The sequence below is a fragment of the Lutra lutra genome, chromosome 15 (genome assembly GCF_902655055.1).
Source record: "Lutra lutra chromosome 15, mLutLut1.2, whole genome shotgun sequence".
In the NCBI taxonomy this organism is placed as follows: Eukaryota; Metazoa; Chordata; class Mammalia; order Carnivora; family Mustelidae; genus Lutra; species Lutra lutra.
In genome coordinates, this window is record NC_062292.1 from 40,854,886 (window position 1) to 40,957,026 (window position 102,141).

A 102,141-nucleotide genomic window follows, 5' to 3' on the forward strand; every position below is an offset into this window, starting at 1 on the left:
CCAGCTCAGAAGGGCGGTTCCTGGCACAGGCTCTCTAGAGAGCCATGACCCTGACTTTCTGGGCCATCTCTTGGCTCCGTAATGGTCAGGGCAACCTGGGAGGAGAGGCTGCACCTCAGCCCAGTGGGAGGAAGGTGGCCTGTCCGTGGCCTAGATTGTTAATACACTCAGTCTGTGGCCCCGGAAAATGCCTTGAGACCTGAAAACATGTATTGGCTCTGAAGTGTGAGCTCCAATACAAATTCAAAATCAAGAAATGTCAGATGGTTAAGCTTTCCTTCCAATAGTGCACACACACAAACCCACAACTTACACGTGTGCTGCTCTCTGAATCTTTGCAAACTGAACACCCCATGCAACCAACACCCAGATCAAGAACGAAACGTTACCAGCACCCGAAGTCCCCCTCAAGGCCCCGCTTGCCGAGGGTCACCACTATCCAGACTTGTAACACCGTAGAGTCATTTTGCCTGTTTGGCGCTCTGTATGAATGTCGCTTGCTGTGTCCGGCTTCCCTAGCTCATGGGCATCAGGTCCATCCATTACTATCGTATGTCACCTTCACGGCTGTGAACTTAGAAGTCCAACGCAGGACAATGCTGCAACGCAACATACGGTCTGACAGCACCATCATGGTTCTATCTAGGATTTCTAAGCATCTGGAAATAATGTATGGATTAGCCATCTCCCTTCCCCCAAAGTTCCCACATGTGGTGTGATCACTGGGAAATTAAAACTAACAGCAAAGAAGTTTCACTTCATGTGGGTGTGGGTGCATCTAATGTGTTGGCATGGCAAAGGGCTCCAAAGGTCCTGCATTGGCCATCACTGGCCAAGAGAGTGACAGGCCCCTTTCTGGCCCTTCAGGCTACTAGCCTATGAACAAGGGAGGGCCCTGGGGTCTAGGAGCAGAGGGCAGGACAAAACTGGGGGGCCACCAGGAGCAACTGGAAACTTAGATGGTGCCAAGGGAAGGGTCCCAGGGTCCTCGAGAAAGACTCTCCCAGATTCCCATGGGCAAGCTGCGGACGGCTCTCTGTCCCTGAGCCTTGAAGTCATTTCCTCCTGTCCCTTTGCAGATGGCCTGGCCTACGGCCCAGATCCCCCCGGTAGTCCCAGCTACTCTAGAGACAAAGCAGTCTTTGTGCTTCACTTCTCAAAACGCAGGTCATTCTGTTGCCCAACAGGCTCAGAGAAAGAATGAACAGAAGTTGTTAATAACAATAGTCTTTTTACTTAAGGGGCCAAAAAATCACCCCATTAACCTTTCAAAGATTAAAAGTATTCATTTTCTGTTTTGAGCTTTGCCTCATTCTAGTGAGGCAAGCAGAGCTCTGAGTATTACATTCCAGTGTGTAGATTAAGAGAGAAATTGTCTTACCCAGACTCACATTGTTAAGTGTGTGGCAGAACCACAAGCATCCTCTGTCCCAGCCCAGGTGTGTACTTTGATCGACTCCCTCGAGCCTTGCCAACTGTTGAGGGCTTAGGATGGGAATAAGACCCCGATACAAAGGTAGGACTGTGCACATTTCAGCCCAGTGGTCCAGAAGCTCACGCCACCTTGAGGCACGCTAAGACTGCTCGTCGTATGAGCGTGGGTTGCTATGCAGACGTGCTGATGAGTAGAAAGTTCTGGTTTGTGGCATATCAGGTACCTGAAACCACAGTGACGATCATCTAGTCTGGGGCCACCTGGTTTGGTGGGTCAGCATATGGGGCCAATGAACCCCAGCAGGCCTGCCCTAACCTAACTGGTCATCCTTCAGACACCTGTGTCTGCATCAGCAGAGTACAAATGTCACCAAGTAGTATGTCTGCCCTCACCTCAAAGGCGATGAACCCCACAGACGGCAGATCAGCAGACACATTCCATGTAAGAAAGGGCTGCCTGCTCCCAATATTCCAGGCCCATGAGTCAACCATTAAGAAGTTTCATGACTGGTGAATTAAAGAAATTTTCCATATTAATCAAGGCTCAAATCTCTGGGCTGTAATCCTACCCCCTCTACACAAAGCCATTAAAATCCTGCTCTCTACACCTCACTCAGAAAGGAAGCTTCCACCAGCTCTCCAAGGCTGAATGCAGCCCTGGTGGGTCATTCTGGATCCTCCCAAGCTCACATTCCTGCATTCTAGGGCCCAAAGTTTTCTTGGAGGACAGCTGGGCTGTGAGGCACAGGTGTAGACCTAGAGAGGAGTAACCTCGTATTAATTATGTCATTACGTTTCATCTTCATAGCGATGCCACAAAGCAGGTTTGACCATCCCCATTTCACAGATAATGAAACTTGGGTTCAGGGAGGCCTAATTATTTGTTCAGGGTCACACAGCTAGTAAGTGATGGACTCAGAATTTGAACCAAGTCTGAGGCCATGACCACTCTTCTCCCCCCGTTCTCTGTAACTGCATTTAGACAGCAGCGGCCAGCGGTTAGGCTGACTTCTTGGTTGCCCTCTCAGGACCGTCCTTTGACTGTAGTGCCTGCTCTGAGCCTCCGGAACCTGGGTCAGAGGCTAGAGCAAGCACCTGTGCCCTGGACACACTTTTTCTTTTTTTAATTCAAGAAACACCTGGGTAAAAAAATTCTTGTCCTCCAAAAAGGCTCTTGAGACAAAACTACGAGTCAAACCCCACCCCCACCCCCTGCGACCTCACTGGCTCCTCCAAACTGATAAAAAGCCATTTCGCAGACAAGCTGCCAGTTCTGACTCTAAGAGAAGCCCTTCTTGTCCAAAGTTGCCATCTGTTTTTCCTTTGCCAGCCAGGACCCCGGGCCTGCCTGAGTTTGGGGCCCTCTTGGGGCAGAGCCTTTACTCTTGATCTCAACAAACCAGAGCTCCTGGATGGCTGGAAAATCCAGCAAAGGGGGAGCTATAGCCCCCCGAGCCAGGGGCTGGAAGGCGGGATGGCAGGGAGCGGGACTCAAGGGACACCCCGGCGTCACCATCCAGCAGCCGGAACCCACCCTTTGGACCTAGCCCTTATCAGAGTCTCAGACTGTCAGAGTTGGGAGGGACCTCAGGATTCTCCTTATCGGGTGATTTTCACAGTTTTCAGCCACAGAACCCTTTCGGTGAATTACATCCAACATGGAAGCCTGAAGCCCCCACAGGTAAGACCTAAGCAGCCTTTTTGAAGGCGCTCCAACTGCCCACCCCTGTCTTCCCAGGAAGGGGATCCTTAGAATCCCAGGCTCCAAGGAGTTGTTGGAAAATCTCTGGTCTAGTCCAGCCCCCTGGTTTTGCAGGTGAGGAAATGGAGACCCAGGCGGGGTCACACAGAAGCTCTGGTAGCAGAACCAGGTCTAGAGCTCGGGCCTCAAATAGCAGGCCAGATCCTTTCTCCTACACTGCCCTCGCCTCCCCCACTGGACCACACGTACCTTCTGGTGCTCCCCCCGACCCCCCAGTGCTCTGCTGGAACATAGCATGACACCCACCCTTGGTAACTGTAGCAGCCCATTGTCTCCTCCTGCACTAGACTGTGAGCTCCTCAAGGGCAGTGATCCCCGGCACAGAGAAGAGACTGACAGCGTGCACGTGCACGTGCACACGCGCACACACACACACACACAGCCGCGTGCTGATTGGGGCATCTGTGACAGCACCTGGCACCACATGGGCACAGAGCAGAGTCTTCGGTGTTTTTGCCACTATATGATTAAGGAGGACCTTTCTTCTAGTCGCAGCATTGGTGACCAGGACACAGCAGGGGACAAATTGATGCCAAGTGTCCCACATCTTAAAGAGAATGTAGAATAACTGGAGCCAGACACCAGACATTTTGAGGAAAGATGTGAGAGCTTTTAAATCATAAGACAAGGGGCACTTTGGTGGCTCTGCTGATTAGACAATTGCCTTCGGCTTGGGTCATGGTCCCAGAGTCCTGGTGTCTTTTTTCTCTCATCACTTTAAAGATGCTGTTCCAGGGCACCTGGGTGGCTCAGACCATTAAGCGGCTCCCTTCGGCTCAGGGCATGATCCCAGGGTCCTGGGATCGAGCCCCGTATCAGGCTCCCTGCTCAACAGAGAGCCTGCTTCTCCCTCTCCCTCTGCCTGCCGCTCTGCCTACTGTGCTCTCTCTCTCTGTATCAAATAAATAAATAAAATCTTTTAAGAATAAAAATAAATAAAGATGCTGTTCCACTATCTTCTGGCCTCCGTTATGTCTGCTGAGAATCCAGCAGTCACACATATTACTGTTCCTTGTATATATCATATCGTTTTCCTCGGTCTTGCTTTCCAGATTTGTGGCTTTTGGTGATTTGACTATAATGTGCCTAAGGATAATTTTCTTTGCATGTATCTTGCTTGGGATGTGCTAAGCCTAATCTTTCACCTTGTTTAGGGAAATTGGGGCCATTATTTCTTCAGTTATTTTTATGTTTCCATTTTCTCTGTCCTCTCAGACAGAGAGGACAATTACCTGTATATTAGTAGAACTTTATATATTTTCCCACAGATCATTGTCTGTTTATTTCTATTCTCTATTCTTCAGATTAGTTCATTTTTAGTGACCTATCTTCAAGTCCACTGACAATGTTTTCCATCATTGTAAATGTGCTGTTGAGTTCATCCAGTGAGTTTTATTTCACATACTATATTTTCCAGTCTTAGAATTTCTATTTGGTGCTATTTAATACTCTATATTTCTTTGATAATATTTTCTACTAATTTTCTATTTATTTATTATTTACAAGCATTTTTTCCTTTATATCTTTGAGCAAAGTTATAATCTTTACTTTAAAATCTTTGATTTTAAAGATTTTTTATTTTAAAGATATTTTAAAAGATTAAATAAATTAATTCCACAATAAAAAGATAATGCAGTATCAGAGCGGGGTAACAAATAAAAAACAAAATAAAATAAAATCTCTGTCTGCTGGGGTACCTGGGTGTCTCAGTCAGTTGAGCATCCAACTTTGATTTTGGCTCAGGTTGTGATCTTAGGATCATGGGACTGGGCCCCATATCAGGCTCCACATTCAGTGAGGAGTCTGCTTGACATTCTTTCTCTCTCTCTCCCTCCACCCCTCCCCCCAAAATAAAAAAACAAATAAATCTTTTTTAAAAATTAAAAAATTAGGGGCACCTTGGTGGCTCAATGGGTTAAGCCTCTGCCTTCAGCTCGGGTCATGATCTCAGGGTCCTGGGATTGAGCCCCGCATCGGGCTCTCAGGGAGCCTGCTTCCCCACCCCCTCTCTGCCTGCCTCTCTGCCTACTTGTGATCTTTCTCTCTGTCAAATAAATAAATAAAGTCTTTAAAAAAATTAAAAAATTAAATCTTTATCCATTTTCATGATCAGTCTCCATTTGTTGCCTTTTCTTTCAAGTACAGGTTACAGTTTCTTATTTCTTATTCTGTTAATAAATTTGGGTTGCATCCTGGACTTTATGAATGATAAATTGTATACCTTCTGGATTGTGTTATATTCCCTTGAACAGTATTAATTTTTTTTAACAGAAATTAACTGGCTGGACTCAAATTCCCTTTGTGGTGAGCAGCAGCTAAAATCTCTGTTCAATTCATTTAGTTTTGTTGGGCTGTTTGGATTCTTTTCCACACATACATAATTCAAAGGTCACCTAGAGGTTTGGGCAGAGTTTATTGGGCAGAGAATATTCCACATTCAGAATTTGTGGAACTCTCTCTGTGACTCTCCTTTCAATTTTTCCCCCCTCTGCTTTCCAACTGCTTCAAATTCTTGCCTCTAATTCTTCAATCCAGTAAGATTATGAGCTTCTACTCAAGCTTCTGACAGCCTGAATGGAGCCAACTGCAGCTGGCCATTGGGAGGAAAACTATAAAAATAGAAAACTTACTCAATGCATTGTTATTCTTCTCAGTGTCAACTCCCCTGCATTTTCTAACTGCTTTTTGGCCATGCTTTAATACCCTCATGTAGTTGTTACTTTTCATATTTTGTGCAGTTTTAAGCCATTACCTGCAAGAAAGATGATTTGATAGGCTCTACTCCACCATCACTGCAAATGGAACCTTCTGGTCATCAAATTTAGTGACATGAAAGCCATTGCTGCCTCGATAAGAGCAATTTTGGTTACATGGTAAGAGCAGAAACTTGACTAGAGTGAATTCATGAGAAAATGGGGAAAATTAAATTACGGATAGTAAATATTTACAGTTTCATGAATAGATTTATTGTAAAGGGAGAGAGAAACGAAGTCATTTCCGGAGGTGGATGTGGTGTCAAGAGAGGCCATTTTGTGAGATAAAAGCATGTCTTCTGTGTTGATGAGAATAATCGAACAGAGAAGGAAAAGTTGATGATATAGAAAAAGAGGGAAGAATTGCTGGCACGATGTTCTTGAACAGATGAGAGAAGATAGGACCTGTATAATGGCCTTAGATAGATTATGGACAGTTTGTCTACACGTGCAGGGGCAGGTGGATGGGTAGATGTGGTGGAGCAGGCCAGTTGGAGTTCCCTTTGTTTCATTTCCATGTTCTCAGTGAGATAGGAAGCCCAATTATTATCTGAGAGTGAGGATAGAGGGGGATGTATTAGATACTTGGGAGATGGGGAGGAGGCATGAAAGAATTTTCTAGGAAAGTAGAAGAACTAAGGAACTAACAAAATATAGTAGGAATGCCGGGTAGTGCTAAGAACCCTCTTGAGGTCAATGTCATGAATTTTAAAAGAGTCAGCATAGGCCTGGATTTTCTACACCCACATTTTGCTACCACACAGCTGCTAGTGTAGAATAGGTGAAGAGTATTTAACCAGAGATTTTTCCAAGAAAGTACAATGAGGCAAAAGAGGAGTAAGGGAGTTAAGGCTGCATATAAAGGAGTGACTAGAGAGGGCCCAAGAACTTTAACCTGGGCAAGTAAGGAGAAAACATGAGGGCTTTGAGAGCTGATTAAAATTAAGGCAGTAGAATGAATGGATTATAGGGTCTGAAGAATTATGGGAGTCAGAGGACTCGAGGAGTGAGCTGAAAGGTAGGAAGTCACAGAGCGTATTGCTTGAAGTGGAAAAGATGCAAAGTGTCATCATTGGTAACAATAAGACGAGCTGACCATGGGAGTGCATAGCTAAGACCAGACAGAGGAAGAATCACCGGTGGACAGGAGATCAAGGAACCAAGAGGCCAGGATATTGGAAAGATCATACTCCTGGAAATTGAAATCACCAAGAATTTAAACAGAACTCATATTGAGAAAGTGATGGTGGACTGGAACTAAAGTCTTCGGGGGAATGAGGGGAATGGCCTGGGGGTCTCTAGGTGACTGCGCCAGTGGGTAGTAGCTGCACAGGTTGGTAGTGTTTAACGAAACTGAAGTCAAGGTCCAAGGCAGCCCCAGACTTTCTTCTCCCCTGGATTCTACCTATAGTAGTGTCTAGTCAATGCACAAGTATCTTCTGGTGATAAAGATGAGCTCTTCCCCAAATTCTCTAAGAGAATAACTTAGAGCCACTAAGAACAAACCACTGTTTGAGATTACAGTGAGAAGGGATCCACACTTCACTGCTGGTGGTTCAGAGCCCTGTGGGTCCAAGTGCCTGGCTGGTGGGCACGCTAACTCCCAGCAAGGCCGCGGGCAGGGGCCAGTGCAGGGAGCCCAGCAAACACACTTCATTGTCAGTCTACCTGTTTATCTTGAGAAGAGAGCTGCGGAGTTTGGCAGAGGGGTGTGGGGTGCACCAGGCAAGAGAGAGGGGGGCAGAGGAGAGGGTCTGGGGCTTTGCTAGAAAGCCAGGACATTGCATCTGCTCTGCTGCACATTCAGAGGAAATGAGGCACCAAGAGGGGAGAGCCCAGATAGCAAACCTCAGACCTCTCATGGCTACCCTGAGAGCTTCTTCCCAGCATCTCCCTAGGCCTTCCTTTCTCTACTCAGAGCTCCACCAAGCTTAAAACCAGCCTGAGCCACACATATTTTGGGGTGTTTGCTTTTGAGAAACAAAAGACAAAGGCTAATGAAATCACCACCTACCCACTCATCCGAGCAAGAAACGCTAGCCTCATCTTTAATACTTCCTTTCCCATCTGGGCACCAAGCCCTTGACGGGACTGAGACGTCACCTCCTCTCCATACCCACCACTGCTGTCCTAAACTGGGCCCCCTACAAGCCTGGTCTTGACCATTTCAAGACACCCGCACCTCCAATCGGCCCCTCCAATTCTTGCTCCCCTCGCCGACCTCCCAGCCACCAGAGTGTGCGCCATGAGCCCAATCACTAAAAGCAATGCTGACGAAATCCTTCCTCTGCATAAAAACATCTGCCCGCTCCCAATTTTCTGCAACTAGAATTCTTAGCCTGTCACCCCAGGCTTTCCCTGGCTGGCCCCCATCTACCCTGTCTGTCTCCGGCTCCTTCCCATCCACTTACTCTCTCCACTCCACCCATACAAGGCATCTCCCCGAACACTACATGCCTGTTTAATCCCACTGTCCTTGTGTGTGTCTTCTGCCCAGTGCACCCTCCACCTAGCTCTGCCCGTCAAAACCCTGTTTATCCTTTGAGGCCCAACTCACACGTCCTTCCCTCTGCGGGGCCTGCGTGTTTGCACCTGCGCAGAGGCCCCGATCAGGTCTTGACTTGCACACGGTTCTTTTTTTGCCCTCTGTGGAACACGGAGTTCCTTTGTGGGCAGCAACAGTGACTTACTCATTTTTATGTCCTTACTCAACACCTAGCCCAGTGTCCAGCAGGGAGCATGGGCTCTGGCCTGCATAGACGCGGAATCGAAGAGGATTCTGGGTTCATCTCGTGTTGCATGGATCTTAAAAGCCTCCCAGGCCTTCCTCCCCTCTATCTGATTTCAAAGGTCCACACTGACAGCCTCCAAGTTGGCCGAGCGCCCTCTGAGCCTCTCCAGGGAATGTCCCCTCAAAGCTGTCCTAGCTGTTAGAGGTGTCCCTCCCATGGCTTGCCCTCGCTGGCCCCTGGCTTCCCTCCCTGGGGCCTCCAGGCAGTTCTCTCAATATCTGAGCACTGCTATCCTGTGCCTCTGCGTGGTCTCATACCCAGCCTACACCTTCTCTTCAGACTTTGCTTATCAGGCACGGGTTAGCTTCCCTTCACTGTCTGGGTCGCCCTCCTGGATACATCTCACGTTATCATCATCCCTGTTAAGAACTGGGGCTATGAATGGGGTCTAGGACACTGGATGTGGCCTGAGTGGTACCAGGACCAGTGGAATGGGGACCTCTCTAATTTGAGGCTCCCATGTCTAGTCTACCCAGTCATCCAGCCCTGAAATCCCTGGGTTCCTGGCCTCTCTGAGCTCCCGTCCCTTGGAAACTCCCGCAGAGGTCTTTCTTGACTGCAACGGGCCCAGGCCTGTGGTGGATCCTATTCTGAGTTTTCTCAGGGAGTTGGGACTCGTAAGGAGCCAGGAGACTGGGCATGTGTTTGCTGGTATTTGGAAATGGGATTCTCCAGTGTGGACAGATCCAGCTTTGGAATAAATTTATTCTCAGGTAATTTAGTTCCAGCTGGGGAAGCGATCAGAAGCCACAAAACGTGGTGTCTCAGTATAATCGTCAGGAAATCCCAGCTCTGCCACAGAGTCACTGGATGGCCTTGGGAAAGCCTCCTCACCCATTTCCTCTCCACTAAAATGGGGTGTCTAGGGTCCCGTGCACTTCTGCCTCTCTGGGCTGATACCTGATGATTCTCAAAGCATCAGGGTTCTCCAAGACTCCTTTCCCCAGGCCCCCCCATTCCCCCAAGGTCTCCATGAACTCCAGACTGTGGCCCCAGCCTGCACCAGCTGCACGGCAGGGGCCACGGAACCCACACTCTGGCATTGCTGTACAGATTCCCCACACGGCCCCACCTCGGCCTCCTCAGCCGCACTGTGCCGGTTGCAAGAGGCCTGAGGCCGAAGAAGCTGGTGAGTCAGGCTGTCAGAACTGGCCCTGCCAGTTCCACGTTCCATCTAACCACTGTGTCAGCAGAAGCCCAGGCCAGGTTTGGGCTAGAAACCTCTTCCAGCCGCTGCCACACATTCTCCAGGTGGGCAAGACATAGAGCTTTCCTGCAGAAGCCCAGGTCAGCTGCTGGATTTGCGAAAGCTCTTCCCTCCCTCCCTCTCCCTCAGGAGGGAGTCACGCCTTCTTTTATAATGGCCATCAGGCCCATGGGAACAGCATTTTCCCTGCTGATGGGGACAGCACACCAGCTCCAGACGAGGCTGGTAGACTGGGGGGACACCAGCATTTGCGACTCGGAACAAAAGCTGGTGAGAACAACGGGCCCCATAGACTCTGGGCTAAGTGACACTGCCTACACCCACAGGGGCCAGCTGGAACCCCCTCCAAGATCCTCCCCTCAGCCACCAGACTCAGCTTCTCACCTCAGAAAATGGAGGCAAGGGACCCCTTAGCACCAGAGAGCCTCACATCAAGATTTCAGTATTTGTTTATCTGTGTGCGTGTGCGTGTGCGTGTGTGTGTGTGCAAGTGTGCGTGTATAAGGGAATTAGGCTAGCATTTCCCAAAGGTATTACCACGGGACATTCATAGATGTCAAGTGACAGAAGAAGTCTACGTTTTAGAGACTCTGGGATAAATGAAGTTAAACAGTTTTGTTTTACTCCTATTTCCCAGAAGATTCAAGGTGCTGATGTGTGTCCCGGCAGAGAGAGGACAGGAGAAAGAGAGAGGAAGTGGGGGTGACCGGAAGTCCTTCCTGAACTTGTTTCATGGAGGAACACTTCTTGGCAGAATAGCTGTGTTCCGGAGAGCCGGTATGGGGCACACTCAGACTGGCTAAGTTTACTTTCCAAGGGAGATTCTGGAATCACGGGCAGAGGTCCTTCTGGAACAGTAAATGGCCAACCAGATGAGACCTTTCTTGTAGCTGACCAAGGGTCGGGGTAATTCCGCCCAGCCAGCTGGGCAGGGGGAGGGGTGCTGGTGGGAAGGCCATTCAAAAATCAGATGCAGGGATGGTAGAGCAGAGCAGGGACCATATCGTCATTTACAGGATGAAATTCTCTCTTCTGTCTCCAGTCGGCCTGAAACCAGCTGACCCAGAGTCCCAGAGTCTCCATCTTCTCAGGGGCTGGAAGAGCAAGGGTAACCTAGCTCCATAACTCTGAAACTGTATTGCACCTGCGGATCCCTGGGGGCCGTGTTACAATGCAGATTCTGAGATGAGGCGTTTCTGGGAGCCCCTAGGTGGACGCTGTTGCTACCAGGCGTCCATCCACGGACCACCTGTTGAGTAGATAGGTCCCAGCCAGAGTAGGAAGGCTTTCTGGAAGGGAAGACCTACAGAAGAGGGGAGACTTGAGGGAAAAGTTACCAGAGAGCTGGGCTGGGGCTGCAGAATACTGAGAAAATGGGGAGAGATGGCAGTTGAGACAGGATGGTGGGAAAAAGGAAGCCAAGGTCCGGGGCTCAGATTTTAAAGTTAGGTATGGGCCAAGAGGCACAGACGAGGGCTGGAGAATGGACAGCAAGGTTGAGCAGCTAGCAAATTCCACCCAAACCCACCCCTGCGGCCACACAAGTGAGGCTGACAATAATTCTGGGGCAGGGCCTAGGGACCTGAGTGATAATCCCTCAGACAGAGACTGTGGCCATATGAGCTCCATGTCTCCCCACTCTACGGAAGAGATCTCTGATGTCCTGGCAGGAGATGGGAATGTCATCAGCATCTTCCCCAGGCTTCCCGTCACTGGTGGCTGCGGGCGAGGCGAGATGGGCTGACTCACCAGCCAGGCCCATCTTCCCATGACCAGCGGGACCCAGGTTTGGCTCAGGGAAGAAGAGGGCGGGAAGGAGGGGCTGGGCAAGGCCTGCCCAAAGGCTCCTAGCATGAAAGGGACAGGGGACCTAAACTGGGGGAATCTGAGAGGAGGGAGAAGGGGGAGTAGACACCGCAGGGAGGGAAAAGGACAAAGGAGACACACTGGGGGGAGGGAAGTCTTTCGATCTCCACGACATCCCAGTAATAACAGCAAACACCCATAGGCTTGTGCCAGTGCTAGGCACCGTTCTGAGCAACTTATATTTATAGAAGCTCGTTTCATCTTCCAAAACCCAACGAGGCAGTTGCTCATATCATCCCCACCTTACAGATTAAACGAAACGGAGACCGTAGCTTGGCCAAGGTCATGCAGTGAATACATGGTAGAATGGGGATTGACTCCAGGGAGTTTGGTGCCCTTAAGCACTCTCTAGAAGACAACAGATTCTGGGGCACATAAGACTTCTCTTCCACTCTGCACCACCCTCCGCCCCACCGTCTGCCCAACTGGGAGGCAGAATGGCTTGTTGGTGGCCAGACACCAGTACCAATCCATCAGGTGTGGCAAGGCAGCCTGATTTCTTGGGAAAAAAACTCCTTTCCAACTGGTGTTTCCCCAGCATCCACCCCCCACCCCGGTCATTCATTCAGGGCATTGCAGCCCTGGCCTCTTCCATCTCCATGAGCTTAAAATTCTGCAAATGTTCAGAATGTCCATTTTTTCAGTGTCAAATATCCGTGTCAAAGAGACCCTGCCCCAGAGCCCCCAAATCTCTCTGTTCACCTTTCCAAGCAGAAAGATCATCTCTGGCCTTTTTAGAACACCGTGTATATGCGACCTGTCCAGTGTCAAGTCTTGACTCCTTGGGGATACACAACAATTCCTTCCTTCATTCAGTAGCTACAGAGCGCCCCGGGTTCCAGGCACCTTCCCGGTGCTGGGGATTCAGCAGTGAACAAAAAACTCTGGGTCTTCCGGAGCTCATAGTAGACCAAAAACAGGATGTGGGGGGGGGGGGGAGGAGCGGAGGAGGGACCAGAGGTAGGGAATGGAAGGGAGAGTGCAACAATGTTTTCCTTATGGCCAGGGGTGGACAGCACCTACAGCGGAGGCTGAATAAAGACCTAGACGGGGGAGGCTTGATTATGAACTCTCATTGTTCTCTCCATAACTGCTACCACCTGGGCTCTGGTGGGTTCCAGTAAAGGTTCCAAAACTCAACAACCACTTTTGATTCTTTCAACAGCCTCACTGTAGTTACTAAGGCTTCAACCTTATCGGCTTCAAATCCCAACTTCCCATTTGATTCACAGCTTCCCATCCCCCACTGGCCAGCAGGGACTAGACTTGGGGGAGCAGGGTTGGGCTGAGCTCTCTCACATGCCCCTTTGCCACACGGATCCCTCTCAGGCTGGGAAGGCACTAGAGAAAGTGAAGGCACCTGCTCTTCCTTGGTTCCCATGGGCGTCCCACTGTCACCCGTGGAGGCTCCCGCTCTTCTGTCTTGCAGTCTGTTAACTCAGAGGGGCCCAGACGGGGCTCAAAAGGCTCAAAAGTTCTCTCCTGGGCCACACCCATCAGGTTTGCCACTTCCCACGTTCCAGAGTATGTGCTCCATATATGTGTTACTTTTACGGAAGGACTGAACCGGTGAATGAACGAACCCTCAACAACGGACATGTTAGTCATTCAGCAGACTCCGTGCTAACACTGATTCACGTGAGTGAGGTAGACATCTGAAACTTTTAAGATCAGTTTTTCTTTTTCTGGGTTCCATTGTCTTGTTTTGACTTGCAGCATTTTGACAACTATTAAAAACAATACAACCATAAGGCAACTGCTTCACCATATTTTTCCTCTCCATCAATATTTGACTATCTAATGACCAAATCCCATACAAGATCTGCTGAATGAGAATGATTTTCTCCTACATTCGTTCAACTGGTATGGAGGGGCTCTGGGACCTCAGGATGAACAAGCCAGGAGCCCTGCCCCATGCCCAGCGGTCTAGACCTGGAGAGCAATGAGGAAATCAACAATGCAGCAGGCATTGGTGGGGGTGGGGTGGGGATGGGAACCACCCCCCACCCTTTGTTCATTAGCAAGTCATTTTATCTGAGCAAGAAACAGCCCTAAGATCAGTAAGATTGCACTCTCATCCCGGGCTGCCCCTGGGAGTGATCAAAAGTCTGCCATAGGCCAATCGGAGCATTCTTCCACACGAGTTTCCTTATAAGGATCAATGCACACATACTTCGCATTACATTGTCACAAACTACTCAAATATTTGTTAGCTAAAATACAGAAGTAACTTAAACTACACTTTTCTTTGTTTCTATCAGATACCCAGTTTTATTTGGTGGAAAGTATACCGTGCAAATAAAAAAATCATAAGCAGAACAATCAGGATCCTTGAATGAGTCACTTAACTGCTTTGAGCCCCAGCATCCTCACCTGTAACGTGGAGCTCTCAAGGTCCTTCCTGTAACTGGAGAGTGCACGTAAACTGTGCTGCACCTTGCCTGGCACACAGTAGGTGCTGATAGGTAGAGGCTGATATCATTTATTAACATGATCATGAAGCCAGCTTATAAATTATGTCCAGTCTCTCCCAGTGAGGTCCACTGCTCACCACCACCCCTGGACCCCAGAATGCTGAGAGATGTGGGGCCAGAGGGGTCTCTGTGTCAAGTTCAGAGGGAAGACTCTGTGTGTCCATGACCCCCAAGCAGCGATGAAGCGACCTCCCCTTCCTTCATCCTCAGGGACCTGCACCCCAGGAGGTTGGCTTCTTTGGGGAATTGGCAAAGTAGGGGTGGGTGGGGATGAGGGAGGGGTAAGGCAGCTCCATGCTAAACAAGTGTCCCTGACCCACCTTCCGCAAGCCCAGCACAATCTGAGCCCCGGAGCCAGCCCGGGAATCTCACCACCTCTCCCGGCCCGCCCTCCTCTTTCCTGAAGAGCAACCCCACCCCCACCACCTCCCGCAGATGTGCGTTGCCCAGGCCTGACTTTACCGGGGAAACTGCTTCGGGTGTGCTGAAGGTGTGGCTGGTGTGGCCCAGGCAGGGCCAGGGGGCAGGGCGACTCCCCCGGTGGGGGGCGGGGGAGAGGGGGGCTTTGCACAAGGTGGAAACGTTCTTCTCCTGAGTCTTCAGCTGAGAGCAGCTGAAATTCCTGTAGCTGTCCGGGTGGGGGCTGAGAACCAGGATGAGCAGATGGGTGGGGCTGAAGCGGCCTCCAGGCAGGGAGGGCGGGGCGGGGCGGGACGGGGCAGCCCGACCTGGTTTCTGTGAATCACAAGCCCCTAGTGAATGGGCCTCAGTGTGGGGTTCTCAAGGCAGCAATGGGGGCATTGTCCTCAGGAGGAAGCCCCCTGACTTCTTGCAGAAACTGCCCCTGGAGCCCTGTCCTGAGAGGTGGGGAAAGGTTGGGTAGGTGGAGAGGGAGCGAGGGCGTTCTAGTGTTAAGAAAGAGCATTGCGGAGGAAAGCATGGACTATCTGGGTGGAGGGGGTCACAAAACTACTAGCTCCATCTGGCTGAGCAGTAGGACTGCAGGTAGACTAAGGGGGGGAGAGGATGTCCCTGGATCAGGCCCTCCATGCCAATAGCAGCTGGACCAACCCACTGCTTTTGTTTATAGGCCAAACCTCTATCCACCCTGGGTTCCCTCTCTTTGCAGGATTGGGAGGTGACCCATTGCCAAAGTAATGACAGGTGCTTCCATGATCCACTCGTCCCCCTAAGCGCCCATGGACAGAGGCATGGGCTGTCATCAACCCCCAGAAGGAGGAGGCTCGCTGACTGTGCTCTTCCAACTCTGGACAAAGTCCCCTCTGATGCTGGACATGCCCCTCTCCTCCCATCAGGCCCCAGGGCTTCCTGTGGGGCAGAACAGCTAGCCTTGCCAGCTGACGGGCACAGGGCAGACAGGCTGCTGGGAGGGGCTGCTGTCCCCCTGGGCTGGGCGCTGATGGCAGGGGTGGGGGCTGATGGCAGGGGCAGAGAATGCTGAGCCTGGGCCCACCTCCAGCGGCCCACAGGTGCTCTGGGAGATCTGAGGTCTTCCTCAATCCACAAGGTTCACGTCCTGGTTCTGAAGCCATAAGCCTGGGTTCAAATCCCAGCTTCACCACTTACTAACTGAATGGCCCTTGACATGTTGCTCAAACCGTCAAACTTCAGTGTCCTCCTAAGACCATGGGGACAAGACCTGAGGGCCATGGCAGTGGTGGGGGTGGGGAGGGGAGGGAGAGTTGGCCAAAGTGAATATGTGTCCGGTAGTCAACACAGGGCCTGGCGCAGGGGCCAGGGTGAGGAACACAGGAGAGGATGTTCCGTAGGAGAAAGGGTGGATACTACCCCAGCCAGCAGCATCGTCCCCCAATTCCCACTCAGTCTTTCTCCTGGTAGGGCCGACGGGGCAGGCAGAACTTTCCGAGGAGAAGCCAAGCCCAGAATGGCGATGACCCACAGCCGTCATGTGGGGACACGGACGCCAGCATGGTCTACCCTGCATTTCTGGCCAACCCCTGCCCTCCAGCCTGCGCTGACCCGAGATCCTGGCCCTGGGGCTTGAGCCCAGCACAGAGGAGAGCCAGGCGCCCCCGCCAGGGTGGGTGCTGCCCCACTCTTTCTGGAAACCAGGCCGCAGTGTCAGGGGCGGAGCGCCACCTGGGAGTGAGTTCTGCACACCTCTGTCCCACCAGTGGCACAGACCTGGGAGAGCCACGTGTCACGGCCACTGGGAGGGACCAACAGCAGCAGCAGGCTCCCGCCACCCGCCACCCCAGGCTCCCAGTGGCCTGACCCTGAAACAGAAGGAAGAGAGGCTTTCAGGGGCTCCAGGAAACCCCACAGACAAGGAGTAGCCAGCTCCGACCCAGCCTGCGTGACTCAGCTTCCCCAACCCTTCAGCCCTTGAAAGGGGCTGGTGACAAGATACACTAAAATGGGCGTATCAATGGCTAAGGTGCGCTCCCCACTTACTGTGCACCAAGCGCCCCTCCAATTACCAGACACACTGTCTCATCAGCCTTCCTGACAATCCCTGTTTTTCATGTAAGGGAACTTGGGCGGGCACAGAGAACTGAGGTAACTCACCCCGGGTTGCAGAGCTGGGAAGGGGTGGGGCGGGAATTTGACAAAGGAAAGTGAGACTCTAGCTTCGAAGCCTGGAGACTCCCGCTGGAAGAGCTGGATGCCAAGGCTGGCAGCCCCTGGAGAATCCATCACCCTCTCCCCGCTTTTCCTCCTCAAAAGTGGGCTTATCGGGGTGCCTGGGTGGCTCAGTGGGTTAAGCTTCTGCCTTCGACTCAGGTCATGATCTCAGGGTCCTGGGATCGAGCCCTGCATAGGGCTCTCTGCTCAGCAGGGAGCCTGCTTCCTCCTCTCTCTCTGCCTGCCTCTCTGCCTGCTTGTGATCTCTGTCTGTCAAATAAATAAATAAAATCTTAAAAAAAAAAAAAAAGTGGGCTTATCATGGGAATGCATTCATGACCTGAGCTTGTTTGGAGAGAAAATCTGATGATGGGAGGACGGCGGGGGCCACGGGGACCTTCATCTCTCTGACCCAGGGCCGAGCAGAACTTGGAGGTCATTTCCCTAAGCGTATACCTGGGGTTCCCAGAGATCTGCCCGGTGAGAGGTACACCCAGAGCCGAGGGAGGCTGGAACCTTGTGGAGACGGTGGTGCCCAGGGGATCACAGGGGACAATGCAGGGGGGAATCAGGCTGTCTGGTGGCACAGTCGCCCCGCTGCAGCCTCAGCCAGCTCCTGAGTGGTCAGGAGGCCCAGGACTACTCACTCCCTGAGTGTCTGGTTTGGCTCCCGCTGCATGGTGAGCACCAGAGTGACAGAGTCGTGACTGAACCAGCAGGGACATGTGCATGCCTCTCAGCACCTTGCCACTCGCTCCTGAACCCATCACAGTGTGCTTCTGTGCACGTATCCGTGGTGCCTCCGTTCCCTAGGAACATCATGGGGAAAGCACAGGCCAATGAGGCCCAGAGCCCATGCCCTTGCCTGTTGGATTTGGAAGGGCCCCTGCCTTGGGCTGATGACCCAGGTGTGCCCCTGTACCCTGACCCTCATCTGCTCTCTCCTCGGCGAGTAGGACAGGACAGGGCCACCTGCCCGTTCTCTTCACTTAGGGACAAATGCCCCAGGCCCCATGCAGACCAGGGATCTGCAGGGCTCCCATCTGGAGACAACACCCAGGTCACCCTGCTGTGCTCTTGTTCAGGGGATGGGGACCTCACCTGGGTGCCGCTGAGTCAGAGCAGGAAAAGCCCTGTGTGGGGACACGGTCCAGGGCACTCACAGGGTCTTCCCTAAACACCAGGTGACTCCAGGAGAAAAGATACATGGGACCTGGCCTCAAGGAGTCTCAGAGTAAGACAGCAAGGCTGCCTTCGTGTCCGCCTCAGAACACAGCAATGGAAGAAGAGACCTCACCTACCAGGGCAGAGGGGTGACCACAAGGAGACCCTGGTGGGAAAGGAGACACAGGAAGCAGGACCCAGGACTGCACCCTCAGTCCCTCCTGATGCTCTGAGGAGAGGCTGAGACAGGAGGTGGAGCCACCAACCCCCTCGCCCCCCGCCGGGGATTTGGCGGTTGGAAATTCTGGAGTTTCAATTCTGGATTCCATGCCCCTGTGTCTGGTAGCGGGGAGGATGGGGCTGCAGAGACAAGGAGCTCCCACCTCCCACCTCCCACCTCCTGCCTTGTGGTCACTTCCAGAGGCCCTTCTGGTTCCCCAGCCGAAGCCCTTGGATTCTGTGGTAACCGGGGCTCCGCAAACACACCAGGCCACCCACCCCTTACTTCTAGGGCTTTCTATGTGCTATTCCCTCTTCCCATCCCTGACCCCTGTCTTTGGCTTTCTTCTTCTCATAGAGAAACCCAGAAAGCCCTCCTGCTTTGTCTGCCTCTTGTCTGTGCCTCCCCAGCACCTTCTGCCCTGCCAACTGTGACACGGGGCTGGAATTTTCTGTTGGCTGCCTCTCTCCCTGAGCTGTGATCTCCACAAGGGCGGGGATGTGCTTATTAAATCACAGCACCCCCTCCACCTGACACAGTGCCTAGCACTACTTGGTGCTCAGGAGACATTTACTGGACGGATGGTTGGATGAATGGATGGATGGACAGACGGATTGATGGACAGATGGATGGAGGGATGGATGGAGGGATGGGTGGATGGATGGATGGATGGATAAGAAATGAGGCCAAGACCCCAGGCTAAGCCTGTCCTCATCGCCCAGGGACCATACCCCTTCCATCTCTGTATCCTGGCCATTTGTCACAGAGTCTGGCACGTGGCACAGGATAAGTGGATCTATATTGTCTCTTGAGAGTCAGAGGGGTGATGCCTGCTGGTCCGGACAGAGGGAACACAGTGTCATATTAGATGCCGAACTGTGGTCACAGTTAAAGTGGGTGCAGGGTGCCCAGAGCAAGGAGAAATGAATCACTCTGCGTGGAAGAGTATAGGAAGCTTCCCAGGGACAGTGGGGCTCCCGCTGGTGAATGACGAGTGGAGAATTGAGGGAAGGCCTTCCAGGCAGGGGGGCAGCTGGAGCAGAAGCATGGGGGCGCCCATCCAGGGGGTTCCTCCAGGGGGCTGTTGAGTTAGGAGCTCTCCCCTCCCACCTCATTTCCCTTCTGCCAACTGGGCTCAATGGCACCATGCTGTCTTCTTCAGCTCAGGACCCTGAGGTCCCTCGCCTGCACTCAAGCCCTAGAGGACATGCAAATGGTGGGACCAGCCCAGGCCTCTCAGCAGCTCATCTCTGCCAGAAAAGCTACCTGATGAAACTGGCCCTCTCTCCTTCCTCAAGGGCTCCCTGGCCCTCAGACGCCTGTTTCCTAGGCCCTGGCCAGGAAGAGAAAGAAAACAAGCCCATCCAAAAAGGCCTCCATTGTTCCCAAGGAGTGACTCACACAGAAACAGGAACGCTTGTCCCCGCACTCAGCGCTTCCCCCCAGTGGGCCTCGCAGTGACTCACAGCAGCTCCCGTCACAAGCCCTTCTCCTGTTGTGAGGCCCGAGCCCTGACGAAGCCTGTGCTTCCCCCAGGGCCCGCCGGCCCTCTCCCCTCCGGAAGCAGGTGGGAGGGGGCTTCTTAGGGTCCAGCAGTTAACAGGGACCTGTGACCCTGAGGGTCTGCTCTTGACCCTGACTCCCTGTGAGACGGGCTCTCAGCTCAATTTCCCTCCCTCTGAGGGGAGCTGACAGACAAGGCCTGCGATGTGTGTTGGCTTTTATTATTGGCGTGCGTGGGCATGTGGGGGTACAGGCACCAGGAGTGGCAGCTCCCAGCCAGGCCAGCTCCTGGCTTCCCGACCCGAGTCTGCCTCCAGTGCCCAGGAGGGCCCCAGAAGCTGGGGACGATCAGGGCAGGGACACAGCGAGGATCTCTGGTGAAGGGGACTGCTGCCCCTACTTCCAGCGCCCAGTGACTTTGGCCTTCCCCCGGGTCTTGGAGCTGCAAAAGAGCAGGGCCCAGTCAGAAGCAGGACCAGGGCAGTGGGTCTCCACAGGGAGGAGGCGGTGGGGGGAGGGCTGAGGGTTCACAGGGGCAGCCTGGAGCTGCCGCTGACTGGGAGACTCCTCCCAGGGCTGGACCCCCAGAAATAAGTCTTTGCCAGTGAACCAACCATTAGTCCTCTCCACATGCAGAGTAGGGCAGCAGCCTCAGGCTGGAGAGAGTCCCTGGGGCCCTGCACTCCATTCCCCACCGAGCAGTGGCCACAGGGGAGCCCAAGGAGGAAGCAGCCTGTTCCCTGAAGGGGAGGGGAAGGAGTGGGAACCAGAGCCCTCAGAAAAGGAGTGGGATGGCTGGGAAGACAGGGAAAGAGGAGGCAGGGCTGGGGATGGAAGGACCCAGAAACTTACACTTTCTGGTTATCATTGATCCTGTTCCGGAGAACATTGATCTGTAAGTGGGAAAGACAGAGTAACTTCGAGCTCATTGACTCAGGTCTCAGGTGGCTGGGGCTGAGGGAAGCCGGTTTAGCACAGTTGTGGAGGAAGAAGGAGGAGGGGGAGAAGGAGGGAGGAGAAGGGGGAAGAGGGAAAGAGGAGATAAGGAGAGGGGAAGGGAGAGGGGAGGGCATAGAGGAGGCCCAGCAGCAATGCAGAGGGTCAGAATGGTTAGAGACCTGGAGGGTCTCTGCTCCCACACGCAGGAGCCAAGGAGAGGTTTCCTGACCACCCCACTGGCTTGTCACTGTGGGGTTCCAGAGCCTCGGAGGGCTCCGGACAAGGGTGGCGTGAAGAAGCCTTCTGAGAATCTGGTGCAAGGCTGGGCCTCGGGAAGTCCTCCGAACAGCCCCGCCTAGCCTGAGACTATGCCCCCTCCCCAGGCACTCCTGCCCTGGGGCTCAAAGGGGCAGCAATGCCCATGTGTCCACCCACAGTTCACAGCCCTGTACTTCCACCAAATCGAAGCCCAGCAGGCCAGCTGCAGTTAAATGGGGAACCAGAGGGAGAGAGGAGGGCCCAGGCCTGGAGAGGCTTCAATAGCAGCTAATACCTACTGAGTACTTAGTGGGGCGGCCGGCCGACCCTTTCTGTTCCGTTATGAGCGCTCTCCCAAACAGTGTAACTTCATACATGGAAAAGTCCTCGAACAGTGCTTGGAACATGTTATTACTGTTATTATTACTATTATTACCTCTGTAACTCTCACAACAGCCCTCTGAAACAGGGCCTGCTGGCATCCTTGTCATTTAGAGGAGAAACGGAAACAAGGAAAAGTAAGTGACTTGCCCAAGGTCACATAGCCAGTAAGGGGCAGAGCTAGCTACAGAACCCAGGTAGCGTGGCTCCAAAGTCCACGCTCGCTGTCAGTGCACAAAATGGCCTCTCTGCAGCCATGGGAGCCTGAGCGGTGCTCCGAGGAGGGGCCCGTTGCACAGGGGATGCAGGAAAGCAGGCCCCAAAAGGGAAGCTCGAGGCAGAAGGCCCCTGCAGGGAAGTGTGCGGGACCTGGGCTGGCCGAGCCGATCCGTGCCTGCTGTCTGGGCACCTGAGACCCTTTGAGGCTGGGAGTCTGAGGCTCAGCCAGCTGTGCTCAGCCAGCTGGCCTCGGGGTACATAGGGACAGAAATGGCCACATCTCTGGTGAGGCCTCCTCTCCCCCGCCGAGGCCTCGCTCTGCCCATCCTGTCCCTCTCATCTGGCTCTGTGAGCCTGAGCTGCTGCCTCAAGGCCTTCAGGGATGGAAGGGAGGGAGACCCCTCCCAGGGCTGGAACCCCAGAAATGAATCTTTGCTCAGCCCCAGCCAGTGAACCAACCATTAGACCTCTCCAGCAAGCTGTGGGCTCAGAGCACTGTCAGGGACAAGACACCCTGGCAGGAGTATGAGTTGGTCTGGGTGACAGGGACAGAGGAAAGGGACCTGACTGGCGGGAGCAGCAGCGTAGGACCCCAATCAAACCAGGAGGAGCATGGGATGGGGGAGGGGAGCAGTAAGTAGGCTCACTTCATATTTCTGCTGCTTGAACTTCTCCTGCAGGTCGAACTTCTCTGCCTCCAGGTTGTAGATGCTCTGCCATAGCTCCTTGGCCTTCTCCCTGCACGGGGCAGAGCGGGAATGGGGGAGAGAAAGGACAGGGACAATAAAGAATGGCTGCATCTACCTTTACCCCAAATCTGACCCAGCCCCCAGAGGTCCCAGCCCTCCTTCCCACCTCCAGGCCTGCTAAGGGGACCCCCAGTCCACCTGGCTCAGCATGGGACCCAGATAGCAGTACCCACTGCTTAGGAACAGATACGGGGGCTGCTAGGGCAGAGTTGGGGGGGTGGAGGGAGAGGGAAAAGCCCTTCTAGCACTGTAGAGCACAGTCCAATCCCCCTTCCCACCAATTGGGTGCGGGTGGGTAAGGAGAAGCTCATAGGGGTGAGGTGCGTAGTCAGTTCTCTTTCCCTAGTCCTTGGAGGCAAAGCACAGAAATGTCCCGACCAGCTCCCGCCCAATTCTACTGGCACCGGTAAGTCTTTGGGGGGGGAAAAAAAAAAAATGTGGTGTGGCAGCGCCCTCTGGTGGTGGATGGTGAGAACGTGCCCTCTGCCCATCCGGCTCCCCGCGCAGGTGTATGCAATGCCCAGAGCTCCCCAGCCCCCACCTCAGCTGATCTTCATTCAGGTGGTCGATGGCCAGCACCTTCCTCCTCTCGGCCAGAATCTTCTTCTTCTTCTCCCGCTCTGTCTGTCTCTTCCCACTTTTCCGCTCCGTCTGGAGAGGGTGACAAGCCGGGGAGGGTTGGCTAGAGAACACCCACCCCCTCTTTTCCCTAACCCTCCGGAAACCCAACAGGGAATAAGACAAGGACTGCAGAAGGACCAGGTCCTTATCCTCTTCTTCCTGAGACACCCACGCCATCAACGGCCTGGATTTCCAGGCAGGACCCAGGAGGGCCATTCCAGTCCTTTATTCCTTTGCTCTCCAAATTCTTCCATCTCTCTGCCCACTCCCTCCTCCCACTAACCCATTCTCCACACTCCTCCCCTCCAGCCAGGCACCCTGCCCTCCCCCGGAGGACCCAAAACCATGAGGAGGAGGAGGGTTAGAGGTTTTTGTACCCACCTGGGCCTGCAGAGCCAGGACACCATGAGAGAAAGACCCAGAGAGAAAGAACGAGACCCGGGACAGAGACACAGAGAGAGAGCAGAGCACAGGGCCGAAGGCAAAGGCAGAGAGACAGGAGAAGGAGAAGGTGATTGAGACGCTCATTGTAGGCAACCTTGCTTATTAGGACAGGAGTCTGGGGGTGAGGCACGGACCGTTTTGAGAGCAGGCCCATGCCAAAAGTCTGGCTGGTGTGGTCACTGTGGGGCAGAGGCAGGCAGCCTGGTCTGGTTCTGAGTGGGGGACTTTGGAAATCTAAGAAAATGTTTTGATCTCTCCACTGCACAGAGAAAATCAATTTTGTATTTCCTCTCCTCCCCTGAGAATGGAGAACCTTACAGGAGCAGGGCCCAAAAATTAGGAGCGGAGGGAGTCCACAGGAATAAACCATCTCCCAGCTGCCTGCCATGTGAGCCCGTCTGAGCTCCGAGCAGGCAGAGCAGACAACAGAAAACCCACTTTACAGATGCGCTGAGGCTCTGAGGTTGCCCGAGGCCACACAGCTCTAAGTGGCAGATCGGGGTCTCCCACCAGAGCTCTGAGGCACAAGGCTCTTCCAGACGCACCATCCACCCTGGGGACCCCTGGGCACTGCTGACACGGGGCAGGGCGGGGGGTGGCTCTGTCTGCAGGCCCCTCCTGGAGAAAGCCACAGTGGGGCAGAGAGCTGGCTCGGGGGGGCGGGCAGGAGGAGACCTCGGTCTTTCACACACAGTTGGGAATTTCTCCTCCCTATACCCCAGGACCCCCTGAAGACGGCTGCTGCTCCCTGACCTACCTTCTGGATGTAGCCCCCAAAGTGCATCATGTTGGACAAAGCCTTCTTCTTCCGAGCCTCATCCTCGGCCTTCCTCCTGTTCTCCTCCTCCTCTCGTCGGGCCCTCTCTTCCTGTTTCCAGGGGGCAGGAAGAGAGCACATCAGGGGTGGGGGCACAAACTCCTGACATTAGGCTGAAGTCTGGGGTCTTTCTGGGTCTGTGGAGCAGAGCTTTCTCTCCACCAGGCAAGAAGCCCCCTGAGGGGACCACTGTGAAGACTTCTGTTGATCAATGAAGGAAGAATGATTCCCAGGTGTGGATCCTGTCACCCCTCAGGCAGGGAGCCCCTTGAGGAGGCCTGCTGCTCTGGAAGGACCTCCAGCAGAGGGCCATGGGACCCTCTGTTCCCCGGGACCAGCCTACGGGCAGATTGGAGGCCTGGAGAGGACCTACTTTTTTTTTTTTTTTTAATTTGACAGACAGAGATCACAAGCAGGCAGAGAGGCAGACAGAGAGAGGGGGGAAGCAGGCTCCCCGCTGAGCAGAGAGCCTGATTCGGGGCTCGATCCCAGGACCCTGGGATCGTGACCCGAGCCGAAGGCAGAGGCTTTAACCCACTGAGCCACCCAGGTGCCCCACCTACTTGTCTTATAATGAAAGCTGTACCTTTCGACCCCTTCCACTCATTTTGCCCACCCCTAACCCCTGCCTCTGGCAACCACCAGTCTGTTCTCTGCATCTACGAGCTTGTTTTGTTTTTGGTTGTGTTTCATTTTGGATTCCACATATAAGTGAAATCATACAGTATTTGTCCTTCACTGTCTGACTTATATCACTTAGCATAATACCCTCCAGGTCCAACCATGTTCTCACAAATGGCAAGATTTCCTTCTTTTTTTAATGGCTGAGTAATAATATTTCACTGTGTGTGCATGTGTGTGCGTGTGTGTGTGTGTGTGTGTGTGTGCATTTTCCTTATCCATTCCTCCATCAATGGACACCCGGCTTGCAGCCACGTCTTTGCTATTGTAAATAAGGCTACACTGAATGGGGCCCAGATACCTTTCTGAATTTGCGGTTTCATCTTCTGGTAAATACCCAGACATGGGACTGCTGGACGGAGGGTCTTACTATATAAAATAGGAAGTTCAGGAGGACCCAGACATCTGTCTTGTTTGCTGTGTGTCATCAGAATCCCCACAATGTGCAGCACTCACCAGGGGCTCGAGGACTGAATCAGTGTGTATGGAGAGAGGGGGTCTGGGGGCCTGGAAGGAGCTGGAAGCACGGGGGTTCGGTGGGTCTGGGACTAGGGGTCACTCACAGCCAGGCGAGTCTGACGCTCCTTCTCCCGCTCATTCCGGATGCGCTGCTGCTCAGCCCTCTCGGCCCGCCGCTTCTCCTATGGGGAGAGAGGCCAAGCCTGCCCAGTGCGTGCGCAGGGAGGGGGGTGCTCCGAGATGCCCAGACCAACCAGGGAGAACGGTGGCAAGGGAACCCACAGAGATTGTTCCCCTCCGAGTCTCAGCTGCCCCCAAAAGCTGCTGCTCTCAACCAGCTCCGTGCGTGAGGACGGAGATGGCCCCTGGACAGGTGGCCCCGCTCAGAAGGTGGCCCCAGCCAAATAAAGACAGGCCACAGCGGGCCTGTGAAGAGGACCGACACTGAACGTCACTCATCACGGGGTTGTCCTCAAAGATTTGACAAATGTCAGGCAGGCTTCTCCCATCTCCCCTGAGTGCTGGGTCCCTGGCCCCCGCAGCTGCTCGGTGCTCACCGACAGATGGCCAAATCCCTGGCATCCAGCCAGAGCCACGCAGCCGTGTGCCAACTCGGCGGCAAGTGTGGTGGAGGGAAAAGCAAAGGAATCACAACAACCTCCCCTCTACCCAGCAGAGGCCCCGTCATCGTTCCCGCGTCAGTGGGGAGCGCTGAGTCCCCTGGGAGGGACGCAGACGCAGAAGTAGGACAACAGCCCTCTGACTGTCATCCTACCACCAGAGCCCGGGGCGTCCAGAGACAATCAGCAGCTCCAGCTGCCAAAAACCATCCAGTCTGGTGGGGAGGGAGGGCGGGGACCCGAGACACCCCGGTGCAGGGCCTCCGGAGCGGCAACTGGCCACAGGGGTCCTGAGAGAGAGCCAGGGTCAGGCGCCCCCAGGAAGGCTGCCTGGAGGAGGCGGGGCCTCACACAGAGAGCGCGGAGGACAGTGCGTGGCCTCCGGGGGCCTTCCCACAGGAGACTGGACACCCACGATCCTGTCTTTGAGTGAGATGAGCTCCTCCTCCTCCTTCTTCCTGTTCTCAAAGTGAGCCTCGATCAGCGTCTGAAGCTCGTTCAGGTCCTTCTCCATGCGCTTCCGGTGGATGTCCTGCGAACGCACGATTTCATGGGCTCAGGGGCTGCGGCGCCCACGGGTCCAGGGGGATGTGGCCGGGCAGGTGGTGCCCTCCGCAAAGCAGAAGGGACGGGCAAGCTAGGGGCCTGAACCCAGGATAGTGCCCAGCCCGGCCTGTGCCGATCACCGCCCCACCTGCCATGTCACCCCCCCCCGTCCCCCCCAGGCTCCTCGGGGCCCCTGCAACCCCTGCCAGCCCGGGGCCCCTCTCTCTGCAGGCACACTCACATCAAAGTCTACTCTCTCCCCATCGGGGATCTTGGGCGGCACCAAGTTGGGCATAAAAGGCCTGTTGGAGAGAAGAGGAGGGACTCCGTGACTGTCATCCAGGGGGACTATGGGTGCCCCGGGCAGGCAGGGCCCCCTCCGTCCTGCAGAAGCACGGCCGCAACAGTGAAAGCTCACCGCCCACCCACCCCCTCCCCGCCACCAGAGGACAGCATCCTCTTTCACGCGTGCCCTCTCGCTTCGTCCTCCCTACACCAGCAACATAGGGACCACCCATCTCATTTAAGACACCTGCAGCTCCGAGAGGTAATGATGTGCTCCAAATCACACAGCACGTGCGGCTGACCCCACAGAACCTCCCACAAGCCCTTGAGTCCTGTGGTTTCGTTCCCACCCCCATGCATGCTTGCGGTGTGACACCAGAGCCAGTGGACTCTGTCCTCAGTTTCCCCATTTGCCCTTAGGTCTGGGTGGGTCTGAAATGAGATACAGCCGGGTCCATTCAGGTGCCTGGAAAGGGAAGGGTGCTGGACAAATGAGCATCGCTGGGATTGTCTCCAGGGCTGGTTTCCAGAGGCCCCAAGGAAATGGGGAGAAGCCCGCAAGTGTGGGCAGAGACATCATCTGCTAATAGGCTGAGCATCACAGAAAGGGAAACCCTCGCTGGCCCCCCACCCGAACCCCCGCAATCTTCCCCCCGCCCTGCCCCACCCAACACCCACAGCTTACAGGTGCTTTCACTTGTGTGGCACCAAGCTGCCCTGCCCCACCCCTCTGGGACACCGTGAAACCACCTAGGCTGACACAGTGTCATTGCTTGGCTCCCCCAGATTTTTTTCCCTCTTCCCTCCAGTCCCAATTAAGTTACAGAGGAAGGTATTCCAGCTGGGCTGTGGGATAGGAGAGGACATCTGTCCAGGACCACAACTGGTCCATCCTTTTCCCCTAGATGAACACAGTGGTGTCCATGACGGTGTATGCAATTGGTAATGGATGGAGTCTGAGGCCCCCGCTCTCCCTCAGGCCGACACTCACGCAGTACACAACCTATACAACCATACGTGGTGGCCTGTGCCTGCCGCAAGCCCCAGCCCATGCCCACTGTGCCGTACTGTATTCCTTTCCTGCCCTAATCATCCACCAGGGCTTCACCACAGGTGTGTCCCCCTCACCTGGGCTTTGGTTTGGACTCCTCCACTGGGCCATCTGGAGAGGAGAGAAGCACATAGCCACAGGTCAGGAGGCCCCAGATGTGGTCCCAGCTCTGCCCCTGATGAGCTGGGCATCCATGGGCCTCCATTTCTCCATCTGCACAGTACATTCCTTCCACCCCAGGGATCCCCGGTTCCAGGAGCAGCACGAAGAATTAAAGCGGCAGGGCCACAGACCCTACACTTCCTCTCCCACAGCAGCTCCTAGGGGCAACGTCTCAGGGCACAGCTGGGCCCTAATAGGAAGCACACACTCCCAAAGTGAAACTTCCAAGCCTTTTCTCATTCACCAGTTCTGGGCAAGGCAGATTTTCTTCCTAGTGAGGCAGGGTCCCATGGCACTGTCCCAGGGAATCCTGGCTACACAGTCACCTCCCAGGTCTCTGCCTAATTGGTTGCTCCCTGGACTCCCTGGCCTCCAGGGGGATGCTGATGGGCATGATGCCAAGACCCAGCTGGTTGCCCCTCCCCCCGAGATGTGGCTAGGACCACTGCACCCTTGCCAAAGCCTGCCACGTGACAATGACCCCTGCAGCGACCCAGCACGTGGACCATCTATGTCTTGGGATTTCATCCTATAGACACCAAACCTTACAAGTGATTTTGTCTGAGTTCCAGGCACCTTGTATGTGTCAGTGACTTCTGGGGGCCCTGCTCAGATTGAGGACTGGACATTGGTCCCCTCTCCCACAGGGCACCACCCCGGCAACTTCTCTGGAATGAGGCGGCCAGAGGTTTGGAGCCGTACACCAAAACCCACATGGCCACCAACTTCTGTCCTCTCCTTCCCTGAACCCCTCTTCACCCACCTCCCTGGAAGGAGCCCTGTGGGCAGTCTCCAGCAGTCTGCTTGTAGGGGTTCCCTTGACACCCCAATACCTGTCTCCTGATGTCCAACAGTCCTTACCCTCACCTTCCTTAGCCTCCTCTTCTCGCCCATCTCCTAAACAGAACATGAGACATCAGTAAGGTCCCTGTTCCAGGCTCAGGGCCCCCTGCCAAGAGTCTTCCCCTCACATAGGTCCTAACCGGAGCACACCCTGCCAGCTCCTATGGTCACACATGTGCCCCTGGGCCCAAGGCTCTGCCTGACACGAAAGGAGCACACAGTCAAGGTCATTGACTGGACCATTGGCAGCTGAATCCCAGCCCAGGCAGGACATTCTGCTGCACAGGCTGGAACGTGGGTTCCAGGTGGATTTCCTAGAGCCATAGGACTGCCTCTGGGGTCTCCTGCCACGCCCCAAAGCACCAGGACAACGCCCCTTGCACCCTCAGCCCAGACAGGCTCTTACCTTCCGCATTGGTCTCCTCCGTCTCAGCCTCACCTTCAGCCCCTTCCGCTTCCGCCTCTTCCGCGCCCGCCTCTTCCTGCTCTGCAGAAGCGAGTCAGACACACTGAACACCCAGCCCCTACTTCTGCTAGCAGGCAGACCAGATCAGAGAAGTCTGGGGATGGACGTCAGCAACATCCAGGATCCAGATGAATGGCGGGGGGGCGGTCACCGATATGAATAACAAGGGGCTGCTGAGTTCTGGGTTTAAAACGGAAGTTGGCAAACTATGGCCCAAGGGCCAAATCCGGCCCCCAGACTATTTCTGTAAATAAAGTTTTATTGGAACACAGCCACATCCATTCATGTGTGTACTGTCTATGCCTGCCTTTGCCTTACTACAGCAGAGTTCAATAGTGGCAACAGATAGATACTGTGTGGCCCACAAAGCCTAGAGTATTTACTATCTGCTCCTTTGTAGAAAATGTTTGCTGACCCTGGTCAACCATAAGAGAAGGGCATGATCGGGCTTATGAAGAGTCCTTTTGTTCTACTCTTGCCTCTCCTGGAGTCTGGGAATTGGAAGTGGGTCTTTCTGATCATGGAGACCTGTTCTCTACCTGAAATCTGGCAGGAGGGCTAGAAGTCTGGGGTAGTTTCGTGTTAGGGTGTGGAGGAGCTGCGGGTAGCAGAGAAGGGCTTGCAGGCCTGGCAAAGCTCATTGCTGGGGTGGGAAGGTCTGGCGGCTAGCTGTTTCTGCATGACTTAGGCCTTTCCCCAGCAGCACCCCCTGGCAATGTGACTCCACCCCACTCCCCAACCTCCCGCCTCCTCAGAATGTTCCACCCAGGGATCTGACACCCCAGGATGTACCCTGCTTAAGGTGTGGTGCTGGGAAAGCTCCTGTCCTGGACTCAGGAATTCTAGGGACCCTTCATCTGTTTCTAAAAGAAACCAAAACAGCAAGACTATGGGTGGGAGGACTATGGGTGTAGGTACCCCCTGTGTAGACAGCTGAGCTATTCAGAGAGTCAGTAGGATTTTTCTATTTTCATCCCTTTGCTTGGCAGGATATGGACCCCACCCAAGTCAGGCACTTGGAGTGGACAGATAAGACAGGATGACGCCCGGCAGGCGGCTCTGCCTATAGGAGGTGCTTGGGAACGCTCACTGACCAACCGATGGCGGACATGGGGTGACTTCCTGGCAGAGGGGGGAGAAAAAGCCTCAGGGCGGGCGAGAGAGAGGCGGTCAGAAAAGAAACACCAGCCACCACTCACTCCGCCTGATGCTCTCTCTGTCCTCTTTTTCCTAGGTCTGGTCCTGGGGATGTCTCTTCTTTGATCCCCACAGGCTCCTTACCTCAGAGAAGATCCTTCCAGAAGGGGTAAGAGTAGAAGGCTGACCAGCAAGTGTATGGACAGTTTTGGGGTCCTCTTCAGGACATCTTGTTAGCCCCCGCCCCAATCTAATGTTTCAGTTCTCTGGAGAATGCCCCTTGCCCTCAGCCAGTGATCCGGCAACATGCTCGACGAGGCACTCCCAGCCTCCCCGGACCACCCAGTGCATCTTGACACATCACTGTGAGAAAGCGCTTACCAAACTTCAGCCCAAGTCTGTCTCCCTTGCCCTAGCCCTCTCCCCGGGGGCCGGGAACAAGTCCAGCCCCACCCCCCCAACACCCCACGGCAGTGCACATTTGAAGGCTGATGTCATGTCCTTTCTGCTCTAGCTATTTCCAGTTCCCCCAGCTGCTCTCGGATAACTTTGTCCCCAGGCCCCTCACGCAGGGGGCCACCCCGCCTGGGGGCTGCCCAGCTCAGAGGGAGGGCCCAGTATGTGCAGGGGGAGCAGAGAAAGGCCACTCAGTCTGGACATTAGTCCCCCTCTGCAGCCACATTCAGGGCAGGCTGAGGGACAAGCCAGCCTAGGTCCTTCCCACCACCTAGCCCAGGAGAAAGATCAGGAACAAGGGAAAGGAGCCTCGGTCTGGCCCCTCTGAGGCTGGGAGGAAGTGACTCACCCACTCCACACCTGTCCCTCCCCACCCCACCCCCACCCTGCCTACTCTGCGGCAGAACAGGGCCCGGCTCAGGACAGCAGGGAGCAGAAAGCACAGGAAAGTAAAAGCTGTACTACCGTCTTCGTCCTCTCTCCAGTCCTCCTCTTCTGGGGGTCAGGGAGTGGCCGCAGCAAAGGGGAGAAGCGAGACAGGTTAGTCTGGGAGCAGAAGGACAGGGCGGGAGCTGCGGGACAGTGCACGGTTTTGAGCGTGGGCTTGGGAATTGAGCTCCCGTTCTGATTCCTGATTCACCACTTCTAGCAACCTGGGCAATTCATTCCTCAGCAGCTTCCCAGGCGCCTTGTCAGTGAAATGGAAATAACCATCCTCACCTCTCCATCCATGTTAGGACACAAAGATCCGCCATGCACACCGCCTCTGGCAGTTACCTGGCCCTCGGGGGTCATTCAGTCAGTGGTAACTGGCCGTTTCCTACTCTTCCTCTCATCACCAAGACAGAGAACCCGAACAGCAGAGTGGGATAACTCAATCAAGCTTCTCCCACATTCCTACCCTGAGTGAGCCTCTCAGGTATCTCCCAGAACTCTCCAGTGTCCAGGGGTCACAGTTCTGAGAGCCCCACCGGAGAGCCTGGCACAGCGCAGAATCGCCTGGTCTGGGTGAAGGAAGGAGCCCCCGTCTGACGAAGGCACAGCATCTACCACCGAGGGAACAAACCGGCACACGGTCTGCAAATCCCTGCCCTAAGGAAGCGCTCAGAGCCGTTGGTACTCTGCGTCTCAGCTTAGTGGCCATGCATTTTGACCTCACTCTTTCTTGGTCATTTCCAACCAGGGACTACTTAGCTATGTGGGAGGCAGGAAGCATCCATTCAGTGCAAGCAAGGCAGGTGCTACACGGAGCTCAGGCCACCATCGCTGCAGAGAACTATTTTGTTAATTCACAGCCAAAGCCCACTGTGTGTAGCAGGCTGATTAGTCCCAGATCCAGAGGTCTGTATCTCAAATACCACACCCGACAATTCACGAGCTGGCAAGTCCTCAAAAACAGAGGAAAAGCCTCCGTACCGAGAGTGTATGCAGAGAACACAGCAAAAAGTGGATTTTGGGTTCAAAAAGCATTGCGGATAGGTTCTGACATATCTGGTGTCCTTTGAAAACCAAGTGACTCCCGTGTCCCCTCTCAGTTTCCCCCACGAGTTTCTCTGGGGTCTACTCTTTGGCCAGGCACCCCGGAACAGCCTTAAATGTGCAAGAGGGTCCTCGTTGTAAAAGGCACAGGGAAGGAGGGGGACAGCTGCTGAGGCTCCTGGCTCTCTCCCAGACCTTCGGGATGCCCTGTATCCTGATGTCCACATATCACGTGCTGAGGGATACTGCTGAGAATCTGCTGAGCCTCTTAGGGGACAAAATGCAACCCGCCTGGGGCGCTGAAGCCTGAGGGGACTGAGGGCTATTCTGGGCCACTTGGGGGGCTGGGTGGCGACTGGAGTGAGACCTCTTAGTCACTTCCATGTGTCACGCGCTCAGGAAGACAGAACAGTTAGGGTGTTCCTCCACAGGGATATGAGGCAGAAAGCTGAGGCGAGAACTGTGAGAATAGATCAGAGTAGGGTCTATGGGTCAAAACAGACTTTCGAAAGATAATGATGTCGTCGTGTTTATCTAAAATGTTACAGAGGGGCTCCTGGGTGGCACGGTTAAGCATCCAACTCTAGGTTTTGGCTCAGGTCATGGTCTCAGGGTTGTGATCTCAGGGTCATGGTCTCAGGGTCGTGATCTCAGGGATCAAACCCAGCATCGGGCTCCACGCTCAGTGGGGAATCTACTTGTCCTTCCTCTTCTACCTCTCCCCCTCCCCACTTGTGCTCTCTCTCTCTCTCAGATAAATAAAGAAAATCTTTTTAAAAATGTTTCAGATAACTGAATGCTTCCATAATCTCATTTGGAAAATTATTAAGTTGAATGTTTTTAGGGATGGTAATGGTGTCACAGTGATGTTTTTCTTTAAATAGTGCTTATCCTTTAGAGATACCTAATGAACTACTTAAGCATGAAATGATATGACATCTGGGACGATTTGGGATGTCAGCTGTAAAATAACTGAGGGGAGAGGAAACCTAGATGAAAAGAGATTGGCCGTAGTTGATTGTTGAAGCCAGATGCTGGGGGCTTGGGGAAGGGGGGGGATGTGTGTGCATAATTCTGTTTTTGCTACTTGTACATGCATTTAAAACTTTCCATGGGAAAAAAATTAGAGAAAAAAAATCAAAAATAATTAATTGGAAAAAAGGTGATTCTGTGTGAAGAAAAGAATGGACAGTAGAGACAGGTGTAAACCTTTTGCTTAAGACCTGAGCAACCAAGGCTAGGACTGATTCCCAGTTAGGAGCCATAGACCTTGGCTCAGCTGGCAGTGAGGGGCAGTGACAGGATACTGGATTTCCCAGGACCTCTCTTTTCTGGCCCTCCCTCTGCCCGAGCTCCGTACCTTCCACAGCTTCTTCTGCTCAGGAGAGAAGACCATGGCCGCAAGAGAGGAGACAAGAGGGGCGTCAGTTTCCAGCCAGGCTGCCCTTCATCCAAATGAGTTCACAGGCATGTGCTTACCTTCCTGCTCCCTGCCGTGCAGAAGGAGACTGTCAGTAGCACAGTACACACACACACACACACACACACACACACAGCACGCACACACTGGTCTTTCCCTAAAGATAAGTCCATTCTTTTTTTTTTTTTTTTTTTAAGATAAGTCCATTCTTTATTTCCCTCATTGCCTCATGGAGCTCCGCCCACCTACAAAGACACCCCCCAACGGGCTCTGTCTTCTCATCCAGGGCTCCTGCTCGTTCTCTACAAAGTCTGCCCACTTAACCACTCTCTCCCGGCGCTGAGTTCTGCCAGGCTGTGCACTAGAACACTCTTCCTTCCCCCTTCTCTCCCTATCTAAATCCAACACAGATAAGCCTGATGACCACAGCCCCCACCGCTTTCCCCCTCCTTAGAGCTCCTGCACACCCACAGCCCACCCTCCAAGCCCAGCCCCTCTTGGCTGATTACTTCCAGCATTTGACATCTTAAATCCCAAAGGAGAGCAAATCCCATGAGGGTAGGAGCTCTGAATCCTGATACCTCTGCCTCCTCCCCGGTGAGTGTCACCCTCCAGACATCACTGTTAGCTTGGCTGCCAGTGTCCCACCCCCAAGGTGTCCCCAGGCAGGGCGGTGGACAGGGCACTTCGGGAGGAGAATGGTTCCAAGACGAAGTGCTAACTGTGAGCTCAGATACGGGTTTTATGGGGCACAATCAACTCTGTGGCTTCGGGACAGTCACTGAACATCTCCGGCTCCGTTTTCAGGAGACACAGCTTCTAAGCTCCTCTGCCTCCAAGTCTCCTAGCCAGCTAGGACCCTGAGCTGACCCTGGAAGCTGAGCCTCTTTACTTCCAAAAGTCTCCCAGCCTGTGGCCAACCCAGGATCCGCAGCCCAGAGGCACAGAGGCACAGATCAGAGCCCCAGAGCCGGCAAAGCAGCTCCCCTCCCCATCCCAGCAGGTTCCTGGGCCGGGTGTGAGGGGCGCGGTTGGGAGGGGCCAGGGCCCCAGACCGGAAGCTCCAGATACTCACTCCTCGTACTCTTCTGCCGCCTCTTCCGTGTCAGACATGGTCTCTGCTCTCCCTCCAGAAAGAGAAAAATGTCAATATGGGCAGAAGGGGAAGCCTGTCCTCCTCAGCCCCAGGCTGCCACCCCAAGAGGTATTGCGGGGGGCGGGGGGGGGGGCGGTGAAGCTAGCCCGCCCCTCATCAGCCCTGTGACCTGCAGTGAGGAAGTGAGGGGCCTACTTCCTCCTCTCTCCGCCAGGCGGCGGGCGGGTATAACCTCAAGGGCAACCAGCCCTGTCCATTTCACTCCTTGCCCTTCAACAGGCATACCGTTTGGAATTGTCCCTGTTCTGGTGCAAATTCTAACTCTCAAAACAATGTTTCTAAAGTGTCTCAACCTTTCCAGCCCACAATCTTTCCATGCATTCAGGACAGCAAAGTTGGGTAACCCCACTCATGGGGGGTCTGCTCATCAGGGCACAAAGTTCCCCCCGGAGGCTGGTTAAACAGACTGTGGCACATTCCTAGTGTGGACCACGTCTCGGCCATGAAAAGGAATAATCCAGTGATATGCAGGACGCCTTGGGAGAATCTCCAGGGAATTACTCTCCTGGAGGAGGAAAAGGCCAAGTCACATGATTTCATTTATGTAACATTCTTGCAAGGGCAAAAATTATAGAAATGGAGAATAGACTGGTGCTTGTCCGAGGGTTGCGTGTGGGGTGGAAGGGGAGGGGAGATGGGCATGGTGATAAAAGGCATGGAGGAGGGATGCCTGGCTGGCTTAGTCAATGGAGTAGAAAACTCTTGATCTTGGGATGGTGAGTTCAAGCCCCACCTTGGGTGTAGAGAATACTTTAAAACTTTTAAAAAGGCACACGGGATTTTTGCGGTTTTAGAACAGTCTGGGGTCTTGAGTGTGCTGATAAACACATGAACCTACACAAGTTATGCCATATAGAATTTCACACATGGGGGCGCCTGGGTGGCTCAGTGTGTTAAAGCCTCTGCCTTCGGCTCAGGTCATGATCCCAGGGTCTTGGGATAGAGCCCCGAATTGGGCTTTCTGCTCAGCGGGGAGCCTATTTCCTCCTCTCTCTGCCTGCCTCTCTGCCTGCTTATGATCTCTGTATGTCAAATAAATAAATAAAATCTTTAAAAAAAAAAAAAAGAATTTCACACATGCCTGGTGCAAGTAGAGCTGGGGAAGTCTGTGTAAGGTTATGGTGTGGCCATGTCCATATCCTGGTTGTGATCCGTACCACAGATGTGTATGTGTACCACTGTGCGGGACTAGGCAAAGTGTACCACGGACCTGTAGCATTTCTTAGGATTGCCCATTAAACTATCGCTGATCAGTACAAATTCCAATTAAAGAATGTTTGCCCAGGAAATTCATTTTGAGATTCTCCCTTAGCTGGGATAGGAAAGGACAATTCAAACCCTCTTCCATCAGCTTGCTGAGTGTGTTTAACCAAGTCTTTAACCCCTCTGAACCATGGAGACAGGGCACACACACCCTGGCTATGGATCCTTATGAGGGGTGAGTGGGCACTGGGAAAAGTGGAAGGCATTAGGCGATGTCAGGTTTTACTGTATTTCCATGTGATTACAGGGAGAGGACGCAGGGAGAGGTGAGAAAACCTGCTTGTGAATCCTGGCTCCATCTCACAGTTGTCGGTGACCTTGGAAAGGTCACTTAACCTCCCTCCCCCTTGGTTCCCTCTTCTGTGAAATGTCTCCTTCCGGGGCGGCCGTGAGGCTCGGAGCTAACGCAGTACCTGGCCCAGAGCACACCTCCGAGTAACACCTGTTCTAACCCCACCCTCCTGGGCCCATAGCAGCGCACAACCCCGTTGAAAGGTGGCTGGCGCCACCCCCCTCCAGCGGGGCAGTATGAAAGCCATTAATCTGCCTGAGTGAGGAAAGGGAGAAGGTGGTGTGAGGGCAGGATCACAGCGAGGCCGAAGGAGCATCAGAATGACAGATGGTGGCCACTTCCGTGAGGCTTCTCGTGTGCCGCTGCCTGCTGTCCCACCAGCATCCAGCACGGCAGCCACCAACTTCTGACTCAAGCCACAGGGGACAGGGGCACAGAGAGAGCAAGACTCGACACCCTCTCCACCTCTCCCTGCCCCTCCTCCTGGAGAGGTGCCCCAGGCACCCACCTGAGGACATCCTGTGACAGTCCCTGCTCTGGTGGGTGGGGCAGCCGCTTTCAGGCTGAGGACTCTGAAGGAGCCTCCGCTCACGGCTGCCCCCTGGGGTGGAGAACTCCCCCAACCCGGGGCCCACAGCAGCCTTGTGCCGGGTGCTCATCTGAACCCGCTCCAGAGATGTCGGGTCCTGCTGGGTTCAGCGTAAGCCCGGCTGTGGCCAGGCAGGACCCTCCCCTGCTCCCTCTGCTGGAGTAGGGTAGGGGCCATAAAGGAGGGTCTACATAGAACTTTGGACAGAAACTCTGAGCCAGGGTTTGGCTCCCCTGGGATGAGGGGTGGGCAAGAAGAGATGGGCAGGCGCTTATGGGGTCATGCTGGGGGATAGAGCTTCCCTGTGCTGAAGAAAGCCCCAAACCCCAGAGCATTTCCAAATGGGTCTTCGGATGAGAGTGGCCAAGGAGAAGAGCCCCCCGAAACCCCAGATAGGCACTGCCCCAAGCCCCAGGGCGGTAGCCAGGACTAGCCCCCTGGGAGGACTCTGTCACCTCAGGGAGCACAGAGAAGTCTCTCAGGGGAGCTGTGCATGCCAGCGTGGGGCACGTGGCTTCTAGCTTTCTCTCCTCTCCTGCCCTGCCCTCCCACCAGCTCAGAGCCACTGGCTCAGGGGCTCAAAGGAAGAAAGAGCAGCTTAGAGCCCTCTCCCCGCTCCCGGGAGCACCATCCAACTCCTAAAAATAGTGAGGATAGAGAGGGAAGGGCTTGAATTCACCCAAGAGGACGCAGCCAAGTCAACTGCCCAAAGGCAAGACAGATGAAGGGCAGGGGACAGGCTGAGAGGCTGCGGCTCTGGAATGAGACCTAGTCAGGACCTGGCAGGGTGAGGAATGAGAATGTCCAAGGCCACTGTGTGCTCACGCCCAGCCCCTCACCTGCTGCCACAGATGGCTTTCTAGCCAAATTCCCTCACAGCTCAGAGATCAGGGTCACCTTCCTTGGGGAGTAAGTCAAAAACAGTACAAGGCAGAAGGAACCCTGGCCATAGGGTCAAAAGATCTGGATGTGGGGGTACCTGCTGGGCTCAGTCCGTAGACCAGGAAACACTTGATCTCAGGGTCATGAGTTCGAGTCCCTCATTAGGCATAGAGATTACTTTAAAAAAAAAAATCTGGGTTTTTTTGCTGTGTGACCTTAGCTAAGTCATTTAATCTCTTCAGGCTTCGATAAGCTTATCTATAAAATAGATGAGGCTCAAGTTCTCATCTTGCAGAAACAATTCTCTGAGTCTCTGAGGAATGTAGGCCCTGTCCCTCAGCCCTTGTCCCAACATCCAGCTGGACTCCTCCCAATCCTGCAGCTGTCAGCCCACCAGGAGAGCTAGGGGACAGGGTTGGGGGGGCCAGTGGGTAACCCGAGCCTCTCAGATTCCTCTTTAGCACAGAGAGGAGGACCTGCCCTGTGAGACTCGGGTCAGAGGAAGAATTCTGGAGGTCAGGTGCCTTCCCAAATGCACTGGGGCCTGGAATGTGCTTTGAAATTCCTTACACTCCAGGCAATCGCTCCCCCCAGATACTTGCTAGGCCTGCCCACGAGAAGCCGAAAACCAAGGGAATAAGACCTTCTCTTGCCACTCCCAGACACCGAGCAAGGTCTGTCCCTCCAGGGCATGTCAGGATGGGGTGGGGCAAGGGGGTCACACTCCAGAGACCTTGGGGACAGGGGGCAGCTGGACTCTAGCACCTGGAGCTGGGCTCACAGCCTGTGAAAGGACCCTGTGGTGGGGTCTCTCCACCATCAGCCCCCCAGATGCTGCTTGGCCGTGCTTTCTCTCTGGGGAGGCTGTGGTGCCCACTCAGGAAGCCAGACGAACGTCTCCCGTCTGCTTGCAGAGCTGCTCCAGTGGTCCCTGCCTGCCTCTCTGCACCTGTGCTCTTTCTCAGTGCCTCCAGGACAGTCGCTGACTTGCTGGAGATGATAATTTGGCCACAAGGACCCTTGTGATTGATAGGACCACAGTCTTGCTCTGCTCTGAGTCCAGAAGGACCTGCCTAGAAAGGTTCAGGGGGCCCTGGGCCTGGAGGTGAGGGGTTGGGCCGAGCAATCTGGGGGAGACCCTGTTGGTTAGAGCTTCATTGTCTTTAGAGCAGGCAGCGGCCTGGCGATTATCTTGTCCATTCTACAGATGAGGAAACTGAGGCCCAGGGAGGGAAAGTTACTCCCCAAGACTCCCCAGCTACAATATCTTTGGTGGCAGAGCTGGGATTCAGCTCTCCAAGGCTCTAACTTCTAACCAAGGGTTGCTGCTGTCCTACTGTGCTAGTCTTGGAGTCCGATCCCTGCAACACCTCCTCTAAAGTGTGGCCTCTTCTCGAAGGGACCGTGAATCAGTAGCAACTCTGACATCCACGCAGTGCGGACACGGGCAAACTCTGCACAAAGGTGCCAAGGAAGACATTGCCCCTCTCCTCTCTGCACCCCCATCTCCAGCCGTGCCCGAGTCTTACCTCACACCAGCAGCTGCCCACCACCGATCCTGAGGTGTCTGCTCAGCCTCAGCAGGGACTGGGTGAGGACAGGGGATGGAGAGGGCTTTAAGCAGGCCTGTGGGCTGGAGCCTCAGAAGCCAAGCCCCATGGTGGGAGGGATGTGCGGCAGGAGATGAGGCGGGGGCGCGGGGGGTGTTGGCTGCTATTTTAGCAGGTGCCAGGGACAGGGCTAAGGGAACAGGCACCCCACGCCATATAAGCCCATGTGGTTTTCCAGCTGCTCAGATAAGCTATTTAAAACCAGCACAGATACGCAGGGAACAGAGGAGGGAGCAGCCATATAACATAAACCAGCTGTCCCTCTTCGGAATCCTGATAAAGCAGATGCCAGAGGCCCAGGCCTGGGACGACAGGCTGGGAGGGGGGTTGGGGGGCAGATGGCAATGTCCAAGGCGCTGCATGAGTCTCTGGGCCAGGGGTATCGGGGGCAGAGGGAAGGGCTTATCTGCAGCTACACTGAAAAGGATGCTGTGGAGGAAGCCAGTTCCCAGGCTACTGGCTGCTTCTACGGGGCTGAGTGACCTTGCAGGCAGGCTCGGCAGGCCTCAGGGGGGCCATCTGCAAAGTGGGTCTTCTCCCCTGCCCCCTAAAGCTGTGCGACAAGCCCTCCTCCCTGGGAAGGGACTAAAACTGCTCTGGGGGGTCAGATACAAGGTAGAACTTCTAGTCTGGTATGATGGTTCTCCTCGGGCAGGAAGCTGGGTTGTTTGAGGGGACCACGAGGACCGCCAAAGTTCATCCCCCTAGAGCTTGAAGATGCAGGAATACGGGACCACGATCTGCTAAACCTACTAGAATGCAAGATCCATAGGCCAGGACCCAGGGGGGTTGTGGTTGGCTTGCATGTCTGTGTCCACAGCCCCTAGCACAGTGCCCAGGACATCCTGGGGGTCGATACAGGATGGAAATGGTAGGGGAAAGCAAGTCCGAGCTGACTCTCCCCGTCAATGCCTCTGAGTCTTCAAGGTCCCTCCCCTACCTCTGGAGAAGCAACACTCCTCCTCTGGGCCAGGCCCCCTCTTCCCATGTGCCCCTGAGCTCCAAACCCCACCGGCCCTTTCAGATCTTGCCCATCAGGGATGCACACGCTTGTCTGTTTCTCTGTGGGTGAAGGAAGCCAGTCTCCCCCTCTCCTAGCCTCCTCCCCTCCGCCTGACCATAGGCCTCCCAGTTCTGGACTCTCTTCTCGGTCCTGCTGCCTCGGGAGCTATTCCGTTACCCCCGCCGCCACCGTTCTCTAGAGAATGTGGGATTTCCGCTTGCGGCTCCCCGGCTCCGCTATCATGCTCTTGCCCCATCGACTCCGCTGACACTGTCCCCTCCGTGGTCCCCAAGGGCCTCGGAGCCCAATGGCCTGATTCCCCACCTCCAGGCTTATTCCCACCACGTGGCCCTCCAGGCCGCCAGCAGCTCTACGACAGGGTGAGCAGAGGCCGTGTGCCTGCTGGTCAGCATCCTGGGGGAGTGGGACTGCAGGCCAGCAGAGAGGAGCCAGAGGAGGGCAGGTGGAGGGTGCAGATTGACAAAGGAACAGGGAACCACCAGGCTGCCCCGGAAAAAAAGGAAGAAAAGCATGATGGTCCCGCTCTCCTCTCTAGCCCACCAGGACCCCAGCCTCGCTTTGTGTCCTGCCTGGAATCTCCTGGAATTCAGGACTTGCTTATCTTGGACCTTCCTGTCACTTGAGCCACTATCAGTGGGTTACTGTTCCTCGTAAACCCAACCATCTTTCCAAGAGGACGTGATTTGTTTGCACAGATGCCTAGGAGAGGTACCTGGGCACCTGAATCACCAAAGGTCCCTCGGAAAAAAATCCAGTAGGTTCTTGGCACTCGTGGACCATGTGAGGCTTTTACTAAGTGTTCTAAAGCAGGGATTTAATTCAGGGAAGCTGGGGGCAGGCAGACAGGGAGAAAGTCAGGTCACTTTCCAGCAGCCACACCTTGACACGGCAGAGCTGCTCCCAGGCTGTCGTGGGTGCCCGGTCCTTGCAAACAGATACAGAGCTCCCTCCTCAAGCTAACGGTAGAAGGGAAGAGGAAACAAAGAGATGGTGCTTACCTGGAGTTATACTGGAAGCAGCATAAGCTGAACACTGCTTGCAGCTTCAAGGACCCACAGGAGAGCATGTCCTGTGTGGGGCCCCAAGGACACTAGGGCAGGAGAGCAGACCAGGCAGAGCCGTGGGTATATGGGCAGGGGGACCTGCTGTGTCTCCAGAAGACGCTCAGTGTCACCCCCCCCCCAAGAGTCCTCCACTGCTCACTTAGCCACCCTGAAATCAGCGTGCTGCACTCTTGTCCTCACACCTGTCACCCACTGAAATCATCTTGGGCACATAGTTGTCTCCTTGTTGGGTGTCTGTCCCCCTGCCAGGAATGAGGTCAAGTACTCTTTGATGTTGGGCGGTGGGGGAAGGCATGAATGCAAAGGACAGGGAGTCATGGGGTTCTGTCTCCCAACACTCTGCCCTGGCGCCTGTCCTTGATGGTCACCCCGGGGACACTGTGTGGGCATGAAGTGTTTCAACACCCGGAGGAAGCAGCCGCCAGGACCTCTCAGACACGAGGCCCAAGCCAGCCCCCCTCAGTCCCCCACCAGGCCTCCATTCTGGAGGAGAGTTTCTGGGAGCCTCTCCCAAGAAAGGTCTATGTGAGGACAGTTCTACCAGCAGAACAAATTCACCTGCCAGGTAACTTGCCAAAGTTTAGAACATGCACATCCCAAAATCCCAGGTCCTTGTTTGAACCCTGAGCTCCCAGCAGGTCCTTTGAGTTTCTGGGTAATGCTCATCACACCCCTTCCCTCTGCCCCTGGTTTTGTCCTCAAATTCTGGAGGTAGAGCTCTTGCAAGAGCTCCAGCCTTTGGGGGAATTAGTGGGGTACAGGGCAGGGCCTCCAAGTCTCAGTGCAGGCACAGGACCAGCCACAAGAGACCCACCAGCTGTAGACGGGCCAGCCTGGGGTTCCCGGGAGGTCTGTAGGGATGGGGCCCTGAGGGTCTTCTGTCCCCTGGACCAAAGGACCCAAGACTGGAGCCCTCACTCACACATAGGCTGGAACAAGGCTGGTAATCCCTGGCTGGCTATGTCGGCACCCACAAGCTTGGGGAACTAAGGCCTGCTGACACCCTGAAGGGTGATGTTCTGAGAAACCCTGGGGTTTTCTAGGTATGGCCTGGGGATAGGGGACAAAGAGGAAGAGGGCAGGGTTCTGCACTTCTTCCCTGCTCCCCGGCTGGTTCCCCGAGCAATTAGGTAGAATTCTAATCAAGTTCAAGTGGGGAAAAAATGTAGATATATAGAGAAGTATGTGTGTAGTATGGAGTACATATGTGTAGATATCTGTATAGTAGAGACTACATAAATATCTGTAATATATATACATAGTGTATATATACATATGTGTACACACACATACATACATACATTTTTTTAAATTACAGCATTAAGGGGGTTGACAGGGCACCACACTGACTGAGCTTGGTCTGTCCTAAATTCTCAGAAAGTTCAGCATTTCCCAAGCTCACAGGGGCCACGACATAGGGGGAGGGGAGGACGGGCTGTTGGGAGACCCTGCTGGGGAAGCGTGGCGGCAAGCGTGGCACTGTACGTGGCAGTTCTGCCCCCCACCAGCCCCCCACCAAGTCACTATGCTGGATAGGGTGTCAGCCCACCTCAGTGTGAGGACAAGAGGGGGCTGCAGGGAGAATGATAAGTGACCCCCCACACACACACAATCCAGTCACAACAGTCTCCCTCACATCCTGTAGACGAACCCACTGGAAAGTAAATCCTCCAGGTAGGAATCCATTTTTAAGGTCTTATTGGTCACACCTGAGAGTGAAGGAGTTTATCAGCTCTTTCCTGAGAACAGCTTTTCCAGAGAGGGGGTGAAGGGGTGCACAAAATGGCACCGAGTTCCTGGCCGGAGGAGCAGGCCAAGGAAGTGAGAGGCAGACAAAGCGGGGAGACGGGGCACACGGAAGACACAGGGCAGCTCCTGGACAGTCTCAGCAAGCTGGAGGCAGGCCCCAGGGACTGAGGTGCTCAGCTCCAGGCCTCAGTGAGGGAGAGACATCATAGGCATGTGGAGGCACCTGCTAGAAGCAGATCGCAGAGTTCCCGGGAGACAGCACCGCCCTGCCCCTGCAAGGGAGCAGGGCCTGGAGGCCACCTCCGGACAGGACATGGAGGCCACAGGGTGCTGACACTGGGTCCCAGGACCCGCTGTGCCTGCCATGGGACGAGAAGGGGGCAGGGCACACCCACCCCCAGAAGCTAGACTGGGAAGGAGTTGGCTTGAGTCTCCCCAACACTTCTGGCTCCAGGTCCAGAGGCAGAGAGGGAGCAGAGGTGCTGCTGGCAGCAGGGCCTGGCCCGAGGGAGGGCCCCCGAGATGCAGACTTGCGAGTGTGTCCTGGCCCGGCTCATCACACCTGTGGGGCAGAAGTCTGTCAGAAAAGGCGAGGAGGCTCCTAGGGCTGGGGGGAAAGGGGGCCTCTGGACAGGAAGGCATCCCCTGGCCCAAGGCCCACACCCACACTGGTCAGAAGTCCCAAACCTGCTTGTTGAAGGGGGCTAGGGCTTTGCGGAGCTGCGGGAAAGAGAAGCCAGCTCAGGGGTTCAACCAGTAATCTTGAGGTTGGGTCAAACCAGCCTGACAGCAGAACTTCGGACATTCTGGGTACCAGGACTATGCAGTTGGAGGGGTGGCAGTGGGGGCAGGGTCTCCCCAGGGCCAGGCCCTCTCTGCCCCTCACCTCGACATCCAGGGAGGAGTCTCCTTTCTTTCCCCACTGGGTCCTCTTGGTGGCCACCGACTCTTTCCGAGGATCCTGGTTGGGGACATCATGGGGGGAGAGGGTGGAATAAGGCTGACTACAGAGGGGGTTAGGATCCGTGGGCCCCTCCCCTTCCTGAGTGGGAAGACCCCAGACCCACCCCTCCTCTCTCCTGCCTCCTGGTGACAGGCTTAGCCCTCCCCACTCCACATGGTCTCCCTTCTTGGAACGTCTCCATTTCCCTCAGGGCTGCCCCTTCTCTGACCCAGGTAATTCTAACACAAAAGGCCCACAGCCCAAGATCTCAAGGAGGGACAATGTACCTGCGGGTCCTGATCTCCAGACTCCTGGGTCCTGCTGATCCACAGGTTGAGCCTGGATGTCACAACCCCTGAGAGCCTCAAGTTTTCCTGAAAAGAAAGGCCTGCACCTCAGGGCCTGCGGCCACCAGCAACAGCAGGGCGTTTTCCGACGCCCTGGCCCAAGGACACCGTTCTGCCTCGCTCCCATATCCACTCAGCGGGGCCACATATACCCGGGAAGGCCCCCACCCGCCGCCACCGCAGGGACTGCTTGTGCGCCGCTAAGGAGACGGGTTCCTGAATGACAACTCGAGTCAAGAGCGGGTTCTGCCAAAACACCCATGAAAACATGGAGCTTTCTAGTATGGCCAGGGTCTGGTTCTGCATCCGGAGGCCTCAAGCCTAATCAGCCTAAAGACACCTGGCTGGGCCCCAGCCCCTCACCTTCCGGCTGGAGGCTGGTTCTGCTCGGCTCTGGCCTACCAGCTCCTTCTCAAAGAGGTGGCGCTTGCTGGCTACGCCCACGGGAGCCACAAAGAACTCAGTGCGGGACGAGCCGGGACACTTGACTGATTCCGATCTCTGGAAACAGAGAATACAGACGGCTGACCCTTGAAGGTGAGGCACCCAGACCCCCACCCAACAGGCCGGTCAGGTCCCGAGGTCCCTCCGCAAGAGCCCTGCCCACCTGGATCGCTGTGTGGTATCGATCCAGCTTCTCCCCTAACTTGACTGTGCCAGCCGGGAGCCTCATGCTGGCGCTGCGGGACGGGAGGGCAGGACAGATCAGACCAGTGACACTTCTTTCTTCAGCCCGCCCGGAGCCTGAGCAGCGCCCACCCACCCTCTGGACAAAGGGAAGACGGCCTCCCTCGCTGAATGACACTCCAGTGACTTGGCTGAGGCGGAAATCTACTAGAAAAGTCCAAGGACTTTCCTCACCTCCCTAGAAACAGCCCACTCATCGGGACGCCCCCAGGATCAGGAGTATCGGCCATTCCTCCCCCGTCCTGTCACATCCACCTCACACACGTCTCCTGGATCTCCCTCCCCACCTCCCCCACCACTGCGACTACCTTCCCCCACTCCCTCCGCCTGCCACCCCAAGTTCTCCCCCTCCTGCCACCAGACCATCCCACCCACCTCAAACAAAGCCCACCCTGTCCTTCCAGCTCCAACCTCTTGGGCCACAGGGCAGGGACCAAACTCCCTGGCACAGCATACATGGCTCTCGTGGTCTGGTCCCTGCCTCCCCTTCTGACACCAGCTTTTCCCCACCCCCACCCCGCTCTAACCCCTTTCTCCATGGGCATCTCTGCCAAGCGACCAGATACCTCAGGCTTTTCCCCTCTGGGCCTTTATTTGTGCCAGGCCCTCTGTTTTGAGTCCCACTCGGAAGTCAACTGCTCTGGGACGTGTCCTCTGCCTCCCGCAGGCTGGGCTGCTGCAGCCACTCTGGAAACACATTCCTGTCCCTACACCACCCTGGGGGGCTCCTGCATGTTTACTGGTCCGAAGTGAGCTGCCGTGTCTCATTTGTCTGTGGACCCCCTTGCTGCCACCGCCACCCCAGGCCTCGCCCGGGACAGCCGGCCTCCGCAAATGTGTACGGGCAGAAGGACATAGCACAAGTGCGGGTAATTCCTAATACATAAGGACAACTGCCTCTCAGACCCTGTTTCCGTTTCTTTTCTTCCAAACACAGTCCTTAAGCGACTTGCATCAAAATTATGGGGCACAGGGATGCTCAGGGAACATGTGGATTCCCAGCTACCCCCTCCCCCAACATCAGGCCCGCTAAAGCAGGGGCTTCCCCTTCCCTGCACTCTTCATAGTCCCCCTCCTCCGAGGCTCTCCTCCCACTCGCCACCCCAACTTCCTCTACCTTCAGAGCCCCACCCAAGCCTACCTCCTCCAAGAAGCTCTCCCTGATCCCTTCCCTCCCCGTCCCATCCCCTTGGGCCTCCGCCCCTTGTGTCAGTCTAAGCTCCCTGCAGGATCTGGAGCCCTGGCCGCGGACGGCACCTTCCCCTCAGATACCCCGTGGCCCCTGCCTGGGAAGAAAAGCGGCAGACGCTCAGCACACACAGGCTGAATGTGACCAGATCAGACAAAGCAAGAGCCACCAGGCCCCTGACCTGCGGGTTAAGGTTGTTTCTGAGTTGTCTTTCCTGGGGCTCATCTGAAAGAAAAAGGAAAGGCTCTGATGAGTGAGAATCCCAAGGAGGCCAGGGCCCTCCAGAAGGGATGGGCTCAGCTCTCTAAATACTTCCTCCTCCTCCTCCAACTGTCAACTAAACCTCCATTAAAGGCCTTCCTCTTGTCTGGGAGACACCTGCCCCCACCCACCAGACTGGGTCAGAAGTCCTTCCTGTGCCCCACCCCACCACCACCTCAACCATCTGTTTTCCCACCTGCCTCCCCACTGCCCATGAGCCCTGCCAGGCGGGGACCAGCCCTGATCAACACCAGGCCTCCAGCTTCCTCCCCAGGGCCTGGCACACATTGGGGCACCTGGTGAACCAAAGAACCGAGAGTAAATACCAGGAGGTGAGATCAGAGTCTCCAGTTTGTACAACTTGTAGTACGGGAGCACAGGCAGAGCAGGGAGCTCTAGGAGAGCCGGACTGTTCTCAGCCCCTACCCTACGCCAGCCTCCTGGGTGAGATCAGGAGCTGATGAAGGTGGGCTTGGGGGCCCCTGCCACTGAACCCACCTGGTGCCTCTTACTGCAGCTCTGGCCTTGCCCACTAGGTGGGGCTGCTCAGTCTCATCCACACCTGTCCTCTGGGTCATGAACCTGCTCTCCTTCAGTTAATCCAAGTCATCGGCTCTTGGCCATCCATGAGAATCCAAAACCCCCTCTATCCAAAGGATCCACTCGGTATCTAACCTAAGGCCTGGATAATAAATACTGATTTCCCTGGCTTGCCCTCCAGTGGACTGGAAACAAAGGCGCCCTGGGCTCTCACCCGAAAGGAGATGGTCCTGGGGCTGGAGCGTTTGAGGCAGCTGCTGTAGGTGGCCTGGGTGGGTGAGAGTGTGTCCAGCTCTTCCTCATTGCTGGGGATTTTCACCTGGATGGAGCGGGGGGGAGTGTCACACAGGAGGTCTGGGTAGCCCAAAGCCCAAGCCGCCATGGGAACCCTGTGCGGCCTGGCCCAGCCCAGGAGCTACAGGAGGAAGCTGCCTCCCGCCCCTCCGCCTCTGCTGTGGGGCTGGTGAATACAGTTCCGTGGAGCCAGGCCACCAGACAGAGCTTTCCAGCAGAACTTCTGGAAGGACCTGAGGCTTCCCGAAAGGCTGCGGGGGTCCTAAAATCCAGGCCCTTGATGAGGACGGGGTGCAGGGTGGCAGGTGGTCCCTGTCACACAGCTGATGCCCTTTTCAGCTGCCAGCCACCTGCCCTGTGTTAGTGTCTACTCTGACAGGGTCCAGAAGCAGGCAGGGAGAAAGGAAATGGCCCAAGCCGGCCTCATGGTGAGAGGACAGGAAACAGCAAGGGAGCCAGAGACCACCTGGGGCAGGACGAGAGGGGCACGTGCAGGGCTGGGAGGGGCAGGGGCACTGCCAACCTGCAACGTGATGGGCGGGAAGCGGGAAGTCACAGCCGGAGGGTCCGGTGCCCCCTGATCCCTCAGCTTGGCCGAGGATGGGGGGGTCTTCTCGGGGAGGGCCTTTCCACTCTGCCCGGTGGTGGAGGTGTGCTGGCTTCCCCCAGAGGCCGGCTGCTCCCCTGCCTGAGGCTGCCGTGGGGCGGCCGCCCTCTCTGGGGCCAGCTTTGTCTCGGTGGCCAGGGTCTTCTCTGACACCAGAGACTTCTCGAAGAGCGATGCTTTCTCAGAAACTGTTCTCCTTTCTGAGTCTGACGTCTTCCCGGGGGCTGGCGGCTTCTCCAACACACTTGTTTTTTCTAGAATTGACTTATTCTCTGAGACGGCTCTTTTCTCTGACACAGATGTTTTCTCAGGGCCCACGGCCTTCCCTGAGATGGAGGTTTCCTCTGAGACCAGTGTCTTTCCAAGTACTAATGTCTTCCCTGGAGCGGGGTGCTTCTCTGAGACCGCAGGCTTCTCTGAGGCCTCCTTCTTCCCACCTTCGGACTCTTGGGCTGCCGAGCTCTCTTCCTCCCTGGCCCAGGGGCCACGCCGCTCCCGGCTCAGTCTCCGCGGAGGCGGCGGCTCCACCTCCTTCTTGGGCATGAGAGGCTGCTGCTTGGCCTGCCCTGGGCCAGAGCCATCCCTTCCCTCCTCTGTCTCCGGCGGGCTGGGGGCCCGCGCAGCCTCCACCGCCTGCCGCCTCTGCCTCCGCTCCTGCCGGGTCCTGAGGAGGGCCTGGATGTCCTCATCCTCATCTTTGGAGGCCGAGGTTCGTGGCTTGGGTGCCTCTGCTTCCTCCACACTCGGCAGTCTAGGCCAGAAGATGGGAGATGCGGTGGGAGGTTAAGAATCAGAGGATATCACAGGTGGGAGAGACCCTGGGATGACCTGACCCAATGGAGAAGCTTCCAGGGCTGCCAGAGAGCGGGCAAGCAAAGAGAGCCCTGGCCTCCCCTACCCCCCAACTATTCCTTAAGCAAGGATGACTTTCACCTGCTTTACATATGGGGTTTCCGGGAAGTCATCTGAACAAAGCACACCATGCTTTCAAAAACAGTTGATAGGGGCACCTGGGTGGCTCAGTGGGTTTTTAAAGCCTCTGCCTTCGGCTCAAGTCATGATCCCAGGGTCCTGGGATCGAGCCCCGCATCGGGCTCTCTGCTTAGCAGGGAGCCTGCTTCCTCCTCTCTCTCTCTGCCTGCTTCTCTGCCTAATTGTGATCTCTGTCTGTCAAATAAATAAATAAAATCTTAAAAAAAAAAAGTTGATAAACCTCTATAAGGTCCAACTATTCTGTATTCAGACTCAATCAACAAACACGGAACAACTTCTTTATAGGTGTAAGGCCCCATGCTGGGTCTTGGAGCTCAAAGGGAATACAAACAGTCTTCGCCCCTTAGGGCTCAGATCAAGACCAGAGACTGGTCAAAGGTCACCCAGATAATGAGCTGTGGAACTGGGGAGTAGAACCCGGAGCTTCCGGCAAGCCATCCTGCACTCCTGGTAGTCATGTGACGGCCATGGCTCAGGCACAGCCCGGGGCGCGACCCAGATGTCCCTTCCCTCGGGGACCCAAGGAAACAAAAGCAACATGAGGAGACCGTCCAATAGGTATCCAGCCCTTGGCCTCCAGCCAATGGAGATCCTTTTCCTCCCTCACCTTCTTGCCCTTCCTGTGGTCTGGGGCAAAGTCAATTCACTGGGCCTCAGCTTCCCAATGTGCAAGCCAGGCTCGTTGGGCGGAATGAGACTCCTTCCCTGCTCACCACCACCCTGGCACACGGGGAACCTGCTCTCCCCCACAGTCCTACAATTCAGACGGCGAGAGTGGCCCCCATGTCCCTCCCCTCAGGAGCCAATCATGGAGGGTCAGAGGGACAGGGAGGAAGTGTGGGTGGTGGAAAGGGTTAAGCCATAGAGCCTGAGAGAGCCAGAGGAAAAGTTGACCCCGCCACTCCCTGGGTAAGCCATCTCAGCAAGTGGCCTGTGTATCTAACATGTCTTTGTGGTGTTTCTGCAGCTGTAAAGTCGGTTAATGAGGCCTCTGGCTCAGAGACACTGGAAGAATTGATTCTGTCCAGCAAAGCATCAGGGATAGTATGAACCCACAGAAGGGGTTCTGCTTCCAAGGAGGCTGGAGCCTGGTGCACGGAGCACAGTCTGGGGAGTGAGAGGACCTGAGAGCTTATCTTCAGACCCTAGGTCACATTCACCAGGCAGGCCAAACCTGCCATACGTGGTCTGTTGGGGGCAGCTACATCCATTCTGGTCCCCTGGGACAGGGAACCGGCGCCTCGCACCACGCCCCTCCCCAACCCGAGCACCTCCGGGCAGGTGGTGTGTCTCCATTCTGGGCGGGCTTGGGAGCCTCGTCATCCGTGGTAGAGCTCAGGTTCCGGTGTCGCCGCCGGCGCTCGCGCTCCTGCTCCTCCTCATCCTCCAGGGTCCACTGCCTGGCCAGGCTGCAGGGCAGGGAGGGGGGGACAATCAGTGTGGCCCAGGCCAGACTCCTGGACCCCTAGACCCACAGATCCCCATTTCTGAGCCAGACCCCTGTGGCGCTGGGGGAAGACAGCAAACACCCACTCGGCCTGGGCTGTGTGTGGGGGCTATGGGGCACTGGAACCGGCATGTGCTATAAGAGACACAAGCATCCCCAAGACCTGATACAAAGAACAGACTCTAAAATATCTCGTTTATAATCCTGCATATTGATCACACGTTAAAATGATAATGTTTGGGATATACTGGGGAAATGAGATATGTTATTAAAACTGATCACCTGTTTCTTTTTACTTTCTTAGTATGTCGTCTATAGACAAATTGACAATTTTAGATGCACCTGGGTGGCTCGGTCGGTTAAGTGTCTGCCTTCGGCTCAGGTCACGATCCCACGGTCCTGGGACAGGTGCCCCACATCAGGCTCCCTGCTTAGTGGGGACCCTGCTTCTCTTTCTGCCTCTGACGCTCCCCCCATTTGTGCTTTCCTTCTTTCCTTCTTGCAAATAAATAAAATCTTTTTTTTTTTTAATGAACATGAGTCAAATAAATAAATAAATAAAATCTTTTTTTAAAAAATGGACTATTTTAAATGTGGTTCGCATCTGTGATTCACATTACATGTGTATTAAATTTCAGCTAAAGGTACCAAAAGGATTTGGATCGGACCAGGGGTTTTTTTTTTTTTTTTTTAAATATTTTATTTATTTATTTGACAGACAGAGATCACAAGTAGGCAGAGAGGCAGGCAGAGAGAGAGGGGAGGAAGCAGGCTCCCTGTGGAGCAGAGAGCCCGATGCGGGGCTCGATCCCGGAACCCTGGGATAATGACCTGAGCTGAAGGCAGAGGCTTTAACCCACTGAGCCACCCAGGCACCCCATGGACCAGGGTTTCTCATCCCGCGCATCACTAACATCTCAACCAGGTAACTCCGTGTGCGGGGGCTGTGCTGGATTATAGGGGTTGAACAGCACCCTGACCTCTACCCACTCAATGTCTCAGCACGAGCCCCCTCAAGCTGTGACAACCAAAAAATGTCTCCTCATTTTGTCATGTCCCTCGGAGGAGGGAGGTGGGGTGGTAGGCATCAAAACCACTGCTGATGACAACCACTGGGTTAGACCTGACTCTAGAATCCAGAGTGGGAATGCGGGGCCTCCCCCTCTGGGGGTGGCTACGAACATGAGAGGATGGGCATGGTTCTGTCTGAAGGAGATGGATACGCTTGACAAGTTCCTTTTTCTTTTTGGATTCTTAGATAACATCCACCAATGGACAAGCACAGAAAAACCTGAGTTTCCCAGCAGCCCATGGTTTCTCAGCTGTGCAGAGGGGAAGCCCCACAAACAAGACCAGTTACACCTAGAAAAGATTCCAGTATCGGCCTCCCTTCTCAGGAGCTCTCTGAGTCTCTCTCACGTCCTAGAACCAGCTTTCACTTGTCAGGGAGCAGGGGGACTCTGTACACTCTACTTTGGGTTCCTATCCCCCCTCCCCACTGTCACTCTGCATTCACAGGACCAGTCAGGCACTCTCACAACCAGTCACCCACCTGCCCATCTCCTTCCTCACTCGCTACCTATCCACCCAGCCACCTGTCTATCCAAACACCTGTCAACTCAGTCACCCCTCATTTCCCTGTCTAATCATCTTTTTTTTTTTAATTTTTTTAAAGATTTACTTATTTGAGAGAGACTGCAAGCAAGCAAGGAGGGGGAAGGACAAAGGGGGAGTGAAAGGGCCAAGCAGACTCTATACTGAGCAGGAGCCCAACTCAGGGCTCAATCCCAGGACCCTGAGATCGTGACCTGAGCTGAAACCAAGAGTCAGACGTTCAACCGACTGAGCCACCCAGGCGCTCCCCACCAATCACCTTAAGCTACCTGCCCTGCCATCCTCCCACCCACCTCACTGCCAGCCCACCCCACCTTCCATCCACCCATCCTTCCATCCCAACCAAAGACCAAATACATCATTGCTGAGCAATGGCAATGAACCAGCAAGTCAGGAACGGGGGCGGGGCGGGGGGGCTGGTTCACAGAACAAGGCAGAGTCCCTGCCCTAAAGATACCTCTATCTACCAAGAAACAAAAGCATGTCCCCCGGGGCGCCTGCGTGGCTCAGTGGGTTAAGCCGCTGCCTTTGGCTCAGGTCATGATCCCAGGTCCTGGGTTCAAGCCCCGCATCGGGCTTTCTGCTCAGCGGGGAGCCTGCTTCCTCCTCTCTCTCTCTGTCTGCCTCTCTGCCTACTTGTGATTTCTGTCAAATAAATAAAAAAAAATCTTTAAAAAAAAAATAAATAAAAAATAAAAAAAAGCATGTCCCCCAATAAGTCCCTCAACCAAAGCCCAGACATTCCTCTGCAGGAGAGGGAATGGTTACTGTGAACCAAAATCATCCAGAAAGTCTCACAGACGAGACTGACCCTGGGTTGGATCCTGGTGGGTGAACAGGATTTTAATGGAGGTGACAGGGGGCTGGGGAGGACCTGGCAGGCCCAGCGGGAGGGAGGGCCCAGCCAAGCCTGAGGACAGAGGTGAGAGGTTTGTTGGGCAGGAGGACGTGCTTCACACAGCACCCCAGGACAAGGTCTGGGCTGGGAATAGCACAACGGGAGAGACAGCAGAGCAAGCCCTCCCCGGAGCTTTCCTGGGACTCTCCCAGGACTACCTGGAGCCCTACAGAAAGGCAGTGTCTGGAAAAGGCCTCTTCCTCCCAGAGTTGCTGTTTAAGGCCTTCCCTCTGCCACCGTCAGGTGTCAAACCTGCTCTCCCAGCCTGTCCTGTGGCCCAGCCCCAGTCCTCCTGTGCCTCTCCCCCTCCTGCGGGGTATCGCCTGCAACCAAGCCTCAAGTTAAGGAACAGACGTGTTTCTGAAAAAAAAATAATCATGCAAACCCATGGATTCCACAAACAGAAGTGCATATGAAATGCATCTCTGGGGGCGCCTGGGTGGCTCAGTGGGTTAAGCCTCTGCCTTCGGCTCAGGTCATGATCTCAGGGTCCTGGGATCGAGTCCCGCATCGGGCTCTCTGCTCGACAGGGAGCCTGCTTCCCTCTCTCTCTCTCTCTCCACCTGCCTGCCTCTCTGTCTACTTGTGATCTCTCTCTGTCAAATAAATAATAAATAAAATCTTTAAAAAAAAAAAAAAAAAAAAAAAGAAATGCATCTCTGGAGCCTCCAAGGAAAGGTTCTCCAGGCAGCCTCTCATAAGGCAGCCTACTCCACTGCCCTTGTGGACATCCCTGGCTTTCCTCTTCGAAGTTTTCCTTCTGTAAATGTAGAGGATACACCACACAATGGCTCCAATCTGTTTTTCTAAGCCCAACATCACATTTATCCAACCTTCACCGAACAAATATTTTTTTGAGCACCGACTTCGTGCCAGACATAGTCCCAGGGATGGGGGCACAGCAGAAGAGGCCAGCAGGCTCTTCCCCCCACCTCCATCCCCAGGAGCACCGAGTGCAGGGGTCAGGGGGTGTGGTCAGTGAGCCAGGAAATGAGCGCATGAACCAAACAATGTCAGGAAGTGACAGGAGGACAACAGAACCAGGTAAGGGGTAACATGAGAGAAGGTGACGGGGAGGGGAGGCCTCTCTGAGAGCTCTGAGGAGCTGGATCTGGTGGCAGGGTGTCCCGGGAGGAGGGCACAGCACGGGTTAAGCACTGGGTGTGACAGCTGGGTGTTCAGGGCAAGGAGGAGCCGGAGCCCCAGTGAGGCTCACAGAGAACTTAGCGAGGAGAGGCCAGAGGAAAGGGCCTCATGGACCAGGGAAAGGATCTGGGTTTTATCAAGTGTGCCAGAGAGCCACTGGGTAGCTTTACATGGAGGAGTGACATGATAGAATTTGTTACTATTATTATTTAATCTCTCCGGCCACTGATGGAAGAAGAATTGAGGGTGGCAGGGGGAGAGAGGATACAGGGGTCCCTGTTAGGAGGCTCCTGTCATGGCCCAGGTGAGAGCTTTGCTGGCCTGAACTGTGGTGGTGACACAGAGAAGGAAAGAGGGATGGACTGGGGACACATCTTGAAGATAGAGCCAAGGGGACTTGCAGATGGGCTGGATGTGGATGAAGGCAGAGACTAAGAGAAGAAAGAAGGAAAACTCCTAGATTTTTGGCCTGAGCAATTCCTGGTGCTGTTAGTGAAATGGGAAAGATGGTAGGGAGGGAGGCAGTTTGGGGAAATGTCAGCTGCCAGTGGGGGTGGGGGGAGGAAAAGTTCCCTTTCTGGCTGTTCAGGGTGAGAGAGGACATAGGTGCAAAGGAGACCAAGGCCCTGAGCCAGGGAGACCGGAGGAAAGCCAGGGCAGAGTGTGAACCTGGAGGGAGGAACGAGGTCCTGTCCAAGACCACCTGGGCGAGGGGGGTCGGGGAGAGACCAGCACAGAGTAGTGAGCACAGAGGTGCTGGTCCCCAGGAGAGCAGCTAGAGGGCTGGGGCCAGAGCCAGGCTGGACTAGCAAAGGGAGAATGGTGGAAGGAGGAACCGGTGAGGACCAACAGGTCTTTGGAAGAAGAAAAGCAAATGAAACGGGACAGTAGCTACAGTGCAATGTGAACTCAAGGAATGGTTTTTTAATTGAGGTATAATTTATATACAGTAGACACGATGTGTGTCTACTGTATATAAATTACATCAAGTTTTGTTTTCTTTTTAAAGACGGGCAAATGGGGGCGCCTGGGTGGCTCAGTGGGTTAAGCCTCTGCCTTAGGCTCAGGTCATGATCCCAGAGTCCTGGGATCGAGCCCCGCATCAGGCTCTCTGCTCAGGGAGCCTGCTTCCCTTCCTCTCTCTCTGCCTGCCTCTCTGCCTACTTGTGATCTCTATCCATCAAATAAATAAATAAAATCTTAAAAAAATAAAGAAATAAAAAATAAAGACAGGCAGATGAAGGAGAGTGGAGAGGATATGAGACATCTGAAAATGAAGTGTGAAGATGTGGTCCTCCAGGGAGAGAGACCACAGGAGAGGGCATCTCTCATCCCCAGCATCCACTATGGCACCTCGCATGCAAGCGACTGTGGAAGGAACCAGTGTGACTGTCAACTTTCAGACGTGAGGGCTCTCCTCCTCCCGGAATCGCGAAACCTCTCTCTTGACGAGGACAAGCATGAAGGGGGGACAAATCCTGAGCTCCCCCAGAGACAACGTGCCCATCTGTTCCGAGCCAGGCTCTGATGTGTGCCCCCTCCTCAGCTATGCTGGCTCATGAGAGATCATCAGTTTGTGTGGGTGAATGAGGGAGTGAATCAATGACCCATCTTCAAATACACAGAGCTCACAGGGCTCATGTGAAGGCCCATGAGAATCATGTTTAAACTCTGTGGTCAGGGACGCCTGGGTGACTCAGTCGGTTAAGCCTGGGCCTTTGGCTCGGGTCGTGATCCCAGGTTCCCGGGATTGAGTCCAACCTTGGGCTCCTTGCTTCGTGGGGAGTCTGCTTCTCCCTCTGCCTCTGCCACTCCCCCTGCTTGTGCTCTCTCGCTCTCTAATAAATAAATAAAATCTCGGGGCACCTGGGTGGCTCAGTGGGTTAAAGCCTCTGCCTTTGGCTCAGGTCATGATCCCAGGGTCCTGGGATCGAGCCCCGCATCGGGCTCTCTGCTTAGCAGGGAGCCTGCTTCCTCCTCTCTCTGCCGGCCTCTCTGCCTACTTGTGATCTCTGTCTGTCAAATAAATAAATAAAATAAATCTTTTTAAAAATAAATAAATAAAATCTTTAAATTAATTAATTACTTCTGTGGTCAAAGCTAATGGAGCTCTGACCGGAGCCCTTCTCCATCACACCTGGAAATAAACACCAGCTTCTACTGGTTTCCATCTGAAGCCATGTTCTCAGCTCTCCTTCTCTGGACTTACTCTTGCCCCCGATGTCCAGTTCAGGGCCAGCTCTTGCCCTCCAGAGTTGAGGGATCCATCCACTGGGGAAAGGGCCCCCACAAAGCCGGAAGCTCCTCTCTCCTGGCCACACCCAGCTGGGCTGGGCTGGAGCCTCCAGGATTCCTCGGTCCTGAGCAACCCCGTTCCCACACACACTCCTCTCAGCCCTGGGGGGAAGCAGCTTATTTGTTTATCTCCAGGGCGGCCATATATGGAGAGTGATCTGCCAGAGCCTGGTCTCCTCAGAAATGACTCACCCCCCCCCCCCCACTCGCTCCCCAGGCCAGCCCTAGCCCTAAGACGTCTTCAGGGCTGGAACTGCAGGAGGTGGGACCCAGGTGTCCCTGCAGGCCCACCAGCTTTATGCCAGGACCCCACAGTTCACTCCCCAGCTCTTCCAGAATCATGGGGCTGCCTTCAACCCCTAGCAGAACATGAGTCACTCACCTCCACCACCTTGACCACCACCACACCCGGGGGCAGGGGAAGAAAGGTTACTGCCAATAACTCTTGCTTATAAGATGAGGAAATGGACAGAACTGGGAGCAGGAGGCAAGGGTCAGTCCCCAGGAGGGACCTCAGCAGGTGCAGCTGTTGAAACCCCAATAATAAATATATGATAGGGGCACCTGGGTGGCTCAGTGGGTTAAAGCCTCTGCCTTCAGCTCAGGTCATGATCCCACCTGGGATTGAGCCCCGCATCGGGCTCTCTGCTCGGCAGAGAGCCTGCTTCCTTCTCTCTCTCTGCCTGCCTCTCTGTCTACTTGTGATCTCTATCAAACAAATAAATAAAATCTTTAAAATAAATAAATATATGTATGTATGATAAGTAAGGGCGTTAGAACGGTGCTTAACATTCAGTAGCACACAAGTATTTGTTGAATGTGGTAAATAATAATAAATCAATAAAGAAAGGAATCAAGAAGTGACTAACACCTAAGTGCTTACTATAATGCTAGACCCCGTTCTAAGTACTTTATAAATAACATGGACATTAAACCTCACAACGACCCCGTGAGGTAAGGGGGTTGTTACCCCCATTTCACTAATGAGGAAATGGAAGGTCACTGGGGTGAACAACTTTCCCAAGATAGCACAACTAATCAAAAGCAAAAAGTGAGATTCCATCCCAGGTCAGCTTCTCAAAAGCCCAGACCCTTAACCACAATACCAGATGCCAGAAAAGAGGTCCAAGGAGGGCTGCCCCTAAGCCAGAGTGAGGCCCCACCTTCGCCACAGCCCATCAGTGTATGTTCAGAGGAAGGCACAGAGGAGCCTAGGAGGGCCTCTGACCGCGTAGGATTCCCCAGCCCAGGGCAAGCCAGAGCTCACGGTGCAGCCTGGGAGAGCAGAGGTTTGGGGAAGCCTGTGGCCAACACACTGACCAGAACCAGGCCCAGAATGGAACCTGGGTCCCACCACCTGGGAGTCCCAGCTGAGGCCATAGCCCTAGGCAGCCACCCCACCACTCCCTCCTTCCTGACAATCCCTTCCTCCACCACCTGGCCTTCATCCGGGGACAACATCCCTCTCTTCGCCTTCATGTTGGGCCACTATCCTCCCCAGTACTGCACTCACACCGCTGCTATCAGCGGCTAAACAGAGAGAAAAAGAAGTTAGATCTAAGGAAGAACCTCCCTGAGGGAGACCTCAAACCAAGCTCTGAAAAACAGATCAAGGCTCAGCTGCTCTGGTTAAAGTAGGGGAAGGGTGGGAAGGCGGCCCCAGAAACATCAGTGGAACCCTGGGCCTCAAGGAGCAGGACTGGCAACTCTTTGAAGTAAAGAGCAGACGGGAGCTTGACAGGCTGTATGACCTTGACCCAGTCTTCAACCCCTCTGGAAAACAGGTCTCAGGCTGCCCTTCTGCACAAGGAAGGGTCACCATGCAGAGTCACTAAAGTCCCTTTCAGCCCTAATGGGCTAGGGAGAGGTGTCCGGGGAGGACGGAGAGCCAAGCTGGGAGGTGGGAGGGCGGCTCCAGGCCCAGGCCGGGAAATGATTAACCACTGGCGACTCAGTCCCAGGCACTCTCAGACCCACCCCTCACCCCCTGCAGACAGGCCCAGCCCAGCCTCACCCGTCACCGGGCCAGCCCAGCAAGGAAAGGACAAGGCCACTGAGCAAAGGCACCCTGCCAGCCAGCTCACCACCGCCCCCGTTCCAGGGCTGGAGCCTCTGTATGTCTACGATACTACACCAAGGACGGGTGCCAGGCTGGCCCTCCGCTCCCACCTGGACCCTGCCTGGAGCCACACCGGTCACACCCTCATCACAGTCCTCCCCAGCCTGGGAGACTCGGTTGACAGTGACTCACAGCCCTTTCCCTCCTGCCCGCCGAGGCTTGTTGTTCTGCCGGGGAGCAAAGCGGGAGCGGCCCCCTGCTCCAGGTGCCTCCTCAGAAGGACTATTGGGAGCAGCTGTGTCTGCCCACGGGGCTCTGCGAGGGCTGGGGCCGGCAGGGAGGGCAGGCCAGGGGCTCCAGTGGCAGGACTGGTTCCCCAGGGTGTGCCTGGCATTACCCTGGACATCCCGTGGGAACGCAGCCCCACCCCAGCAGCCCCATGTCCATCTGAGCAGTGGACAAGCTAAGACCAGACCCTGCTCCCATTTTTAAAGCTCCCGTGCTCCAGCCGCCCACCCACCACACACACCCTATACGGATCCAGGCACGCTCTCAGACACAAAACCACACACATCCCACCAGCCAGTGAGCTCCTGCCGAAGGAGTGTGTGGTTTGCATTTTTCACCCAATACACTACACCGAGGTCTTCAATAAACATTCACACCAAACATACTCAGACTTCTACAGCCCAAATTCAGCAACATAAGCATCTACCCACACAGACGTCTCCACACCACATGGGCCAGAAACATGCTAGCCCACACGTACACCTGCACGCACCCATGCAAGCACACGTCCGCAGGCACAGATATGCCCACAGCTAGGAGCAAAGACGCTCCCACATCAACCCCCATGCACACTGACCCACGTGCAGAGTCCAAGGTCTGGACCCCCAAACCCCACCCTCAGCACAGACCTTCCCTGGGGTGTGTCCAACCTCTGGGGCAGCCTAGGTTCCTTCTCCCAGGGCACTGAGTTCCTTCCATTCTCGGGGCTTACCTTATCCCCTCTCTAGAGCCCTTGCCCCCCCCCCAACATGGGGGGTTACTAGGCAACTGTGCTTCAGAGCAATGGGAGGTCCTGAGGATCTGAGGAGGTGGACCCCCTAGCCCTGGGAAGGATGAGCCTGAGACACTAGAGAAGCTCTAGAACCCTTCTGGAGGGAGGGGAAGGAGATCCTAGAACACTGGAGAATGCCTGAAAGCCACATTCATGGGGAAGGCCTGGGGAGGGTGCTGGTCTGCCCCTGCAGAGAGAATCCAGCTCGGAGCTACTACGCAGGCCTCAGTTTCTTCAAGGGCAAGATGGGTGCGGATGGCAGGGACCGTGGGGGATAGGACGAAGACGCTGGTGTGAACACTTCCAAGGAGAGGTGCAGGATATCTACAGGAGGAGTCACCAGGGGTCACCGGCCACAGTGAGAGGTGCTGCCTCCAGGACAACCCCCAACATCCCAGTCTTATCCAACCCTGACAGGATGTCCAGCGGACAGGGATAAGATACCCAGTGTCCTGACCCTCTGACAGACCAGCCAACAAAAAACAAAAAAAGACTGAAGCACAGAGGGGGACAGCAACTATCGTGAGGTCACCGAGTCCAGACACCACCCCAAAATGCCACACTCAGAATCTGAGCCTCATGAGTGGGAAAAGGATCTGCTGCCCAGTGGTCTCTATTCACTGATCCCCGTTCTTTTGACCCTCCAAAGAGAGTGCTGTCCCCACCCCTCGGCCCCAAGAGGGGCTGAGGGACACCTCCCCAGAGGCCGGCTCTCCTAGTCCCTACCAGAGAAAGTGGCAGCAAGGGGAGGCTTGGCGGTAACTCTTGAACACCTCCCCAGTCCCCTCAAATGTCCCCGCCACCCTACGGGGGGTCATGTGGGGGGGGGCTCTCCAGGCCGGGGACCAGCCTCCCCCAAACACCCCGTGTGTGGCCTCAGTTCCGGAGGGGAGGAAAGGAAACCGTGGGGGAGCGAGAATGCCCCCTCCCGCCCCGGGCCCTGTCACCTAAGAGTTCCCCAGTTTGGCCCCAATGGCTGCCCCGCGCCCCGCACGCACCCCCGCCCGGCGTCCCGGCTTGAGGAGCCGCAGGAGCAGCAGGACCCAGGCTCGGAGCCCGGCTCCGGGAGCGGAAGGGGGCCGACGCCGCGGCAGCAGAGAGGAGCCGGGTGCGGCTGCCCGGCGGGCCGCGGTGCTCACCTGGACAGCGCGGACCAGTCCTTCCTGCCGCCAGCCATGCCGCCGCCGAGCCCGCGGCCGCCGTGTGCGCGTGCAGGGCCGGGCGGCCGCCGCCTCACCTGCGCGCCCCTCCCCCGCCGCCCGGCCCAGGTAAGGTCACATGGCGGCTTATCTCAGCCCGCCCGGCCCCCCGCGCGCGCACTCGCCGCGCGGAGCGGCCTCCAGGCTGTGGGCGGCCCGCGCCCAGCCGCATTGATCTCCGCCCCGGCCGGCCCCACTGCGAGCCCGCGAGCGCCGGCTAGCTGTCGGGCAGGCCCCCCGGACGGACCGACGGACTCCCGGGTCCGCGCGGGGTCGATCGGCCGCCGGCGGCGAGGGCGGGGGACTTCCTGCTTAGAACCAGTTGGACCAGCTCGGCCCTGGGCCGCCTCCTCTCTCCGGGGGCGGAACGGAGTGCCGGGAGGGGGGCGGCGGGCGGGGACCCAACCCAACGATCGGGGTCGTGCCGAGCTCGCTGCGGGTAAAGCGCCTTAGCCCGGAGTAACCCAAGAGCGGAAGCCGAGCGGGAGAGTGGGAGCAGGTACCGTCATCTGGGGTCCGGGGCGTCGAGCGCCTCCCGGCCTGCAGCCCCATCCCGGCCCGCCGCCCCTAAGAGGCCCCAGGAGAGGAGCCGGGCAGTGCTTTCTCTGTGCCGCAGATAAAACTACAAAACGCGCCCCGTGCAAAGCCAGCCTCTCCCTAGATGAGAGCCTCAGATGAAGGTCAGCTACCACTCGAGTGCCCATAGTTCTGAAAACACAGCGATGTGGAAGGCACTGTCCTGGCTTTGCTGACGCTGGTCTTTGGGCAGGCGCGGCAGGCTGTGTAACTGGGCAGAGGAAGCTCAGCTTTTCCCCTGGAAGGAATGAGCACGGATAACCGGGACTGAATTCTGAAGGCCTCTCAGGCAACACCAGCACCATCTGGCTCCCTTCACGTGTGCAGCTGGGCTGGTGGGGGCCAGGGGCTTTCTACCCAGGAACCAGTCTCAGATGGGCTGAGAGACGGCCAGTCACTGAGTGCAGAGAATCTTATCTCCCCTGATGGACCAGAACTGCGAGGTTAGCAGCAGCAGCTCCAGCTCTGAGAGGGATGAGATGCATCCCCAGGCACCGGGAGGAGGAGAAGGAGGGGAGACAGAACTGCCGGCACCCTGGCCTTGCTCCCCAGCCTGGCCTCCCTTTGGCACTGATGCAGGACTGATGGTCTCCAGGGTGCCCTCCAGCTCCGAGAGCTCACAGGGATGAGCAAGCCCCCTGCTGAGCAGAAGCCTGGAAACACAGACACACAGCCAAGGGATCTCCTTCCCAAAAAGGCCCCCTCCTCCAGGGAACCTTTCTTCTTGGCCTAGGCAGTGAGAAGGGAGGTTTAAGGAATGAGGGCTGGACTGGGAGCCTGAAGACGTGGCTTTGAGTTCGGATTCTGCCATTTAGATGCCATATGACTTGGGACAGATCACTTTTGTTTCCTCATCTATGTAGTGGAAATAATGATATTTTGCTTCCTTCCAGACTGTGGGAATCAAATGAGTCAATCGTTGAGTGTTGACGGCACTGGGGTGAGCAGTGTTAAGGTTGACAAGGGCCCCAGAAAGTTTTTTGTTTCGTTTTGTTTTTTTAAGATTTTATTTATTCATTTGACCGAGAGAGAGAGAGAGAGAGAGAGCACAACACAAGGGAGTAGTAGGCAGAGGGAGAGGGAGCCTGTTGTCTCCCTGAGGACCTAGGGAATACTCTTTCCAAGGTTTGTCGGTAGAGGCACCTCAACTTAGGAAGAAAAATACTCCTACTAAGTCATGTGATGCCTGGTCGTTCTAGGGACACTTCCTGAAGCCAGGGGACAGTCAAATAGCTCTAAGTCCAAAATCCGGCAGCCTCTCTATGGATATAAAAACCCAAAGACATGGAAGGTTGGTATGAGGATGATTCTAGAAGTAAGGAAAATTAAATTAAGTGCATATTAAAGCCCCCAAAGTTCTTTGAGGGCAGGCATTACAGATTTACTAGGCTTTTTCCATGTGCCAGGTACTGTCAATGCAACAGTTTCCTGGGGCTTTGTAGCAAAGTGCCACAAATGAGTGGCTTAAAACAACAAAAATGTATTTTTTTCACAGTTTTGGAGGCTAGAAGTTCAAGTTCAAGCTATGGGCAGAGACACGCTGCCTCCACGGGCTCTAGAGGAGAAGCGAATCGCTCCTTGCTTCTTCCTAGCTTCTGGTGGTTACTGGCAATTCCAAGTTCCCTGGCTTTCAGTTGTCTTAGTCCAATCTCCGCCTCTGCCATCACAAGGACTCCTCCCTGTGTGTCCATGTCTGCGTCCAAATTCCCCTCTTCTGAGAAAAACATCAGTCATTACATGTGGCCCACCGAATACAGTCAGATAGACATACTTCATTTTAACCTGATTACATCTGCAAAGACCCTAGTTGCCGGTAAGGTCAGACTCTTGGGTACCAGGAGTTAGGATTAAACGTATCTTTTTGGGAACCAGAGTTCTACCCACAACAATCAGCCTAGTGGCTTTGACTTCAGGGACACAAAAATGGTAAGGCCTCGGCTCCTGACCTCCAGACCTTCCCACTCTAGCAATGGAGACACACACCCAAGCCTCATTCCAGACAGACTGATAAAAATTGAAATTATGTCACCAGGAGGGATTAACTCTAATGGAGGGATTGGGAAGTCTTAAAAAGGAAGGAACATCGGGGTTGGGCTTTGGAAGTTAAGTGGAATTCAGCCATCATAAATGGCAGCCAAGCACCCGGCTTCTGGACACAGGATCAACCAAGACAGAGGGGCAACAGTGGGAGGTGTTTGTGGAGGGAGAGAAGACTCATGTGCCTGAGGCATGGAGCGCCTTCCGAAGCTGAAGGGAAAGACAGGGGACAGATAGAAAGGACCCTGTGTTTGGCTCAGGTATTACCTTTTCACTGTAGCATATGTGGAACTTGAACAAAAAGGGAGGGTTTAATGGCCTTTGAATGGGAAACGTCATAACCCTGACAGACAGCTCTGGAGGCAGTATGACTAGAGGTCAGACTGGAAGTGGGAGGCCATGCTGTGTGTGGGGGCGGGGAGGGGGCAGTAGTTCTGTATAGTCCACAAAAGAAATGAAGGGGGCTTGAGCAAGGGTAGCCAGGAAAGGGGAGAAGAGAGGTGTTGGCAAGAGCTTTGGAAAGTTGAATCGTCAGGACTGATTCAACGGATTGTGGGCAGCAAAGGAAGACCGAGCCTTGGGACTCCCATCTCCCTAGGCTGAGGAGCTGGGTGAAGGCAGGTGCCCTTCCTTGATGAGACAGGGCAGCAGGAGGAGGAGGTGATTTGGGGAGGACTTTAAAGCACTAGGGATTCTTCAGCCTCAGCATGACTGATGCTTTAGACCTGATCATTCCTTGTTGTGAGGACTGTCCGTGCATGGTGAGATGGTCAGCTGTGTCCCTGACTTCTACTCGTTAGAATTTAAGGTCCATGAAGAAAGCCAGGAGGAGCTGTCCAACAGATAATGGGATATAGGAGTATGGGTGCTCTGAAGAGAGCTTTGCCTGTTTTCCAGAGCACCCAGCGGAGAACTGCAGAGTGGGTAGGAGGAGGGAGGGATTCCCCAGGATAGGCCGGGGAGGGACGTGTTAATGTGCCAGATATCTGTGCCCCTGGGCTGACTCCCTGTGTCTCGTGAGTGTCTTTTTTTTTTTTAAAGATTTTATTTATTTATTTGACAGAGAGAGATCACAAGTAGACAGAGAGGCAGGCAGAGAGAGAGAGAGAGAGGGAAGCAGGCTCCCTGCTGAGCAGAGAGCCCGATGCGGGACTCGATCCGAGGACCCCGAGATCATGACCTGAGCCGAAGGCAGCGGCTTAACCCACTGAGCCACCCAGGCGCCCTCTCGTGAGTGTCTTAAGAGCAAATGCCTTACTCCCCTCAGTATCCCCTCAACTCTACACCTAGTAGAGTAGGTGCTCAATAAAGGTTTGGAGAATCACACTAACTTGCTTTGGGAAGAACAGGAAAACCCAGATCAGCCAAAGACCCTGCTGAGTATAACATTGGGAGCAGGGTCAGGGAGAAGTTGAGATGGGGAAGGGGGTTCTAAGCATCCCTTGGCCTCCTAGATATGGCAAAAACAGGACATGGATCAACAGCAACTACCACCGTTGTTGGAAGGGGTGCACGAGGAACAATCTGGCAAAGGGGAAGATATGGTTCCTGACGGACGTCCTAGCAGTTGCGCTCCTGGGGAAAGAAGCTCTTGACCAGAGCAGAAAAGAGGCTCATGAATATCCCAAGCAGCACTCTTTACGGTGGCAAAATTCTGGAAACCACCTCCATGTCTGTTAATCGGAAAATGGGTGACTAAGCGATGGTATTTTTGTCACGTCACAGCAACAGAGGTGACTTTCACCACCGTCACCTGGAAGGGGAAAAGCAGGAAGCCCGCTTTTATGTCAGGCTTACCCCCAAATGCAAAAGTAGACAAAAGTAGACAATGTCTTGTTTAGGAGTTCGTAAGTACAGAGCAGCGCTAGAAAGAGAACCGAGAGCATAGTAAACGCAGACCTGAGGACTCCTGACCTCTGCGGAGAGGAAGGGCCTGCGAAAGCATTTACAACACCCTCGTTCTTAACACGAGTGCTTGGGATAAGGATGTTCATTTTATTGCTCTTCAACTGTACATGCATTAAAAACCACAAGCGTGTGCTGGTTGCTTCCTCCAAGGACAATCCGTGGAGATAGGGCTGGTCACATGGGGAATTCCCTCATCAAGGGCAAGGGTTGTCAAGACTTCCCAGACAGCAGTGGGGGAAGGGGACGTGTCTCTCCTCCCAGAACGGACCTCGGGCTCTGGAATCCACCCCCCCACCCCTATCTACATAGCTCATAGGTCAGCTTCTCCTTCTCCAAAGAGGTCAGAGTGGGGACCCTGGCCCCAGAATAGCAGGTTTGTAAATCACACCCTGACATTTCCGTTTTATTCCCATTCCTGTATACCCACTGAGCAATTGAGCCATGCCTGACGACTCTTGGCAAAGGCAGAAAACAAATAAATGAGGTAATCCCACTGATACCCTAAAATACCCAGGGCAGTGGTTCCCAGGCTTTGGGTTTTCACCAACTAATATTTTTAAAATACGAATACCCAAATGGTGTTGATACCATTTAGTTTTGCAAAGTAAGAACTTTAAAAAACAATGACTACCTCCCCTGGAGCCAGATGTGTGCTGAGCCCCGCCAGCCAGCGGTGGGCCACATGCTCAGGTCACCAGAACTCTGCCTCTGGCTGAGATATCAAAGCTCAGCCCACATCCAGTTTTTTTTTTTTCAGGAGACTGGGGGTCCAGGGACCTATGTTTTCCTCCCAGTTATGTCTGTGACTTTGAACAAGTCACTTGCCCTCCCTGGGCCTGCAGACATTGACCATAGTTTTCCTGTGCCAGGGCCCTGGGGTTATAGAGACTCACGCTGCTCCGCCTCAGGGAACCCAGAGACCAGCTTAGGAGTTTGTCTTGGGAATCCAAGGAGCCCCCTATTCCTCAGCTCTAAAAAAGGAGCCTCAGCTGGCAAGCTTTGGGGATTTCTGAGGAGAGAGCCCCATGTGGTCAGGAGAGGAGACTGCATGGATTCCCAGCAACCTGTCCCAGTTTTCAGCAGCTTGATCACCCAGCTGGAACGAAACTGCCCCCCCACACCCTGGCTGCCCTGCCCAGATCCCTGCGGGGAGTCTGACTCACTTCGTGGGGGGCCTCTGGGGCTAATGTTTAACTCTGCTCCCTCCCTTCGCAGGTCCTTTAGCCCTGGCAGCCCTGGACACTGGGCCTGTCCTGATCGCCCTGCTGGGGGTGGGCTCCAGACAGACAGGGGCCCAGCCTCCTACCTCCCCCCTCATGGAGACAAGGACCTCGTGGGAAGGGAGAGGCAGCAGCGGGCGTCCTGAGGGCTCTGGGACAGGCAGGGGATAGCAGGTGGCATTCAGCCCTGGGCATTCCTACAAAGGAGGGAGGAAGTCCATCTCCTGCCCACCACAGGCATCCCAGGAAATCCACCATCCCTCCACCACCCCTACTTCTGGCCCTGGTCTTGGAGGAAGACCTTACCTTTGCTCAGCTGGGTGCCATTTGCATCTCCTTTGAATGTTTTCCCTTTGGGTGGAGATATTGGACTTCCTCAGCTGCATGAGCAGGGCTCTTGACCCCCAGCTGTGTCCCTTGGGGAAAGGGGCTGGTTGGGCTCTCTGTGGCAGGTCTGGTTCCAGGAAAGGACAACCCCAGAGGCAGGCTGACCTAGGCTCCAGCTGTTGGCGAGCAGCTATCAAACCCTACAACTCGGGGTGAACTAATTCATGTCTCCCAGCCAGGTGCTCTTTCTGCAATCCAAGATAAGAGTGTCTCCTTCTTAGAGTACGTGGGGGGCTCAGTCGGTTGAGTGGCTGACTCTTGTTTTTCAGCTCAGGTCATGCATGATCTCATGGTCCTGGGATCAAGCCACCCCCCCCCCCACCCCCCAGCTGGGCTCTGCCCTGATCTGGGAAGTCAGCCTGGGGATTCTCTCTTTCTCCCTCTCCCTCTGCCCCTACCCCGTGCGTGCTATCTCTCGCTCTTTCTCAAATAAATAAATCTTTTTTTAAAAAAAGAGTATCTAGGGGCGCCTGGGTGGCTCAGTGGGTTAAAGGCTCTGCCTTTGGCTCAGGTCATGATCTCAGGGTTCTGGGATCGAGCCCCACATCTGGCTCTCTGCTCCGCAGGGAGCCTGCTTCCTCCTCTCTCTGCCTACCTCTCTGCCTACTTGTGATCTCTGTCAAATAAATAAATAAAATCTTTAAAAAAAAAAAAAGTATCTACTTCTTAACATTTTGTGAGAATATATATAATGATATAATTCTGATAAAGCATTGAGCATCACTTTTATTATTACTAAGATAGTGACTAAGCGTATGGACTCTGACTGCCTGGGTTGAATCCTGGCCCTTCCGTCCACTGGCTGTGTGACCAAAGAGGGAAGGTGGTGACTTCTCTGTGCTTCTCTCTCAGAGGGGTGTTGTGAGGGTGAAATGTGAGGTTGTGAACGGTGGCACCCAGCGTATACTCGGCGGGCTGCCAGTGGGAGCTGTTTTCAGTGGGAGGCCCAGCTCCCGGCTCAGCTGCCCCTGTATCCGGTCCGGTCTTGGGCCTCCATGTGAAAAGAAGTAGAATCATGGCTCTCCAGATACCGTGCCTCCCACCCAGGGCCTGTTCACGGCTATGACTCCACGAGCAGCCTCCTCCCAAACATTGCTCTCCCCCGCAAAGCGGCCCTGTGACGGAGCCTGCCTCCTCCCTCACCCAGGCCGCCCCCAGGTCTTCGCTCTCAGGAAGTGTTTGGCCCCTTTGCCCTTGCTCTGCCCACCCAGGGGATGGATTAGGTCTAGCCCTGCTGGGAGACAGGAAGGACAAGATGTCGACCTCCAGGAAGCCTCTGTGCGAGTCTGTGGCCCTTTCCCAGAGGGCCCTCACCTTGGGTGTGTTGAGTTGGCCCCACGGGCTCAGGGCACCCAGGTGTTTGCTTTGAGTCAGGCCTGGGGCTGGTCTCCGGCGTTTGTAGGCAGGGTGGAGATCCCAGTCTGCCAGGGCCCCAGGTTAATAGTCGACTGGCAGAACTGAGGTTTAACTGAGATTTGGCTTTGGAAATTGGGGCCAGGCTCTCTCAAAGGGCTGAGCAGAGGCAGAGCAAGGAGACCATGCTTTGGACCCAGGCCACCAAGGAGGAGCTCTGAGAGGCAGGGAAGGGTAGGTTTCTGTTGCTGCCTGGGCAGGGAGCCCAACCCCATCCTCTGGGGCGCGGACTGGCCCCATCAGGTTCTTCAGCTTCACGCGCGCGCGCGTGAGCGTGTGCGTGTGCGTGTGTGTGTGTGTGTGTGTGTATGAGAGAGATTGGGTGTGTTTGTGCCGAAGGGTTTCTGTGTATGGTTGGAGTCGTGCTCTTTGCACACATCTGCCTTTCTGCCGACTGAGCTGTTTGTAGAAGAAGCCTGGGCAGATGCTGCCTCCGCTCATCCACTCAAGCTTCTGGTCCCTCAAGGGGCTGGCAGGCTGGGCAGCCCCGGGATCTAGACCCTGCCCCGGGGGGTAGTTGGCACTGTACTTTGTACTCAGCTTCTGGTATTTATGGCGAATAATACACTGGGAGCCGAGGGCGGAACAGGGAGTTACAGGGCGGGGGGAAGGGGGACTCCTCAGACTGCTCAGCCTCTCCTGGGACCAGTGCTGGGTTGGTGAAAAAGTCCAAGGGCCCCGGTTTTATAGGGTTAGTTTAGGAGTCGCCAAGACACTGCCCTGAAAAACCAGGCTCTGCTCTTCCCAGAACTTCGGTCTCTGCTCCATAGGAGGAGCATGTGGGAGGGCAGGGAGAGAGGCTGCCGCTTCCCACCATTCCACTCCAGCAGGCTCGCACCCCTCACCCTCTGGGTCCAGACATCAATGGAATGGAGGAAGAACATGACCTAGAGGACAGATCACTGTCCAGCCCACCTCGAGGCCAGTGGATCTAGAGGATATGACCTGAAGGATATGACCCGTCCAGGAGCCTGAAGAGAAAATGAGTGGGAGGAGGGGGCATGAGGGTGGAGAGAGCAGGGGTCCCAAGGACTGAAGAGCCCCAGGGGCTGCGATGGGGAAAGGAGCCACCTAGTGGCCAGACGTAGAACTGCAAAGGTGTCCCTGCAGGCGGGGCCTGGGTGCGGAGCAACTCCCACCTGGGTACCTGTGGGGCCCGGGGAGGGGCTGAAAGCACCCTGACCTCTCAGTCCAGAATAGTCAGGAACACCCAGCAGCTACCAGGGAGAGGTGATCCAGGTCTGCAGAGCAAGGGAACTGTGAAATCAAGCGGGACGAGGGGTTCTGAATGGAGAGGCCCATCTTGATGGCTGGCATCATTAGGAGGGGCTGGGGCTGCAGCAGAGGTTAGGTTCGGGTAATCTGAGCAACCCTCCGTTCGGGACCCCGAGCTCCTGCCTGGAACCACCCTCATCCATCTCTCCAGACTCCCTGTCTTCTCTTTCTTCTGAGCACTCACAGCCAGAGCTACAGAAATGACCGGGACCCTGCTTTTTAATGGAGAAGCTGTGATGCCTGGGGGCACTCTACAGGTCGGGGAAGCTGTGCAGGGCTGCAGCAGGGGGCCAAAGGGGAAGGTGCTGCCACACCTCTTCCTCCCCAGCTCAGCTAGCTGGGGTCTCTACCCTGCGAGGGAGAGGTCTTCAGACACGGCTGTGTGTCGTCTCAGGTGTCTGTTTAATCCCAGTTCCAGAGGAGGGCACTCAGGCTGGAGGGGAGAGGTGGGAGCAGGATGGAGGCTCCAGAAATGCAGGGTGGGAGGCAGAGAGGGGAGCCAGGCTGGAGGGAGGAGCGGGAAGCGGAAGCCCAGAGCACAGAGCAGCAAGCCGGCCTGTAGGGAAAAAGAGGCAGAAGCCATCTTACAGATTTCCCCATGGGACGTGCAGTTCTGGGACTTCTCACCCCTAGCACCCTCCCCCTTGCCCCCGTCCAGGCTGGACCATCATCCAGAAGGGCTTGTATAAAGCCTCAGCTTCTCAGCCCAGGGCCCAAGCTAAGCTCCCCATCCCTTTCGGAAGCTCTACAGTGGCTCCTCTCCCTCAGCTGGTTAATTCCCACTTCTGTGCTTTCCTGGCACCTCGGCCTTGAAACAGGCCCTTCTCCTGTACCTGCTAACCCTTGCCCATCTCTTCCTCAGAGAGCTCAGGGCTCTGGAAGGCCTCCTGTGCCAGGGGAAGGCAGCAGGCCTCAGCACTCTGTGGGGCTTTTATGTGGCCTAACATTGCTGCTTTCTCTAGCAATTTCCTCAGGGGTGGCAGGGGGTGGTCTTGTCTTCTCTGAATGGAACCCCCCGAGGCCAGGGACTCTGAGTTTGGGGTACTTTGCAGGAGGTATTTTTAAAAGCTTAGACTCTGAGAAAGTCAGAGCTGGAGGGCCCTCGGGGATCATCCAACCCAGTGGATCTCAAGGTCTTGGGGAGAATCACCCAGATTCTGGACCCACCCCCAGAGTTACTGATTCAGCAGCTCAGGAGTGGAGCCGGAACCTTGCTGGCGGTACCGGTACACCCTGACTGAGAACCTCATTCAGAGAACACTGATCTGATACAACCTCCAGCTTTGGAGATGAGGGGAGCAAAAACTGCCCCAAACCAGAAATGATCTGCCCAAGGTCTCCAGCGGATGGAGCCAGGACTGAGTCGACCCAAGTTGACCCCCATCAACGCACCACATTGGGCCTGACCCAGTGGCCATCGTCCTAGAGCTCCTATTGTCTATTAGAGGCTGGTGGGCCCCAGAAGAAGGGAGCTCGTCTCTAGGTACCTCTACTGTGAGGTTGGAGACTTGGCGGCGTCAAACATCTTCTTCCGGCCTTCCATCCCGGACATGGCCTCCACGTTCTTCCTCCAGTCGCCCACCTCCACGGGCCGCTCCTATGGGGGGCCACACACACATGTCGGAGACCAAGCAGGCCGGGGGGCAGCTGGGGGCCCTCCAGGCACCAGAGAAATTAGGTGAGGGGAAGTCAGCCTGTTTGACAAGAGGAAATCCCAGCACCCCTGCCCCACGGGTGAGGCCCAAGGACACATTTGGGGTAGACAAGGGACAAGCTGAGGCTTCACTGGAAGAAGGAAGGTGTGTCAACTGGGAGTTCTGGATGATCGCAACGGGGTGCCAGGGTCAGTTCCCATTCTGGTAAACCACAGCCCAGCCTTGCCTCCAGACCCATGCCAACCTCCTGGTCTGGTGCTCAAGGCAAGCTCAAGGCCACCTCTTCTAAGAAGCCTACCTCCTCCTAAACTGGCTCATTTTCCATTTTACCAGCATACAACCTGCCATTTCCTCTCTCTATGAAGCTCCTTGGGCCGGAGACCATGTCTTTCATCCATGTTCCTTCTAGAGCCTATCCATTCTGGGTACATATATCGAGTTCAATCAGCTCTGAGTGATTTGTTGCTGAATGAGTGATTGAACTCAGTTCTCCAATGTCTGTGCTCATGTGTCCAATGGCCACAATGACCTAATGACCTGCTGTCTTTTTTCCCCTCTAGTGACAGAGGGCACTATCTCCCTGGTCACCCTAATTGCACATTCTCTTCACACTGGGTGCTGTTTCTACTTTCTTACTCAGTCTGGCTTCCTCTGGGTCCCAGTTTCCTCCTCAGATTGAGAGCAGCCTGAGGGAAGGGAGCAAAGAGATTCTCTTTCTCCCAAAGAGAATCACAAGACTTCATCACTCCAAGAGGGTTCAAGAATGTTCTATCTGGCTGCCTAGCCTCCAACAGGAGCTCCTGCTTGAGGCTATGTGATGGAGTGACAGGTGACAGGACAGGGGGGTGAAAGGTTCTGAGAAGAAGGGTCCTCACCTTCTCTGTGTCTTCCTTCTTCACTGACTTCAGGTTGGCCCGCAGATCCATAGACACCTTGTGCTTGGAGCCCAGTAGGGCCCGGAGCATGGCGTCAGCCGAGACCCGGACCCGACGCAGTGGTGGACGCTTGAATTTTCCACGGAGGTCCAGCACCTTCAGCTTTAGGTCCTTAATCTGCAGGTGAGAAGGAGCAAGGGTCCAATGGCAAGGGAGCACCTCAGAGCACCCTTCCTGAGGGTCTCAGACTTCTAGGGTTCCAGCCAAAGCTATACCCCACATTCTCCAGCTTCCAGGCCAGACCCTCTGGGACACTCAGACCCACCCATCCCTTTCGGAACAGCCACAGGTGTTTGTTGATAAATGAATGAGTAAATGGACAGATAAAGCACATCTCTGTCATGGTAATGGGAATAGATGGGGCAGCCCCACCAAACTCAGCACAAGTCTGGCTTGGAATGCTCTTCGCAGTGTGGGGCTGCTTCCTCCTATCCCTGTGGCCCATTCCTGCTTCTAACTAGTCCCTCCCCGTGAGCCTTCAAAGCAGCTCATTGAGAGCACAGCCTTGACCCAGTCAGGTGGATAACCCCCCAAGTCCTAGACCCCTAGGGGGAATTCCCAGGGTGCTATCTCTGGAGGGAATTCTGGGGAGACTAGTGATGCCGCAAATCATCATTCCTGATGGGGAGAAAAGGGAAGAGAGTAGTCTCTGATCCCACTCCATCCCCTCCTCCCTGCTTGAACAAGCACCCAGGAGCAGCCTGCCAGAGCAGCAGGAGCTCTGCCCTCCCATGTTCTGCCCCACCACATGGGAGAAGAGTCTGCACGGAGCTCCTGCTCCCACACCCCACACCGAGGGAACGCTGAGCACCGCAGTTGGTGGGGGGAGTAGTGACCACCCCTGGTCCCACAACCACCACTGTGTGACCCAGACCAAAGTTCTCAGCCTCTCTGAACCTCAGCGTCCTCCTTTGTAAGGTGCAGATAATAGCACCTGCTTCATCCAGAAGCGCATAGGGAGGATCAAAGGATGCAGTGCACATGAGAGCCATCCACAAAGGGAAGAGGTTATTAACCAGCATGTGATTGTTGGTGTGGGTGAGCAAAGAGGGCAGCTCCTCTTAGACCGAAGAGCCTGTGTGGCAGGTGGGGAGGAAGGCTGTGCTTTTCATCTGTGTGATTATCCTCTCCCTGCCCATCTCCAGCCCTATGGGGCCGGACTGGAGGGGCCAGAGCTTCCCACATGGTCACTTGCTAAACCCTGCAGAAGGAAGGGAACCTAGTCCGCAGCTCCAGCATCAGTGCCCATGCCCTGCCCCCACCACGCAGCTAGCCTGGGCTAGCCATGCCCCTCCCCTCCTGCAAGCTCACCTCCCTGGTGTTGTGGAGACATTTGGCCTCAATGTCATATCTCTCCTCATCCACCACCTCCACCTTGGCGTGCAAGTCCCGGCACAGGTCCTGGGGGAAGCAAGGTTCGTCGCACAGGAACAGACAAAAGGGGAGAGGAGTCATTTGGACCCCAGCCTCCCTTTCTGCCTTCTTGCCCGGTGCCTTTGCAATACCTACATTCTGGAAAGGAGCTGAAACACCCCTTCGCTCTGAAGTTCATGGCTGCTAAAAGGTCCCTGCGTAAACCCTTTGTTTTCTGAATGTCATTGTTTTCTTTAAAAAGTTTTCTTACAACAAAAAACAATATAAGCAGGGGTGCCTGGGTGGCTCAGTGGGTTAAAGCCTCTGCCTTCGGCTCAGGTCATGATCTCAGGGTCCTGGGATGGAGCCCCGCGTCAGGCTCTCTGCTCAGCAGGGAGCCTGCTTCCTCCTCTCTCTCTGCCTGCCTCTCTGCCTACTTGTGATCTGTGTCAAATAAATAAATAAAATCTTTTTCAAAAAAATAAGCAAATTATAGAAAACTTGAAAGCTAGGTATTAAATAAAAAGAATAAACTATAAATAACAAGTGTTGCCACCGGGGAGAGGTGACCCTTGGTGACATTTTGTTGTATTTCCTTCCGGTCTCCTTTCTCTGCAGTCACTGGCATTTAAACAGTTATCTGTGTTTTTCAAACATTAAAAACCTATTTGTAGGGGAAGGACGGACATGTCCCGAGGCTCCCTCCCTGCACTTGTGAAATGGAATCTAACTAAAGAAAGGAAGGAAGGAAGGAAGGAAGAAGGAAGGAGGAAGGAAGGAAGGAAGAAGGAAGGAAAAAACGAAGGAAGGAAAGAAAGACAGAAAGAAAGGGGATCTACCAGCACCACCCCCCAGAGGCCTGTGTGAGGACATGAGACCATGAAAGGGAAGAGCCCCTTGGGAAGGAACGGAGACTGGAGCCCCAGTGTTAGTGCAGGCTCCGGCCGCCCGGGCCCGGAGCTCAGCCCCGCGGACTCACCTGCAGGGCACTGAGGGACAGGCCGCGGGTCTGCAGCGTGGGGATGCGCTCAGCCAGGTAGCGGGCCTTCTCCGCCTCCCGCTCCTCGTGCTCCTGCTCCCAGCACTCCTTGGCCTTGGCCAGCATCAGGCTCTGCACAGGACAGAGCCTGCTGAACCATGGGCCCAGGGCCCTCGTGCTCCCCACCCAGCATCAGGGCTCGAGGGGAAGGAGGACCCCAGGCTGGTACCGGCTTGGCCCCTGGCGCTACAAGCACGATATCCTCTCGTGCTGGTCAGGGCCCAGAGCAGGCAGCTCCGGGAGCACATGGATGAGATGGTCCCGAGGCCTGCAGGTGTGTGTGCGACCCACAGGTGGGCCAGGTGAGAAGGAACCCTGGGCCACCACACACAGTGTCTCTAGGCCCCCGGAGCTGTTTTCCCTCACAGTCTTCCCCGTAGCCACTTCTGGTCTGTTTCAGCCCACAGAGCTCCAAAGAGAGAAACTCTGGCCAAAATAAAGCAGGCCCTCTGGCAGCCACCAGTGGATGAACGCCCGCAAACTGGTCACTGCCTTCCCTCAGGAACCTGGGCAGGAGCCAGGTCTCCCTAGTTTCAGGTTTCCACTCAGCGACCACCTGGCTCCAGGCAATGACCAGCCTCCCTCCTCAGCCTCCTCCCTTTGGCCTCCTTCCTCTTCACCATCCCCTGACCCTCCACACCCCCGCAGAATCTCCACCACACGCCCTCTGCCTCCCACTGGCTCTCCCCCCAGAGCCAGCACAAAGCCTCACCTTCAGCAAGAGCTTGCGTGAGGCCGTGATCTTGGACTTTCTCTGATGGTGAGAAGGAGAGAGATGGGTGGTGAGGTAGAGGCTGCAGATGGGAAATCTGGTCTAGGCCAGCGTGCGTGTCCTCCAGATTCACCCCCATTATACCCAGAATCCTCGCCCCTAAAACGTCCCCCATCTTTGAGATTTAACCCCTCAAATTCGAGGAATGCTGTCGTCAGTGACCGCAACCTTGACCTTGACCTAAAGGCTGAAGCCCTCACTTTCAATCCTGGTTCCAGTGCTGGTGGGGGTCCTGTGTGAGTCACGTGACCTCTATGGCCACCTCCTTCCTCATCTATAAATAAGGACGCCGAGACCCACCTTCCTCAGTCCACAGAATTATACAGACAGAATGACATCATGGATGCTCGAGTCCTTTGAAAGGCACGAAACAGACGCACCCACTTAGCGCTCTGCACGGTAATATCCCCATACCTCGATGATCTATCATGTCTGGAAATGAGCTGTGAATTTCACACATCAGGAAGTATGTCTTGTTGCACATCACAGCTTTTTTTTTAATGTCAACACAATCCATCTTCATCTTACTCAGGTATAAAAACATTGTTTTCTCTTCTTACTAAAAAGACTTGATATATTCTTGCTCACTATGTATGCTCTCACAAGTCTTAGCTTGCGGCAGCATCCCCCGCCCCCCTGCCACCAGGGGAGAGGCCGGTAAGGAGCGTTGCTCAACACCTAACTAATGAGGCTGTGAGGCCTTCGGAGCACCTGTAGCTCCTCCCGACCATGGGCTGTTGATTCTGGCTGCTGCCAGAGAGCAGCGGTCTACTGGAACTGTGCTGTGCACCAGGAGGGCATAGTGAGCAGGCTCTAAGGGAGAAAATGGGGGAAGATGAATGGGCTTCATAGTTCATGCATGGGATGTGGGACTTCCACTCCCACTGTTCGGAAGGGTTTGTTTGTCCCTTCCTCTCCTAAAGCGGGGTTTGGGCTACGTTTCAGGTTAGGGTGCTTGTGGGAGAAGTGGCCTGTTGCCACGATCATTACCACCCACAGTTTACATCCTGTCGTGCACCCATGGCAAATGTCCGTCGCAGTGTTGTTTCCCGCCTCTTGGTGAGCTGACGGGCCACCTCGTTTGACCATCGATCAATGGCAACTCACTTTAATAGGAGCCTCAGCAAAACTGAGAAATTCATATGGCTATTGAGAAACGGTGAACTGGATTCTCTCTGAGAATCTCTGTGCCAAACATCCCTTTTGTCAGGGCTGCTGATTCCCACCCTTGTCAGATCAGAGCCCACAGCCCGATCTCTCTAGTTCCTGACCTTGCACGGGACACAGGCTGTGTTCTCAGCAGCCTCGATAAATCAGGACTGTTTCAGGGTCAGCGTTATTTGAGACCTGAGGGACGGGTAAGGACACCTCTTTGCTCCTCTCTCGATGTTTGGTCATTGGGCAGGGGTAGAATAACCCAATGGCAATCCCTTGTTACTGGACTGACTCTGTCCAAAACAGGATGCTCCCTCGGGCCTAGACAAGTGATCAAGAATGGTAAGATACCCCAGATCTCACTTACCTCGCTTCAGGCATCCATCACAGGAAGGACAGGAGGAAAGAGCAAAAGACAGAGTGTGAATAATGCAGAAGACATAAGCAACAACAGAACAACATGGACAAGCTTGGGCAGTGGTGGTGTGGTGAGAACCACACACCAGAAGGACAGCGGGCATCAGGCAGGGAGACCAGCTCAAGGGTTCCAGCAGAACAGAATACAACTCCGGTGGCCCTCTGAACTACTGGGTTCTTGCTCGGAGGCATTAGCCATTGTAAGTTGGGGTGGAGTGGTGGAGGTTCAGGGAAGCCTCAACACAGGGTTCCAGCATGGGAAAGCTTCCATCCCTGGCCTTGTGGGCAAATTCCCAAAGCTTTGTTCATCTGTTGAGCCAAATCATGACCTGGCACATGCATTTCATCTGGCCTGTGCAGACACGAACTCTGTAAGAGGCCACAGAGGTCTTCCCTAGGCAACCTGGAGCATAGGTTCTGCTCAAAGGCTAGGAGGACGCGTGGTGACACAGGGGACCTAGTACGCAGGACTGTTTCTACGTGAGAACCTGATCTCCTGGGGAGCTGCTTCGGGGTTTGAACAGATGGAGCCTCCCCTATGGGGCTGAAATCTGCGGCACAGGGGGTGCAGGGGGGGTGGGGCTACTTACACTTCAGGCATGGTGGCGGTCGAGGGGGGGGCAGCACCTAGGGGCACAAAGCAAGCAAGTTGTAACTCCTGCCTCCCACCCCAGCTGGGCCCTGCTGCTGTGTCAGCCGCCTGGCCCAGGAGAGCCAGACAACAGGAGGAAGAAATCAGACGGAATGGATTCCAACAGGTCCAGGACAAGAAAAATGTTTGCCCATTGATTCTTCTTTTCATTCATTCACTCATTCATCCATTCACTCGTTCATTCCCTCATTCGCTCACAAGACAGAGAAAGATCTTAGAAATGCAAAGAAGCACTCTAAGAACCGTAAGCGGCTCTGTTGGACGGGTACGTAGGGCGGGGGTCTGCGAACTACAGACCCCAGGCCAAACCTGGTCCCCTCCCGCCTTGTGTTGCATAAAGGGTGTAAAATAAAGAATATGCAATAGAATATACAAAACCTAAAATATTTACTATTGAGCCCTTTCCAGCAAAGTCCGCCAGCCCTCGTAGGGAACAGAATAGAATCCATAGAAATCTGTTTGAAATGTGAGGTCGTGGGCCCTCCACAACGTGCTGAGTTTAGAGTCTGTCCGACGGATGAGGGCGTCCCTGAAGTTGTGCGAGAGGGGAGAATCCGAAAGAGGGAGAGCACCGAGCAAAGATGGGATGTAGGTAACTGCCATTTGGGCCAGCTCCAGGGGGCGCTCTTCCCGCGCTGGGCCGTGTCCTTGCGCCAGGGCGGGCGCAGCTCGCGGGCACAGTGTGACTGACAGCCCAGGGGTGGGGCGGAGAGGGGGCCCTGCGCTGCACGGAGGGGCTTAAACCAGCAGGCCGGGCAAATCCTGCCGTCTACTCTCATCTTTATCTGACCCTCTCCAGGCCGGTTTTCCTCTCTGCAAAGGGGTGAGATAAATTGTCGTCCACTGAAAAAAGCTCTTAAATGCTTCGTTCAAACCAAATTTTACTTGGAAGCAAACAAATCCAAGCAATGAGAGCCAACGCCACAGGCTGAAAGGGGTACCTAGGAGCCCGCGGCCTTCGGTGAGGACCCCGGTCTGCGGAGCACAGTTCGAAGCCCCCTGACTGGGTTGTCCCGGGGATCCCTTCACCCCTGATAGATGGGGGACCCAGGCCAAGAAGGGGGTCCTTGAGGTGGCGCAGGGGGACATCCAAAGCCAGACCTGACCCACCATCTTGCCTGGGCCTGGACAAAGAGCATTCCAGTAGAGGGTGGAGTTGTGCAAAAGATCAGGGGAAGGAGAAGGACAACTCTGGCGGGAGCAGGTGTGCAAGGCAGGACCGGCATGCCGAGCTGGGTTGTGAGGTGAAGGATGGGGGAGACATGTGTATGCATGGGGAGGCGGGGGCAGGACGTGCAGGGTCAGGAGTTAGAATTTGGCCCAGGAACCTGGTTTGGTATGGGGGGGGAGGGTGGTGGAAGGGCAGAATCTAAAGGATGTTTGTAAAGTGGCTCAGTCATTTCATTCCAGAGCCACCTCTCTCCTCTCCCCGTGTGCCTGTGAAGCCTCCTCCCCTAGCCCATGAATGGGGCTCGGCCACCTGTCCCAAGTCTCCCCCATCTGTCAGAAAGCTGTCTGGGCCTCCCACCTCTGCCTCTGCCTCCTGGGGAGGGTGAGGCCTGGGGTGGAGAAGGGGGAAAGGGAGTGTGACCCCAGAGTCTCAGCTGTCACCCGGGGGCACAGGAGGAGAGGTAGGATCCAACCCATAAATTCCCCAGATATTTGGCTGAAATTAGATTTTATGACCAGCTGTTTATTCTCCACTCCTCTGAAGACAAGCAAGTAAGTCCAAAAAGAAACACGAGCTGGTGAAGAAACACCTCCAGGTCCTTCTGTCCATCATTACCGCCCTGCCATAATGCCAGTCCCCAGGGGGCAGCAGGTCTCGGCTGAGTGGGGATGTGCCTCTCCCTTGGTGGGCATTTGGCCATGATCACGCCTCCCTCAGAGAGCCCACTGTCACCAGCATGGGGCCCTCCTGGCCCAGGCCAGCCTCGGTCTCCTGCCAAGCTCCAGGGCCTGCCCCCCAGCTTGCCCCCTGACAAATGCCAGGCCCCGGGGTCCCCAGCCTGTGCTCTGATACCCACCAGATGGGACCCCTTGACAGGTCCTGTGGAAGACAAACAGAAACCTGATAAGAAGTCAGGATGCAGATAGCAGCGAATGTGAGGTCAGAGGGCTCGCATTCCATTTCCCCCACAAGTAGCAAGCGAGGAGATAATTAGAAAATCCACCGCTGGAGGGAGGGAGTGAAGGATGGCCAGGGGTTGACTCAGAGCTGGGCTTTCCCTTCCCTGAGGCCCTGTGGGGTGGACTGGGAATATCAACTAGCCTAGGGGACTGAAGCTGAGCGTATGAACGTCTGTGTGCGTAAGGATAAGTGTGTATGTGAGTGTGTGTGTGTGTGTATAGGGACAGGAGCCAATCTTTTTCACACCTGATAATCAGGGACACAAATTTCTGGTTAGGCTCATGTTCTTCCCTCTGCTCCCCACCCCCTGACCTTGGACCCCACTTCAAGGGCATCCCAGTCCTCTTTGATCATTAGCAAGCATTATATTCCCACACCCCCCACACCCTCCATCTTGAGCTCTTAGCAGGAAAGCCTAACCTCAGAGCCACTGTGGGGTCGACAGTCCCCCAATTCCAGTGGCTGGTACCGTCTCTCGTCCACCCCCCCCACCCCCCCCAGCCATGGCTCCCAATATAGAAGGTGCCCCTCTGTTTTGCCTTCACAGACTCTCGTGCCCCAACCCCAAATGCTGTCACCATTGGCCTTCCCTCTAGAGGGCCCCACCAACTACTTTCTACTCCGTGGAGCCAGGAGCAGTGGACAGTGGGGCTGGCAGTCTGCCCCCAGCGGCTCTTGCCCTGCTATACAGGTGGGTGGGCAAGGGGAGCCGAACATGTCCCTCAGAGACAAAGAACAAAGAGGCAAGATGGTTTCCTCAGTCCGCAGGGGCTGGGGGCTGGTCTTCGAGGCTCCCCCGAGTCCCACACACCAGAGCCCCTTCTTTGTCTTCTGCTGTAGGCGTTGCCCACCTTCATTGCTCGTCAGGCTCTTCCTAAACTTCCAAATGCAGCCCTGCCACCCCTCCCCACCGATTCCCAATGCCACCACCTTCCTCTGTGCGCCCTCTCCCTCTGGGACCTGCTGGGAAGCCTGGGGTATAACACAATCCACCAGGCTCTACCCTGGGGCCCCTTGAGCAACCTTGTGGGTAATTCTGCTCCTGGCTCTTAGCCTGAAAATGGGCAGTGGAGATTTTTACCTCCAGTTACAGTTTTGCAGGAGAGAGGTCATTCCTAAGGATAAAGGACTGTGGGAGCATCTTAGGACCATTCCACCGGCAAACCCAAATGCACAGGCCATGGCATAGGTCTTCCTTCTCCAAGCCCTGTGTCTTCTTTAACTCAAGCCCCGGTTTCTCTCTCTGGGCTCGACCTAGATCCGCAGTTCTGGGCTGCAACCACTTACCTCGTTCAGGTTCTGGGAGCTGGGCTGGCCTGTGTCTCACCGAGGACCGCAGACTATGAGGGGCAGACAGAGGGGAGGCTATGAAAACTATGGGCCACAGCAACTGGCCAGTAAAAATAGAACAGAGCCGCTGCCCCTCCCACCCCCTCCCACCACACATACCCCCCTCACAGAGCAGACACACCACAGACCCTCCCTGAAGACACGTGTGTCCAAGATCAGGGTTCACATAGATCCTGTGCACACAGAGGCCACCGACTGAGTCCAACCAGCACCCACCTAGGGGGACGCCAGCTGAAGAGGGGAGAGAATGAGCGGCCAGACCAGAGGAGGCACTGAGCAGTGACAGCGGGACCAGTGCATAGCCCGGGGCTCTGGTGGGGGGGGGGGCGCCAGGAGGCTTGTGGGGCCCAACAGGGGCTGGGGGAGGATTAACTGTCTCGCTGACCTACATCTCTCACAAGGAAATGTAGAAATCAGATCCCTGAGCCCATACTACAAAAGCCTAAGAGGCCTATAGACTAGATCTGGGGGTTCTCGTGTGGCTCTGGTCCATGGGCCCTAAGAGTTTGCTTGGGCTTGGGAGTGATGTCAACAGCACGGCAGGCGGACTCCAGCGAAGGTTCCTGGGGCTGAGCCGAGGGGGTGGTCGCAGCAGCACCCACCTCTATGCACGCAGAGTTCTGAGAGTCTGTGGATGCTCTGCACCCCCCTCCAAGTGAGCTTCTGGGAATCTAGGTTACCCGGGTTCCAAACGGCACCCCAAATCCCATGCCTGGGACCCAGTAAGACTAACTCACCTTCTCCCCTGCCTTGCCCTCGGTCTCCAGCCAGAATCCAGGGGGCTGGTGCCATTGGAGGCCGCACCTGTTTACTGGGTATTTTTAGAACAGTTGATGAACACATAATACCCACCCTATAGTCAGAGAAAGACAATGCCTGCTATGTTAATCCTGTGACTATTATCGTCGGTCATCTCCTGGGCCAGGCTCCCAGGCTGGGACAGGACAAGCAGGATACTGACCCCCTCTTGGAGGCCAGCCAGAGGACTCCCAGGCAGCGAGAGGTTAGGGAGCTGGTGGGGGAGAGAGCTGGTGGACAGGGGTATGCTAAGGAGACACACCCACAGTGCCTACGGAGGGACAGAAGGCCCCATCCTCCGGCTACTGCCATTCTGGTGCCCAACAGAGGCCGGTCCAATTCGGTTCTTCTCAGGTCAACTTGGGAATGCCCCCGTGCTGGAAGGCTGCCAGGGAGAAGGGACAGGGTCTGGGAAGTTGCTTAGAGGCATAGGATTCTGGGTGCAGGGCCTGGGATGGACAGTAAGGACAGACAACCACCAAGGAGCAGTGGGAGGTCAGAGAAGGGTGTGAAGGCTGGGGTGAGTCAGCTGGAGTTTAGAGCATTGGCTTGTCATGTTTATAATTTATACAAGAACTTTCTTACAAGAAGTTAAGATGCACCAAAAGAATGAATTATCTGGGGGCGCCTGGGTGGCTCAGTGGGTTAAGCCACTGCCTTTGGCTCAGGTCATGATCTCAGAGTCCTGGGATCGAGCCCCGCATCGGGCTCTCTGCTCAGCAGGGAGCCTGCTTCCTCCTCTCTCTGCCTGCCTCTCTGCCTGCTTATGATCTCTCTGTCAAATAAATAAATAAAATCTTTAAAAAAAAAAAAGAATGAATTATCTGGATAATTCTGTGTTTTGGAAGGGAAGCACAAAGAAAACATTGACAAATGGAAGAACAAATGAGGGTCAGCAGGGACCACAATGAATCACAGCCTCTGAGGGCCTTGGGGTGTCAGCCATGCTCAGTCCCTAATGGGACAGAGTGGGGCCAGGATGCCTCATCCCAGGCCCCATCGACACCCCTCCACACCGTGTGGTCCAGCTCTCCACTCTCACTTCCACCCCGACCTGTCAACCTCTTACCTGCTGCCTGTTCACAAGTGGCCTTCAAAAGTGGGACTGTCACCCCCTGTGGTCCTTGAACCTGCCCCAGTCTTCCTTCACCTGTGGACCACTCTGGAGGCAGAGGCCTCTAGGATCCGCCTGCAAGGCTGGCAATCTCTGGTGGGAAGATGCTCAGGACCCAGCTGAGGGGGCCACTGCTGGATGGCATTGGCCCTGGGCCCCACTCTCTGCCCTGACTGAGTGTGCTTCTGCAGACTTTCTCCTGCCTTCCTCGCTCACTGTCACCCTCCTTAAAAGCCACCCCCAGCTCAGTGCTTATCTGCCCACTTACCATTCTCCCTGTGGAGCAGGAGCTGCGGTCCTGGGAACGCTGAGGCTGTGTCTATTTTTTTTGCACAGACACCCACCTGGCCAGGGGAGACCCTCCCCAGACACAGAGCCAGAAATAGTCTTCATGGCCCTGTGAGATCCCCAGGTAGTACTCCCTATGGTGGGCTGAATAAGGGTCACCAAAAGTGGCCCATGTCCTAATGAACAAAATGTGAACATGTTACCTTCTAGGGCAAAAAGTACTTTGCAGATCTGATGAAATGAAAGAGCTTGAGTTGGAGAATTATTCTGGGTTATCCTTGTGGGCCCAGTCTAATCACATGGTCCTTATCAGACTGAGGCATTAGGATCAGGGTCAGTAGTAGGACACCTGATGAAGGAAGAAAGATCAAAAAAGAGAGAAGATGCTGTTATGTTGCTGGCTTGGAAGACAGAGGATGTGACCTTGAGCCAAGGAATGCGGGCAGCCTCTAAAACCTGGGAAAGTCAAGGAAACAGATTCTCCCCTCAAGATCTTCCCTCAAGAGCCTCAAGACGGAAGCAGGCCTGCCGACACCTTGGCTGTGAGACCAGGGAGACTGATTTTGGATTTCTATCCTCCAGACATGCAAGATAGCAAACTTGCATTCTTTCAAATCACTAGGGTTGTGGAAATTTGTTATACCCGCAGTGAGACCCTAACATACTCTGTAATGCCTTGGACATTTCACGAGCCCAGGACTTCATGGTTCAGGCTATGCTCAGGAGGCCAGGCAGAAAGATGGCGGGCCTGGGGGCAGGCACTCAGATCCAGTGTTCCCTGGGCCCGACAGCCCGGAGCAGACCCTCACGCATCCCTGGCCAGAATCTAGCCCACCAGGGCCTGGCCCCTTCCTGGAAGTCAGCTCTGAACTTGCCCAGAGGATGCCAGGATGTCAGAGCAGGAAGACTGCCCAGGGCAGTCACTGTCCTCTGGAGGAAAGAGAGATCCAGAGAGAAGGGGCCACACAGTGAATGGGCCAGGTCTCCTAAAGGCCAGCCCGGCACTCCGTCCCCTTGGCTACACCCAGTTGTCTCCCTATCATTCCTGCTTGAACTCTCCTATAACCCTGGCCCTGCCTTTTACCCTCACATGTGCCCTCCAGGTGCCCCGGAAAGCGGTGCCCCACAGCCAATGGGGGATCCTTCGGCCAGGCCCGGCCTGCTCCAAGGTCCACGTGAGCTGAACAACCCCCACGGCTGTACCTGGTCACCCCAGCCCTAACCTACTAGAACCTTCATCCTCCAGCTCTCTATTCTCTCCTGTGAGGTTGCACTCACTCTCTTGTGATCCCTTCTGTGAACAGTTTTGTGTGAAATGCTCAGACTGATCTCGTTCACACACCTCAACCGGCCTCATCTCCAGCCCCGCCCTGTACAGAGCCAGTGAATGGAGCTTTGCCCCCCCCCGCGCCCCCCCCGCCGCCCTTAGTCTGACCCTGCTGTAGGCCTTCTGGACCCTAACACAATGTAGGGTCACCGTGATTGACCCAGCAGCGGTGTCCTCTCTGAAACTGGGCTTCCTCATTCAGACGATTACTTTAGTGGCCTGAGGGCGAGCCTGGCCTCCTTAGGGACGCCCCCTCCCTGGGGCAAAGCTGATGGCCTTCCCTTAGCTTCTTTTGAAGTTCAGGGAGAGTCTGAGGCAGCCATGACCTGGGTCCAGGTGGTCTGTGCCCTCTCAGATCTCCCAAGACTTCCCCGCTGGATGGAAAACAGATGCAACAATTGCTGGAGAAGGAATGAGAACCAGGACTCGCCGGATCTAGGGAGAAAGGGGCCAACCCAGGAAGAGGGAGCAATTTGGGGTAGATGAGGGGAGGGGAGAAAACCTGGAGGGGTTTCCAGCCTCTGGTCCCACGGCTCCCAATGTCCCGGGGCTGGGGAGGCCACAGGGCGAGGAAGGAAGTGTCTGATCAGAGGAGCTAAGCCTTGTAAGGCTGTAGGTTGTGGAGTCAAGGCCCCATCCCCTCAGTGGTGACACCTGTCAGCCTGAATGCCTGCCCAACTGACTGTCCGGGCATTGTCTGGGAAGCCAAGGAGCCCAGATTAGCAAGTGACAAGGCTCAGCCTGCCTCCCAGGCAGCCCTGCCCCCACATACTCCAGCCATCACCTCAGCGGCCCCCAGTCCCCTCCCCGCCTTCTCCATCCACCTCCTCTTAAGCCCATCAGTTGATCCAGGGCCAGGTTTCCCCGCAGCTGTGTTCTAAGAAGAGGCAGGGCTATGGGCCGAGGAGACCAGGGCAGAAGGAACAAGGAACTAAAAGCTTTCCGATTCACCCTTCAATTTTCTGCCACAACCTAGACTCGCCATTAAAGCCTATGGCATTGGAGACATGGCCCAAGCCAGGGAATGGACACACAACTCACTAGTAACACTCCCTAGTGTAACCTCAGCAATTTAATCCTTCCCAGCCTCTACTTCACCTTCTGTAAAATGGGTCAATAACGGTGCTTACCTCAGAGGGTTGCCGGGAGGCCCAAGTGAGGTGATGTGTCTGGCGGGCTTTGTAAATATCTGGCATGAAGCGAAGGCTTGATGAACGATAGCTCTGAGGAGATTCTCACTGAAGCCTCAAGGTAACACGCCGAGGTAGGTACTATCACCAACCCATTCTACCAACGAGCAAACTGGGGGCTTGGAATGATGAAGCCGCTCACCCAAGATCCCACGGCAAGGAAGGGTCCATGGTGAGACCAGCACCCAGAACTCTGTGCTCTTTGACCAGCCCTGCCCTTGTCATCCAGGCACAGAGATACGGGCCACGTGTGTCTTCAGCCAGCAGGAGGCTTTCTGCCAGGAGTCTGGAACGGATCAACCTTGGACCCCCAAAGCCCCAACGTTAGAAGCTGTAAGTGATGCTTTGATGAGCTGTTCTCTATCTACCTAATTGTAAGAGGTCTGGCTGTGCAACGACAGATGGTGTTAGCCAGTTTCCTCTGCGCTGAGACACTATCAGGACGAGGCCTCTCCCTCCCCTCCAGAGAGGCCTGACTGGGGTCTGGGATGGGCGCTGGAAGCTGGGGAGGTCATGGCAGGGAGAGCCCCAGCAAGGCCCCGGCCCTGGGCAGAGAGCAGGCTGACCCCAGCTCGACAGCAGGCATCTGTCACACTCCCTCCTTCAAAGCTCTGCATGGTCCCCACCACCTTCCCACACCCTTGACTTCCTCCCACACCCTGCCCAAGCCTCTCATGTCCACCCTTGAGCAACCTTCTCCTCCATCTCAGCATTACCCGACCTGAGTCCTTCTCAGCCCATCTGCCCAATTCCCCTATCAGCCCAGGGCTATAATGGAGGAGGGGGACCAAAGGCCACCCCCAGTCCCAGCCCAGACCTCCTATGTGCTGCCAGCTAAGCCCTCACACCCAAGAGCCTGGGGCCGGCCCTGGCCTGGACAGGTCCCTGAAAAATAGGCTGCTTCTCCAGAAATCCCATAATAAGCAGGTGGGGTTTGGGGCCGACTCTGTGGGGTTGGGAGGGGACAGAGGTAAGAGTGAGCTGGCAAACCAGGGGTGGACCCCACGCTAGAAACAAAATCTTTGCAAAGTGGCACGTGAGCAGTCAGCAAGGCTGGAACCGGAAGCCAGCTCACTGTGTCTCTCTCCCAATTCCACCTCCCCCTCCCCCTGCCCACCCCCCCTCCACACAATGTATCCCCAACCAGGCCTTTCCTGCCCAGGTCCCAGCTTGCCTGCCCCTCCGTCCTAGCCGCATGAGTCCATTCCTGCCTCCCATCCGAATTCCCTGGCTTTCCCCTTCTGTATCTTGGAGCTTGCGGTCTTCTGAGGCAGAAACGTTTCCCTCTTCTGCTTTCAGTCAGTCGGTGGAGTCCCTGCTGGAAGCCACCTCCTCCTGGAGGCCTTCCCGGACTCCACACCCCTCTACTTCACAGGACTTCTGTCCTCGAGGCTCAGCTGGTTCGAGGCATTGCACCATCTCTCTCCAGGGATAGTTTTCTCTCCCCGCTGAGAAAGTTGTTGGCCCCAGATGGGGGCTCAGTCACAGCAGGGTGTCAGAAGAGCCCGCCTCTGCTAGCACCGTGGTTGTCAACCTTTCTCGCATTGCCTGCAGGGCTTGGCAAAACATAGATTCCCAGTCCCCAGCCCCAGAGTTTCCCATTCGCTGAGCAGGTCGTGGGTAGAGCCTGGAAATTTGCGTTTCTGACAAGTTCTCAGCTAGTGCTGACACTGCTGGGCTGGGGAAGAGATACCTTAAGAACTACCTACTATAGTTAGGCCAATTAGAAAAGGCACCCATTGTGGACAGACACAACCCTTTGGATCAATGGCTTGACTTCAACCTGCGCCACTCCTCAGCAGAGCCAGCAACACACAGCCCACATGGCCCTGACCCACCTCCTGCCTGTTGCCCTTCACCCCTCCACCCTACCCACCCCTCCAGTGCTCTAGACCCAGGGAACTCTGGAAGTCCCCACGCAGCTGCCATCCCTTCATTCACATATTCATGATGGAGGCAGCCTGGGTCCTAGGCACTGACCCAGGCCCTGGGGACACCACAGTGAGCCTCAGATCCGCCACCCTGCCAGGGCCTGGAAGCCAGGCTTGGGCACCTGGACACAGGTTTCCTGGGTCCTGGTCCTATCTCACTGCTTTCCCTCTATTCCTTCTTCCCAGAATGCAGAAGACATTGTTTTCTTCTTTGTCAGAAGGCTGAACTTAGTCCCAGGGCTAAGAGGGGATGGTGAGTCAGTGGGGACAGAATCCCAGCCTGCTGTCCATCCCTGGTGCCAAATCTGTGTCTCCTGCCGGGGACACCCCCACCTCAGACCGGGGCGCACGGCTGCCTCTTTGCCAGCATGCTCAGCCATCAGCAAGCCCCTCCTCACACCTGGGTCCCAACCCAAACCCCATGTATGTCCCTCCTTTTGTTCTTCACATCACAGAAAATGGCACAGCCTCCACCCCGAGCCAACCCCCTAATCCCAGGGTCACCCACCACTCCTCTCCTTCCCCGCTCCCCAGGATCAGTGGAGCACCGAGTCTGGTCCTGCTCCCTGCTTGGGGTCCCCAACCTGCCTCTGTCATCTTGGGTCACCACGGGTGGCCCGCTTAGTTGCAGCCTCTCTAGGATCCCCCTGCTGCCTGAACCATCTTCCTAAAATGAGGATACAGTCATGTCACTTCCCCATGTCCCCCATCAGTGGCCTCAGGATGAAATGCAAACCCCGTAATCAAGTTACATGTCCTTTGGGATCTCACTCTTGAAGCTTCCCTGACTTCCACACTCCCTTAGCTCCAGCCATACAGAGCTGCTCAAAGCTGCTGGAGCAGCAGAGGCTTCTCAGAAGGCCTTTGTCACCCACTCCACCCCCAGCCCACTGCACCTACCCTCCTCCAAATCTTAGCATTACACTGCCTCCTCCAGGAAGCCTTCCCAGACCACCCCAGACTGCATTAGGAGCCCTCGTCCAGGTTCCACAGCCCCCATGTGTCCCTCTTTCCCTGCACTTAACCCACGATGTTGAAGCCACAACAAACTTGAATGTTGACACCATGTCTTATTCATTTGTTTCCTCAGTACCCAGCACAGTGTCTGGCACATAGTAAGTGCTCAATAAGTGTTTGTTGAATAAATGAATGGACAAATGGACAACACAGAGAGAACACTTCTGACCAAAGACAGCACAGGAAATTGTCCTTTGGGGCTCAGGAGAATCCTTGCTTGTTCCCCAGGGTCCTGAAATAAGGTTGGAGTGCTCATGATTAAGGGCGCAGGGAAAGGGCTATCTGGGAAGCCATCTTGTTCAAGTTCTTGGCACCCAGAGGTCTGGGCACTCTCCCCCTGGGAGTAGCAGCCATAGCCAGTTCCTGACCTTGACTTAGGTGATGAACCACACTCCCCTCCAACAATGTGCTGGGACATACATAGAAACAACAGCTGGACAGCTGGGCCTTTGTTGATGGTAAACTTAGCCTCTCCGAGGTCATCCTGGACTATGACCACCTCCTCACCCCATGTCCAGGCTGGGGCCAGGAACATCAGGGGAAGAGGCACCAACACAGACAAAGGGCTCTGCCTTGATGCCAGGTGAACACTTAGGGCCCAGCCAGCTTCCTCCTCCCCTTGCCATTCCGCTCCAACCCCCCCTCTGCAGACTCCAGCCCTCATTCTTCACCCTCTCTCTCACCTGCCCCCAAGCCATGACTGTGGCTCAGGAATCTTGGGGAGGAATTGACCAGGAAGCGGCTTCCTGATCCGAGGCTCCAGTGAAGTTCTTTTAAGACACACCAAGGGGGGCGCCTGGGTGGCTCAGTGGGTTAAGCCTCTGCTTTCCCGCTCAGGTCATGATCTCAGGGTCCTGGGATCGAGCCCCACATCGGGCTTCCTGCTCAGCGGGGAGCCTGCTTCCCCCTCTTTCTCTGCCTGCCTCTCTGCCTACTTGTGATCTCTGTCAAATAAATAAATAAAATCTTAAAAAAAAAAGGGGGGGGGGTGCCTGGGTGGCTCAGTGGTTTAAAGCTTCTGCCTTCAGCTCAGGTCATGATCCCAGGGTCCTGGGATAGAGCCCCACATTGGGCTCTCTGCTCCACGGGGAGCCTGCTTCCTCCTCTCTCTGCCTGCCTCTCTGCCTACTTGTGATTTCTGTCTCTCAAATAAATAAATAAAATCTTAAAAAAAAAAAAAAAAAAAGACACGCCAAGGGGCTCCTGGGTGGCTCAGTTGGTTAAGCATCTATCTGCCTTTGGTTCAGGTCACGATCCCAGTGTCCTGGGATCGAGCCCCACATCAGGCTCCATGCTAAGCAGAGAATCTGCTTCTCCTTCTCCCTCTGTCCCTCCCCCCACTCATGCTGACTCTCCTCCCAAATAAATAAAATCTTAAAAAAAAAAAAAAGACCCGAGCCAAGATAAAAAATAAACTCACCAAAACCCCAAGGCTGGGTGAACCTCTTTCTGAGGGCAGAAGCTCCCCACCCCTTTTCACACTGGGGCAGAGAAATAGGAAAGCTGCTACACGCCTCTCTGTGCAAGGAAAAGGATCGCCTCCTCTGTGTCCTTCCCAGTACAGACTCCCAGCCACATGTCAGTTCCCACCCATCCCCTCTTTCCTCGCCAGGGTCACCTACAGGAGGCTTTCTGACGCAGAGCCCTGCCCTCGGGTTGCTTGCCACAAGTCCGGTAGGGGAAACGACACTGTACGTCTAGAGGGAAACCACGGGAGCAGAGGTAGGGAACCCGGACGAGGGAGTAGGGGTAGGGGTAAAACTCATTCTCCCAGCCAGAGCAGGAGGTGGAAGTTATGGCGAGCCTCACAGGACAGACCATCCCTTCCCCAGTGCTTGTCCAGGCCAGTGCCTCTCGGAGTACAGTCTGCTGACCCTTGGCTGGGCATCACTTCTAACGATGCAAAGGCTGGAGAAAGCTGCTGAGGCCAGGAATCAGCCAGGAGCACCGAACCCGTGCCCCTAGCGATCACAGTGTGCTTCCTCACGCTATGTTCCCTGGGGGGAAAGCCAGCTTTACTCGAGAAGAAACAGGAGGAAGTGTGCCTTGTCTTCAATTAAATATGGTCTGCATACACCGGGCGCATCAGCTCTCTACCAACGTGGGAGGGAGTGCAGCACTGCTCACTGCTCTTTTCATGGCGTGTCATTTTGACTTGATGGAACGACTAATTGAAAAACTCTGGTTAGTTGGACCTGAATATTTGGTAGATATTTTCTCAAAAATGAAACACATGGACCTCTCGCTTCAAAGACAACAGCTGAGTGTACTGGTGGTCAGTTATAAAATCCAGGCTTTGGGGGGAAAGTTCAAGTCTTGAAAAATTTGTATCTGCCTTTGTGAATGCAAGAGTTTCCCAAATACGCAGACTTTTCTGAAGAGATCAGGGGTGATGTGAACGAATGTGACTTTAAAAAACTCACTGTATAACATATAAAGTGTGTTAACATTTGGAACATAGGCAGAAATCAGAGTTCCAGTATTTTCCAAATGCCCAATGCATACTGCTACAAAATCACACATAGGTCAGAGATCCATTCAAAGTGTTACACAGGGGCGCCTGGGTGGCTCAGCCGGTTGGGCATCAAACTCTTGGTTTCAGCTCAGGTCATGATCTCAGGGTCCTGGGATTGAGCCCCACATTGGGCTCCATGCTCAGCAGGGAGTCTGCCTGAAGAGTCTCTCCCTCTGCCCCTCCCCCACTTGTGCTCCCTCTCACTTGCTCTCTCAAATAAATAAATATTTTTTAAAAGATTTTACTTATTTATTTGAGAGTGAGAGAATGAGAGAGAGAGAGAGCATGAGAAGGGGGAGGGTCAGAGGGAGAAGCAGGCTCCCTACCAAGCAGGGAGCCCAATGCAGAACTCGATCCTGGGAATCCAGGATCATGACCTGAGCCCAAGGAAGTCGCTTAACCAACTGAGCCACCTAGGCGCCCTAATAAATCTTTTTTTTAAGTGATATGTAAAACATGGGATTTGGGGGCATCTGGGTGGCTCAGTCGTTCAGCCTCTGCCTTCAGCTCAGGTCATGATCCCATGATCCCATGATCCCATGATCCCAGGTCCTGGGATCGAGTCCCACATCCGGCTCTCCTGCTTCTCCCTCTCACACTTCCTCTGCTGTGTTCCCTCTCTCACTGTGTCTCTCTCTGTCAAATAAATAAATAAAATATTTTTTAAAATGGGATTTTAATGTAATTGACTATGAAAACTTCATTATATCATTTCAGATTTCACATGGTAGCTAACCTTTAAAAAAAAAAAAAAACTCCCTCTCTTGGGGTGCTTGGGTGGCTCAGTGGGTTAAAGCCTCTTCCTTTGGCTCAGGTCATGATCTCGGGGTCTTGGGATGGAGACCCATGTCGGGCTCTCTGCTCAGCAGGGAGCCTGCTTCCCTTCCTCTCTGCCTACCTCTGTGCATACTTGTGATCTCTGTCTGTCAAGTAAATAAATAAAATCTTAAAAAAAAAAACTCCCTGTCAGTGAGATTCGTTTGACAGGAATCAATCAATAAGTTTCATAATATCCAAGATATTATTAAAGGCAGGATTGGCCACTGCGAGTAAGCTCTGGGGATTTGTGATTTAATAAAATGTCCCTAAAATTACAAGTCAGGGAAATTTTCATAAGAAAGTGCATGAAACAGTTTGTGCAACTGTGATTTTTATTTCCGTCCTCTGTGTGTTTCTGTATGAGAAAACTGGCATTAATCTCTGTATGCCCAGGAGATGAAATTACAGTTCTTAGGAGCTGGAGATGAAGTTCTCCTCCTTGCCACCAGAGGGAGCGCTCGCGTTTTCTCTCTCTCTCTCTCTCTCTTTTTAAGATTTTATTTATTTATTTGACAGAGAGAAAGATCACAAGTAGGCAGAGAGGCAGGCAGAGAGAGAGGAGGAAGCAGGCTCCCCGCTGAGCAGAGAGCCTGATCCCAAGACCCTGAGATCATGACCTGAGCGGAAGGCAGAGGCTTTAACCCACTGAGCCACCCAGGCGCCGCTCTCTCTCTCTTTCAGAAAGAATGTGTGTGTGACTTTCTTGTGGTACCTATCAACTATATATATGAGACTGGTCGTGAAAACTTAATGTGAATCCCTTTCCATTTTATCTCTTCCCCCACCCCTCCCCCCAGATGATAAACAATCAAAAGTGTGTCTAGTCCTGCGCCCTAATCCATCAGCGGCAGAACTTTCCCCGAGTGCATTCCTTGTTCACCCTTGGCAATCTGGGTCAACTGCAGTAGGAAAGCTTGGAAAGCGACAAATACAGCATCTCTGACAGAAGTAGGGGGTTTTTTGTTTTTGTTTTCAGTGCAATTACCGTAACAATATAAGTGCTTTGACACTGTTTATCTTTTTTTAAAAAGATTTTATTTATTTATTTGACAGAGAGAGCACAAGCAGGGGGAGCGGCAGGCAGAAGGAGAGGGAGAAGCTGACTCCCCGCTGAGCAGGAAGCCCGACACAGGATTCGATCCCAGGACCCCAGGGCAGACTGCTGAAGGCAGACACTTAACTGGCTGAGCCACCCAGGCACCCCAATGTTTATCTGTCTCAAGGTGAGGTCTCCCTGCAATCTAGAAGTTCCTTGGAGGATCTAAGTAGTTACGTGGTTCTTTACTTTTGGGAGAGGTTAGAACTTTTTGAAAACTTTTGAAATCCATAGCATTCATAAACATTTTGAGAGCTATAAGCTTTCACACACACCAATTCCAGGGAACTCAGAAACCTTCCAAAAACCCGTTCAAAGAGCCACAGGGGAGGGGGGAATGCCTGAGGCAGTCGTGTGTGCACAGCTGACTCCAAGGCTTTACAGAGCCTCCTTCCAGGGAGGGGCACCTCCAGCCCCTGCCCCTCTCTGGACACCAGCGGGGTTGAAGCGGACGAAACGGGGGTGCAGGACAAGGCATCTGACACTAGAGGGCAGTGTGAAGCAGGGAGTAAACGGACCATTTCTTGACTCTGTAGGCAAAGAATAAAGGTAGGGAAGGATGACGAATATTCCTACTCCTGTTTCTGCTATTTAAGGATATTGAGGTTCTCAGGATACCTTGTGGAGGTCAGGGAGCCAAGATAGTTCACAGCCTGTGACAAAACGGTATTTATACTCACCAACACCTCTACCTTCATGCACACTCAGCTCAAAATATTTTCAGCCTGGGGTGAAATCCACACTTGCTAGACCCTCCCTGGTATCCTCCCCCTACCTTGATCAGTGCGAATTCTTCATGATTCAGACTGAAATGCACACAGAAGATAGCCTACATCTCCTGCTTTGTTGTCCACATGAATATATTTTAAAACTCCCAAGCTTTTGTTATACACACAACTATGTGTTTTATTACAGTACTGACAAGGTGTGATAAATTCTCTCAGAAGGACTCCAGGGGCGCCTGGGTGGCACAGTCGGTTAAACGTCTGACTCTTGATCTCAGCTCAGGTCTTGATCTCAGGGTCATGAGTTCGAACTGGGCTGGGCAGGGAGCCTACTTAAATTTTAAAAAGGCGGTGGGGGGGTGTACTCAAAAGAAGCTTCAGCAAGGAAGCAACCCCTGAGCTAGGTTTTTTAAGAGGTACAGGAGTTCATCAGGAAACCAAGGAGAAAGGGCATCACGCCCCAAGGAATGGCACAGTAGCATGAGGTGTGGGGGCTGGGGAACTATGGGCAGTTTGCTCTTGCTAGGGTGTGAAGGACTAGACTGGGGACAGCAGGAGGAGATGAAGCTGGGAGTACATGTGGGATGAGGAAAAGTCACAAAACCTGATCTGCATGTTAGGGGCCAGGGAGCCCAGACTTGGTGCGTTTAATTAAGGTCTATTAAAGTGTTGTAAACCAGAGTAACACGTCAGGTGTGAACTGTAGAAAGCTCATGAGAGACTGCACTATAAAAGCTAGATTAGAGAGTGGAAGAATTGGAGGCCCAGGGACCCCGTTCGGAGGTAATAATAGTAATAAACAAATACAATAAACATTAATACTATAATATAAATAATATACAAATGTAACCAAATAGTGATAATAATAAGGGGTGACTGCTGAGGAGGACCTGAATGAAGGCAGCAGCAGTCACATGGAGCAGAGATGGTTCAAGAGGGAATTAGAAGGACAATCTTCGGAAGGAAAGAGGAGGAGAGGGAACGATGGGAACAGAAAGCCGAGGACGAAGCCCCATGGAGAATGGATGTGGGATGGAGAGGCAGAGGAAGGAATCCAGAGTGGAAAAGAAATGTGGGTCAAACAAGTTCAGCATAGAAGTCAAGAGAAGACAGAGTCCCAGGAGGGAGGGGTAATCAACTGAGTCAACATCCTCGAAGCTCATTCCACCAACCCATTCCACCAACTGTGTTCAGCAAGTGGGATGTCTTTGGTTATCTTGGTGGGCGTGGTTTCAGTGCAAACACCGAAATGCTAGGGTTCAGGCCTTAGTGGAAAAAGAGAGGTGTTGTCTCCAGATACCCTGGACCAGAGAGCCCTGGGATTTGGGGACAGCAGGCACAGCTGAGAACAGCGGAATCATCCTAAAAATAAGGGGATGAAGGGAAGTTGACAAATGGAAGGGTAAGACACACGCACTCCCTCCTACTTCTGTTCCAGGAGTGGAGGCACTGGTAGCCTCGTTCCTACTACCTGGTAGGAGACGTGAAGACTCTGATCCAAGGAAACTGGCCACCCCAAGAGAAGGCATTCACATCTGAGGGTCCTGCAAGAAGGCCACAAGTTTGTGGCTTGATCACCGGAAGTCAGAGCCATGAGAGGCCAGCCCCACTCCACACAGAGCTTCCAATTGGCTTTTGAGTGTCTTAAATTCATATATATATAAGTGGACATTTAAGGATCACCAGATTTTGTTTAAAGATTTCGTTATATAGGGGCACCTGAGTGGCTCAGTGGGTTAAAGCCTCTGCCTTCGGCTCAGGTCATGATCCCAGGGTCCTGGGATCAAGTCCCGAATAGGGCTTTCTGCTCAGCCTGTCTCTCTGCCTACTTGTGATCTTTGTCTGTGAAATAAATAAATAAAATCTTAAAAAAAATTTAGTTATTTATTTCAGAGAGAGAGGGAGAGCTAGAATCCTCAAGCAGACTCCCCACTCAGCTTAGAGCCATACATGGGTCTCAATCCTGGGACCCTGAGATCAGGATCTGAGCTGAAATCAAGAGTTGGATGCTTAACCCACCAAGCCAGTCAGGCGCCGCAGGATCACCAGATAGTTAAGGAAGACATCTAAGTTGAAAGAGAACTAAAACAAGCAGATTAAAAGCCACGGAAAAAGCATGCAATGCAAGGAACAGAACAAAACTTCAAAAAACTATGATTAATAGAGAGAGAGAGAAGTTGTTCTGTCCATAAACTGGGAACACAAGGCTGTGTCAGAAGGACAAGAAACACTCAGAAAATGTTTTGAAAACTCTTGGAAATGAGAAATACGATAGCAACAATCAAACATTCAATAGAAGGGCTGGATAAGAAAGTTGAAGAAATCGTCCCAAAAGCACAAAAAGAGTTGGAAAAGAGATCAGGAAGGATAAGAAAATTATAGGATCATCCAGGAGGTCAAATATTTTACTATTTGAAGTTCCAGAAAGAGACATCAGAGAATTCAGAAGGAGATGGTTATCAAAGCAATTAAACCCACACTTCCCAGAACGGAAGGGGTCGGGTCACCAAGCACCCGGCTCTGTTACAACAAAGACCCAAGAGAGAGGAGACAAAAGATATTTCAAGCTTCCAGGGAGGAAAAGTGGGTCACATGCAAAAGACTGAAAAGTTGAATGACTGTAGGTCTCTCAACAACAATACTGGGAGCTAGAATGCAAAAGAAAAAACTGCCTTCAAAATTCTAAGGGAAAACGATTTCCAACCAGAATGCTAGAGATACCCAGCCAAACTATCAGTTAACTGTAAGGCAGGGGACAGATGTTTTCAAGTATGCAAAGCCTCAAAACTCTCTTGCGTCTTTTCCCAGGAAGCTGCTGGAGATGGTGTTTCCCCAAAATGAAGGAGCAAACTACAGAAGGGGAAGGCATGGGGCATAGGAGATTGAGAATGGGTAGGTAAGAGGCAAAGGGAGTTCCCAGGGTGATGGGGAGGAAAGCACCTGAGATCAGGCCAGGCTCTGGGAGAGGCACAGTGAATGCCTCCCACGGATTAGAGCAGGAGGTGGGGGTGGGGCAGGGGTGGCTGCTGAGAAGTTCTAAACGGAAAAGGAAAAGTTCTAAAAGGAAAAAGAAAGAAAGGCGAGGGGTGGGGAGGGAAAGAACATTCCTAAATTCACTTGTGGGTCTGGATGTCCTGAACTTATTCTGCCATCAGCAAAATAGAGGCTGATATGGTCCCAGACACACACACCACTGAGCAAATAGAAACAGGGCACAACTTAACTTCAGAGAAGAAGTTGTATGACAGGGGGAAGTGAATCATCATAGACGACGTGGCTTGGATAGGCAAAATATTTACATAGCCCAAAAATATGCAAATACTTTTAATTTAACAGAAACTTGAGATAGAATTAAATTGATTGAGAGGATGTGGGAGGGATGGGCAGGTGGGTGAGATGGGGGAGGGAGGCTTAGGTGTAGCTATGATGTACTGAGTGTGTAGGATGGTAACCATGGTGACAGTGGGGCGGGTGACTCAGAGCCCGCAGGGGCTGCAGGCAAAAAGGAGGTAGGAGAAGTGGGGTGACTAGGGTTACCTGCAGAAGCGTTGCTCAGATAGTCATCTCCCACTTGCTCTCAGCCAGTTTCTCTGGGGACCTCAGTGCACTCATTCACACTAAAGTGTCAATAACAAGGGACGCCTGAATGGTGTATTCGGTTAAGCGGCTGCCTTTGCTCAGGTCATGATCCTCAGGTCCTGGGATCAAGTCCTGCATGGGGCTCCTTGCTCAGCGGGCAGCCTGCATCTCCCTCTGCCTGCCGCTCCCCCTACTCATGCTCTCTAACTCTCTGTGACAAATAAATAAATAAAATCTTACAAGGTCTGGCTCTTACCTTCCCTGGAGCGACATGTTTTAATAGGGACAAGCCTGGAGGTGAAAAGCCGGTGGAATGAGCAGCTTTCTGGCTCCAGCTAAATAACCCGGTAACCTTGAGCTTGGATGTAGCCTCTCTGAACCTCAGGCTCACCTATGAAATGAGAACAATGACGCTGCCACCCCAGTATTGTTGTGAGAAGCAAATGAGGTCATGTCTGTGGAAAGTCTTCAGGGTCATCAAGAATAGTGTGGACCTTTCAATGAAACCAAATAAATGAAGAGTCACTGGAAGTTCTGGGTCTGAGCCGCAAAACCTGGCTGGCGAGGCTTCTGTGTGTGCCCGTGGAGGGATCCCAGCTCAGGGCGGCTGAGGGGCTTCAGGAGATGGACACACGGACTCACACACCACAGAACAAGGAGTGTGAGAATTGCAGGGCCGCCCAGAACATAGTCCCGGCTCAGAGCAGAGCCGTGAGGTAAGTACGGTGGATTCTCGTTACTCCGGGTTCTTGGGTTCCATCAAGCCGCCCAAACACTGAATGGACAAATACGGAACCACTGCTCCCGGGGAAATACAGGTTAGGTTCCCGTGAGCCTCTGGTCACCACGTTTTCTCCAACCCATCAACACAGAACCTGATTGTGTGTTTCTGTTTAAAGACACCTTATTAATACATACTGTTGATTCATTAACATCGAACTCTTGGCCAGCAGCACCGTAACTCACCCCCACATGAAGCTTTTCTAAGACACGGATTTTCTCTGTGAGACGCATCACAGGCTCCCAGAGCTTAGGAACACCAGCCCGCATTCCAGCACGGTGCTAGGCGGCCTTTGTCAACAGGGAAATCACCAACAAAAAGTACAAAAATGCAAAAAACATGGCACTAAATAGACTGCAGAAGGAGTGCTCGTCTACAGTACAGAGCCAACAGGAGAAGGCAGCTGGGAACGCGGGCTCTGCACAAGGCCAATTGTTCCCAGGTCCACACATGTCTGCAAACAACAGCTAAACCGCCCGAGTATCTATTGGGGGTTACTAATAAATGTTAGCAAGCAGGCTGATTTGCAAGTACAGAATCCACCCATCATGAAGATTGACTCTATCATTGCCACCAGATTACAAAGCAAGGACCAGGGATGCCTGGGTGGCTCAGTGGGTTAAAGCCTCTGCCTTTGGCTCAGGTCATGATCCCAGGGTCCTGGGATCGAGCCCCACATTGGGCTCTATGCTCAGCGGGGAGCCTGCTTCCCCTCTCTCTCTGCCTGCCTCTCTGCCTGCTTGTGATCTCTGTCTGTCAAGTAAATAAATAAAATCTTTTAAAAAATTTAAAAACAAACAAACAAACAAAGCAAGGACCAGACACTCATCAGGGTAAACAGCTGGCCCGCAGCCAGCGAGGGGCAGAGCCTGGATTCAGACCCGGTGTGGTAGGAGTCTACACTCAGGATTTTAGTGCCATTGTACACTGTTTTCCCCGCCAGGCTTCTCATTTCATAGAGGCCCTGAACCCCAAAGCTGAATCACCTATGGCCACGCAGGTGTGGGGGAAGTTCGGGGGCGGAAGCCTGGCCTTGGACCCAGGGACAATCCCTTTTTCTCACAAGAGCACCCCTCCTCTTATGAAGTGCCTGATCCGCATGTGTTGTGTCTTCTTGCCACCCAGAATCTCTCTCCTGCTCCAGCCGGAAACCCTGGGGAGCTGGGGTGGCCACCCGGGAAGGTTTGCGGAGGCTGCCCCCCCTGACAAGACTGGCTGGGGCACCAACATGTGCGCGTGCAGACTGAACCGCCAGGGGGCGCCCCTGCCTCCCCGCGCCGCGCACTGACCCGCCCCCAAAGCGCTCACGGAGCTCCTCGGCAGCCCTAGTGGTCCTGGAAAGGGGAGAGGAACAATGGGGTAATTGATGCAAATACGCCATGAAAGACAAATTGTTCAGATGAAGCGCATTCCGGGCTCCTGCCAAATGCTCAGGGTGTGTGGAATTTCAAGGAGAAGCTGAGCAGATTTGGGCTGTGCGGCCGGGACCCTGTGCCTCCCTTCCTGGAATGCTGCAGGCTTGGCCTGTGCTCCCAGGGGCCTGCTGGCTGGGGGGAGGGCAATGGAAGGGGACGCAAAAGGTGGACTGGGGGAGAACTGGCTAACAGGAGCCTGCCTCCGTCTTCTCAGATGGCCTCTGGTCTCCTGAACCTGCTTAGCCTCCTCAGCCCCCACCTCCTCCCCGCACTCCCCATGCTGGCAGGAATCCAGGCGCTTCCTCTTTTGTCTTTTCTCCCTGGGTGGCCTCCAGGAAAGCTTCCACCTCTTCGAAATTCTATTTTCTCATCTGTAAAATGGGACAAATCATCCCTTCCATTCAGGCCCCACAGGGGTGTCTTGTGGATCAAATAGAAAGGTCTGGAAGCCTCAACATGTCTGTTCCACTCCTCAGAAGCCAGAGCTTGCTCCTCAGCCCCACCCTGGCTCCCTGGAGACCTCCAGGTGACCCCAGCCCCAGCGCTGGCCCTTACTGAGAGCTCCAGGCCTCCTCCCACCCCAGGATCTAAACTTCCGACCACCCCCCAGGGCCAGCGAGGGTGGAGCAGGATCTGGACGGGAGGTCTGGACAAGGCCTCCTTGTCCTGCTGGGCAGGCTGGCACCCGCCTGTCCTGTCCCCTGAGGAGGTGGCTCTCTGGGACTATTGTCTTTCTGTTGAGACTTGGGGGCGGGGCCAATCAGAGCCCAGGGGGCGGGGCCAGAGTGTCCAGGCTCACACCCCAGCCCACTTCTGGAGAGCTAGGTTGTCGTGCCTCTCTCCCAGCCCAAAGTGGCCTACGCATCTGCCCGGATTTGTTCTGAGCCAGCAAGCATGCGGTTAATCATGATGCCTCTGCCCCAGGCCCCTTTCTCCTGAAAAACCTCAATTCCCATCTTCTATCTTCACATTTTCCATCCCATCCTTGTTCCTTTGCTGTTGTTACTACATGAATCATTCATAATTCACACAATGCACCTAGCAGAGTCCTGGCCCACATTTAGCATTCAATAAAATGCTATTATCGCCTGACCACCACCCTCAATCACCCAGGGTAGGGATCTAAAACTGCCCAACTTTTTTTTTTTAAGACTTTATTTATTTACTTGACAGACAGAAATCACAAGCAGGCAGAGAGGCAGGCAGAAGGCTCCCCGCTGAGCAGAGAGCCCGACCTGGGCCCGATCCCAGGACCCTGAGACCACGACCCAAGCCGAAGCCAGAGGCCTTAACCCACTGAGGCACCCAGGCACCCCTAAAACTGCCCAACTTTTATCCTGGGCCTCATATTCCAGTTTTTGTTGGCTGTCCCTCCTGCTGGCCCTGTTTTTTCCCACCCCAGCGCCTACAGCATCTCCTTGCTCTGCCCTTGCCGGTTCTGAGCCCCACAGACCTGGGTTCTGATCCCAGCCCCGACATCACACAATCACTGGGCAATTTTGAACAAATTACTAAATGTCTCTGCATTCTTATTTCTTTATCCACGAGTGAGAAGGATCATCTCTGCTCCAGGCAGTGGGAACGACGTAATAAGATAGGCGTTTTGAAAGCCCCATGAAATTTTATTACCAGCACACACCAGTAGAGAGATTATTACCATCGTGAACCTGCTAATGGGCAGCCTCCCCACCCTCCCGCCGATAAGGGTGTCCACTTCCAGCCTCTCTGAGACTCTAATAATAATCATCCCTGGGGTGCCTGGGTCGCTCAGTGGGTTAAGCCTCTGCCTTCGGCTCAGGTCATGATCTCAGGGTCCCGGGATCGAGCCCCACATCGGGCTCTCTGCTTGGCGGGGAGTCTGCTTCTCCCCTCTCTCTCTGCCTGCCTCTCTGCCTACTTGTGATCTCTGTCAAATAAATAAATAAAATCTTAAAAAATAATAATAATCATCCCTGAGGTGTGTGATTTCCTAACTTTGTGAAACATTTTCACACCCTTCGAACCACGGCAAATTTCCCAAATGAATTCAGTGTCAGAAGAGGCAGAGAGGGAGAATAATTATGGACAGCTGGAAACTTTCAGCATTATCCAGGCCATTTATAAGAATTTATTATCAAGCAAAGATAAACAAAGTCCCTACTCCCTAGACACATACAGTCTGGTGAGGAGAAAGCTAAGTAAACAGATTCTAGCAGCCTCACCCTGGGGCCAGTATGGATATTTCCAGCTGGTCCCGGTTCATCCCAGA

The 102,141-nt window shown here is 54.4% G+C and overlaps 3 protein-coding genes and 1 long non-coding RNA gene across 21 annotated transcripts; 1 reads left to right on the forward strand and 3 right to left on the reverse strand.

The window, feature by feature from the left end:
* Positions 1-19,982: 19,982 nt before the first annotated feature.
* On the reverse strand, positions 19,983-39,660 carry TNNT2 (troponin T2, cardiac type). Of its 10 annotated transcripts, none has more exons than XM_047705223.1 (17): positions 39,527-39,658; positions 34,891-34,942; positions 33,875-33,885; positions 33,756-33,770; positions 31,382-31,408; positions 29,264-29,344; positions 28,876-28,911; positions 27,930-27,963; positions 26,758-26,818; positions 26,386-26,502; positions 25,455-25,532; positions 24,151-24,261; positions 23,331-23,336; positions 22,870-22,979; positions 22,227-22,317; positions 20,635-20,675; positions 19,983-20,224 (listed from the first exon to the last, which is right to left on the reverse strand). In XM_047705223.1, exons 2-17 carry the CDS (start codon positions 34,926-34,928, stop codon positions 20,179-20,181), a joined length of 903 nt encoding a protein of 300 aa, XP_047561179.1. In that variant the 5' UTR covers positions 34,929-34,942; positions 39,527-39,658; the 3' UTR covers positions 19,983-20,178. The 10 variants fall into 10 exon arrangements, with proteins under 10 accessions (XP_047561179.1, XP_047561178.1, XP_047561180.1 ...); XM_047705222.1 differs by having other exon boundaries at positions 31,382-31,411; XM_047705224.1 differs by having other exon boundaries at positions 34,891-34,938; positions 39,527-39,629.
* A 3,716-nt stretch (positions 39,661-43,376) lies between these two features.
* LAD1 (ladinin 1) lies at positions 43,377-61,279 on the reverse strand. The gene is made up of 10 exons (XM_047705440.1): positions 60,964-61,279; positions 50,577-50,714; positions 48,229-49,063; positions 47,626-47,730; positions 46,792-46,835; positions 45,342-45,414; positions 45,098-45,235; positions 44,675-44,761; positions 44,331-44,405; positions 43,377-44,006 (listed from the first exon to the last, which is right to left on the reverse strand). The coding sequence occupies exons 1-10, from the start codon at positions 60,999-61,001 to the stop codon at positions 44,001-44,003; spliced, it is 1,539 nt and encodes a 512-aa protein (XP_047561396.1). The 5' UTR covers positions 61,002-61,279; the 3' UTR covers positions 43,377-44,000.
* Positions 61,280-70,032: 8,753 nt separating this feature from the next.
* TNNI1 (troponin I1, slow skeletal type) lies at positions 70,033-90,540 on the reverse strand. 8 transcript variants are annotated; one of them, XM_047705286.1, is made up of 11 exons: positions 90,384-90,540; positions 88,531-88,613; positions 81,236-81,288; positions 77,756-77,792; positions 77,116-77,119; positions 75,534-75,575; positions 74,762-74,893; positions 73,741-73,830; positions 72,370-72,546; positions 71,327-71,436; positions 70,033-70,395 (listed from the first exon to the last, which is right to left on the reverse strand). In XM_047705286.1, exons 4-10 carry the CDS (start codon positions 77,764-77,766, stop codon positions 71,329-71,331), a joined length of 564 nt encoding a protein of 187 aa, XP_047561242.1. In that variant the 5' UTR covers positions 77,767-77,792; positions 81,236-81,288; positions 88,531-88,613; positions 90,384-90,540; the 3' UTR covers positions 70,033-70,395; positions 71,327-71,328. The 8 variants fall into 8 exon arrangements, with proteins under 8 accessions (XP_047561242.1, XP_047561247.1, XP_047561245.1 ...); XM_047705291.1 differs by lacking the exon at positions 90,384-90,540 and adding an exon at positions 85,956-86,014 and having other exon boundaries at positions 88,531-88,535; XM_047705289.1 differs by lacking the exons at positions 88,531-88,613; positions 90,384-90,540 and adding exons at positions 85,956-86,014; positions 86,158-86,233.
* Positions 85,624-91,579, forward strand: LOC125086137 (uncharacterized). Of its 2 annotated transcripts, none has more exons than XR_007123105.1 (3): positions 85,624-86,089; positions 86,245-86,348; positions 90,576-91,579. It is a non-coding gene; the product is annotated as an uncharacterized LOC125086137 (long non-coding RNA). The 2 variants fall into 2 exon arrangements; XR_007123106.1 differs by having other exon boundaries at positions 90,796-91,579.
* The last annotated feature ends 10,562 nt before the right edge of the window (positions 91,580-102,141 follow it).

Coding starts and splice junctions, on each gene's coding strand:
- TNNT2 (XM_047705222.1), bottom strand. CDS start 34,928: ATGTCTGACACGGAAGAGGCGGCAGAAGAGTACGAGGA. Junction 27,964..28,875: donor GGAGGCTAAGGAAGGTGAGG/GTAAGGACTGTT, acceptor TCTCCTCTCCAG/ATGGCCCAGTGGAGGAGTCC. Junction 20,676..22,226: donor TCAAGCAGCAGAAATATGAA/GTGAGCCTACTT, acceptor TCCCACTTACAG/ATCAATGTTCTCCGGAACAG.
- LAD1 (XM_047705440.1), bottom strand. CDS start 61,001: ATGGCTGGCGGCAGGAAGGACTGGTCCGCGCTGTCCAG. Junction 50,715..60,963: donor GACTGGTCCGCGCTGTCCAG/GTGAGCACCGCG, acceptor CCTGCCCTGCAG/CCTGGCCAGGCAGTGGACCC. Junction 47,731..48,228: donor TCCCGCCCATCACGTTGCAG/GTTGGCAGTGCC, acceptor CGCTCCATCCAG/GTGAAAATCCCCAGCAATGA.
- TNNI1 (XM_047705287.1), bottom strand. Junction 73,831..74,761: donor TGTCCCTCAGTGCCCTGCAG/GTGAGTCCGCGG, acceptor TGCTTCCCCCAG/GACCTGTGCCGGGACTTGCA. Junction 72,547..73,740: donor GTCTCCACAACACCAGGGAG/GTGAGCTTGCAG, acceptor TCTCACCTGCAG/ATTAAGGACCTAAAGCTGAA.